Source organism: Cetorhinus maximus, chromosome 9 (genome assembly GCF_964194155.1).
Source record: "Cetorhinus maximus chromosome 9, sCetMax3.hap1.1, whole genome shotgun sequence".
Taxonomy (NCBI): Eukaryota; Metazoa; Chordata; class Chondrichthyes; order Lamniformes; family Cetorhinidae; genus Cetorhinus; species Cetorhinus maximus.
The window spans coordinates 59918587-60062765 of record NC_135887.1 but is presented as its reverse complement, the minus strand read 5'-3'; the positions used below and the strand labels follow the sequence as shown (position 1 = coordinate 60062765).

Genomic DNA, 144179 nt, shown 5'->3' with positions numbered 1-144179 from the left:
TGCAATTCTGGGAAAATTCAGCCCAGTGTGTTTATTTTTTCCCAAAGCTTACTGCTAAAACTTAGTGCTATGAGAGATTTTTATTATCAGGAAGGTTAAGTCCAAAGACATCGTGAAACAATGGGTGTTTACATTCAAAGGGGGAATAAGTATAAAGGAGTGAAGGCTGTGTGTAAGGGTAGGCAGTCTAACATTCAACAAGTGTGAAACGCCTTCAGTCTGTATGGACCAACCTGCTGCCTTCAGGGACTGAAGTTTACTTTGCCTGGGTCTTTTAAAAATGTGTCTTACTGCCTTAACAAAAGTGTAATTGGGAGTCAGATTAAGTAGGGGATTTAGAAGTTATCATAGTAGCAATTTGTAGATCTATATATGTATTTGAAATCATTTCTGCTATTAATAAATGTTTAATCTAGTTTTGTAAAAACCTATAAGACTTCTTGGTCTTGTTACTACTGAACTCAAGGCATGCATCTCAAAATTTATCCAAATTACGAAACAAGTTGCAATGACTTTATGACTCTAAGTTGTGGCAATTGTTTCAAGTTTCCCTTTGGGATTTGAACAACTCAGCATTTACCATCAGCTGCGCCATAACACCCTCCACCACTGACTCAGCTTCGGGAAGAGCAGTCAGAGAGGTGGACCTGCGGGAGATACAGGGAGCAGGGAGAGAATAAATACAGCCTGGGGAGTGCAGCCTACATCACTCAGCTTTGGGGAGAGCAGTCGGAGAGGCAGACCTGAGGGAGATACAGGGAGCGGGGAGAGCAGTCGGAGAGGCGGAGCGGGGGGAGGAGGCGGACCTGCGGGAGATACAGGGAGTGGAGAGAGCAGTCGGAGAGGCGGACCTGCGGGAAATACACGGAGCTGGGGGGGAGCAGTCGGAGAGGCGGACCTGCAGGAAATACATGGAGCGGGAAGAGCAGTCGGAGAGGCGGACCTGTCAGCCGCTCGGAACCGGCCTGCACAGAGTTCAAAAGGAGAGTGCGAAGAAACACATTGTGACATCACGGAAGAAGCAATTTGATTGGTTGAAGAAGAAGCTAGCTGTTTTGTGAATATCTGGTGAGTATCGAGTAAGTGTTTAAAGTTTATTCTATTCCTAAGGTTTAAAATAAAGTAGGAACTTTAGTTTTGGTAAGGTTTATTACGTAGGGCCAAGTAACGTAAAGTTAATAGAAGTAAACCAAAGTAAGATAAACGTAAAAGTAGCTGGCAGGACAGCTCGGTCGTGTGGAATGCATGACCTGTAATATGTGGGAAGTCATGGACAATCCCAATGTCCTAGACGACCACATGTGCAGGAAGTGTCAGCAGCTGCAGAACACAGAGCTTCGGGTTTCAGAGCTGGAGTCACTGTGGCGCAAATGTGAAGCTGAGAGTTATGTGGATTGCACATTCAAAGATGGTCACACTGCAGCTTAGGAGCCTGGGGGTAGAAAGGGAATGGATGACCACCAGGCAGTCCAAGAAAACTAGGCAGGTAGTGCAGGAGTCCCCTGAGGTCTCGCTCACAAATTGGTTTTCCATTTTGGAAGCTGGTGAGGGCTCTAGTTCCTCAGAGGAGTGCAGTCAGAGCCAGGTTTGTGGCACCACGAGCTGTACAGGAGGGGAGAAAGAAGAAAGGAAGAGCTATAGTGATAGGGAATTCATTAGTTAGGGGAACAGACAGGTGTTTCTGTGGCCGTAGACGTGACTCCAGGATGGTATGTTGCCTCCCTGGTGCCAGGGTCAAGGATGTCACAGAGCAGCTGCAGGACATTCTTCTGGGAAAGATGATCAGTCAGAGGTCATGGTCCATGTTGGTACTAATGACTTAGGTAGGAAAGGGGATGAGGTCCTGAAAGCAAACTTTAGGGAGCTAGGAAGGAGATTGAAAAGCAGGATTTCTAAAGCAGTAATCTCAGAATTACTCCCAGTCCCACGTGCAAGCAGGTATAGAAATAGGAGAATTGAGCGATTAAACACATGGCTGGAAAGTTGGTGTAGGAAGGAGGGCATTTCTGAGGCACTGGGGAAGGTGGGACCTGTACAGCAGGACTAGGACGAATATCTTTGCAGGGAGATTTGCTAATGCTGTTGGGGTGGCGGGGTGGCGGGGGGGGGAGGGGTTAAACCAGATTGGCAGGGGGCTAGGATTCTGAGGGCAAAGTCAGAGCAGGGAACGGGAGATGGAGAATTAGTGAGTGACTCCGAAAGACAGAAGCAGCACAGGTTAAAAAGTGTCCGGCACAGGAATTTGGCAGTGTTAAAAGGCATATATGTAAATGCAAGGACCGTAGTAAAAGCCGATGAGCTGAGGACACAGATAGACACATGGCAGCATGATATCATAGCAAAAATTTAAACTTGGCTTAAGGAGGAGCAAAAATGGCAGCTCAACAGAGTTTTCAGGCAGGATGGGGAGGGGGACAAAAAAGGTGGGGGTGTAGCATTACTGGTTAAAGAATTAATTACAGCTGTGAGGAGGGATGATATACTAAATGAAGCATCAAATGAGGTCATATGGGTTGAGCTCAGAAATAAAAAAGGGGCAGCCACACTGCTAGGAGTGTATTATAGACCCCCAAATAGTGGAAGGGAGTTAGAAGAGCAAATATGTAGGCAGATTTCTGAGTGCAAAAACAATAGGACAGTAATCGTTGGGTACTTCAACTGCCCAAATTTCCCAACTGGGCTACGGACAGTGTGAAGGGCATGGAGGGCACAACATTCTTGAACTGCATTCAGGAAAACTCCTTTAGCCAGCACAGAACAAGCACAATGAGAGGGGGCACAATTCTAGATTTAGTCTTAAGAAATGTACGTAACCCAATTGGGAAATTTGGGCAGCTGAAGTACCCAACGATTACTGTCCTTTTGTTTTTGCACTCAGAAATCTGCCTACATATTTGCTCTTCTAACTCCCTTCCACTATTTGGGGGTCTATAATACACTCCTAGCAGTGTGGCTGCCCCTTTTTTATTTCTGAGCTCAACCCATATGACCTCATTTGATGCTTCATTTAGTATATCATCCGTCCTCACAGCTGTAATTAATTCTTTAACCCATAATGCTACACTCCCACCTTTTTTGGATGAAGGAGCTGTGGGGGACCATTTTGGAGATAGTGACCATAATATAGTTAGATTTAGCATCATTGTGGAAAAGGACAAAGTTAGGACAGGAACAAAAGTTCTAAATTGGGGGAAGATAAATTTTCAAAGCTGAGAGGTGAGCTGGCGAGAGTGAATTGGATACAGCTATTAGAAGGGAAAACAGTGTCAACTCAGTGAGAGGCATTCAAAGGTGAGATTCTACGGGCACAGTGTAGACTTGTCCCCGCAAAGAAAAAGGATGGTACTGCCAAATCTAGAGCCCCCTGGTTATCCAGAAGCATACAGGGTAAGATAAAACAGAAAAAGAAAGTTCATGACAGTCACAAAAGACTTAATACTGTAGAAAGCCTAGAGGAGTATGGAAAGTACAGGGGCGAAGTAAAAAAGGAAATTAGGAAACCAAAGGGAGATACAAAAAAATAAAGGCAGGTAAAATCAAAGAAAACCCTAAGATGTTTTACCAGTACATTAAGATCAAGAGTATAACTAAGGAAAAGGTATGGCCTATCAGAGATGTTCATGGTAACTTGTGCGTTGATGCTGAAGATGTGGGCAGGGTTCTCAATGAGTACTTTGTCTCTGTCTTCACTAAACAGAGGGAAGATGCAGACATTCTAGTTAAAGAGGAGTGTGAAATATTAGATACAATAAGCATAATGAGGGAGGAAGCACTAGAGCAACTGACATCCTTGAAGATGGATAAATCACCAGGGTCAGATGGATTGTATACCAGGCTGTTAAAGGAAGCCAGGGAGGAAATAGCAGATGCTCTGAAGATCATTTTCCAATCCTCACTAGATAGAGGTGAGGTACCAGAGGATTGGAGGTCTGCAAATGTTGTACCATTATTTAAAAAGGGCCCGAGGGATAGGCCAGAAAATTATAGACTGGTCAGTATGACTTCGATGGGCAAATTATTGGAATCAATTCTGACAGACAGGATAAACTGTCACTGAGAAAGGTACAGATTGATCAGGGATAGTCAGCATGGTTTTTTTAGGGGAAGCTCGTGTCTTACTAATTTAATTACATTTTTTGAGTAAGTAACAAGGGGGATTGATGAGGGTAGTGCAGCGGATGTTGTCTACATGGATTTTAGTAAGGCACTTGACAAGGTCCCACATGGAAGACAGGTCAGAAAAGTGAGATCTCATGGAATACAGGGGAAAGTGGTAAGTTGGATCCAAAATTGTCTCAGTGACCGGAAACAAAGGGTAATGGCCGGTGGGTGTTTTTGTGAATGGAAAATGGTTTCCAGTGGTATTCCACAGGGCTCAGTGTTAGGCCTGTGCTGTTTATTGTATATAGTAATGATTTGGAGGCATGGTTGGGAAATTTGAAGATGACATAAAAATTGGCCATGTGGTTGATAGTGAAGAGGATAGCTGTCGATTCCAGAATATCAATGGTTTGGTTGAGAAGGCGGAGAAGTGGCAAATGGAATTCAATCTGGAAAAGTGTGAGGTAATACACTTGGGGAGGGCAGAGGAGGCTGAGGGGTGACCTAATTGAGGTGTGTAAAATTGAGGGGCCTAGATAGGGTAGACAGGAAAGCCTTGTTTCCCCTAGCTGAGGGGTCAATTACCAGGGGGCACAGATTTAAGGTGATTCGTAGAAGGGTTAGAGGGGACATGAGGGAAAACCTTTTCACCCAGAGGGAGGTGGGTGTCTGGAATTCGCTGCCTAAGTTGGTGGTTGAGGCTGAAATGCTCAACTCATCTAAAAAGTACCTGGATCTGCATCTGAAGCACTGTAACCTGCAAGGCTACAGACCGGGTGCTGAAAAGTGGAATTAATTTATTTTTCATCTTTTTCTGGCCAGCACAGACATGATGGGCTGAATGGCCTCTTTCTGTGCCGTACCTTTTCTATTGTTCTTCTATGGTTCTGATGCACAGTAGCAGCAGTGTGTACCATCTACAAGATGCATGGCAGCAACTCACCAAGGCTCCTTAGACAGCACCTTCCAAACCTGTGACTACTGCCATCTAGAAGGACAAGGGCAGCAGAAAGATGGGAACACCACCACCTGGAAGTTCCCCTCTAAGTCACACACCATCCTGACTTGGAAATATATTGGCCATTCCTTCACTGTCACTGGGTCAAAATCCTGGAACTCACACCCTAACAGCACTGTGGGTGTACCTACACCACGTGGACTGCAGCGGCTCAAGAGGGCAGCTCACCACCACCTTCTCAAGATCAACTAGGGATGGGCAATAAATGTTGGCCCAGCCAGCAAAGCCCACATCCCGTAAAATGAATTTTTAAAAATAGGATGTCACTGGCTAGGCCAGCATTTATTGTTCACTCCTAATTGCCCTTGTTCATGGGGCATTTAAGAATCAACTACATTGCTGTGGATTTGGAGTCACAGGTAGGCTGGACCAGGTAAGGATGGAAAATTTCCTTCCCTAGAGGATATTAGTGAACCAGATGGGTTTTACAATAATCACAAAGGATTTATGGTTATCATCAGCCTTTTAAATCCGGATCATTATTGATTTCAAACTTCACCATCTGCCGATGGGATTCGAACCCTGCTCTGCAGAGCATTACCCTGGGTCTCTGGAATATTCTGGAATGGGTAAATGGTTGGTGATACAGAGAGATGGTGGGTAGGTGTGGGTACAAGTGTGCTTAGAGGACACAAAGGAATGGTAACTGGAACTGAAGGATATGGTGGGATGGATAGATGAGGGTTAGAGGATTTGGAAGCAGGTTGGAGTAGGGGATTTGACAAAGGAGTACACTGTCCTGTTCTGAGGTGTACACAGTGAGGTTGATGAGGGCATATACTGCCCTGTTCTGAGCTGTATACAGTGAGGTTGATGAGGGTGTATACTGCCCTGTTCTGAGTTGTATATAGTGAGGTGAGTTGTATATAGTGAGGTTGATGAAGGTATATACTGCACTGTTCTGAAGTGTATACAGTGTGGGTGATGGAGGTGTATACTGCACATTGTTCTGAGGTGTACACAGAAAGGTTGATGAAGGTGCATACTGCCCTGTTCAGGTGTGTACACAGTGTGGTTAATAAAGGTGTATTCTTCGCAGTTCTGAGGTTTATACAGTGAGCTTGATGAAAGTGCATACTGCTGTGTTCTTGTGTGTATACAGTGAGATTGATGAAGGTGTATACTGCCCTGTTCTGAGGTGCATACAGTATGGTTGATGAAGGTGTATACTGCCCTGTTCTTGTGTGCATACAGTGTGATTAGTGAAGGTATATACTGCCCTGTTCTGGTGTGAACACTGTGATTGGCGAAGGTGTATAATACCCTAATCTGAGGTGTATACAGTGTGGGTGATGAAGGTGTATATTGCCCTGTTCGGAGTTGTATACAATGAGGATGATGGTGTATACTGCCCTGTTCTGAGGCGTACACAGTGAGGCTGATGAAGGTGTATACTGCTCTGTTATGATGTTTATACAGTGTGGCTGATGAAAGTGTGTAATGTCCTGTCCTGAGTTGTATACAGTGAGGTTGATGGAGATGTATACTGCCCTGTTCTGAGGCGTATACATGAGTTTGATGAAGGTGCGTACTTCCCTGTTCAGAGTTGCATACAGTGAGGTTGTTGAGGGTATATAGTGTTCTGTTCTGAGGTGTATACTGTGAGGTCGAAGGTATATTCTGGATTGCTCTGAGGTGTATATAGTGTGTTTAATCAAGGTGTACACTGCCCTGTTCTGGTGAATTGTCGTTTGCCGTCCCAAGGTATCCCTTCTGGATTAACGCACATGCTCCACCTAAAATTGCCAAATGCTGTAAAGTATAATGTTTCAGCTTGGGATTGAAGGCGACTGTGAGTCTGATATTGTAGTGAGGCAGATGTGTCTAGAGGAGGACGAATGACTTGTCTGATTTGGCTGTGATGAAGTACTTCATGTCATCAAATACAATACTCAGGAAAAGCAGCAATATGAATGGGTGCTGCTGGAGCACAGTTGCCAGCAGTTTACAGGTGCATCGGCAAAATGTGCCACCTGCAAGGAGTGTGGCACAGTCTGCCTTCAAAACTGTGATAAATATAACAAATTCAAGCAGCATATACTGAGGCGATATGCAGTATGAGCTAAGAAACGTTGATAAAATTTATGCACATGGCTGATTTTAGAAGATGACGCTTAGAAATCACCTATCTGAGAGTCAAAAGACACATTGTAATCCTCGCATTATAATCCTCACTGACACATCATAATCCTCACTTTATAATCTTCACTGACATATTGTAATCCCCACTTTATAATCCTCACTGATACGTTGTAATCCTCACTTTATAATCCTCACTGACGTATTGTAATCTTCACTTTATAATCCTCACTGACGTGTTGTAATCCTCACTGAAATATTGGAATGCACACTTTATAATCCTCCCTGACACATTGTAATCCTTACTTTATAATCCTCACTGACAGATTGTAATCCTCACTGACACATTGTAATGCATGCTTTATAATCCTCACTGACACGTAGTAATACTCACTTTATAATCCTCATTGACACATTGTCATGCTCACTTGATAATCATGACTGACATATTGTAATGCACAATTTCTCATCCTCACTGACACATTTTAATCTTCAGTATATAATTATTACTGACACATTGCAATCCTCACTTTATAATCCTCACTGACACATTGTAATCCTCACTGCCAAATTTGAATCCTCACTGACATACTGTAATCCTCACTTTATAATCGTCACTGACGCATTGTAATCCTCAGTTTACGACTATCATTTAGACATTGTAATCTTCACTTTATAATCCTCACTGACACATTTTAATCTTCACTATATAATTATTACTGACACATTGTAATCCTCACTGCCAAATTTGAATCCTCACTGACATACTTTAATCTTCACTTTATAATCCTTACTGACACATTGTAATCCTCACTGACACATAGTAATCCTCAATTTGTAGACCTCACTGACACATTGAAATCCTAACTTGATATTCCTCACGGACACACTGTAATCCCTACTTTATAATCCTCACTGACACATTGTAATCCTCACTTTATAATCTTCACTGACGCATTGTAATCCTCAGTTTACAACTATCACTTAGACATTGTAATCTTCACTTTATAATCCTCACTAACACATTTTAATCCTCACTTTATAATCTTCAGTGACACTTTGTAATCCTCAATTTGTAGTCCTCACTAACACGTTGTAATCCCCACTGACACATTGTAATCCCTACTTTATAATCCTCACAGACACATGGTAATCCTCACAGACACATTGTAATCCTCACTTTACAACGTTCAGTGACACATTATAATCTTCACTTGATAATCCTCACTGACACATTGTTATCCTCACTTTATACTCTTCACTGACACATTGTAATCCTCACTTTTTAATGCTCACCAAAATATTGTAATCCTTACTTTATAATCCTCAATGACACAAGGTAAACTTCACACTGTAATCCTCACTGACATATTGTAAACCTCTCTTTATAATCCTTACTGATACATTGTAATTCTCACTTTAGAATCCTCACTGACATATTGTAATGCACACTTTATAATCCAGACTGACAGATTGTAATCGTCACTTAATAATCCTCACTGACATATTGTAATCCTCACTTTATAATCCTCACTGACACATTGAAATCCCTACTTTATAATACTCACTGAGACAATGTAACGCTCACTTTATAATCCTCAATCACATTGTAATCCTCACTTTATAATCCGTACTGACACATTGTAATCCTCACTTTATAATCCTCACTGACACATTTTAATCTTCACTATATAATTATTACTGACACATTGTAATCCTCACTGACACGTTGTAATCCTCACTGCCAAATTTGAATCCTCACTGACATACTGTAATCCTCAATTTATTATCCTTACTGACACATTGTAATCCTGACACATTGTAATCCTCAATTTGTAGTCCTCACTGACACATTATAATCCTAATTTGATATTCCTCACTGACACATTGTAATCCTCACTTTATAATCTTCACTGACGCATTATAATCCTCAATTTACAACTATCACTTAGACATTGTAATCTTCACTCTATAATCCTCACTAACACATTTTAATCCTCACTTTATAATCTTCACTGACACATTGTAATCCTCAGTTTATAATCCTCAAAGACACATTGTAATCCTCACTGACACGTTGTAATCCTCTATTTGTCGTCCTCACTGACACATTGTAATCCTCACTTTATAATCCTCACAGACACATTGTAATCCTCATTTTACAACATTCAGTGACACATTTTAATCCTCACTTTTTAATGCCCACTGAAATATTGTAATCCTCACTTTATAATCCTCAATGACACAAGATAAACTTCACTCTCTAATCCTCACTGACACATTGTAATCTTCCCTTTATAATCCTGACTGACACAATTTTATCCTCACTTTATAATCCTCACTGACACATTGTAATACCCACTTTGTAATCCTCACTTTATAATGCGTACTAACACACTGTAATCTCTACTTTATAAACCTCACAGAAACACTGTAATCCTCACTTTATAATCCTCACTGATGCATTGTAATCCTCACTTTACAATCTTCACTGGCGCTTTGTAATCTTCACTTTATAATCCTAACTGACACATTGCAATCCTCACTTTATAGTCCTCACTCACACTTTGTATTCGTCACTGACATATTGTAATGCACACTTTGTAATCCTCACTGACACATTGTAATCCTCACTATATAATTCTTACTGACACATTGTAATCCTCACATCAAAATCCTCACTGACACATTGTGATCCTTACTTTATCATCGTCACTGACATATTGTAATCCTCCCTTCAAAATCCTCAATAACACATTGTAATCCTCACTGAAATATTGGAATGCACACTTTATAATCCTCACTGACTCTTTGTAATCCTCACTTTATGATCCTCACTGACACATTGTAATCCTCACTTTATAATCCACATTTACACATTGTAATCCTCACTTTATAATCCTCATTGAAATATTGTAATCCTCACTTCATAATCCTCAATGACACATTGAAATCCCTACTTTATAATCATCACTGACACATTGTGATCCTCACTGACATATTGTAAACCTCTCTTTATAATCCTTACTGACACATTGTAATTCTCACTTTAGAATCCCCGCTGACATATTGTAATGCACACTTTATAATCCAGACTGACACATTGAAATCCCTACTTTAGAATACTCACTGACACAGTGTAACGCTCACTTTATAATCCTCAATCACATTGTAATCCTCACTTTATAATCCGCATTGACACATTGTAATCCTCACTTTATAATTCTCACTGACGCATTGTAATACTCACTTTACAATCTTCACTGACGCATTGTAATCGCCACTTTATAATCCTGACGGACACATTGTAATCCTCGCTTTATAATCGTCACTGACACATTGTAATCCTCACTTTAGAATCCTCACGGACATATTGTAATGCACACTTTATAATCCAGACTGACACATTGAAATCCCTACTTTAGAATACTCACTGACACAGTGTAACGCTCACTTTATAATCCTCAATCACATTGTAATCCTCACTTTATAATCCGCATTGACACATTGTAATCCTCACTTTATAATTCTCACTGACGCATTGTAATACTCACTTTACAATCTTCACTGACGCATTGTAATCGCCACTTTATAATCCTGACGGACACATTGTAATCCTCGCTTTATAATCGTCACTGACACATTGTAATCCTCACTTCAGAATCCTCATGGACATATTGTTTTGCACACTTTATAATCCACACTGACAGATTGTAATCTTCACTTTCTTAATCCTCACTGACATATTGTAATCCTCACTTTATAATCCTCACTAACACACTGCAATCACTACTTTATAATACTCACTGACACATTGTAACGTTCACTTTATAATCCTCAGACACATTGTAATCCTCACTTTACAAACTTCACTGACGTATTGTAATCTTCACTTTATAATCCTCACTGACCCATTGTAATCCTCAGTTTATAATCCTCAAAGACACATTGTAATCCTCACTGACACGTTGTAATCCTCAATTTGTAGTCCTCACTGACACATTGTAATCCTAACTTCATAATCCTCAGTGACACATTGTTATCCTCACTTTATACTCTTCACTGACACATTGTAATCCTCACTTTTTAATGCTCACCAAAATTTTATAATCCTCAATGACACAAGGTAAACTTCACTCTATAATCATCACTGACACATTGTAATCCTCACTTTAGAATCCTCGCTGACATATTGTAATGCACACTTTATAATCCAGACTGACAGACTGTAATTGTCATTTAATAATCCTCACTGACATATTGTAATCCGCACTTTATAATCCTCACTGACACATTGAAATCCCTACTTTATAATACTCACTGACACATCGTAATCCTCACTTTATAATCCTCACTGAAATATTGTAATCCTCACTTCATAATCCTCAATGACACATTGAAATCCCTACTTTATAATACTCACTGACACAGTGTAACACTCACGTTGTAATCATCACTTTATAATCCGCATTGACACATTGTAATCCTCACTTTATAATCCTCACTGACGCATTGTAATTCTCACTTTATAATCCTCAATGACTCATGGTAATCCTCACTTTATAATTCTCACTGACGCATTGTAGTCGCCACTTTATAATCCTGACGGACACATTGTAATCCTCGCTTTATAGTCCTCACTGATGCATTGTAATTCTCACTTTATAATCCTCACTGACAATTTATAATCCTTACTGACACATTGTAATCCTCACTTTATAATCCTCACTGACATATTCTAATCCTCACTTTATAATCCTCACTGACACATTGTCATGCTCAGTTGATAATCATGACTGACATAGTGTAATGCACAATTTCTCATCCTTACTGACACATTTTAATCTTCACTATATAATTATTACTGACACATTGTAATCCTCACTTTATAATCCTCACTGACACGCTGTAATGCTCACTGAAATATTTGAATGCACACTTTATAACCCTCACTGACAAATTGTAATCCTCACTTTATAATCCTCACTGACACATTGTAATCCTCACTGACACATTGTAAGCCTCACTTTATAATCCTCACTGACACTTTGTAATCCTCACTGAAATATTGGAATGCACACTTTGTAATCCTCACTGATGCATTGTAATGCAAACTTTATAATCCTCACTGCCACATTGTTATCCTCATTGACATATTGTAATCCTCACTTTATAATTCGTACCGACACATTGTAATGCTCACTTTCTCTTCCTCACTGAGACATTGTAATCCTGACTTTATAGCACTCACTGACACATTGTAATCCTCACTTTATAATCCTCACTAACACTTTGTAATCCTCACTGAAATATTGGAATGCACACTTTATAATCCTCACTGATGCATTGTAATTCTCATTTTACAATCTTCACTGATGCATTGTAATCTTCACTTTATAATCCTGACTGATACCTTATAATCCACACTGACGGATTGTAATGCAAACTTTATAATCCTCACTGCCACATTGTAATCATCACTGACATATTGTAATCCTCACTTTAAAATCCTCACTGACAAATTGTAATCCTCACTTTATAATCCTCACCGACACATTGTAATCCTCACTTTATAATCCTCACTGATGCATTGTAATTCTCATATTACAATCTTCACTGATGCATTGCAATCTTCACTTTATAATCCTCACTACTCCTTATAATCCACACTGACTCATTGTAATGCAAACTTTATAATCCTCACTGCCACATTGTAATCGTCACTGACATATTGTAATCCTCACTTTAAAATCCTCACTGACAAATTGTAATCCTCACTTTATAATCCTCACTGACACATTGTTATCCTCACTTTATAATCCTCACTGACACATTCTAATCCTCACTTTATAATGCTCACTGATACATTGTAATCCTCACTGAAATATTTGAATGCACACTTTATAATCCTCACTGACAAATTGTATTCCTCACTTTATAATCCTCACTGACACATTGTAATCCTCACTTTATAATCCTCACTGACACATTGTAATCCTCACTTTATAATCCTCACTGACACATTGTTATCCTCACTTTATAATCCTCACTGACACATTCTAATCCTCACTTTATAATCCTCACTGACACATTCTAATCCTCACTTTATAATCCTCACTGACACATTGTAATCCTCACTGAAATATTTGAATGCACACTTTATAATCCTCACTGACAAATTGTAATCCTCACTGACCCATTGTAATTCTCACTTTACAATCTTCACTAATGCATTGTAATCTTCACTTTATAGTCCTCACTGACAGTTTATAATCCACACTGACACATTGTAATGCAAATTTTATAATCCTCACTGCCACATTATCCTCATTGACATATTGTAATCCTCACTTTATAATCCACACTGACACATTGTAATGCAAACTTTATAATCCTCACTGCCACATTGTTATCCTCATTGTCATATTGTAATCCTCACTTTATAATTCCTACTGTCACATTGTAATGCTCACTTTCTCTTCCTCACTGAGACATTGTAATCCTCACTTTATAGTACTGACTGACACTTTGTAATCCCCACTTTGTAATCCTCACTGACACATTGCAATCCTCATTTTATAATCCTCACTGCCACATTTGAATCCTCAGACGTATTGTAATCCTCACTTTATAATCCTCAATGACACATTGTAATCCTCACTTTATAATACTCTCTGCCACATTTGAATCCTCATTGACATATTGTAATCCTAACTTTATAATCCTCACTGCCACATTTGAATCCTCACTGACAAATTGTAATCCTCACGTTATAATCCTCATTGACAAATTGTAATCCTCACTATATAATCCTCACTGACACATTGTAATCCTCACATTGCAGACTTCACTGACACACTGATCCTCACGTTATAATCTTCACTGACACATTGTAATCCTCGCTTTATAATCCTTACTGACACATTGTAATCCTCACTGAAATATTGGAATGCACACTTTATAATCCTCACTGACACATTGTAATCCTCACTTCTCATCCTCACTGCCACATTTGAATCCTCACTGACAAATTGTAATCCTCACGTTATAATCCTCATTGACAAATTGTAATCATCACTATATAATCCTCACTGCCACATTTGAATCCTCAGTGACACATTGTTATCCTCACTTTATAATCCTTACTGACACTATTCTATCCTCACTTTATTATCCTCACTGACACTTTGTAATCCTCTCTTTATATTCCTCACTGACGCAATGTAATCCCCACTTTATAATCCTTACTGACACATTGTAATCCTCACTTTATAATCCTTACTAAGACACTGTAATCCCTACTTTATAAGTCTCACTGACACATTGTAATCCGCTCTTTATAATCCTCACTGACGCATTCTAATGCCCACTTTATAATCCATACTGACACATTGTAATCCTCACTTTATAATCCTTACTGACACATTGCAATCCTCACTTTATAATCCTCACTGCCACGTTTGAATCCTCACTGATATATTGTAATCCTCACTTTATAATCCTTACTGACACGTTGTAATCCACACTTTATAATCCTATAATCCTCACTGAGACATTGTAATCCTCACTTTATAATACTCTCTGACACTTTGGAATCCTCACTTTGGAATCCTCACTGATGCATTGTAATCCCCACTTTATAATCCTTACTGACACATTGTACTTGTCACCTTATAAACCTTACTGACAAATTGTAATCCTTACTTTATAATCCTCACTGACACATTGTAATTCAAACTTTTTAATCCTCACTGACACATTGTATTCCTCACTTTATCATCCTCACTGCCACATTTGAATCCTTACTGACACATTGTAATCCTCACTTTACAATCCTCACTGACACATTGTAATCCTCACTTTATAATCCTCACTGACACATTGTAATCCTTTACTTTATAATCCTCACTGACACACTGTAATCCTCACTGCCACATTTGAATCTTCACTGACATATTGTAATCCTCACTTCATAATCCTCACTGACACATTTTAATCCTCACTTTATAATCCTCACTGACACACTGCAATCCCTACTTTCTAATACTCACTGACACATTGTAACGTTCAATTTATAATCCTCAGACACATTGTGATCCTCACTTTACAATCTTCACTGACGTATTGTAATCTTCACTTTATAATCCTCACTGACACATTGTAATCCTCACTTTATAATCCTCACTGACACATTGTAATGCACACTTTATAATCCTCATTGACACATTGTAATCCTCACTTTATAATCCTCACTGACACATTGTAATCCTAATTTTGTAATCCTCACTGACAGATTGTATCCTCACTGACCCTTTGTAATCCACACTGACACATTCTAATCCTCACTGACACATTGTAATGCACACTTTATAATCCTCATTGACACATTGTAATCCTCACTTTATAATCCTCACTGACACATTGTAATCCTAATTTTGTAATCCTCACTGACAGATTGTATCCTCACTGACCCTTTGTAATCCACACTGACACATTCTAATCCTCACTGACACATTGTAATGCACACTTTATAATCCTCATTGACACATTGTAATCCTCATTTTATAATCCTCACTGACCCTTTGTAATCCTCACTGACCCTTTGTAATCCTCACTGACCCTTTGTAATCCTCACTGACCCTTTGTAATCCTCACTGACCCTTTGTAATCCTCACTGACCCTTTGTAATCCTCACTGACCCTTTGTAATCCTCACTGACCCTTTGTAATCCTCACTGACCCTTTGTAATCCTCACTGACCCTTTGTAATCCTCACTGACCCTTTGTAATCCTCACTGACCCTTTGTAATCCTCACTGACCCTTTGTAATCCTCACTGACCCTTTGTAATCCTCACTGACCCTTTGTAATCCTCACTGACCCTTTGTAATCCTCACTGACCCTTTGTAATCCTCACTGACCCTTTGTAATCCTCACTGACCCTTTGTAATCCTCACTGACCCTTTGTAATCCTCACTGACACTTTGTAATCCTCACTGACACTTTGTAATCCTCACTGACACTTTGTAATCCTCACTGACACATTCTAATCCTCACTGACACATTCTAATCCTCACTGACACATTCTAATCCTCACTGACACATTCTAATCCTCACTTTATAATCCTCACTGACACATTGTAATGCACACTTTATAATCCTCATTGACACATTGTCATGCTCAGTTGATAATCATGACTGACATATTGTAATGCACAATTTCTCATCCTCACTGACACATTTTAATCTTCAGTATATAATTATTACTGACACATTGTAATCCTCACTTTATTATCCTTACTGACGCATTGTAATCCTCAATTTACAACTATCACTTAGACATTGTAATCTTCACTTTATAATTATTACTGACACATTGTAATCCTCACTTTATAATCCTCACTGACACGTTGTAATCCTCACTGAAATATTTGAATGCACACTTTATAATCCTCACTGAAATATTGTAATCCTCACTTTATAATCCTTGCTGTCACATTGTAATCCTCACGTTATATTCCTCACTGACACATTGCAATCCTCACTTTATAATCCTCACTGACACATTGTAATCCTTACTTTATAATCCTCACTGACACATTTGAATCTTCACTGACATATTGTAATCCTCACTTCATAATCCTCACTGACAGTGTAATCCTCACTGATATATTGTAATCCTCACTTAATAATCCTCACTGACACATTTTAATCCTCACTTAATAATCCTCACTGACACACTGCAATCCCTACTTTCTAATACTCACTGACACATTGTAACGTTCAATTTATAATCCTCAGACACATTGTGATCCTCACTTTACAATCTTCACTGACGTATTGTAATCTTCACTTTATAATCCTCACTGACACATTGTAATCCTCACTTTATAATCCTGACAGATTGTAATGCACACTTTATAATCCTCATTGACACATTGTAATCCTCATTTTATAATCCTCACTGACACATTGTAATCCTAATTTTGTAATCCTCACTGACAGATTGTATCCTCACTGACCCTTTGTAATCCGCACTGACACATTCTAATCCTCACTGATACATTGTAATGCACACTTTATAATCCTCACTGACACATTGTAATCCTAATTTTGTAATCCTCACTGACCCTTTGTAATCCTCAGTGACGCATTCTAATCCTCACTTTATAGTCCTCATTGACACATTGTCATGCTCACTTGATAATCATGACTGACATATTGTAATGCACAATTTCTCATCCTCACTGACACATTTTAATCTTCAGTATATAATTATTACTGACATATTGTAATCTGCACTTTATAATCCTCACTGACACATTGTAATCCTCACTGCCAAATTTGAATCCTCACTGACATACTGTAATCCTCACTTTATTATCCTTACTGACGCATTGTAATCCTCAATTTACAACTATCACTTAGACATTGTAATCTTCACCTTATAATCCTCACTGACACATTTTAATCTTCACTTTATAATCCTCACTGACACATTGTAATCCTCACTTTATAATCCTCACTGACACATTGTAATCCTCACTTTATAATCCTCACTGACACATTGTAATCCTCACTTTATAATCCTCACTGACACATTGTAATCCTCACTTTATAATCCTGACTGACACATTGTAATCCTCACTTTATAATCCTGACACATTGTAATCCTCACTTTATAATCCTTACTGACACATTGTAATCCTCACTTTATAATCCTCACTGACACATTGTAATCCTCACTTTATAATCCGCACTGATACTGTGTCTCCCTGACTGTCACAGCGTCTCCCTCCAGCTACCCACTGGCACCGTCTCCCTCACTGGCACAGTCACTCTCCTCACCGGCACAGTGTTTCTCTCACTGGCACTATGTCAGATATTCGCTATCGTGTAACCACACTGACACAGTTCAAATCTGGGACTATTCTGGCCAATTATGATTGCCGGTGGGTCAATGAATGTTTTACTCGCCAGCTGCAATTTCGGCTTTTCACACCTTATTGTGCCAATCCCGCCTCATTTTCTATGGCGGGCGCGCTCTCATTCACCTGTCATGGCATCATCACGCCGGGCGCCATATTTGAAGTACAGCCGCATATACAGCTCTCAGGGCTTGCAGCCCAGGACTGCTGCACAGAAGACATGGCCCCGAAAGGCAAAAAGACTGCAGCCCCCAGGTTCAATGGTGTGTCCCGCGAGTGTCTTTTGGATCCTGTGGAGGCCCGCCGTGATGTCCTCTAGCAGGCTCTAGCTGTAGAATGGGCAGCAACATCACCAATCCAGCATGGAAGGCAGTGGCAATGGTGGGCAGAGCCAATGCCCTGCAAAAGAGGACAGGCACCCAGTGCCACAAGAGGATGAATGATCTTCTCTGTTCCACCAGGGTAAGTCACTCTTATCATCACTCTCATCTCTCACACACTCAAACCCATCACACATCCAAGGGATCTCACTCACGGCTCATTCGAGGGACATCACCATTCACTCTCTCACACACACACCATCATTGTTCTCATCGCATCCGTTGGACCACTCACCACCCACACATGCCAGGCATACTTATCATCTAGCCTGGCAGGCATTCTGCTTACACTTTCTCCATCTCTATTCATGCAGGACAAGCTGGCACACAATAACAAGGAGAGGTTGCAGATTGGTGGAGGAATACCTGAAATCAAGTTCCTTTCAGATTTTGAAAACACAGCCACCCAGCTGGCCGGCGAGGATCTGGACCGGTCATGTGCTGACAGTGAGGTCGGCTCTGCTCTACCAAGTGAGGATCCAGCAGTGCAACATCCATCAGACGACCATGCTGTGAGTGATGTGTCCTCTTTCACAGGCCACTGACATGCACTAATTATCTCCCTTTGCTTTCGCAGCACATCTGCCAAACAGCCGACAGAGTCCATGACCCAGGGCCTCCAATCAAGCCTTGAAGAAACCTCTGAAGAGGAATCTGGAGGCACCCTCCCTGAAGTCCTCCACCCACACCCTCCTCTAGTGCAGAGTCATACACCTCGGTGGGACCTAGCTTTAGAATAGCCTCAGGATCACAATCTGGTGAGCACATCGCACTTTCTGATCCACTGCAGGCAGCGGCAGGGACTTCCCAAGTGTCCGGCACTCAGAGGAATTGCTGGAGGCCAGAAATTTGCTGAGTCCAGGTCAGATGACGAGTCTCTGGACTCGGTCATGTCACAGTTGCTGGAGCTGCAAAGGCAAGCTCGGGAACATCAGCAAGGGGTGTCTGCTGCACTCCTCAGATTGCAAGGCATGATGGAGGAGTCTGTCCGTCTTCAGTCTGAGGTGATGGCACCGGCATTGCAACGCACCGAGGTCAACACTGGTAGGATGGCGGCCACAATGGAGACCTTGGTCCTGCACTGCTGCACGGGCTTAACTCCATCACTGATGCCATAGTTGGCCTCCAACAGTATCAACTTGAGACAGGTGTGGGGCAGCTCGATCTCACTCCAGCTTCCCTTTCTCCCTAAGGAGTCAGGTACTCAGGGGCCCTGAGGCACCCATAGGGAGGAGGATCAGCAGGTGCACACTGCAGGGCCATCCATCCGGATGATCCTGAGATTGTCCGGCCCATCTGAATCCCCTCTTCCTGTGACCCCAGCAGCTCCAGCTCCACAGTCCGAGGAGGGGGCCACTGCCACACAGCAGGACCCCAAATGCAGGTAGAGGTTCTCCAGGTCTCAGCCTTCCAAAGTACGCCTGTCAAGGTCATCACAGACAGGGCGTAACAGTCAGCAGGCTGCCTCCACCTCCACTTTCCTGGGAGCACCAAGACATAGTGCAGGATTAGGAAGGTTATGAAGACGTAACTCTTTCAGAGTCAAACAATTAAGCTAAATTAACAAAATGAGGGATAAAGTAAACACAGCCCCTAAGTTAGGTTAGCTGTAAAACCAAAGACAAAGTTTAAAAAAAACTTACAAACATCAAATCAAAATGTGATTAAGAGGATCAACAAACCACCCCAGTCCCCGTGGTGCCCACCGGGCATGAAAAGCCTCGACGATGCCGGCAGACACCGTGTGCTCGCTCTCCAGGGACACCCGGCCGCGAACGTTGCCGCGTAAGGGGACCAAACAGTCGGGTGGGATGACCCCCTCGATCGCCCGATGCCTGGACCTGTTCATGGCTAACTTGGCCAAGCCCAGGAGCAGGTTCACGAGGAGGTGGTCCTCCTTCCCAGCCCCCCCTCCGCACCAGGTGCCCGTAGATCAGGAGCATGGGGCTGACGTGCAAACAAAACAGTAATAAAAGGTTTTTTAAATAACTGAAAAGGGAGTGCAGCCTACAACAATTAATATAGAGATGGTTCACGGACTCCACAAGACCGCAAAAAAGGCAGGGTTAAGAAGATGTAACTCTTTTAGAGTCAAACAATTAAACTAAATTAACAAAATGAGATATATATTAAACGCAGCCCCTAAGCTAGGGTCACTGCAAACCCAAAGACAAAATCTAAAGGAAACTTACAACATCAAAGCAAAGTGTGATTATCAGGGCTGATAAAGCACCCCAGCCCCCACAGTGCCCACCGAGCCCAGAAGGCCTCGATGGTGCCGGCAGACACCACGTGCTCCCTGTCCAGGGACACCCGGCTGCAAACATAGCCGCGGAGGAGAGGCAGTCAGATGGGTCGGACGACCCCCTCGATCGCCCGCTGCCTGGACTTGTTAATGGCTGACTTGGCAAGGCCCAGGAGCAGGTTCACGAGAAGGTGGTCCTCCTTCCCAGGCACCCTCTGCACCGGGTGTCCATAGATCAGGAGCGTGGGGCTGAAGTGCAAACAAAACAGTAATAAAAGGTTTTTTAAATAACTGAAAAGGGAGTGCAGCCTACAACACCCGACATAAACATGGTCCACAGACTCCACAAGACCACAAAAAGGGCAGGGTTAAGAAGATGTAACTCTTATAGAGTTAAAACAATTAACTAAATTATCAATAACAAGGGAGAAATCAAGCACAGCCCCTAATTCAGGTCAGCTGTAAAACCAAGGATAAAGTTTAAAGGAAACTTACAAACATTAAACCAAAATGTGATTAAAGGGGTCAATAAAACACCCCAGTCCCCGCGGTGCCCACCGGGCACGGAAGGCCTCGATGGTGCCGGCAGACACCGCGTGCTCCCTTTCCAGGGACATCCGGCCGCGAACGTAGCCGCGGAAGAGGGACAAACAATCGGGCGGGACTCCCCCGTCGATCGCCCGCTGCCTGGACCTGTTGATAGCCAACTTGGCCAGGCCCAGGAGCAGGTTCACGAGGAGGTCCTCCTCCTTCCCGACCCCCTTCCGCACCGGGTGTCCGTAGATCAGGAGCGTGGGACTGAAGTGCAACCAAAACAGTAACAAAAGATTTTTTAAATAACTAAAAAGGGAGTGCAGCCTAAGACATCCTATATACGCGTGGTCCACGGACTCCACAAGACCGCAGAAAGGGCATGTGTCCCGGGAGTCCGTGAACCTAAACATCCTCCTATTGTAGGGGACTGCTGCATGCAACACCCTCCAACCCAGGTCCCCGATAGAAAGAGGGAGAACACCTCCGTAGAGGGCCTCCCATCGGGGGCCTCCGCCGCCGGACGGCAACAAGGCACGCCAGGGCGTGTCCGGGCGGCGGACCAGGGCGAGAAAATGGAAGGTGTGCAGCAGCAGTCCGTACAGAAAACCCCTCCGCGCCGTGCCAAATGGCACGGAGGGCATGTCCCCGAGGCGGCTCATATTATTGCGGGGCACCGGCACCCGAGGGAGGGTTCGGGGCTTGGGGCCAATGTGGAATTCCGTCCGAACAGGGGAACGTTCAGCCGGAAGATCACCGCGCACCTGAGCCACCTCCAGACCTAAAATGACTTCGGGTCCGAGCACGACCGTTTTTAGGTCTTGGATGGCATCGGCTGCGACCTGGACACTCACTGACGCGCGACGCGCCAACTCCTGCGGGAGCATCCAGCCCAGTCCTCCGCCACCCAGCACGTCCCCGACCCTGGTCACCCCGGCAGCCACAGCCCTCCTCTCCGCCAGCCACTGAAAGGGACGGAGGGGCGGATTCCTGAGCAGCGGCTCTCTGACGATAGCCGCTACTCCTGACGGGGGAGAGCTGCGTCGCGTGGCGACCACGTTCCAGACTTTGATCAGGTTCTGGTAAAAGACGGGCAACACCTGGAAGGAGCCGAGGCCCCTCTGATCTACAAACAGGAGCTGCACGTCGTAATTCAGGCCGTGCACCTGGCGGAAGAAATACGTCGCCAGGGCACACCATCTCGGAGGAGGCTCGACGTAAAGGTATCGCTGCAGGGTCTGAAGACGGAAAGTCGCCACCTGCGTGCGTAGGCACACCAGCGCCTGACCGCCCTCCCTAAGCGGGAGACTCAGAACCTCAGCGGCGACCCAGTGCAATCTTTTGTCCCAGAAGAAGTCGACTAGCATTCTCTGGATTTTCGCGACAAAGTCCGGGGGAGGGGTCAAAGTGACCAGCCGATACCACAACATGGCGGCGATCAGCTGGTTTATGACCAGAACTCGACCCCGGTAAGACAGCACTCGGAGCAGTCCTGTCCAGCGCCGCAGGCGAGCGGTGACTTTCGTCTCCAGTTCCTGCCAGTTGGCCGGCCAGGATTCCTCGGCAGGGCAGAGATGGACTCCCAGGTAGAGGATGCTGGTCCTGCTCCAGGTGAAAGGCCTGAGCTCCTCGGGTAGGGGATCCGTCTGCCACGGGCCGACCAGGAGTCCAGAACATTTCTCCCAGTTGATCCTGGCAGAAGAAGCCGCAGAGTAGACCTCCTGGCACTCGCGCATCCTCCGCAGGTCAGCCGGGTCATTAAACATTAGGAGCACGTCATCGGCGTATGCCGAATGGAAAGAAGATGTAGTTGCACAGCCTGGTCACAGGTGTTAATCACTTGTACGTAATGTTCACTATTGTCAATAAACTCCCAAAAATGTCACCCTGCCTTTGGCTCCTTGTTCTGATCAGCAGTGTTCTTGTCACTCAGATGTGAAACCTTTCTACACAAGATAAATGCAGGTGTCTCAGTCCAGGGCCTCTTCCCTGTGCTTTGTGCAGCCTTCAGGCCAAAGTGATGGTCCAGCCTCACGCTCCCTGGACACATCACTGACGTCTGCACCTCGACGGTGCTGGTCATTGCTGCCAGAATGTCGTGGGCAGGTGTCAGAATTCTCTCATACTCTCTGTGCGCTCTCAGCACCTTTAAGGTCGGGCTGCCACCATCTCTTCAGCATCTGTGACCAGTGACTGTGTGCACCAGCTCCTGAAGGGGTCAGGTGCTGAAGGTGGACAAATGATCAGATGCTTCTAACGTTTCATGGCTGCGTCTCTATGATATGAAGCTGATCATGGAGCGCAAGTGAGCTGCCCTCGGCCAGACAGGAGTCAGGCATTCTCAGAGGCTGTGTGAAGATCTATGGAGTGTCTTTACTGCATGTTATTATCATCCTCCTACAATCAAGTGACTATTAGGGCCTCCACTGTGTCTCCATGACAGGAGCATTATCACAGAGGGTATCTGAGGATCTATGGGGTCACCTCACTGCATGTCGTCATCATCCTCCACAAATCTAGCAGCTGTGAGGGCCTCCCGAGCGCGCCTGCCTCGTCTGGTTAGTACGAGGGCCTCAACCCTTCATCGACGCCTTCGAGGACCTCATCACCCTCATCCCTGTCAATGTCCTCCTCATCGGAGGAGACATGCAGCACCTCCATCTCCTCCTCAGCCAGCTCCTCTCCCCCTTGCAGCACCAGGTTGTAAGGGGCGCAGCAGACGATGACGATGCGTGACACCCTCTGGACTGTATTGTAGGGCTTCACCAGACCAGTCCAGGCACTGGAACCTCATCTGGTCTGCTCCACCAAGTTACGAGTTGTTGCATGTGCCTCATTATAGCATCGCTCTGCTGCAGTCTGAGGCTGCCACATGGGTGTCATCAGCCACAGCCTCTGTGTGTAGTCCTCGTCCCCAAGGAGCCAACCCTGCAGCCTCTGTGGACCCTGGAAGACTTCAGGAATCTGTGACCGACTGAGAATGTAGGAATCATGCACACTCCCTGGAAACCGTGCTCAGACCTGCAGGATGTGTTTGTGGTGGTCACACACCAGCTGCACATTCACCAAATGGAAGCACTTGCGGTTAACATAGTTGACTGTGTGTTGCGACGGAGATCTGAGAGCCACATGAGTGCACTCGATCACACCCTGCACCTGTGGGAAACTCAAGATCTGGGCAAATCCAATCGTTCTTGCATCCTGGCTGTCCCAGTCCCAGGTGAAATGCACAATGTTGTGTGCCATGGAGATGATGGCATCCGTGACCTCATGAATGCATTTGTGGGTGGCGGATTGTGAAATCTCAGAGGTCACCTGTGGAGCCCTGAAAGAAGCCACTGGCATAGAAATTTAGTGCCGCGGTCACTTTTACAGCCACTGGCAGTGGATGTCCTCCATGTCCCCATGGCACCAAATCCTGCAGCAGGCGGCAGATGTGAGCGACCTGTTCCCTAGACATGCGCAGTCTTCGACAACACTGGTTCTCGGTCATTTGCAGGAGTGAAAAGCGGTGTCTATAGACCCTGGGTCGAGCTAGGCACCGGCCAGTGATGGCTCGCTGTGGCTCTTCAGCAGCGTGTGCGGGAGCCCCAGCCGCCCCTTCTTCCTGAGGATGCTGCTCCTCCCTCTGTCCAGCCAGGTGCCTCCATCGCTCTCACCTCCATCATCTTCACTCGCTCTATAAACCATGAGGCATACAGCCAGTTCACCAGGCTCCATGATCCTGATGTACTCCTCCTGCAGGATGAAAGAGAGAGGCATGGGTTAGGATGGGTGTACTAAGAACCTCTCTTGGTTAAGTCTGAAGGCCTCTTAACGCATCCCGGAGAGTGCTGGCCACCACTTGGATGGCCAGAGTTTAGTGTGCTGCTTGGCTGCCCGAGACCCCACCCACCTCGGCCCCATTCCACCTGACCGATTGGCAGCAGCTTTGCCCACTGGACTGCATGCTATGCTCTCAGCTCAGGCGCAGGCATTCTCCTAACCCACATTGCAAGGCTGCACTGTTAGCTTGAACCATGGGGGATACTGGTCCAAACCTGGATGCTGACATTGCAAGGGGCTGAGTGTGCCTCCAGCAGTGACGGTTCCACGGCCAGTCTTAGCAAGGAGATTGTACAATGTGTCCAGTCGTCCCAAGGGGTGAAAAGCTCTGGAACACTTGGTGGCACTTTCATGCCTCTGCATTGCTTGAGTGGGCAGATAAATTAGGGGCCCAACTTCACGCATGTCAATGTGGCTGCGTCTGAACTGTCTCAGTTGTGGAGGAATTGTCACTTTATACAAGGTTTCCCTAATGCGTGCCTGCTTCCCTCCCTTCAACAAGGGCAGCCCTTGCCCCAGGACCACAATGTCAACCAGCTGGGAAAATGTGACCTGCCTGTGCCCTTGCCTGAACGTGTGGCACCTCAACCTTGAAGTCCAACAGGCGACCCGGCAAACAAGATAACTGTGCACTCACCTCAGAGCTCCTCTCAAAGTGCAGCCCGTCAGGTGCACGCCTTATTTATGCCGCTGTGAAACAGGTCAGTGTGCAATGAGCCGACACGCTCAGATAATCCAGCGCCGGGGGAATGATTCCGGTGGGCTGGCCTCAATGTTGCTGTATTACAATGAGGTTCCCAATGTCTGATGGTGGGCAATGTGGCCCACCATCAACGGGCTGAGCGGACGATTGCAAACTGGTTTCACAATGTCATGAGACTGATTTTTGGCCTTCCCATAATATTGTCCACTAATGCCCGCCATGACGCCCAACGGTCATGGAAAATTCTGCCACATTGTCAGCTCTCTGCGACAGAGAGTCCACTAATCCCTGAAAAAAGAAACACCTCCTGATAGCTAACCTAGATCTAAATAACTTCAAACAAGTGCCCCTTGTCCTCTTGAACTTATTGAATTGAAATGAACTGTTCGTCGTCTTATAAACATCAACCAGATCAATCACCCTTGAGCCTACACTTCTAAAGTGTAGAGCCTCAGCTCCTACAGCCTGTCTCGATAATAAGGTGCTTAAGTGCTGAGCATCAGGCTTGTGGCCCTCCTCTGCACCCATTCCTAAGCCTCATTACCAACCACCATGTCAGCATGCCAAAACTAGACAATTTATTTCAAATGATGCCTGACCACAACCTCGAAAAACGTGAAAATAGTATCCCTCCTCTGCAAATCAACTCTTTTATGAATGCATCCCAACAGTCTACAGCATCGAGGGATTGTTCATGGGCTTTTCTAGATACATGCAACCCAACTACCAGATTGTTTTCCCGCCTTCTTGAATGTTTTTCCCTGAAGGGGTTATGATTGTTGAGCATTGTCTGTTCCTTTTGCTTATCCAAGTCAATTTGCACGTTACAGTCGTGAGGCTAATCTCCCAACACATCACAATCCGCTGACAGCAGCTGAGTTGTCCTCAGTCCTCACTCTTGTGGAGATCTTAGCAAATCTGCAGAGTGCTGCCCGATTCTGCATGAATCAGTCTGGGAAATACACCAGTCACATCCTGGATCAAAGATTTGGAATAGGAATCACCACAGCAAAGGAGGGAGAAAACAGACTGACAGTTTTCTACAAAATATGGAATTGACCAGAGGGAATCGACAGGAACAAGTACCTGGTGCCCTCGGCAATGACAAAACATGATGCAGCCATTCACACAAACTACAAAGACAGTATATCAACAAACTTTGTTCTCAAGTACAATCCCACAATGAAACAAGCAGCCAAAGGAAACAGTCACATCCCCGTCACTTGAAATCTTCAAGATCCATCTTTAGACTATTTCTATTTAAAAGTTTTCATTATCAGGACTATCATCTCAGCAGGTCATGCCTGATTTAACTAACGCATAGAAATGTTGGCGGAATACAGATATTAGTCTGTGATATCAACACAGCTAGGGCAGCAGAAACAGAAGCTCGTATACCTAGATCATTGATAGAAATAGGAAACAGCAACAATCCCAACACTGGCCTGTGCAGAATGCCACTGGTCTTCAAACAGATCAAAACCTTACTTCTAACCGAACATCTAATAATGTTAAATCAGTCACCTGGTAGTACAGAACGTGAATATTGCTGAAAAGAGAGACATTCTGCTGAAGCTTTTCACCTTACACTCAGCAGGACAAATGCAAGAATGCTAACTTTCAAACAATCGGAACAATTTATACTACAGGAGGAAAGGATGCTGATTGGTTCGCAAGTTGACTCTGATTGGCTGAGGCATCAAATGCAAAAAGCAACAGGACACTTTCGGCTCCCCAAGCTTCCGGGTAACTGAAAAAAGGCACAAGATTTGAACATATTCCTCTTGTCTGTAAAGGATGGGTCCCTGTGCATGAATGTCGGTCGCACCTAGCAAGCATAAATGAGCCACGTTACGAGCTTGGCTGATTATCTTAAATGGGTTTTAGTGGAGCTATTAGCACACTCAGGATTGTGCAACAAGTGCTGTCTAATCACTGAACCAAAGCTAACAGAATTTTTATTTCACCTGTCTGTCTTGTTCCTGTGTATTGCTGGGCTCTGGCCTATTGAGCCCAGTTTTGGGGCAGGTCCATGAGAGAATGTTTCAGGCGGTTTTTCATAGAGCGCAATTGTTTTGCACTGAGTCAGGCTGCGCGGGGGCCGGGTCCAACTATTCAAATTCAGACACCAAATATTGAAATTTTAAAATTCTGTTCCTTGTTTTCAAATCCCTCCATGGCTTCACCCCTCGCTATTTCTGAAATCTCCTCCAGCCCCAGAAGCCACTGACCTCTCTGTGCTCCTCTAAGTCCGGCCTCGAGTCTCCCTGATTTTAATCGCTTCACCATTGGCAGCTGTGTTTCAGCTCAGGCCCTGAGCTCTAAATTCCCTCCTGACACCTCTCCATCTCTCTCTCAGCTTCTCCTTCAAATCGATCTCTCTGAACATCTGCTCAAATATCTCATGTGCCTAATTTTGCTTTATGATGTTCCGATGCGAAGTATGACGGATGGCGGGATTTTCCGGTCCTGATTCCCGCCCGAAGTCAACAGGCTTTTTGCCGGCCTGTTGAATTCTCTGTCCCACCTGTGATGGTTCCTGCGTTGAGCGGGACTGGAAAATCCCGCCCTGAGCCAAATCGAGGTCAGATGACTAAAAGCTCAAAGAGATTGGTTTTAAGGGGTGTCTTAAAGATGGAAAGTGCGGTGCAGAAGTGTGGAATGAATTCCAGAGCTTGGGGTCTTGGCACAGCCAACAATGGTGGAGCTTTTACAATTGAGAACGCATAAGAGGCTGGAATTAGAGAAGCTGAACACGGAATAATTAAAACGCTGCTTGGAATGAAGGAGGAGGAATAACAAAAGTCTTTAGTTTGAAACTTTAAGCTTTTTTGCATTTAAGATCTTGTCCCCAATAATATAAGTGTGGCTTTGGATCAATCTGACTTTGTTTTGTCTGTTCTTTTCATCCAACGTTTTCTTTAGTTTAAGACCTGTGTTTCCTGTTTTACCTTCTGTAATCATACCCGGTTACCACCTCCCAAATCTGTGCCCATCTTTCCCACAACTCCATGTTTGAACCTTTCCAGTCACACCACAGGACATAAATATTAAAAAAAAGGACATCCTCTCGTTGGAAAATCAGGAGGGGGAGGGGGGAGGGGGGGGGGTGGGGGGGGAGAGACAGAATAAATCAAGAGAAATTGTCCCCAATGGCTGAAGGCTCATACTGAAAAGCTGTGCTTCAGTGTGATTGGCAAAGGAATCAAAGGGGACACGAGGATTTATTTATTTTACACGAGTGGTTAGAGTTTGAAAAGCACCTCCTGATTTGGTGGAAACAGATCTCCAACAACAACCTTTAGAAGGGAATCGGGTGAATAGTTGAAGGAATAAAAATTACAGGATTTGGGGAAAGATTGAGAATAATTGGATTGCTCTTCAAAAGAGCCAGCACAAATTCATTGGGACCTCTTTCCATGCTGTACAATTCCTCTCCCCTCAACTCCCCTTTCCTCATACCCTCCCTTCCTCTTCTAAATTTCATCACCTCTCAATTTCTCAACTTTGATTTCCCCTCCTGACAAATTTCCTCCTCTATAACCAATCAACTCAAATCCACTCTCCTCATTTCCCTTCTACTCAATTCCTGTCCCAACAATTTCTGCTCCTTTTCTGAAATATCAAGCCAGGCCAGACTCTTTTCAGATGGCTGCGTTGTCTACAGAGCTATTACTGAAGCAGATGAGATTAGCCTTCAGGAAGATATAAGTAATCTTGACAATATGGGGAATGAAATTCAACATAAAGACATGTAATGTCATATGAATCAGCAATACTCGGTGTCCAAATACTCAATGCATGATTTCTCCCGCATTGAAGTTACTAAAGACTGCTGTTACTTAGGTATCCACACCCAAAATAAAGTGGAATGTACAAAGTCAACTCGTAGCCTGCAAGGCATCCAAAATGCTCGGGTTCATCAAATGGAACTTCTATCACTCTTCAATTACAGTAAAGGAAATACTGTACCAGATGTTGGTCAGACCACACAGAATATGGTGTAGCTGCTTAAGCCCCATATACTAGTAAACAGATTACCTGCCTTGGGAACGCTGGGCAGATCGTTTTGTTACAATTGCTCATGAGATTCTAGTGTCGCCCAGTTGGTCATATCGCTGGCTGGCACAGTCTCCAGAACTGAAGAAAAGCCCAAAATTAACATGTGAACAAGGAGTAGGAGGAGGCCACTCAGCCCCTTGAGCTTGCTCCTCCTTTCAACAAGATCATGGCTGACCTGAATGTAACCTCAACCCCACATTCCTGCCTACCCCCGATAACCTTTCACCCTCTTGTTAATCAAGAATCTACCGAGTTCTGCCTTAAAAATATTCAAAGACTCTCCTTCCACCACCTTTTCAGGAAGAGTTCCAAAGACACTCTACCCTCTGAGAGAAAAAACATTCTCCTCAGCCCTTTATTAAAAGGGCAACCCCTTATTTTGTGGTTGTAACAAGCCTCTGGAACATTTTGAAAGAACAATTATATATTTCTAAGCCCAAAAAGGACTGAGCTGCATGAATTCCCAACCAACAACTCCAACTGTTTACACCCAACATGTTTCCTTTCCTAAGATAAAAGCAAAATACTGCAGAGGTTGGAAATCCGAAACAAAAACAAAAATAGCTGGAAAAGCTCAGCAGGTCTGACAGCATCTGTGGAGAGAGAGACAGAGTTAATGTTTCGAGTCCATATTACTCTGATGATATAAACAGAATTACCTGGAAAAACTCAGCAAGTCCAGGTAATTCTGTTTTTATTTTGTTTTGGATTTCCAGCATCCGCAGTAGCTTTTAGCTTTTTGTTTTTACTCTGATGATCCCTCTCTCACTATCCCTGCCCTCATGTCTCGTCTCGTAATTCCGCTTCTCTTCATCCCCTTATTCCTCTATCCACTCCGGACACGTCCATCAGTCAGCATTATGACCTAACGCCATGTTGGGTGTCCAGACGGGAGCGGTGCGCCGCCATGTTGGGTGAACAGGTGGGAGCTGTGCGCCGCCATGTTGGGCGTCCAGACAGGAGCGGTGCGCCGCCATGTTGGGTGTCCAGGCATGGACTTCCGGCCGCAGCTTCCGTCTGAATTGCCGGCTGCTTGTTGGGAGCGGAAGTTCGGCCATTTTGAGCGCGTCTTCTTGTCGGAGCCGAGAGAGAAAGAGCGGAGTGAAGGGAACGTGAGAAACCGGGAGAGAGGACGTGAAATCCGGGGTGTAAGAGAGAGAGGGTGAGGAACACGGGGGAGGGGAATGTGAGGAACACGGAGGAGGGGAGGGGAATGGGGGGAATGGGGGTTGGGGGGAATGGGGGTTGGGGGGAATGGGGGTTGGGGGGAATGGGGGTTGGGGGGGTTGGGGGGAATGGGGGTTGGGGGGGTTGGGGGGAATGGGGGTTGGGGGGAATGGGGGTTGGGGGGGAATGGGGGATATGGGGGGGAATGGGGGATATGGGGGGGAATGGGAGGATATGGGGGGAATGGGAGGAATTGGGGGGGGAGGGGAATTGGAGGAATAGAGGGGGAGGGGAATGGGAGAGGAATGGGGGGGGAGAGGAATGGGGGGGAGAGGAATGGGAGGGGAATGGGGAATGGAGGGGAATGGAGGGGAATGGGGGGGAGGGGAATGGGAGGAATGGGGGGGAGGGGAATGGGAGGGGGAGGGGAATGGGAGAAATGGGTGTGGGGAGGGAGAATGGGAGGAATGGGGGGGAGGGGAGGGGAATGGGAGGAATGGGGGGGAGGGGAGGGGAATGGGGGGGAGGGGAGGGGAATGGGGGGGAGGGGAGGGGAATGGGAGGAATGGGGGGGAGGGGAATGGGGGGGAGGGGAATGGGAGGAATGGGGGGAGGGGAATGGGGGGGAGGGGAGGGGAATGGGAGGAATGGGGGGGAGGGGAGGGGAATGGGAGGAATGGGGGGGAGGGGAATGGGAGGAATGGGGGGAGGGGAATGGGAGGAATGGGGGGGAGGGGAGGGGAATGGGAGGAATGAGGGGGAGGGGAGGGGAATGGGAGGAATTGGGGGGAGGGGAGGGGAATGGGAGGAATTGGGGGGAGGGGAGGGGAATGGGAGGAATTGGGGGGAGGGGAGGGGAATGGGAGGAATTGGGGGGAGGGGAGGGGAATGGGAGGAATTGGGGGGGGGAATGGGAGGAATTGGGGGGAGGGGAGGGGAATGGGAGGAATTGGGGGGAGGGGAGGGGAATGGGAGGAATTGGGGGGGGGAATGGGAGGAATTGGGGGGAGGGGGAGGGGAACGGGAGGAATTGGGGGCGGGGGCGGAGAGGGGAACGGGAGGAATTGGGGGGGGCGGGGAGGGGAACTGAGGATTTGGGGGGGGGGCGGGGAGGGGAACGGGAGGATTTGGGGGGGGCAGGGAACGGGAGGAATTCGGGGGGAAGGGAACGGGAGGAATTGGGGGGGAGGGGAACGGGAGGAATTGAGGGGGAGGGGAATTTGGGGTGGGGGGGGAAGAGGAATGGGGGGAATGGGGGGAATTGGGGGGGGATGAGAGGAATTGGGGGGGAGGGGAATGGGAGGAATTGGGGGGAGGGGAGGGGAATGGGAGGAATTGGGGGGAGGGGAGGGGAATGGGAGGAATGGAGGGGAGGGGAGGGGAATGGGAGGAATTGGGGGGGAGGGGAATGGGAGGAATTGGGGGGGAGGGGAATGCGGGGGAGGGGAATTTGGGGTGGGGAGGAGAATGGGGGGGAGGGGAATGGGGGTAATCGGGGGGGGGGGGAGGGAATGAGAGGAATCGGTGGGGGGGGGGAATGGGAGGAATTGGGGGGAGGGGAATGGGAGAAATTGGGGGGAGGGGAATGGGAGGAATTGGGGAGGGCGGAGGGGAATGGGAGGAATTTGGGGGGGGGGGCGGAGGGGGATGGGAGGAATTGGGGGGGGCAGAGGGGGATGGGAGGAATTGGGGGGAGGTGGAGGGTTATGGGAGGAATTGGGCTTGGGGGTTGGGGGCAATAGGGGGGAGGGGAATAGAGGGGATTGAGGGGGTGGGGGAATAGAGGGGATTGAGGGGGTGGGGGAATAGAGGGGATTGAGGGGGTGGGGGAATAGAGGGGATTGAGGGGGTGGGGGAATAGGGGGAGGGGAATGGGGGGAATATGAGGGTGAGGGGAATTGGGGTGGTGCGGGAATATGGGGGGTTGAGGTAAATCGTGGTTGAGGGAGGGGCGAGGGGGTGGGGGAATCGTGCTTTGGGAGGGGCGAGGGGGAATGGGGACGAGGGGGGTGTTGGGGGGAACAACGAGGGTGGAGGGGAGGGGGGAACGGGGAGGGAGGGGTTGAGGAGCTGAGGGGGGAGAGCAGAGGAGCTGGTTCGGTGCTGTGGGAGTGGCCCGCCGTCGGGAGCTCAGCATGCTGTAGGCAGTGCTCCTTTTGAAAACTGAGGTGAATGTAGAAGACCCCATTTCAGTATTTGTTGAGGAGCTGTGGTGTTAACCTGTGTTCTGGAGAATATCACCTAGGTCACTGGAACAAATTAGCTGGGTATTGTCTCATTGCTGCTTGTGGGTCTGACTGTGTCAGTTGCTTTCTTTTTGTTGCCGTGTTTCTACTTTCCAGCAGTGACAACACTTCATGAAGCATACTTCATTGGCTGCCATTGCCTATGGTCATCTGTGCCGCAGTAGAAGTGGAAGGTTATTCTTATTGCTTGTTTTGTTTGCAGTGCCTGGACAGGGTTGTTCAAATGTCGTCTCCAGTCACACCCTTTTGTCAGTTTGTGTTATTTCACAATTGGCCAGCTTTGTTTGGTTTGGTTCGGTTCAGGTGGCGCCTAGTGTTGGGTGTTGGCGGCGTAGTTGATTAGTAACCAAAGATCCAGGGTATTGCTCTGGGAACATGGGTTCGAACCCCAGCACAGCAGATGGTAACATTTGAATTCAATTTTTAAAAAATGATATTAAGTGTCCAATGATGACAATGAAGCTACTGTCAAATGTCGTGAACACCCATCTGAAGTCTGGTGTATAACATTATCAGAGGAATGTGTACCTGTTGTTCATTTTATCTCTATCCTTTGGGACTGTGATGCTCTGTGTTTGCTTGTTTGTGCTGTGTGTGAAACGATGGATGGATCCGTAGAAAGAGTTTGCAGTGCTGATGTCTGATTCCACTCCCAATTCTAATTGTCTCTAACTGGAGGCACTGTCTTTGAATTGCTTCAAATGAGCCCTTACAGTTCACGTTTTGGAGCTTGACTTCAGTGTCTGAATTTAGTGGACCTGCTGGTGCTCAGTGACTCGACCTCATATCGCCAAGCCAGCCTTTAAAAGGTCAGGAAAGGAGCATGATTGCTTTCCTGCTCTTGTATCTTCATTGTAAAGATGATGGAGTCCTTGGGGGCTGCAGTGGAGCTGGCTCATCGATGACCACCTTCCTCCTCTGATCAAATGCCAGTCCTTGAAATTCCATTGTTGAAAAAATTAGCTCTTCAGATACCAGTTGAATGAAATAGTGACCATTTAGTTTGAAACCTCCTTCCTTTCTGACATGCTGTCTCCATTACCTGGACTCAGGACATGCTTCAGGATACTGACTGCCCCCGATCCAATCATACCTGACTCCTGTTCTGTGGTAATCCACTGACTCAGTCTGGCATGGGGATTGGATCTGCTCTTGGAGGCTTGGGGAAAACCACTGAAGATATTGTTTCCTTTTCAGACGATGCTGCCAAAGTGTGGATTAAAAAGGTTAGAGCTTGTAATTATCTAGAGCCTTTCATCACCAAATGGTTTCTGGATGGTGAAGAACATTGAATTTTCTGACCGATGCACGAGAGCCAATTTGTGCACTGAGAGTCCACGTTAAACAGTCCGATAAATGACCAGAAAATCTCTTTAGTTATTGGCTGAAGGATTAATATAGACGGCGCGGTGCCGCCTCGGTGCCGATCCCCCGACGGCGCAGCACCGCCTCGGTGCTGATCCCCCAACGGCGTGGCGCCACCTCAGTGCAGATCCCCCGACGGCGCGGCGCAGTGCCGTCTTGGTGCCGATCCCCCGACGGCGCAGTGCCGTCTTGGTGCCAATCCCCCGGTGGCACGGCGCCGCTTCAGTGCCGATCCCCCGACGACGTGGCGCCGCCTCGGTGCCGATCCCCTGGAGGCGTGGCGCCACCTCAGTGTCGATCCCCCGATGGCGTAGCGCTGCCTTGGTGCCGATCCCCCGGAGGCGCGGCGCCGCCTTGGTGCCGATCCCCCGACAACGCGACGCCGCCTCGGTGCCGATCCCCCCCACGGCGCGGCGCCGCCTTGGGTTCCTCAGTACTGCATTCCATTCCAAAGTCACTTGCTTGCGACTTGAACCTGCAACCTCCTGACTCTGTGCAATGGTGCTACCATGGCTGAGCTATAAACAGAAACCATGCAAAGTAGTAACATTGCTGCACGAGGTGTCATTTGATTTTACAATCAGACTGTGAGGAACAGCAGCTTTCCTGGTTTAAGCACACAGTGTGTGCAGTGCAGCCAGCCTTGTTATAGCTGTCAGTGTAAACTGGGTGTCTGTGTGGAACCACTTGAAGCTACTTGGCAAATTTTGACCTTGGCTGAATGAGATTTTTTGTTTTCTACAAAGGTATAGAGGGCAGCGAGTGAGCAAAAGGCAGCAGCAGTGTGAGTTACTCGAGGAGGGCTTCAAGGTAAGTGTTCTTAAAATATGTTTCCATGGCTGGTGGGAAGGCTGGTGTTGGGTTATTTGTTGACTGCTGTCCAGTGTGGATTTGTATAAAGAGGATTTGGACCTTGATTTCAATTTAAATGAAGCAAACATTCTATACTGGGGATACTTTTCAAACTTTTCAGCTGTAGCCTTGTATTCCAGGTGATGGCAGCACAGGATTGGCATGTAGTGAGGAGTGGCAACTTAACCAATGTCCATGCTGCTTTGACCTCAAAGTGCAGCTTCCTGCAACACAACCCCATCTTGTGTTGTTTGTTTCAAATTCATGGGTTTATGAGGGTCTTCCTGTGTCACTATAGGTAGTTGTTAATTATATAAATGAAGGAAATACAAGTGGGGGACATTTTTTTGATGATTACTTGTGCAGATATAAAGAAATACTTTGTGACATTGGGTTTCATTGTTAGGAGTTATGCATTTGTAATGTTTCACATTGCCAATAAATCTACAACTGAGTACGGGTTGACTTCTGGTCGTCTCCTTCACCAGCTGGCTGCCAGGAGTATAACATGGTAGCAATGAATGGTTATCCAAAGGTGAAAGTTGGAAAGTAAGACATTTTGTTTCAAGACTGAAGATTACAATCTGAGTAGCATTTGTGAAGAATGGCAGAATTAGTTAGTTGTCAGGGTATGGCTACTGACCGATGTTCTCAGAGTCTGAACCTTATGAGTAGTAGAAGAATGAAGTGGATTGGTGGACACGAGTTAGGTCCCTACCAAAGAGGACATAAGGTATGGTCTTGGCTTTGTAGCTTCCTCACAAAAGTGAAGTATTTTGTGAGCTGGAAGCCCGTCAGTTGGATACTGAGGAAGGTTTGACTCTTCTCAGATTTCACGGATGAAATTTACTAGAAAGATGATCCTACGTTCAATAGCATGGTCAGACTTGGGTAGATTTTGCTAACATATTGACATGGATAGAGGATTGGCTAGCTAACAGGAAACAGAAAGTAGGCACGCATGGATCATTTTCTGGTTGGCAGGATGTGACGAGTGGTGTGCCACAGGGATCAGTGCTGGGGCCTCAACTCTTTACAATTTATATAACTGACTTGGATGAAGGGACTGAAGGTACGGTAGCTACATTTTCTGATGGCACAAACACAGATAGGAAAGTAAATTGTGAAGAGGACGTAAGGAGACTACAAAGTAACATAGGTTAAGTGAGTGGGCAAAGATCTGGCAAATGTAGTACAATGTGTACAAATGTGAAATTCTCCATTTTGGCAGGAGAACAAAAGAAGCATATTGTCTAAATGGTGAGAGATTGCAGAGCTCTGGGGTGTCCAAGTGCATGATTGCAAAAGGTTAGTATGCAGGTACAGCAGGTAATTAGGAAAGTTAATAGAATGCTATCATTTATGGTGAGGGGAATTGAATACAAAAGCTGGGAGGTAATGCTTCAGTTGTACAGGGCACTGGTGAGACCACATCTGGAATGTTGTGTGCAGTATTGGTCTCCTTATTTAAGGAAGGACATAAATGTGTACCCAGTTTTACAGCTGACCTTGCACTCTCCACACATGCACCCCCTCACCGATAGACCCACACTGTACCCAGGGTTAGAGCTGACAGTGCACGTGCCGCACACAACTCCTCACTGACGGTCCTACACTGGGGACAGTGATACAGCTGACAGTGCACTCTCCACACACACAGCCCCTCACTGATAGACACGCACTATACCCACTGTTACAGCTGACAGTGATTTCTCAAGGAGGGAAGTAGGAACCCATGCCTGCTCCTTCGAGGCAGTAAGGGACACAGATTCAGATGAAGCAAGGAGTTAGTGTGCAACCAGACTGAGCTTTCTGTTTGCTGTTTGATCCAACAGATTCAGCTTTGGTCGGTGGCCTGCTTGTGCCTTCTGTTCATGTGTGACACAGCCCCCCCTGCCCCATTTTTAGTAGGCCTGTACTTGGAGATGGAAAGATGCCTGTGATTGGGGCTGCTGCATGAGTAGCATCTGCCACCTGGGCCTCAGTGGAGTTGAAAGGGTTACAATTGGGAGGAAGGCGCAGCCTGTTGATAGAGTTACTGAGAATTTCTTCATGTGTTTGTTGCACAGTCGTATATATGTATCATACGTATACTTCCTTCTGCTCATGATATCCATTAGTCTACCATGTGTTAACCATATTCTGAGCCAGAAGGAGGTGCTGTTGGATAAATTAGAGCTTGCTAGAAAATACTGTCCATTTATTCCACGTGTTCCAAGTTTGTGTACTTGGAGCCAAGTCCTGATGTTGGAACCCTTGGGTATGCTGTCCTCTTGCACTCATTGTATTGGGCGAAGAGAATGCTGCTGACATAGAAAAGACGTTAGCAGCAAGGTGGTTGATGAGCAATGGTCCCACTCATGGCGTGACCAGACTGCTGCCATGATGTTGCACAGAGTCAGAAGCAAACTGAGAGTCCTCACTTGGACATGGAGATCTTGGGCTCTGCTACTTGTGAGTGATGTTGTCTGGACTGACGTCTGCGGAGGTCCATGATGAGAATTGTGTTCTATTGCCACCCTATGTTAGTGTGGAAACCTGGATTGATATAGTGGTACTCATTGTGGTGATGCAATGAACCAAGACCTCGGCCTGACAATGTTACGCTGTTGACATAACTACCTAGACAGGCAGCCAGTGTCGGCTCCAGATGATCTAGGAAGAATTGCAGTTATTACACTAAGGGTGGAGTGGTTGTGACTGGGGGTTATTACAGTAAGGGGGTGTGGCTGTGATTGTGGGTTATTACAGTGAGGGGGAATGGCTGTGACTGGGGGTTATTAGTGAGGGTGGAGTGGCTGTGACTGAGGGTTATTACAATGAGGGTGGAGTGGCTGTGACTGGGGGTTGTTACAATGAGGGTGGAGTGGCTGTGACTGGGGGTTATTACAGTGAGGGTGGAGTGGCCCTGACTGGGGGTTATTACAGTGAGGGTGGAGTGGCCCTGACTAGGGGTTATTACAGTGAGGGTGGAGTGGCCCTGACTGGGGGTTATTACAGTGAGGGTGGAGTGACCCTGACTGGGGGTTATTACAGTGAGGGTGGAGTGGCCCTGACTGGGGGTTATTACAGTGAGGGTGGAGTGGCCCTGACTGGGGGTTATTACAGTGAGGGTGGAGTGGCCCTGACTGGGGGTTATTACAGTGAGGGTGGAGTGGCTGTGACTGGGGGTTATTACAGTGAGGGTGGAGTGGCTGTGATTGCGGGTTATTACAGTGAGGGTGGAGTGGCTGTGACTGGGTTATTACAGTGAGGGTGGAGTGGCTGTGATTGTGGGTTGTAACAGTGAGGGGGATTGGCTGGTTATTACAGGGGCGGGGATTGGCTGTGACTGGGTTACTATAGCGAGGGGTGTGGCTGTGACTGGGTGATTCTAGTGGAGAGGAGTGGCTGTGACTGGTTTATTACAGTGAGGTGGAGTGACTGTGTGATTATAGTGAGGGGGAGTGGCTGAGATTGTGGGTTATTACAGTGAAGGGGAGTGGCTCTCACTGGGGGTTATTACAGTGAGGGAGCATAGCTGTGACTGGGTTATTACAGTGAGGGCACATGGCTGTGGCTGGGCTATTACAATGAAGGGGTGTGCCTGTGACTGTGCCATTTCAGTGTGGGTTATTACAGTGATGGGGAGTGACAGCATTATTACAGTGAGGGGGAGTGGCTGTGACTGTTGGTTATTACAGCGGGGGGACGGACTGTGACTGGGTGATTACAGTGAGGGGGAGTGGCTGTGACTGATTTATTACAGGGAGGGGTAGTGGTTGTGACTGGGCATCATTACAGTGAGGGGGAGTGGCTATGACTGGTTTATTACAGTGAGGTGGAGTGGCTGTGACTGTGGGTTATTACAGTGAGGGGGAATGGCTGTGACATAGTTATTACAGTGGTGGGGAATGGCTCGAACTGTGAGTTATTACAGTGAGGAGGAGTGGCTGTGACTGGGGGTTATTACCGTGAGAGGGAGTGGCTGTGACTGGGGGCTATTACCGTGAGAGGGAGTGGCTGTGACTGGGGGCTATTACCGTTAGAGGGAGTGGCTGTGACTGGGGGCTATTACAGTGAGGGGGAGTGGCTATGACTGGGGGTTATTACAGTGAGGGCGCATGGCTGTGACTGGGCTATTACAATGAAGGGGAGTGCCTGTGACCTTGTGCTATTTCAGTGTTGGTTATTACAGTGAGGGGGAGTGGCTGTGACTGCCTTATTACAGTGAGGGGGAGTTCCTGTGATTTGGGCTATTGCAGTGTTGATTATTAGTGAGGGGGAGTGACTGTGACTGCATTATTACAGTGAGGGCGCATGGCTGTGACTGGGCCATTACAGTGAAGGAGTGTGCCTGTAACTGTGGACCATTACAGTGAGGGGGAGTGACTGTGATTGTGGATAATTAAAGTGAGTGGGAGTGGATGTGACTGTGGGTTACAGTGAGGGGGTGTGGATCTGACTGGGTTATTACCGTGAGGGGGAGTGGCTGTGACTGGGCTATTTTTACAATGAAGTGGGGATGCCTGTGACTTTGGGCAGTTGCAGTGAGGGGGAGTAGCTGTGACTTGGTGATTACCGTGAGAGGGAGTGGCTGTGATTGTGGGTTATTACAGTGAAGGGGAGTGACTGAGCGTAATTACAGTGAGGCAAAATGGCTGTGATAGCGGGTTACTACAGTGAGGGGAGTGTCTGTGACTAGGTTATTACAGTGAGGGGGAGTGGCTGTGGATGTGTTAGTTCATTGGGGAGTGTGACTGCGTTGTTACAGTGAGGGGGAAACGGCTGGTTTTTACAGGGGCGGGGTGTGGCTGTGACTGGGTTATTACATTGAGGGGGCACGGCTGTGACTGGGCTATTACAGTGAAGGGGAGTGCCTGTAACTGTGGGTTATTGCAGTGAGGGGGATTGGATGTGACTGGGTTATTACTGAGAGAGGGAGTGGATGTGACTGTGGGTTATTATTATGAGAGAGAGTGGATGTGACTGTGGGTGATTACAGTGAGGGCGAGTGGCTGTGACTGGGTTATAAAAGTAAGGATATAGTGTTGGAATTGTATAAAACACTGGTGAGGCCACAACTGGAGTATTGTGTGCAGTTCTGGTCACCACATTACAGGAAGGATGTAATAGCTCTGGAGAGAGTGCAGAGGAGGTTTACAAGAATGTTGCCAGGGTTAGAAAAGTGTAGCTACGAGGAGAGATTGGATAGGTTGGGGTTATTTTCCTTAGAACAAAGAAGGTGACTTGATTGAGGTGTACAAAATTATGAGGGGAATAGATAGAGTGGACAGGATAAAATTGTTTCCCTTAGTGGAGAATTCTAGAACCAGGAGACATAGATTCAAGATAAGTGGCAGAAGGTGTAGGGGGGGGACATGAGGAAGAACATTTTTAGGCAGAGGGTAGTGGGTGTCTGGAATTTGCTGCCCAAGTTGGTGGTAGAGGCAGAAACTCTAAACTCTTAAAAAGTACCTGGATCTGCACCTTAAGTGCAATAAGCTGCAGGGCTATGGGCCGGGTGCAGGAAGGTGGGATTAGAAAGGGCACCTGGGTGTCCTCGGGCTGGCATGAACAAGATGGGCCGAATGGCCTCCTGTGCTGTAACTTTTCTATTACAGTGAGGGGCAGCGACTGAGGGTTATTACAATGAGTGGGAGTGATGGGATGACTACAGTTAGGGGGAGTGGCTGTGACTGTGGGTTATTACAGTGAGGCAGAGTGCCTGTGACTGGGGGTTATTGCAGTGAGGGTGGAGTGACTGTGACTGGGTGATTACAGTGAGGGGGAGTGGCTGTGAATGGATTATTTCATTGGGGAGTGGCTATGACTACGTTGTTACAGTGAGGGGGGAAAAGCTGGTTATTTCAGGGGTGGGGGTTGGCTGTGACTGGGTGATTACAGTGAGGGGGAGGGACTGTGACTGGGCTATTAAAGTGAGGGAGGGGCTATGACTGTTATTAGTGAGGGGCCGTGGCTGTGCCTGGTTATTACAGTGGTGGGGAGTGGCTGTGACTGTGGGTTATTACAGTGAAGGAGAGTGGCTGCGACTGGGTTATTACAGTGAGAGTGCATGGCTGTGACTGGGTTATTGACAGCGAGAGGGCATGGCCTTGACTGGGTTTTTACAGTGAGTGGGAGTGGCTGTGCGTGGGTTATTACAGTGAGGCATGTGGGAGTGCCTGTGACTGGCTTATTACAGTGAGGGTGAGTGGCTGTAAGTGTGGGTTATTCCAGTGAGAGGGAGTGTCTGACAGGGTTGTTACAGTAAAGAGTGGCTGTGACCTGGGTTATTACGGTGAGGTGGAGTAGTTGTGAGTGTCTCTCGTTATAGTGAGGGTGAGTGGCTGTGACTTTGGGTTATTACCGTCATGGGTAGTATTTGGGACTGTGGTTTATTACAGCCAGGGTTAGTGGCTGTGACTGGGTTATTACAGTGAGAGGGTGTGTGACTGGGTTACTACAGTGAAGAGGAGTAGCTGTGACTGGGTGATAACAGTGAGGGGGCCTGACTGACTGTGGGTTATTACAGTGAGGGGGCCTGGCTGTGATTGGGTTATTACAGTGCGGGGGCCTGGCTGTGACTGGGTTATTACAGCATGGCTGTGACTGTGGGTTATTGCAATGCGGTAGTGTATCGTGTGATGGGGATGGTGAACAGTGTCAGAGAGTGTATCGGTTTATAGTGTAAAGTGTGACGAGGATGGTGAACAGTGCGTCAGAGTGTGTCTGGGTTTTCGTGTAAATTGCGATAGGGACCTGTTATCAGATTCCTTTTTGATCATATTGAGTTAACTTCCTCCAGTCTTTGATGTTTAGCATTCCGGTCCCAACAATTCACTTCGTTAGAAGAATTCTCCTCAGCTCCCCGCTGATTCCTTTGTCAATTATTGGAATTCTTTGTCTGGCTGTTATTGATCCTCCTCACCATTGTAATGATGTTTCCTTAATTACTCTATCCAAACCCCAAATTTAGATACATCTATTAAATTTGCAATCAACCTTTTCTGTTCTAAGGAGAACAACACCTGCATCATCTCCCTTATCTTCATGCTGCTGAGGTCCCTCGTACTCTGTGCTAATGAAAAAAATCTCCTGTGCATCTTTTCTCAGACCTTGCCTTCCTAAAGTGTGGTGCCCTAAATTGGACACACTATTCTCACTGTGATTTAAACTGTGTTTTTGAAGTGTTTTGTATAAATTCCTTGCTTTTTTACCCTGTGCCTCTAAAGCCAAGGATCCCTGATATAGTTTTTGTGAGCATCCTTCTTCAACGTCCTGTCAACTTCAAAGATACCTGTGCCCTCTATTAAATTACCAGCTATTTCATTTTGTCTCTGCTGGCTCTTTTGACCAAATTTGCATTAAATTGCACCTGCCATGTGTCTGCTATTTCATTGTCAAAGTCAATTACGTCACAGAAAAGGGCCATTCAGCCCATTGAGGCCATGCTGCTCTCCTTGGAGCAATCCAGTCAGCCCCTTTCCCACACCCCCTATCCCCATAGTTCTGCAAGTTTATTTCTTTCAAGTGCGCTTCCAATCTCATTTTGAAATCATTGATTGTTTCCACTTCCACCATCCTCGTGTTCTTCTGAAATTTACTCTCCTCTTCACTCTTTACAATTACTAGTTTCCTGTCATCTGCAAGCTTTTAAATTATGTCCAATGTACTCAAGTCAAGTTAATTTATCTATACAGTAAAACCCCTATCATCCGGCATGTGCTGGGAGTGGGTGGTGCTGGTTTATCAAAGTTGCCGGTAAATGGAGGGTTCCATTTACTGATGGAATACAGCGTAAGATTTGTAGCATGAACTCATCTGCAAGTACTCAGGAAGTAAAGAACAGTTTTTTTATTTTTACTTTTATCTTTTTTACTTTCGATTTTTAACAGTACATTAAACATAAAGTCATGTATAAAATGATACAGTATACAGGCACGGGTTCTCGATAACTTTGTTTCCGGTTGGTAAAGGGGCAATTCATATTCGGGGAATATCAGAAATTCTACTAAGTGGAGGATTCTGGTTGGTAGAGTGTCAGATAACATAAAGCTTACTGACTCCTTTCAGTAACCATTATATACTTCACTCCAAAACAACTAGTCAGCAGTACTCTCTGGTGTCTGTTTCCAGCCAGTTTCATGTCCATGCTGCCCCCTTGACCCAATGGGATTCAGTTTTCTGAAGAGGTCTGTTATGTGGTTCTTCTTTAAATACTGTTTGAAAGTCCATCTTCACAACATCAACCACATGACCTCCTTCAACCATTTTCAGTGCTTCAGTAAAAAACTTAATCAGGTTTGTCCTGCACAACTGATTTCTAACAAATCCGTATTGACTTTCATTTTATTACCTCTGCTGCTGAAGGTGGATGGAGGTCATGTTTTCCCCCATTTGTCAGTAAACAAAAAAGTCTGAAAAACTAATGGAGAGATGTTAGTGAAAGTTGGTATACAGATTGGGTGTGGTCCAAGGAAGAAAAAATTAGTTGTTGGTGAAGATACAGATCTGCATCCTGCTATTATTTTATAGGACCTATTAAGGTTGAGAGATGGTGTAAATAGTCTTTTTTTTTAAAGAGCTGTGAGTTCCTTGATTTTGGATGTTGTTTTAAGATGTTGTGGATTGCCTCATCCGCTGTGAATGAATTTGCCACAACTGTCAAAATGTGAGCAGAGTTTTCAGAGCATGTTGTTGGATGTGGATTGGCCTGAAGCCTCGGCAGTGCGATGGAAGCTCTTTAATAAAAAAATGTATTTTTCAACATTCTAGCTACAGAGTGTCAACCAGGCAGGGACAAGTCTCAAGAAAGAGCTGTGTAATTGTAATAGCATGAAGTTAACACAGTGTGGCATAGCCATTGCTCTGTTGTTAACTTGCTAACCCATGATTTTCCAAATGACAGTTTTGTTGTAGATTACTGCTTCCAAGTAAGGCTGCCTGGTTTGTGGTTCCTGGGTTAACCCATTTTAAAACAGAGGTTTAATTAGCAACTTGCCAGTCCCCTGGCAGCACCTGCATATCTATGAGGATTGAAGGCTTGTGGCCAGAGCCTCCACGATTGTCATCCTTACTTTCCATCCAATCCAGATTGAGTGACTTTCCCCATTGAGTGCTACCAACCTTTTATGTACCTCTTTTTTATTCTTTCCAATTATTCCCCGCCCCGCTTTTCCCATGACATTGGCAGCAGCATCTGCTTTAGCGAAGACCAATGCAAAACATTAATTTTATAGTTCAGCCATGCTCCCTCTCTTCACACGAAAATAACCTTAAGCCCCTGAACAGCTGCTTCACTCCTTTGGCGAACCTTTTATTATCAGTGTTTTAAAAAATATTTTTTGGTTCCGTTTTTATGTTCCGCACTAATCTACTCTCATACACTCTTATTCCTTATTTTAAAATCTCTATTTTTTTCTGTATTCAGCTTGGTTCTCATCTCTTCTATGAACCTTACATAAGCCTCAATTTTTTGTGTCACTATAATCACAATATCCTTTGTTATCTGGGAAGCTCTAGCTTTGGATGCTCTTCCTTTCCTCCTCGTGAGAATGTGTCTACTCTGCATCCAAGCCATCTCCTCTTTGAAGGCCTCCCATTATTCAGTTGTTGTTTTGCTGACCAATTTTTGATTCCAGTCCACCTGGGCCAGACCCCTTTTCAAATCACTAAGTACCTTCGCCCTTATTCCTTGTCTTTTTCCATAATTGTTCCAAATACAGTGCTCGCTGTTTCCCAAATGCTCACCCCAGTGAAAGAAGCTCCGCTTGCTCCTCTTTCTGCCCAGAATTAGATCCTCCATTAAGCTAAAAGCAAAATACTGCGGATGCTGGAAATCTGAAAGAAAAACAAAAATAGCTGGAAAAACTCAGCAGGTCTGACAGCATCTGCGGAGAGGAATACAGTTAACTCTTCTGATGAAGAGTCATACGGACTCGAAACGTTAACTGTATTCCTCTCCGCAGATGCTGTCAGACCTGCTGAGTTTTTCCAGCTATTTTTGTTTTTGTTTTAGATCCTTCCTCTGGTCAAGAAAATGCATCTGTCCATGTTTTGGATTCTCCACTTCCCTCCCACCCGTCCTGCTGTTAGTTTTATTTCCCCAGTCGATGTTAGGATTATTGAAGATCCCACGTTATCAATATTTTTTTGGTTTTGCATCTTTCTGAAGTTTGTGTGCAGATTTTCTCTCCCATATCCTTTCCACTGGCCTACACTCTTAAATCAATATTAGGCTAATTCCATGGTGCATTAAATATGGCCTTCAACAAGACTCAAGCATCCAGCTGGAGCTGCCTCATCAACAGAGCAGGTCTGTAAAATTGGTGTTTGAATCTCCCCCCACCCCGCCTGTCCTGCCCCCCCCACCCAACATTGACTCAATCCCCTACACTCCGTACTGTATTTGAGCTGCTCTTCAACTGAGGTTTGAGCTGGTACATTCCACCAGCTGAGTTGGGGGCAAAGATTCATCTTGATCAAGAGTTGAGAAGCGACTTGTGAGAGGCATTAATTACTGTGGCCATGAGGGAGGTGTCGAGGAGAAATTGGCCTGATGCTACCAGAGCTTACTTTTGATGCATTTTGCAGGAAGACGGAGACTATTCAGCCTCTCAAGCATACTCGGCCATTCAGTTAGGTCATGGCTGATTTATAGAATGCATCTTTGGTTCTGTAACACTTAACGCTCTTGCCTACCAACTGTGTTCATCTCCGTTTTAATTTAAATTATTTCTCTCAATCTTCTTGATCAACTCCTTTAATCATTGTTAACACCTCAGTCAAATCATCCCCCTTGGGCTTTTTAAACCTCACCCATGCAGCCTCTCCTCATCATTTATCACTTCCAAAAAAAGAACTTGCATTTATATAGCACCTTTCACGACGTCTGGATGCCCCAAGGCACTTTACAATGAAGTACTTTTAAAGTGGAAACACTGGAAAGCAGGAAATGCATCAGCCCAAATGCACAGCAATATTGCACAACCAGAAACCTTAGGATGACCAAACAATTTTTTTGTATGAACATACAAACTAGGAGCAGGAGTAGGCCACTCGGCCCTTCAAGCCTGCTCTGCCACTCATTAAGATCATGGCTGATCTGATTCTAACCTCCCGTCTACCTCCGATAACCTTTCACCTCTTGTTATTCAAGAATCTATCTAGCTATGCTTTAAAAATATTCAAAGACCCTATTTGCACTGCCTTTTGGGGAAGAGAGTTCAAATGACTCGTGACGCTCTGAGAAAAGATTTCTCCTCATCTCTGTTTTAAATGAGCAACCCCTGATTTTTAAACAGTGACCCCTAGTTCTAGATTCTCCCACAAGAGGAAACGTCTTCTCCATATCCACCCCGTCAAGACCCCTGAGGATCTTATATGTTTTGATCAAGGGGCCTCTTACTCTTCTAAACTCCAGCAGATGTAAGCCTAGCCTGTCCAACCTTTCCTCAAAGGGCAACCTGCCCATTCCTGGTATTAGCCTAGCAGACCTTCTCTTAACTGCTTTTAACGCATTTACATCCTTCCTTAAATAAGGAGAGCAACACTATACACAGTAATCCAGATGTGGCCTCACCAGTGCCCTGTACAATTGAAGCATAACATCCCTACTTCTGTGTTCAATTCCCCTAGCAATAAACAATAGCACTCTGTTAACTTTCCTAATTACTTTCTGTACCTGCATTCTTGCCTTTTGTGATTCATGCACTAGGACACCCAGGTCCCTCTGAATCTCAGAGCTCAACAATCTCTAACCATTTAGATAATATGCTTCTTTTTATATTCTTCCTGCCAAAATGGACAATTTCACATTTGCCCACATTATGCTCCATCTTTGTCCACTCACTTAACCTATCTATGTCACTTTGTAGCCTCCTTACGTCTTCTTCAGAACTTATTTTCTTACCTTTGTTGTCGGCAAATTTAGGAATCATACATTTAGTCCCTTCATCCAAGTCATTTACGTAAATTGTAAAAATTTGAGGCCTCAGCACTGATCCCTGTGGCACTCCTTGTCACTCCTGCCAACCATTTATGCCAACTCCCTGCTTCTGTTAGCTAGCCAATCTTCTATCCATGCCAATATGTTACCCCCTACAGCTTGAGCTTTTATTTTCTGTAATAACCTTTGATGTGGCACTTTATCAAATGCCTTCTGGAAATCTAACAACAGTACATCCACCACTTCCCCTGTATCCACAGCACATGTGACTCCTTCAAAGAATTCCAGTAAATTGGTTAAACATTATTTCCCTTTCACAAAACCATGTTAATTCTGCCTGATTGCCTTTGATTTTTCTAAGTGCCCTGCTATAACATCTTTAATAATTTTTCCCCATGACAGATGTTAAGCTAATTGGCCTATAGTTTCCTGCTTTCTGTCTCCCTTTTTGAATAAAGGAGTTAGATTTGCTATTTTCTAATCTAATGGAACTTTCCCCGAATCTAGGGAATTTTGGAAAATTAAAGCAACATATCAACTATTTCACTAGCCACACTTTTAAGACCCTTGGGTGAAGTCAGTCAGGACCTGGAGACTTGTCAGATGGCAGCGCCAACAATTTGCTGAGTACCACTTGCCTGGTGATTGTAATTTTCTCAAGTTCCTCCCTCTCTCCCATTTCCTGATTTGCAGCTCTCTCTAGGATGTTACTCGTATCATCTACAGTGAAAAGCGATGCAAAATACCTGTTAAATTCACTTGCCATCTCCTTACTTTCCATTATTAATTCCCCAGATTCACTTTCTATAGGACCAAGGGTCACTTTGTTAACTCTTTTCATATTTCAACATCTATAGAAATTCTTACTATCTGTCTTTATATTTCCAGCTAGCTTGGTGAGAGGTTGCAGAGCTCAGAGATTCAGGGATCTGGGTGTCTTCGTGCAGGAATCACAAAAGGCTAGAATTCCCCTGCTCGGAATAACTGTTGTCTAGGCCACTGGAGAATTCCTCTGCTCGGGATAAATGTTGTCCAGGACACGGGAGAATTCCTCTGCTCGGGATAAGTGTTGTTTCGGACACGGGAGAATTCCTCTGCTTGGGTTAAGTGTTGTCTAGGACACAGGAGAGTTCCTCTGCTCGGGTTAAGTGTTGTTTTGGACAAGGGAGAATTCCCCTTCTTGGGATAAGTGTTGTCTAGGACACGGGAGAATTCCCCTGTTTGGGATAAGCATTGTTTAGGGCACAGGAGAATTCCTCTGCTCTGGATAAATGTTGTCCAGGACACAGGAGAATTCCTCTGCTCGGATTAAGTGTTGTTTCGGACACGGGAGAATTCCTCTGCTCAGGTTAAGTGTTGTCTAGGACACAGGAGAGTTCCTCTGCTCAAGATAAGTGTTATTTCGGACACGGGAGAATTCCCCTGCTCGGGATAAGTGCTGTCTAGGACAAGGGAGAATTCCCCTGTTTGGGATAAGTGTTGTCCAGGGCACGGGAGAATTCCTCTGCTTGGGATAAGTATTGTTTCGGAGTTGGGAGAATTCCTCTGCTCAGAATAAATGTTGTTTCAGACACGGGAGAACTCGCCTGCTCAGGGTAACTGTTGTCTAGGACACGGGAGAATTCTTCTGCTCAGGATAAGTGTTGTTTCAGACTCGGGAGAATTCCTCTGCTCGGGATAAGTGTTGTTTCGGACATGGGAGAATTCCCCTGCTCGGGATAAGTGTTGTTTCGGACACGGGAGAATTCCCTTGCTCGGGATAAGTGTTGTCTTGGACATGGGAGAATTGCTCTGCTCAAGATAAGTGTTGGCCAGGACACGGGACAATTCCTCTGCTCGGGATAAGTGTTGTCTCGGACACGGGAGATTTCCCCTGCTGCTCTTTGAAGTGGTGCACCTTTGACAGTGTAACACACACTCAGTTCTGCACTGGGGTCTAGATTTTTGTATGCAAGGATTTGACCACAAGCATCTGTCCCAGAGGTGAGAATACTGTCAGCTGAGCTAGGATTCATTACCTTCGTGGCAAACCTGTGCTGTACCTGATCCAAGGTGAGTATATCCTTCCTGGGTTGTGGTGCCCAGATATGAGCACTACTCCAAATGAGGCCTAACTGAAAATTTATATAACTAACTGTCCTGAATCCCATTTCTTCTGTCAGAATATTGTAATTGGGACACTTCCTTCCCCCTTCCTTTGTGAGCACCATTTTGTTTGCTGCAAGCATCTGCCTGTGTAACAACATGAGCCTGTTATCTATGTACTTGGTTTCCTTCACAAGTGACCCCTAACCACTGCGCCCCCAACCCAGTTTAATGCAAAACAACTCTGCACAGTGCTGATGTCAGACTGACTGACATTAACAGTGGATTAAAGTGACCAGCAGGCTTTTATTCCCAAACATCAAGCGACCGTATCGTGATCAATCTGACAGTGGATCTGCCTGACGCTGCACTTCGTACTGCTATGGTTGTACATTTTACAAAGACCCTGATGGTTCAGCACTTTCTATTGTGTGTCAGGGTAGGACTGTATCTGCCAGTTTGCCTCCCATTTAATTCAGTTGCCGTTCCAACCTAATGCAGTGTGTGTCCGTTCAGTCCAAACTGTTCTTTGCGTGTCTCCCAGGTTTGACAAGCCCCAACTTCTCACCCACCCCTCCCCCAGTTCTCCATCTCCTGTTGAACAGTGCAGCTGCTGCTTGGAGCTGAGGTCTCAAGTACACAGAGGTTTGAGTGTGAGCTGTTTGTGTCTTAGCCTGCTGCACCTGTCTCCATCAGTCTGCAGAGAATTTTTTTTATAAAAAAGGAAACATTTACAAAAAGAACTTATTGTTCCCATTTTGAAAACTTGAGGGGCGTTAAAAGAGGTGAAATCTGTTGCTGCCCTCACCCTCAGCCTTGCCCTTGAGAATGTCTTCCTTCAAACTGGACTTCCTGCCGGAGATGATGGTGGATCACTGCACGCTGAGCTCTAATCCTGTGTGAGTAGGAAGCACACCCAGTATGTAGTGACTGCCTCGTGCTGTCCAGGGTTACAGTGAGCTTGTCCCAAGCATATGCTTGAGCAGCTTTTGGCCCAACTTTCTCCCGTGCTCTGTGCCTTGCATGTTCACTGGCTTTCTGTTTGGCTCCCTCTCGCTCGCTCTCCGTCTGACACTTATGCTTGCTCGCTGTCTTGACTGACCCGTGCGCCGTCCCCCTGCCCGGCTATCTGCGCGCACGCGTGCCGTCCCCCTGCCCAGCCCCCTGCGCGCCGTCCCCCTGCGTGCGTGCCATCCCCCTGCCTGGCCCCCTGCCCGCTCGCGCGTGCGTGCATGCCGTCCCCCTGCCCGCTCGCGCGTGCGTGCGTGCCGTCCCCCTGCCCGCTCGCGCGTGCGTGCGTGCCGTCCCCCTGCCCGCTCGCGCGTGCGTGCGTGCCGTCCCCCTGCCCGCTCGCGCGTGCGTGCGTGCCGTCCCCCTGCCCGCTCGCGCGTGCGTGCGTGCCGTCCCCCTGCCCGCTCGCGCGTGCGTGCGTGCCGTCCCCCTGCCCGCTCGCGCGTGCGTGCGTGCCGTCCCCCTGCCCGCTCGCGCGTGCGTGCGTGCCGTCCCCCTGCCCGCTCGCGCGTGCGTGCGTGCCGTCCCCCTGCCCGCTCGCGCGTGCGTGCGTGCCGTCCCCCTGCCCGCTCGCGCGTGCGTGCGTGCCGTCCCCCTGCCCGCTCGCGCGTGCGTGCGTGCCGTCCCCCTGCCCGGGCGCGCGTGCCGCCCCCCCCTGCCCGGGCGTGCCGTGCCGTCCTGGGAGTGTTTCATGGGGGCAGTGTGGAGGGAGCTTTACTCTGTATCTAATCCTGTGCTATACCTGTCCTGGGGGTGTTTGATGGGCACCATGTAGAGGGAGCTTTACTCTGTATCTAACCCCATGCTCTCCCTGTCCTGAGAATGGGTGTGAATAATAAATTATGTTGCTCAACCCTAATGTGGACTTGTTTATGAAAGGATATCGAAGGGTCATTGTTGAGTGTGGGTCGTGCATATGCTTTTTGTATTGTTCTGTCTGACATTTCCAGTATTAATCTTTATCCTATAAAAATCTCGATCTTGAAGGCTCCAAATATTTTGCCAGCATTCAGATTTTTGGGCTGTGAACTCTGGATTTGCATGATATCTTTTGGAATGTGCTTCTTGATTTCATTCCAGAACTGGCCAGCTCTAACTTGAAGTTTGTGCCCCCTCCCTCCGGAAAGGAGTTTCTCTCCATGTGCCTGATTGAATCTCTTTATCGTTTAAAATGTTCATTGGAAAATGACAGCAGTGGTTGATATTTGAGGTTTCATCTCACTCAGTGGATTGAATGATGTTTGCACTGACTTACCTAATGCCAGGCCTCCCATTTACACTACCAGTCTAATACACCACTTTTCAACTGCTCCAACATTTCTCACTTGTGGATCTCAAGAGTTCCAAGGTTGAAAAGTAAGGCATAACTTGCATTTACATGGAGCCTTTCTTCTCAATAATACATAATTATTTGAGAAATTAAGATTTCAAAAGGGTGGGATTGTACCAGGGAACAATTATCCCCCAAGATAAATTTAGCTTATCAGTCAGGGTCGCAATGTGACTCACTCACTCGAAGCTTATTGTTCGCATGCAGGGTGCAGTCCTCTGGAAGCAAAAGGAATTGGTGCAGGCAATTGCGCCTTTTTCAGTCAAACAAAAGATTGTGGGACAGCTGTTCCCTGCAGGGTGCATTCTCCATGGCGATACCGTGACCAATCAGGATCCACTTGCCAACCAGTCAGTACCCTGTTTCTCATGTAGTGGAAATTGTACCCTTTGAGGCTCGGTATTCTTGTGTCTGTCCTGATGAGTACAGGATGAAAAACTTCAACAGCATGTCTCTTTTTTCAGCAGTGAAAGGCTGGGATTTGGGACTTGACACAGGCATGATGGGCCGAACGACCATAAACTCGGTTTTAAGCAGCCTCCTAAAGGAGAGAAGAGAGATGCAGAGGGAATTCCAGAGTTTAGGGCCTTGGTAACTGAAGACACAGCTGCCTATGGTGGAACAATTAAAATCTGGGTATTCAAGAGACTATAATTAGAGAAGCACACACCTGTTGGAGAGCTGTGCAGACACGGATGGGGAGAGGCGGGGCTGGGGCAAGGCCGGGCAGAGATGTAAGAACAAAGATGAGAATTTTAAAGTCAAGACATTGCTTAGCCAGGAGCCAGTGGAGATCAGCTCGCATAGTGGTGACAGGGGAAAGGGACTTGGTGCAAGTTAAGACACGGGCAGCAGAGTTTTGCATGACCTCAAGTTTATGGAGGGTAGAATGTGGGAGAGCAGCTGGGAGTGCGTTAGATTCGTAAAGTCCAGAGGTAACAAAAGCAAGGATGAGGGTTTCAGCCACAGGTGAGGTGAGATGGACAGGAGGCAGGCTATGTGACGGAGTTGGAGGAATGTAGCCTCAGTGATGGCGTAGCTATGTGATTAGCACGTCCAAATGAATTACTTTTGAAGCACAGTCATTGTTTTCTATGCAAATATGACACCTGATTTGTATGCAGTGAGGTCCCAATGGCAATAGTTGGGCTGTGCTAATAGGCTAATTGTTGGGATTGTTTCATTTTCATTGCTGTCGTAAGAGCATAAGATAAAACAATAGGAGTAGAGTAGGTCCATACTTGAACTTGCTCAGCCATTCAATAGACAATGGCTGATCAGATTGTAGCCTCAGCTCCACTTTGCTTTTTGTTTCCCATAGCCTTGACTTTCCTAAGTTCAAGAATATATTCAATGACTCAGCCTTTTCAACTCTGTGGGGTAGGGAATTCTAAAGCTTCATAAGCCTCCTCATCTCTCTCTTAAATGGGAGTCCCCCTTATTCTGAAACTGTGTCCTTAATTCTAGATTTCCCGATGAGGGGAAACGTCCTCTCAAGCCCCCTCTGAATCTTGTATGTTTCAATAAGATCACCTCTCGTTCTTGTAAAGACCAATGGATACAGACCCAATCTGCTCACCCTTTCCTCATAAGACAGCCCCTTCATCCCAGGAATCAGCCTAGCGAACCTTCTCTGAACTGTTTCCAGTGCAAGTATATCCCTCCTTATGTGAGGAACCAAAACTGTACACAATGCTCTAGATGCGGCCTCACCAATGTTCTGTACAGTTGTAGCAAAACTTGCCTAATTTTATACTCTATTCTCCTTGCATTTGTCTTCCTAGTTACTTGCTGTACCTGCATGATAACTTTGTGTGTTTCTTCTGAGTCCTTCTGTACCACAGCATTGTGCAGTCCCTATTTAAATAATGTCTTGCTTCTCTATTCTTCCCACCAAAGTAGATAGTAACGTTTTCCCACATTATGCTCCTTCTGTTAATTTTTTGCCCACTCACTTAACTGTCTATATCCCTTGCAAGACTGTGCCTTCCTCACAACTTGTTTTCCTACCTATCTTCGTACGTTCAACAAATTTGGCTATGATAAAATAAATCCCTTCATCTAAGTCATTGATATAGGTTATAAATAGTTGAGACCCCAGCACTGATTCTGTGACACTCCACTTGTTATAGTTTGCCTATCTGAAAATGACCCATTTGTCCTGATTCTGTTTCCTGTTCGTTAGCCAATCCTCTATCCATCCTAATGTATCACCCCCAACACCATGAACTCTTATCTTGTGCATTAATCTTTTTATGTGGTACCTTATCAAATGCCTTTTGGAAATCCAAATACACTACGTCTATTAGTTCCTCTTTATCCATCCTGCTTGTTACATCCTCATAGAACTCTGGTAAATTTGTCAAACACAATTACCATTTCACAAAACCATGTTGGCTCTGGCTGAATTGTATTATAATTTTCGAAATGTCCTTCTACCACTTTAGTAATGGATTCTAGCATTTTCCCAATGACAGATGTTAGGCTAACTGGTTTACAGTCATCTGGGACCTTTCCAGAATCAAGAGAATTTTGGAAGATTACAACCAATGCATCCACTGTCTCTGCAGCCGCTTAACATGAACCTGCTCTGCCATTTAGTACAATTGAGGCTGATTTTCTGCCTCATTTCAACCTTCCACCTGCTCCCTCTGTCCCTTGATTCCACGATAGATCATAAATCTATCCATCTCGGTCTTGAATATACTCAACAATGGAGTATCCATAGCCTTCTGGGGTAGACAGTTCCAAAGATTCACAACCCTTTGAGTGAAGAAATTCCTCCTGATCTCAGTCCTGAATGATTGATCCTTATCCTGAGACTGTGCCCCTGCACTCTAGATTCCCCAGCCAGGGGAACCAATCTCATGAATCTTTGAGTACTGCCTCCAAGGTAAGTATAACCACCTTTAGATATGGAAACCAAAACTTCACACACTACTCCAGACATGGTCTCACCAAAGTTCTATACAATTGTAGCAAGACTTGCTTGGTATACCTGCATGCTAACTTTGTGTTCCTTGTGTGATTTCACCCAAGTCTCTCTGAATATTAACATTTACAAGTTTCTTGTAGTATCAAATAGAAGGAAAAAGTGTACAGTACTGCAAAGATTGGTGGTAGGTCAGATGATTGGAGAGGTTTTAGAAATCAGCAAAGAGGGGCTAAAGATAGAATGAGAAAGAAATGAGAGTATGAGAGAAAGCTAGCTAGAAATTTAAAAACAGATAGGAAGAGTTTCTACAAATATGTAAAAAGGAAAGATTAAGTAAAGTGAGTGTGGGTCCTCTAACGAGTGAGACTGGGGAATTAATGGGAAACACTGAAATGGTGGAAGCGTTGAACAGTTGTTTTGTGTCTGTCTTCACTGTAGAAGACACAAAGAACATCACAGGAACACTTGAAAAACAAGAGGTAAAAGGGAATGAAGAATGGAAAACAATGGCAATCACTAGGGATAAGTTATTAGGAAATCTATTAGAACTAAAGGTTGACAAGTCCCCTGGAGCTGATGGACCTCATCCTGCGCTCTTAAAAGAAGTGGCTGCAGAGATAGTAGATGAATTGGTTGTGATCTTCCAAAATTCCCTAGATTCTGCAAAGGACTCAGTGGATTGGAAAATTGCTAATGTAGCACATCTATTCAAGAAAGGAGGGGGACAGAAAGCAGAAAACTATAGGTCAGTTAGTCTACTATCTGTCATAGGGAAAAAGCTAGAATCCGTTATTAAAGAGGTAATAACAGGACATTTAAAAAAATCATAAAACAAGTAGGCAGAGTCAGCATTGTTCTATGAAAAGGAAATCGTGTTTGACTAATTTATTCAAGTTCTTTGAGTAAGTAACAAACGAGTTGAATAAAGTGGAAACTGTAGATGTGGTGTACTTGGATTTCCAAAAGGGATTTGACAAGGTGCCACATCAAAGATTACTGCACAAAATAAGAGCTCATTGCGTAGGGGATAACATGTTATCATGGATCGATGATTGGTAGCTAACAGGAAGCAGAGAGTAGGGGTAAATAGGTCTTTTTCAGGTTCGCAGGCTGTAACCAGTGGAGTGCCACAGGGCTCAGTGCTGGGGCCTCAACTATTTACAATCTATACCAATGACTTGGGTGAAGGGACTATTGGTATGGTTGCTAAATTAGCTGATGCTACAAAGATAGGTAAGAAAGTAAATTGTCAAGAGGACATTAAGAGTCTACTGATGGATTTAGATAGGTTAAGTGAGTGGATAAAAATTTGGGAAAATGTGAATTTGTCCAGTTTTATAGGAAGAATAGAAAAGCAGTATATTATGTGAATGGAGACAGACTACAGAATTCTATGGTACAGGGTGGTCTGGGTGTCATAAGACCAAAAGAGACTATAAGACGTAGAAGCAGAAGTAGGCCATTTGGCCCATCAAGTCTTCGCCATTTAATGTGAACATGGCTGATATGATAATCCTCAATTCCACTTTCCAGCCTTTTCCCCATAACCCTTGATTCCCTTACTGATTAAAAATCTGTCTGTCTCAGTCTTGAATATACAACGGCCCAGCCTCTACAGTCCTCTACGGTAAAGAATTCCACAGATTCACTACCCTCTGAGAGAAGAGATTCCTCCTCATCTCTGACTTAAATGGGCGACCCCTTACACTGAGATTATGCCCTCTGGCACAACACTTTTCCACAAGGGGGAACAACCTCTCAGCATCTACTCTGTCAAGCCCACTAAGAATCTTATGTTTCAATAAGGTCGCCTCTCATTTTCCTAACCGTCAATGAGTACAGGCCCAACCGACTCACCTCATTAGAAAATCCCTCTGTTCCCGCGATCAACCTTGTGAACCTTTTCTGGATTGCCTCCAATGTCAGTATATCTTTCCTTAGGTAAGGGGACCAATGCTGTTCACAGTATTCTAGGTGAGGTCTAACTAGTGCCTTGTATAGTTTTAGCAAGACGACTTCTATTTTTATACTCCCATTTGAAATAAAGGCCAACATTCCATTTGCCTTCCCTATTGCCTGCTGAACTTGTATGTTAGCTTTTTGGGATTCATGCACGAGGACCCCCAAATCTCTCTGTGCTGCAGTCTTTCTCCATTTAAATAATATTCAGCTCTTCTATTCTTCCTGCCAAAATGCATAACCTCACATTTTCCCACATTATATTCCATCTTCCAAGTTTTTGCACACTCACTTAACCTGCCTATATCCCTCTGGACTATTAGTGTCATCCTCACCACTTGCCTTCGCACCTATTTTTGTGTCATCTGCAAACTTGGCGATAGTACATTCACTCCCCTCATCCAAGTCATTAATATATATTGTAAATGATTGTGGCCCCAGCACTGATCCCTGTGGCATTCTACTAGTTACAGGTTGCCATCCTGAAAATGCCCCCACTTATCCCAACCTTCTGTCTTCTATTATGGCCACTTATCTTAAGGTACTGCACATGAGGATACTTATCGAACGCCTTTTGGAAATCCAAATATATTACATCCACTGGTTCCCCTTTGTCCATCCTGCTTGTTACCTCCTCAAAGAATTCTAATAAATTTGTCAGGCATGATTTCCTTTCATGAAGCCATGCTGACTCTGCTTGATTATGTTATCAATTTCTAAATGCTCTGCTATTAATCCTTTATAGTAGACTAACATTTTCCCAATGACGGATGTTAAGCTAACTGGCCTATGGTGACCTGTTTTTTTTTTTATCTCCCTCCCTTTTTGTTACATTGGCAGATTTCCAATATTCTGGGGCTTTTCTAGAATCTAAGGATTCTTGGAAGATTACTACCAGTGCATCCACTATCTCTGTAGCTACTTCCTTTTATATCCTAGGATGCAACCCATCAGGTCCAAGGGATTCGCTGGCCTTTAGCCACATTAGTTTCCCTAGTACTTTTTCTCTAGTGATGGTTATTGTGCTTATTTCCCCCCCCCAACCCCCTTTGCCTCTTGATTGTTGTTGGAATGCTATTAGTGTCTTCTATCGTGAAGACTGAAGTATTTATTCAATTCCTCTGCCATTTCCTGGTTCCCCATTATTATTTTCCCAGCCTCATTTTCTAAGGGGCCTATCTTCACTTTGGCCTCTCTCTTCCTTTTTATATATTTAAAGAAGCTCTTACTGTCCGTTTCTATATTACATGCTACTTTATCCTCAAAGTTTATTTCTCTATCTTTATTGCTTTTGGTTGTCTTTTGTTGGTTTTTAAAACTTTCCAATTCTCTGGCTTACCACTAATCTTAGCCACATTGTTTTTTCTTTCAACTTGATGCTATCCTTAACTTCTTTGGTTAACCATGGCTGGCTTATCCCCTTCCTACAATCCTCCTTCCTCACTGGGATATATCTTTGTTCTGAGCCTTGAACTATTTTCTTAAATGTCTGCCATTGTTCACCAACTGTCTTTTCTGCTAAACTCGTTTCTCAGTCCACTCCAGCCAACTCTGCCCTCATTCCTTTGCATTTACCCTTATTTAAGTTCAATACAGTCATTTCCAACCCAAGTTTCTCACACTCAAACTGAATGCTAACTTCTACCATGTTATGGTCACTGTTTCCCAGGGGATCTTTTACTCTGAGATCATTTATTAAACCTGCCTCATTACACAGTACCAGGTCCACATTAGCCTGATCCCTGGTTGGATCCACAAGATATTGCACTCGGAAACTGTCCCGAATACACTTGTTATGACACAGCAGTTGGTAAAGGCTGAGTTATTTAAAATCCCAGAGGGAAACTTTATAAACAACTCTCATAACCTATATTTTCAATTAGTATGTTTGAGATGTAGCTCTGAATTCAGGAATAAAAACCACAAAGCCTCAAGAGGTTTTTTATGTAAATTAAACATTTATTAATTTTAATTTAATAACAAATTTTAGCATAGACACATGTCTACAAATTACAACCATAATAACTTTTAAACAAATCCCCAAATTAATCACTCCCAGGTAATCTTCCCCAAGGCAACAATAGCACATAGACTTAAACAGTCATCAGACAAAGCACATTTTATCTTACGAGTTCAAGATGAGGTTCCTTTCAATTTGGTTCCTTTCCACCAATGCAGGCTTAAAGGCGCCTTAGATCTTCCATGCCTCTGACTTCCACACACAAATCTCTTTTCTGTATATATCTAGCCTACCCTTTGAATGCAAATTTTCATTGTATCACCAGGCCCTTTGAACTCTACCTCTACTAACAATAAAACCCCTTTTATAGTGCCAATTTTATTAGTAACGTAAACATATTGCTTGGTGTCTCCTAGCTAGGTGCAAGATTTCACCCCCAGTCTTTGAATGGCTTATTCAACAAAATGCACCCTCTACCTCAACAAAAACAGAATTACCTGGAAAAACTCAGCAGGTCTGGCAGCATCGGCGGAGAAGAAAAGAGTTGACGTTTCGAATCCTCATGACCCTTCAGCAGAACTGAGTGAAGTTAGGAGAGGGGTGAAATATAAGCTGGTTTAAGGTGGGGGGGGTGGAGTTGGTGGTTGTAGGGACAAGCAAGCAGTGATAGGAGCAGTTAATCAAAAGATGTCACAGACAAAAGGAACAAAGAGGTGTTGAATTGGTGATATTATCTAAGAGAATGTGCTAATTAAGAATGGATGGCAGGACTCAAGGTACAGCTCTAGTGGGGGTGGGGTGGAAAGACTGACAGGGTATTACAGTTATAGATTTAAAAATAATGGAAATAGGTGGGAAAAGAAAAATCTATATAAATTATTAGAAAAAACAAAAGGGTGGGGGAGGAACCGGAAATGGGGGTGGGGATGGGGGAGTTTTTTATCTAAAGTTGTTGAATTCAATATTCAGCCTGGAAGGCTGTAAAGTGCCTAGTTGAAAGATGAGGTGCTGTTCCTCCAGTTTGCGTTGGGCTTCATTGGAACAATGCAGCAAGCCAAGGACAGACATGTGGGCAAGAGAGCAGGGTGGAGTGTTAAAATGGCAAGCGACAGGGAGGTTTGGGTCTTTCTTGCGGACAGACCGCAGGTGTTCTGCAAAGCGGTCGCCCAGTTTGCGTTTGGTCTCTCCAATGTAGAGGAGACCGCATTGGGAGCAACGAATGCAGCAGACTAAGTTAGGGGAAATGCAAGTGAAATGCTGCTTCACTTGAAAGGAGTGTTTGGGCCCTTGGACGGTGAGGAGAGAGGAAGTGAAGGGGCAGGTGTTGCATCTTCTGCGTGGGCGTGGAGAGGTGCCATAGGTGGGGGTTGAGGAGTAGGGGGTGATGGAGGAGTGGACCAGGGTGTCCCGGAAGGAACGATCCCTACGGAATGCCGCCAGAGGGGTGAAGGGAAGATGTGTTTGGTGGTGGAATCATGCTGGAGTTGGCGGAAATGGCGGAGGATGATCCTTTGAATGCGGAGGCTGGTGGGGTGATAAGTGAGGACAAGGGGGACCCTATCATGTTTCTGGGAGGGAGGAGAAGGCGTGAGGGCGGACAACTTTAGATCTTAAACTCCCTCCCCCATCCCCACCCCCATTTCCGTTTCTTCCCCCTCCCTTTTGTTTTTTCCAATAATTTATATAGATTTTTCTTTTCCCACCTATTTCCATTATTTTTAAATCTATAACTGTAATACCCTGTCAGTCTTTCCACCCCACCCCCACTAGAGCTGTACCTTGAGTGTCCTGCCATCCATTCTTAATTAGCACATTCTCTTAGATAATATCACCACCTTCAACACCTCTTTGTTCCTTTTGTCTGTGACATCTTTTGATTATCTGCTCCTATCACTGCTTGCTTGTCCCTACAACCACTCCCCCCACAACTTCTCTTCCCCCACCACCACCACCTTAAACCAGCTTATATTTCACCCCTCTCCTAACTTCACTCAGTTCTGCTGAAGGGTCATGAGGACTCGAAACGTCAACTCTTTTCTTCTCCGCCGATGCTACCAGACCTGCTGAGTTTTTCCAGGTAATTCTGTTTTTGTTTTGGATTTCCAGCATCCGCAGTAGTTTTTTGTTGCACCCTCTACCTTACTGTTTACATCTCAAAACTACTATTTATCAAAGCACCCAGACCATCTGGCTTTTATCCAATTAAGGCACACACACTCACACCCACTGACACTGACCATACTACCAGTCCAATTTAAAGTAATTTCCAATAACATTATATACATTAATATCTTCATGACAACGTTATGAGCTCTTGCTCATTGCTACCTCTGCCAATTTAATTTTTCCAATCTACATGAAGATTAAAATCACCCATGATTAATGTACTGCCTTTTTTACATGCACTGATTATCTCCTTATTTATTCTCTCTCCTAAAGCGTAGCTACTGTTAGGGAGCCTGTAGACTATTCCCACCAGTGTCGTCTTCCCCTTATTATTTCTTGCCTCTACCCAAATGGATTCTACATCTTCCGATCCAAGATCATTTTTTACTAACCTACTTACTCCATCTTGTACTAACAAAGCCACCCACCAACCATTCGTTCCTGCCTGTCCTTTTGAAAAGTCACGTACCCCTGAATATTTAGTTCCCATGAATCACAAAAAGTTCTTATGCAAGTACTGCAAGTCATTAGGAAGGCAAATGGAATATTGGTGTTTATTGCAAGTGGAATTGAGAATAGAAATAGCGATGTGTTGCTACAATTGTCCAGGGCCTTGGTGAGACCACATCTGGAGCGCTATGTATGGTTTTTATCTCCTTACATAAAGGAAATAGTTACACTAGACGCAGTTCAGAGAAGGTTCATTTGACTGATTCCTGGGATGAAGGGGATATCTTATGAAGAAAGTTTGGGCTTATACCCTTTGGAGTTTAGAAGAATGATAGGTGATCTTATTGAAACATGATTCCGCGGAGACTTGACAGGGTGGATGCTGAAAGGATGTTTCCCCTTGTGGGAAAGTCTAGATCTAGGTGACACGGTTTAGAAATTAGGGATCTCCCATTTAGCATTGAGGCATGGAATTTCCTTTTGCTCAGTGTTGTTAACCTGTAGAATTCTCATCCTCAGAGCAGTGGAGGCTGGGTCATTGAATATATTCAAGGCTGATTTAGATTTTTGATCGACAAGGGAGCCAAGGATTATGAGGGGCAGGCAAGAAAGTGGAGTTGAGGCCACAATCAGATCAGTTTGCTCCTCCTAATTTTGTTTTCATGCTTATTCATGACTGGATGTGGCAGGACTGTGGAGCTTTGATCTGATTCGTTGGTTGTGGGGCCACATGCTGCTTCTGGTGTTGACTATGTGAGTAGTCCTGTGTTGTAGCTTCACCAGGTTGACACCTCATTTTTAGATATGCCTGGTGCTGCTCCTGGCATGCCTTCATGCCCCCTTCGTTGAACCAGGGTTGGTGGTAATGGTAGAATGGGGGATATGCCGGGCCATGAGGTTACAGATTGCGGCTGAGTACAATTCTGCTGCGGTGGATGGCCCACAGTACCTCATGGATGCCCAGTTTTGAACTGCTTGATTTTCCATTAGCTTTACCCTGATATGGATCTGAGCCTTTTCAAAACAGAAGGAGTGCAGTGTTGGAACGGTTTTCTGATCAGTGCCATTTATTTTGAAAGCACTTGAAGCCAACAGTAAGATGTAGCAAATGGGGATCCACCTCTTGGATTGAATTGTGAATCTGCTATGCTGCTTCCTTTAGCTTTAGGCTTCAAAATGGACTGCTCAATGTTGGAGACTGATTTGGAGCATTATACGCATATTATTGTACAACAGCACACAGCAGATGAATGGGCCACCTGTTGATCATCATCCACTTAAAAATCTCCTCACAGCCATGTGAATTGGAGTCCACAGCATAAGAACATAACACCAGAATATAGTAATAAGAAATAGGAATATGACGTTTAGCCCCTTGAGCCTACTTTGCCATTCAGTAAGATCATGGTTGATCTGTTTGTGGCCTTAACTCCTCTTTCCTGTCTGCTCCCTTTGATTCTATTGTCTATCAAAAATCTGTCTAACTCTGCTTTGAATAAATTCAATGACCCAGCCTCCACTGCCTTCTGGGGAACAGAATTCCAAACACTAAGGACCCTCTGAGAGAAAACATTTCTCCTCATCTCCGTCTTAAATGGTAAACCTCTTATTCTTAAACTGTGCCTCTAGTTCTAGTCTCTCCCACAAGTGGAAACACCCTCCCTATATCTACCCTGTCAAATCCCTTAGGAATTTTATATTTTAATAAGATCACCTCTCATTCTTCTAATTTCCAACGGCTGTATCACAGAATCACAGTGCAGAAGAGGCCCTTCGGCCTATCGAGTCTGCACTGACACGTGAGAAACACCTGACCTACCTACCTAATCCCATTTACCAGCACTTGGCCCAGAGCCTTGAATGTTATGACATGCCAAGTGCTCATCCAGATACTTTTTAAAGGATGTGAGGCAACCCGCCTCCACCACCCTCCCAGGCAGTGCATTCCAGACCGTCACCACCCTCTGGGTAAAAAATTTTTTCCTCACATCCCCCCCTAAACCACCTGCCCCTCACCTTGAACTTATGCCCCCTCGTGACTGACCCTTCAACTAAGGGGAACAGCTGCTCCCTCTCCACCCTGTCCATGCCCCTCATAATCTTGTACACCTCGATCAGGTCACCCCTCAGTCTTCTCTGCTCCCAGCCCAAGTCTATCCAACCTCTCTTCATAACTTAAATGTTTCATCCCAGGCAACATCCTGGTGAATCTCCTCTGCATCCCCTCCAGTGCAATCACATCCTTCCTATAATGTGGCGACCAGAACTGCGCGCACTACTCCAGCTGTGGCCTCACCAAGGTTCTAATCAACTCCAACATGAGCTCCCAACTTTTGTAATCTATTCCTCGATTGATAAAGGCAAGTATCCCAAGTGCCTTTTTCACCACCCCACTAACATGCCCCTCTGCCTTCAGAGAGTAGGCCCAACCTGCTCAACCTTCCTTCAAAAGATCCCAGGAATCAGTCGAATGAACTTTTGTCAGAACTGTTTCTAACACAATTATATCTTTTTTCTAATAAGGAGACCAAAACTGTACACAGCTTTCGAGATGTGGTCTCACCAAGGCCCTGTGTAGCTGCAGTAAAACCCATTCCTCTTGCAATAAATGCCAACATTTCATTTGCCTTCCTAGTCATTTGCTGTACCTGAATTCTAACTTATTGTGATTCATGTACCAGGGCATCCAGATTGCTCTGTACCTCAGAGTTCTGCAGTCTCTCTCCATTTAAATAGAATACTGCTTTTCCAATCTTCCTGCCAAAGTGGACGAGTTCACATTTTCCCACATTATACTCCATCTGCTAAATTTTTGCCCACAAGGGTGTCACTGAAGGGAGCTGCAGAGACCCTAAGGGCAGGAGAGTGAACAGCCAATAGTTATGATCCATGTTTGGAACCAATAACATATCAGAAAGTGGGATCTGGTCCTGTAGTCAGAATTTAGGAAGTAGGTAGGAAAAGAGCAAGCGGCATCTCAAAAGTAGTAATCTCCGGATTACTCCCAGTAGCACATACAAGTGAGTATCGAAATAGGAAGAAGCAGATAAATCTGTGGCTGGAAAGATCGTGCACGAGAGACGGCTTTAGATTCTTGAGACATTGGGGTCGGTTTTAGGGTAGATGAGAGCTGTACTGGCCAGATGGGTTGCACCGAAATAGAGTGGGACTGAGTGCCTCGTATGATTTGCTGCTACTCTTGGGGAGGGTTTAAATTAACTTGACAGGTGTGGGAACCTGGAGGTAATATCAGACAGGAATACCAAGGTGAAAAGAATAAGGGAGAGGCAGATAGCGCCAGAGATGTTAGATAGGGTGTTAAATAGGGTACTCGTAAGAGGGAAAGTAATAAAGTCTAATTCCGAGTTATTGTGAACGGTGAGAATGTGCAGTGTGTGGTAAATAAGACTGGCGAGTTACAGGTGCAGATTGCCACATGGGAATATGATTTTGTGGCTATAACAGAGACCTGGCTCAAAGAAGGGTAGGACTGGGTATTAAATACTCCTGGACACAAGGTGTTCAGAAAAGTTAGTAAAGGAAGGAAAGGGGGAGGGGGTGATGGTATTGATTAAGGAGAACACTGTAGTGGAGAGAGAGGGTGTTCCAGAGGGGCCAAGGGCAGAATCTATTTGGCTAGAGCTAAGGAACTAAAAAGGTGCAATTACATGGCTCGGTGTGGCCTGTAGGCATTCAAATAGCAGAGAAGGATGTAGAGGAACAATATTGCAAGGTAATTACGGAGAGGTGCAAGAATTAGAGAATAGCTTCAATGGGGGACTTTAATTATCCGACTAGACTGGGATAGTAGTAGTGTGAAGGGCAAGAGTTCCCAGAGTATGTTCATTTTCCACAGTATGTTTCCAGTCCAATGAGAAAGGTGGCACAGCTAGACCTAGTTCCTGGAAATGAGGTTGGCCAAGTGGACCAATTGCCAGGGGGGGAACATTTAGGGAACAGTGATCATTGAACTGTGACATTTAGGCTGACTATGGAAAAGGGCACAGAACAATCCAGAGTAAGAATAATGAACTGAAGGAAAGCCAACATCAATATGGGGTAAGAATGGATCTGATTCAGATAAATTGGACTCAAAGATTAGCGGGCAAAACTGTAACAGGAGTGCAGATTGCAAGTAGAGTGAGCTGATGAGAGTTTGGTCAGTAGGATTTTTAAGAATCAATGTCTTTCTGAAAATCTGGTCTGCAGTTACCATTTAACTGGTATTTACTTAAAGTAAGTTAATAAACTAAGTTTCTTCCAGGCTTAAGCAGGGACAAACAAGCTGTATTGGAGAGTAGCTGATTAGTTAATTGGCCAATATAGTTGTTGCAGTCTCAGCTCCAAAGAGGCCTGGGCGCAGCTTTGCAAATGGAGTGCAGATTGCAAGCAGAGTGAGCTGATACAAGTTTGGCAAGTGGAGTTCAGTAAAGAGGCGAGGAGTTGCTTTTTTTTCTACTTTTTTCTTACTAATAATAAATATAGTGAACTATAGTACACATAGGAATTATTCTAAGTTAAGAAAGAAAGTGGCTAAATAACATAAATAACAATGGGAGGACAGGTATTGTGTTGCAGCTGTGGAATGTGGCAGCTCCTTGATGCCAACGCGAAACAGGACACAAACATCTGCAGAAAGGAATTCCAGATCGGGATTATTGATCTGGTAGCTAAACTTCAGACACTGCGCAACATCAGGGAGGGGGAGAAATAGCTGTACCAGAAGATGGTCACACCTCTTAGAATATGGCTGTTTGTTTTGGTCAGCCTTGAGGGACAGGGGGGATGTGACTGAGTGAGGCAGGTAAAGGGACTGAGCAGACAGTAGTGGAGGAGCCTCAGACTTTGCAATTGGCAAACAGGTTTGAGGTGCTCACAACTTGTGTGGACAAAAGTGAGGTCTGCAGGGTGGATGAGCAGACTGACCATTGCACCATGGTACAGGAAGCTGTACAAGCGGGGGGAGCAAAAAGGAATTTGATGGCAGTAGGGGAGAGTATAGTCAGGGGGATTGACACTATACTGTGTAGTCGAGAGCGAGAGTCTGCCTGTTGCCAGGATTTGGGACATCTGCTCGGGGCCAGAGAGGAACTTGCAGTGGGTGGGGGAGGATCCAGTTGTCATAGTCCATGTACGTGCCAACGACATAGGTTGAACTAGGAAAGAGGTTCTGCATAGAGAGTATGAGGACCTAGGCACTAAATTAAAAAGCAGAACAGTCTCTGGATTATTACCTGAACCACGTGCAAATTGGCATATGGTAAATAAAATTAGAGGATTGAATATGTGACTTAAAGACTGGTGCGAGAGAAGTGGGTTCCAGTTTGTGGGGCACTGGCACCAGTATTGGGGAAGGTGAGGCCTGTACTGTTGGGACGGTCTACACCTTAACTGTGCTGTGACTGGCGTTCTTGTGGGCCACGTAACTAGGGAAGTAGGGAGGGTTTTAAACTAAATAGTGGGGGCAAGGGATCAAATTTGGGAAGATGTGGTAAATCGAAGAATAGCGACAAGGCAAGAGAGAAAAGTATTATGGAAAATGATAAGCAGACCATGACAGAAAGGGTCTATGAGTACAAATCTGAACAAATTAGCAGATAAGGTAAGAGGTTACAAAAATACTAAAAGGACAAAACTAACGGCATGTAGCATTTGAAATAAAACAGACGAACTGATAGCGCAAAAATAAATAAGTACAATCCGATAGCCATTACAGAAGAATGGCTACAGGATGATATAGATTGGGACCTGAATATTGAAGAGTTCATGACATTAAGGAAGGACAGGAAGCTAGGAAAAGATGGAGGGGTGACTCTGTTAATTAATGATTGTATTAGCACAATAGAGAGGGGGAACCTAAGTTCAGGAAATGAGGACGTAGAAGTGATTTGGGTAGAGATGAGAAATGGTAAAGGCAAAAAGTCACTTGTGTCAGTGGTGTACAGGCCCCCTAACTGTAACCACACAGTAGTGCTAGGTATATAGAAAAATAATAGGAGCTTGTCAGAAAGTACAGCAATAATCGCAGAGGATTTTAATCTATATATAGACTGGAAAAATCAGATGAGTGAAGGTAGCCTTGATGAGAAATTCATAGAATGTTTTCGGGATAGTTTCTTAGAACAGCACATTCTGAAGCCAATCAGAGGGCAGGCTATACTAGACCTGGTCTTGTGCAATGATACAGGATTAATTAATGACAAAAAAACTACTGCGGATGCTGGAAATCCAGAACAAAAACAGAATTACCTGGAAAAACTCAGCAGGTCTGGTACCATCGGCGGAAAAGAAAAGAGTTGACGTTTCGAGTCCTCATGACCCTTCAACAGAACTGAGTAATATTAGGAGAGGGGTGAAATATAAGCTGGTTAAGGTTGGGGGGTGGGGTGGGGGGAGAGAAGTTGGGGGGGTGGGGTGGTTGTAGGGACAAGCAAGCAGTGATAGGAGCAGATAATCAAAAGATGTCACAGACAAGGAACAAAGAGGTGTTGAAGGTGGTGATATTATCTAAGAGAATGTGCTAATTAAGAATGGATGGCAGGACACTCAAGGTTCAGCTCTAGTGGAGGTGGGGTGGAAAGACTGACAGGGCATTACAGGTATAGATTTAAAAATAATGGAAATAGGTTAATTAATGACCTAGTAGTGAAGGCGCCACTAGGTAGCAGCGATCATAATTTGATTGAATTTTACATGGAGCTTGAGGGAGAGGGGAATGGATCAAGGGCTAGTATTTTAAAGTTCATTTATGAGGGCATGAAAGCAGAGCTAGCTAAAGTGAACTGGCAAATTAGATTAAGGGATAGATCAATAAAAATACAGTCGCAGACATTTAAGGGGATATTTTAGAATTCCAAAGAGAGAGAAAAATTCCAAAGGGAGGACCATCCGTGGTTAACTCAAGTTAAAGACAGTACCAAACTTAAAGAAAAAACATATAATTGTGCAAGGATGGGTGGCAGGTCAGAAGATTTGACAGAATATAAAAAACAGCAAAGAATGACAAAAAGATTGAGGGGGGAAAATTAGGGTACAAGAGAAAGCTAGCTGGAAATATAAAGACAGTACGCGTTTCTATAGATCTTTAAAAAAAAGAGTTAACAAAGTAAGAGTTGGGAATTAATAATGGAAAATCAGGAGATGACAGATGAATTGAACGGGTATTTTGCATCAGTCTTCACTATAGAGGATGAGTGTAACATCCCAGAAATAGCTGTAAACCAGGAAATGGAAGGGAGGGAGAAACTCAAGAAATTTACAATCAACAGAGAAGTGGTATTGAACCAAATGTTGAAGCTGTGGGTTGACAAGCCTTCGGGTCCTGATGTACTTCATCCTAGGATCTTAAAAGAAGTGGCTAGTGAGATAGTTGATGCACTGGTTTTAATTTTTCAAAATTCCTTAGATTCAGAGAAGGTTCCATTAGATTGGAAAATAGCAAATGTAACTCCTTTATTCAAAAAAGGGAGGGAGACAGAAAGCAGGAATCTATAGGCCAGTTAGCTTAACATCTGTCAAAGGGAAAATGTTAGAAGCTATTATTAAAGATGTTATAGCAGGGCACTTCAAAAAAATTCAAGGCAATCAGGCAGAGTCAACATGGTTTTGTAAAAGAGAAATCATGTTTAACCAATTTCTTGGAGTTCTTTGAAGGAGTCTCATGCTGTGGGTCAAGTGGAACTGGTGGATGTGCTATACTTAGATTTCCAGGAGGCATTTGTTAAGGTGCCGCATCAAAAGTTATTGTGAAAAATAAAAGCTCATGGTGTAGGGCAGGCCTGTCTAACCTTTTCACTTGGGCGGCCACATTTCCATTTTTTTCTCACGAAAGGGGCCAATGAACCAATTTCAGAAAGATGTGTCAGCACAGCATTAAATGAGAATCTGAAAATAAAGTTGAGGTATGAAGAAAAGGAACATCTTAATGAGCAAAATCAAAGCAATGTCAAAGCAACAAGTTGATAATTAGAAAGGAGTATTTCATAAAAATCACTGTTAGCGTGCAAGAGGTGACAGAGTCTGTCTGGCTCACTCCCAATCCTCCTTCCCTCACCCTCAGCCACTGTGAGTGGGTGTGATTGTGTGTTGGTGAGGGTGAGTGGGATTCCTGAGACTTTGAGTGAGCAAACCACATGCGCACACTGCACACTCTCACTCGGGCTCCCACTCAGACTTGCTTTCGCGCGCTCGTGCCCGCCCCCCCCCCCCAAGCTCACCCACACCCCGGCAGCAAGTCTGTCCGCCAATCTCTCCCTACCCCCTCCAGGCCCGGCAGCCAGTTTCTCCCTCCCCACTCAACATGGCAGGCGTCTCTCTTTTCCTCCGCACTGGCCGAGCATGGCACAGCCCGGCAACGAGTCTCTCTTCTCATCCCCCCCCACCACGGAAGGCGAGCCAATATTTCTTTCTCTGGAGCCCAATCGCTGTTGCCAGTATTGCTGTTCTTCCAATCACAGACTGTTTTTCTCCCACATTTCCTGTTTTAAAAAATGTTTTCTGTCATGGGATGTGGACATCACTGGCAAGGCCAGCATTTATTGCCCGTCCCTAATTTCCCTGAAACTGATTGGCTGGCTATTTCAGAGGTCATTTAAGAGTTAGCCACATTGTTGTGGGTCTGGAGTCATGTTGGGCAGACCAGGTAAGGGAGGCAGATTTTCTTCAGTAAAGAACATTAGTGAACCAGATGGGTTAATACAACATGATAGTTTCATAGTCACCATTACTGAGACTAACTTTCAATTCCAGATTCCTTAATTGAATTTATTTTCCACCAGCTGCTGTGGTGAGATTTTAACCCATGTTCCCAGAGCATTTGCCTGGGCCTCTGGCAATCTAATCTAGTGTCATTACCAATGTGCCACTGTCTCCCCACTCATGAGTCTATCAGCAGCAACTGCAGGAGAGGAACAACCTGTGATTGGAGGAGCAGATACTTTCAGAATCTTCCACTGCACTTAACGACATTTTGAAAACTATCTCCGGGGACAACACTGGGGGCTTCACAGGCCACACCCGGTCCGTGGACAAGCCTGGTATTGGGGCTAACATATTGGCATGGATAGAAGCTTGGCTAGCTAACAGGAAACAGGCATAAATGGTTCATTTTCTGGTTGGCAGGATGTGACAAGTGGTGTGCCATAGGGATCAGTGCTGGGGCCTCAACATTTTACAATATATAAATGACTTGGATGAAGGGACTGAAGGAATAGTTGCTAAATTTACTGACGACACAAAGATAGGTAGGAAATTAAGTGTGATGGGGACAAAAGGTGGCTACAAAGGGATATAGGTAGTTTAAGTGAATGAACAATCTGGCAAATGGAGTATAATGTGGGCAAATGTGAAATTGTCCATTTTGGCAGGAAGAATAAAAAATAACTATGTTATCTAAATGATGAGAGATGTCTGAGTGCATGAATCACAAAAAATTAATATGCAGGCACAGCAAGTAATTTGGAAAGTTAATAGAATGTTATCATTTATTGGGAGGGAATTTGAATACAAAAGTAGGGAGGTTATGCTTCAGTTGTACAGGGCACTAGTGGGACCACATCTGGAGTATTGTGTACAGCACTGGTCTCATTTAAGGAAGGATGTAAATGCGTTGGAAGCAGCTCAGAAAGTTTACCAGACTAATACCAGGAATGGGTGAGTTGTCATATGAGGAAAGGTTGGACAGGTTAGGCTCGTATCCTCTGGGGTTTAGAAGAGTAAGAGGTGACTTGATTGAAACACAAAAGATCCTGTGGGGTCTTGACAGGGTGAATGTGGAGAGGATGTTTCCTCTTGTGGGAGAATCTGGAACTAGGGGGTCACTGTTTAAAAATAAGGGGTCGCTTATTTAAGACAGAGATGAGAAATTTTTCCTGAGGGTTGAGAGTCTTTGGAACTCTCGTCCTCAAAAGGCAGTGGAAGCAGAGCCTTTGAATATTAAGACAGAGCTAGATAGATTCTTAATAAGCAAGGGGGTAAAAGGTTATCAGGGGTAGGCATGAATGTGGGCTTGAGGTTCCGTTCAGATCAGCCATGATCTTATTGAATGGCAGAGCAGGCTCAAGGGGCCGAGTGGCCTACTCCTGCTCCTTGTTCATTTGTTCGTATGTAGCAAAACAGTTCTGATGTAAGGTCACTTAACCTGAAGCGTTAACTCTGTTTCTCTCCACAGATGCTGCTTAACCTGCTGAGTATTTCCGGTATTTTTTGTTGCTTTAGATTTCCAGCATTCACAGTATTTTGCTTTTCTGTTGATGAGGGTAATGCTGCTGTGGTGTAAATGGGCTTCCAAAAGGCATTTGATAAAGTACCACACAACAGGCTTGTGAGCAAAGTTAAAGCTCGTGGAATGAAGGGACAGTAGTAACATGGATATGGAATTGGCTGAGTGACAGGAAACAGAGTTGTGGTTAATGGATAATTTTTGGACTGGAGGAAGGTTTATAGTGGAATTCCCCAGGGGTCAGCATTTGGATCACTAGTCGTCCTGATGCATATTAATGACCCAGACCTTGGTGTACAGGGCACAATTTCAAAATTTGTGGATGATATGAAACTTGGCGGTATTGTGAAACATGGGGAACAGGATAGTGTAGAACTTGAAAGGGACATAAACAGGCTGGTAGAATGGGCAGACACATTGCAGATGAACTTTAATGCAGAGAAGTGTGAAGTGATTCATTTTGGTAGGAAAAACAGAGAATATAAAACAATGGGAACAATTCTAAATTGGGTGCAGGAGCAGAGGGACCTGGGTGTATATGTGCATAAGCCATTGAGGGTGGCAGGACTGGTTGACAGCACAGTTAATAAAACATACAGTATCCTGGGCTTTATTAATAGGGGCAACAAAAATCAAAGAAGTTAGAATAAACCTACAAAAAACACTGGTTCATCCTCAACTGGAGTATTGCGTCCAGTTTTGGGCACAACACAGGAAGGATGTGAAGACATGGGCGTGGCAAAGATTCATGAGATTTAAGGTAATTGGAAAAATTGCTTGATGTAAAATATTTTCATGCAGCAACTGTTTAGGTTGCGCTGCCTGAGGATGTGCTGGAGGCAGGACCAGTTGAAGCTTTCAAAAGGGATTTGAATGGAAAAGCTAGCAGGACTCTGGAATTTCCCACCTCTGAGTTTAGGCCGAGTGGCCTGTCATTACTTGGCCTATCCCACCCTCCCCTTTTAAACAAAGGTACAAATGTTAGCAGTTCTCTGGCACTTCACCTGTAGCCAAGGATACACATCATCGGTAGCTATTCAGTTATCCACTTTCAAAGATGTTAAACACTTCAATATTTCCCCTCTCACCATACCATTTTATTTACACCATTTCATATTTCATCCTCCTTCCTAACTGCAATATCTATATTGTCTCCCCCTTTTGTGAAGATATATGCAAAGTATTCATTCAGAACCATGCCCACATCGCCTTTACACACAAAGTTAACCTTTTCAGTCTTTCATTGCATTACTCTGTCCTTAGTTAATCTCTTGCTATTTCGGGATTTAGAAAACCTATTTGGGTTTCCTTTGATTAACCTTGCCAATGTTTCTTCTCTTTGCTTTCCTAATTTCCTTTTTAATTTCACCTCTGCTCTCGCTATCTGACATAAACAACCCTTTTTTGCCATATCCTACTCTTTGACTTTCAGGGAAGTTGAGCTTTGGAACCTCCTCCCTTTTCTTTCTGGGAACACATTCCGACCCTTGCCTGTGAGTGCTGGGGCCATGATGCTATTGTGCTGAATTTTTCGGTACGTGCGACTTTGGAAAAACTCATTCATCATTGGTCACTGAAGCACAGGACTGGTAATAGTCTAGGTAAGGGACAAGGCTGATTCCCAGTCTGAGCTCAGTAACACAAATTGCCTAAAAAGTAGTTCTCTTTGGACAAGATAAGAAGGCACATGAGAGGAACTTTAACAAATGTGTAATGTCCTGAAATGACAGTTATAAATTGGTGCAAGATGGGTTCAAGAGTTACAACAGGAAGCATTTCATTAGCGATCATTACTTGGATCGAGGAGTCCCTTACTTTCAGAGAAGATTTGTGCTGAAAGGATACACAGGTCTGTAGTGTTGTAGCACCATCTCTGCATCCACTGCCCCCTCTGACCCACTCGTGCACTGGTCCCCCTTGACTTCTGAAACTTTGAGACTGCCCCTCTCTCTAATGCTTCCGCCACTCCTGTGTCAGTCCATGGTTTATAACCTTGTTGCCATTTCTCCTTTGCATAGATCAAAGAAGATGAACGGGTCCCTGGATCACCCCGACCAGCCCGACATCGACTGTATCAAGATGTTTGTAGGTCAGATTCCACGGTCCTGGTCGGAAAAGGAACTGAAGGAGCTCTTTGAGCAGTATGGTGCCGTGTATGAAATAAATGTACTTCGAGACAGAAGTCAGAACCCTCCTCAGAGTAAAGGTGAGCTTGCCAAAATCTGATGTGCCTCAACTTCAGTCAGTGTCTGCCAACACCAATTTTGTGGTAGGCTCTTTGAGAATTACGAGATGCAACTCAACCCTTGAATTGTGTGTTTTGTGCAACTTCAGTGGTTGTGTTCATATTGGGCTCCCTCAGTCTGGGTATCTGGGAGCCCAGAGCCCTTAGCTTGTGTTTGGTCTCAGGACGCTCTGAACCTGTGTCATTCTGGGTGCCCCCTTGCTCTGGGTGTCGAGACCTAGGGCCTTTTTAGAAATGCAGTCACTGGTCTCCCAATCTCACCAGCCACTTGCACTCAACATAAGAACATAAGGCCATTCAGTCCCTTGAGCCTGCTCTACTGTTCAGTCACATCATGGCTGATCTGATTGTGACCTTAACTCCACTTTCCTGACTCCCTTGCCAATCAAAAATCTGTCTAACTCAACCATGAATATATTCAATAATCCAGCCTCCACCTCACTGGAATAGAGATTTCCAAACACCATTGACCCTCTGAGAGAAGAAATTCTTCCTCATCTCCATCTTAAATGGGAAACCCATTGTTCTGAAACTGTGCCCCCTAGCTCTAGACTTGCCAATGAGAGGAAACACCCTCTCAGTATCTACCACTCTCAGTATCTACCACTCTCAGTATCTTTCACTCTCAGTATCTTTCACTCTCAGTATCTATCACTCTCAGAACCTATCACTCTCAGAACCTATCACTCTCAGAACCTATCACTCTCAGAACCTATCACTCTCAGAACCTATCACTCTCAGAACCTATCACTCTCAGAACCTATCACTCTCAGAACCTATCACTCTCAGAACCTATCACTCTCAGAACCTATCACTCTCAGAACCTATCACTCTCAGAACCTATCACTCTCAGAACCTATCACTCTCAGTACCTATCACTCTCAGTACCTATCACTCTCAGTACCTATCACTCTCAGTACCTATCACTCTCAGTACCTATCACTCTCAGTACCTATCACTCTCAGTATCTATCCTGTCAAGCCCCCTCTGAATCTTATACGTTTCAAGAAGACCAACTGTAATTCTTCTGAACTCTAATGGGTACAGGCCCAACCTGCTCAAGCTTTCTTCATAAGGAATCAGCTTAGTGAACCTTCTCTGAACTGCTTTCAGTGGATTGCTTCCAATCTACTTCTTAAGTTGACCAAAACTGTACACAATACTCTAGACAAGGCCTCACCAATGCCCTGTACAATTGTAGCAAGACTTCCCTACTTTTGTACTCCATCTCCCTTTGCAATAAAGGCCAGTATTCCATTTGCCTTCCTAACTACTTGCTGTGCCTGCATGCTGACATTTTGTGATTTGTGTACAAAGATACCCAGATCCCTCTGTACTGCAGAATTCTACAGTTTCTCTCCATTTAACTAATAATCTGCTTTTCTATTCTTCCTGCCTAAGTGGACAACCTCTCATTTCCCCACATTGTATTCACTTAACTGATCTCTCATCCCTTTGCAGACTATTTGTACCCCGCTCTCAACTTGTTTTCCTACCCACCTTCCTACCGTCAGCAAATTTGGCTACAATACATTTGGTCTCTTCATCCGAATCACTGATATGTATGATGTAAATACTTAAGGCCCCAGCACTGATCCCCATGGCACTCCACTCGTTGCAGTTTGCCAACCTGAAAATGACCCATTGATCCTGACTCTGCTTCCTATTAGCTAGCGATCCTCTGTCATGCTAATGCACCACCCTCAACACCATGAATTCTTATCTTGTGCAATAACCTTTGATGTGGCATCTTATTGAATGCCTTTTGGAAATTCAGATACACTACATCTACCGGTTCCCCTTTATCCACCCTGCTTGTTACATCCTCAAAGAGCTCTGATAAATTTGTCAGATTAGTGAGGAGGACTGGGGCAGCAGTGAGCTTTGAGTGCTGACCGCAGATTGCTAAAATTGCTTTGCATCCTGGATCTATTCCAAGGAATGGTCCTGGGGTGAGGGTGGTAGGGTTGCTGCAGCACCACATTGCGGAATCAGTGATGTAGCAGCTGAGTAGCTGCACCCTTTTGCTGGGTTTCGGGCAGGGGTGTTGGGGGGATGTTAACGCCCAGACCAAGAGACAGGTTGGACAGACTCATGTCAATGTGGGCAGGACTAAATGTGAATGGAGCACTGCTACTATGCCATAGGTTGGACTGTTCTTCAGTCTTAGCAGCACCTGAAGGGGAAGAAGGAATAATTGTCATAAACGTTTTAATCACAGAAAATGGCTCATCTTCAAGGACTAAGAACACTCTGGAAGAATTTGGGTTTTAAAGGACCCTGTCCCTTAAAGGGTTAATGCAAGGACTCTGGTTGCTGTTGTTCCTGGAAAAGACAGCATTTTACAGGAAAAGGTAATTAAGCAGTTTTAAAGAAGCTGGAAACCTCTTGACCCAAGTGGACTTTTAATAAAAGGGTCACATGGTGGTTTATGGCTTTGAAAAAAACCGTGCCTGGAAAGCTGTGTTAAAAAGCTGGTGTGCTGGTTTTACTTTGGGGGAGAAAACTAGAAGGATCAGCTGCTTGGGTAAAGAAGACAACAGCTCCTGAAGCTCCAGACCCAGTCCAAAGCAAAAAGTGAATGGAAGTTGCTCCGAAGTCACTCTATGTTCTCAAATTGACTGACTGCAAGTTTTCCACAAAGTCTACCTGGAAAGTAGTGCAAGAGTCATCGATTGTTTCACAGACCAGCGCTGAGAGACCGACTGTATAACCCAGACACCATTTCAAGGTCCTTTCCCCTTGAACCATTGATTTTTAACCTTTTGGGCAGAATTCCTTTGATTTATTTTTTGGTGTGTTTGTGTGTGAGAGTTGGGGGATTTAGAGTAATTATTATACTTCATATTTCATGCTGTATGTTTATAAGCTTTTCCTTCTACTTGACGAGTCTGGTTTTATAATAAACTAATAGTTTTGTTTATTGAAGAAACCTGGGCATTGAGTGTTCATTCTCAGATTCATAAGGAAAGCAAATATTTGGCCATATAGTTTGCTGGAAAATCATTTAAATGTATGTTATGACCCGTGGAGTAGTGGGACTAGAGACAGACAGTGCACTCCTCCCATCTCGGTCATAACATAGTCAGGAATTGGTCAGTGCCAGAGTAGCTGGGAAGGGCCACAAGGTGCTAGGATTTGACAGGCGAGGCAACATTTCTGCTGTTCACTCTTTTCCTTTCGTTCTAGGTTGTTGCTTTGTAACATTTTATACTCGTAAAGCGGCGCTGGAAGCACAAAACGCTCTTCACAATATGAAGATTCTACCTGGGGTGAGTAAGTCCATGGCAACCTTAACACTTGAACAGGTCAGGGATTGGAGCCGATTTGGTGTCTGTAAGGGTGCTACCTTTTCGACCAAGCTGACCCCATTCCATGTGTGCAGTTAAACTGAAATTTATAATGCCTGACGAGATCAATAAACCAGAAGAACCAAATTTGCTGAATGACCCCGAGAAGAAAACCAGCGGACAACATTTCACTTGTTACAACTTCTACTTTAACGATCAAACCAAAATCAGTGTAAATTAAACATGAATTTACAGGCAAATTGTGGTTCTTACAAGTATAAATTACACATTAAATAGCAGATAGAGCAAAGATCAATCTGACAGATTTACTAGGCAGCCCACTCAGCACATGTGGCATCAATTTCAGTTATAGGGTCCTTCAAAGCTCTGAACTTTCTCCAGTAGAATTCCAGCTCCTTTTTCTTGAAGATTTAGCCTGATCCCCAGCTGACTGCAGAACCCAACCAACCCAAGTTCCCTGGCCACAGTCTTTACCAAAATGGCATACGCCTGCAGAAACTCCTCAGTGCTGCTTACCAGGATCTTGATGGTGTAGATCCACCAATGTTATCTTTGTAACAGAAACAGCTGTAGCAATTGTGTATTTGCCTATTCCCAGCTTCTGGATCCAGCCTCCATCTTCAGCGTACCTGTACTGCCCCACTCGAATCAGAGCTCAAATGGTTCTGTCTTTTTCTGCTTTCAAACAATATCAGTTTCACTAGAAACCTGAAGTTTCTGTTTTCCTTTCAGCTAGCTGAAGTTTCCATATCCGTTCCAGTTAGGGTCCATCACAAAAATGACACATTTTAAAAGCACAGATACCATCATGACAGCCTGTCAGTCAGCTGCTCTACATTGGATTTTGCTGACAGTTGTACAGGACCTTGTAGTGGCATGAGGCCAGAAACCACCGGGAGATTTAAAAGACGACAAGGGTGAAGAAAAGCCTGTGCATCTTTAGAAACAAGATGCATGGAGGAGTGAAAGATAGAGCTGGAGTTAGGAATAATAAGGAATTATGTCAGATCATAGAAAATATAAAGGGGGTTGAAGTTAGGCTTGGAGTGCATGTATGTAAATAAGGTTGATGAGCTGCAGACACCAATAGCCACATGGGAAAATGATTGCAATATCTGAGACCTGACTCAAAAAAGGGGGCAATTGGATGCTCAACATTCATGGGTAGAAGATATTCAGGGATATAAAAGGGAACGAAAAATTAAGGAAGGGGTAACTGATTGAGGAAAATATATGATCCAAGAAAGAGAGAATGACCTGGCAGAATGAGAGGCAGAATCAATCTGCAAACACAAAAAGAAAGTACTGTGGATCTGCAAATCTGAGAAGAAACAATATGTTGGAAACACTCAGCAGGTCAGGCAACATCTGTGGAGAGAGAAACAGTGTTAATGTTTCAGGTCTATGACCTTTCATCAGAACCAGGCATTGTCTGAAATGTTAACATAGAATCTGTTTGAATGGAGTTTTTAATGTTCATTTAAGGTATACGGGCTTGGCTGGCAAGGCCAGCGTTTATTGTCCATCCCTAATTGTCCTTGAGAAGGTGGCGGTGAACTGCCTCCTTGAACTGCTGCAGCCTGCGTCTTTTAGGTACACCCATGTGCTGTTAGGGAGTCCCGTGGCATTGATAATGAAAGAAGGTAATATATTTCCAAGTTGGGTGAACTTGCATGTCATGGCATTCCCATGTGTCTGCTAAGAGCAGGTGAAAGTTCTAGGTGAAAGCGGTCATGCCTTTGCAAGGTTTGTCAAAGGAACCTTTGTGATTGCTGCAGTACATTTCGTAGATGGTTCACACTGCTGCCACTGTGGAGTGAGTGAATGTTTAAGGTGGTAAATGGGATGTCATTCAAGCTGCTTTTCCCTGAATGGTGTTGAGTTTAAATAACAGTTAAACAATAGAGGGCCTATTCATCTACTTGGTGCATATTATAGGCTACCAAATACTGAGAAGGAAATCGCAGAGCAGATCTGCAGAACAATTACTGAAGTACATGAGCTATAGAGAAGTGATAATGGGAAACTTTGGCTACTCCAATATTGAATGGGGCAGTGAGGGTCATTAGTCTATGGAACCCTGTTCCCCAGAGAACAGAGGAGGCGGGGTCATTGAATATTTTTAAGGCTGAGTTAGACAGCTCCTTGACTGACAAGGGAGTCAAAGGGCATGGGCAAGACAGGAAAGTAGATGCCACAATCATGAAGGCCAAGATCTTTTCAAATGGCAGATCAGGTTTGAGGGGCCAAATGGCCTACTGCTGCTAATTCATATGCCTCGTGAGGAGGAGATATTGCTAGATCTAATCCTGGGGGTCAAGTGAAGAATATCCCATGGGGGAGCTTCTCGGGAATAGTGATCATAGTATCATAAAATTTAGATTAGTTATGGAGAAGGGTGAGGAATAATCTCGAGTAAAAATATTTACCTGGAGGAGGGGTAATTTCATCAAATTTCTAGCGCAGATAAATTGGAGCCAAAAACTAGCAGGCAGAACTGACCCTGGTTCAATGAGGAGTGTAAGTTGCATGCCAGTAGCAACATCAGGCATACCTAAAAATAATCTGGTGAAGCCACAACATACACCTCGCATGCATGCTAAATAGTGGAAGCAGCATGCTATAAACAGAACTAAGTGACCACTGAGTCATTGGATCAGATCAAAGCTCTGCATTCCTAACGCATCCAGTTGTGAATGGTGGTGGACAATTAAACAACTGATTGGAGGCGGAGGCTCCACAAATATCCTCATTTTCACTGATGGGGGAAGCACAGCACGGCAGTGCAGAAGACAAAGCTGTAACATTTACATCCATCTTCAGTCAGATGTACTGAGTGGATCCATCTTTGCCTCGTCCTGAGGTCCCCCTCATAGATGCCAGCCTTCAGCCAATTCGATTCATTCCACATGACATGAGGAAATGGCTAAAGACACTGGGTACGGCAAAGACCCTGACAACATCTCGGCAATACTACTGAAGACTTGTGCTCCAGAACTAGCAGTGCTCCTAGCCAAGCTGTTCTAGTACAGCTACAACACTGGCATCTACCTGACAATGTGGAAAATTGCCCAGGTATGTCCTGTGCACAAAAGGCAGGAAAAATCCAACCCGGCCAATTACTACCCCATCAGTCTACTCTCGATCATCAGCAAAATGTCATTGACACTGCTGTTAAGTGGCACTTACTGAGGAATAACCTGCTCAGTTTGGGTTCTGCCAGGGCCACTCGACTCCAGGCCTCATTACAGCTTTGGTCCATACATGGTCAAAAGAGCTGAGTTCGAGGTGAAAGTGACTGCCCTTGACATCAAGGCAGCGTTTGACCAAGTGTGGCATCAAGGAACCCTAGCAAAACTCGAGTTGATGGGAATTGGGGGAAAGCTCTCCGCTGTCATACCTAGCACAAAGGAAGATGGTTGTGATTGTTGGAGGTCAGTCATCTCAGCTCTAGGACATCACTGCAGGAGTTCTTCAGGGTAGTGTCCTCGACCCAACCATCTTCAGCAGCTTCATCAATGACCTTCCCTCCATCGTAAGGTCAGAAGTGGGGATGTTTGCTGATTGCATAGTAGGATTCGATACTAAAGCAGCCTGTGTCCTCATGGAGACCTGGGCAATATTCAGGTTTGGGCAAATAATTGGCAAGTAGTATTGTGTCACCCAAGTGCCAGGCAATGACCATCTCCAATAATACAGAATCTAATCATCATCCCTTGATGTTCAGTGACATGACCAGTCCTGAATTCCCCCACCATCAACATCATGGGGGTTACCGTTGATCAGAAACTTAATTGGTTCAGCCATACAAATGCTGTGGCTAAAAGAGCAGGTCAAAGCTGGGAATTTTGTGTGAGTAACTCACTCCCTGACACACCCACCCCCGCCTCCAGCCATCTACAAGACACAAATCAGCAGTATGATGGAACCTTTTCCACTTGCCTGGATGGGTGCAGCTCCAACAACAGTCAAAAATCTTGACACCATCTAAGACAAAGCATCCTACTTGATTGGCACCCCATTCACCACCTTAACCATTAACTCCCTCCACCACTGACACATAGTGGCAGCAATGTATACCATATACAAGATGCATTGGAACAACTTGCCGAAGCTGTTTTGACTGCACCTTCCAAACCTGGGACCTCTACCACCTAGAAGGACAAGGGCACCAGACGCATGGAAACACCATCACCTGCAAGTTCCCCTCCAAGTCACACACCATCCTGGGTCAAAATCCTGGAACTCCCTCCCTAACAGCACTGTTGTGTTCCTACACCACATGCACTACAGTGGTTCAGGAAGGCGGCTCAGCACCAGCTGCCTAAGGGTCATTAGGTTTGGACTATAAATACTGGCTCAGGCAGCGAGGCTCGCATCCCAAGAACAAATTGGAAAAAATGGCCGTGGTAAACTGTCCCTCCTCATCTTTTCCTACTCCTTAGAACCATAGAACACTACAGCACAGAAAACAGGCCATTCGGCCCTTCTAGTATGTGCCAAAATATTATTCCGCTAGTCCCATTGACCTGCACCTAGTCCATAACCCTCCAGACCTCTCCCATCCATGTATCTATCCAATTTATTCTTAAAACTTAAGAGTGAGCCCGCATTTACCACGTCACATGGTAGCTCGTTCCACACTCTCACCACTCTCTGAGTGAAGAAGTTCCCCCTAATGTTCCCCCTAAACCTTTCCCCTTTCACCCTAAAGCCATGTCCTCTTGTGTTTATCTCTCCTAATCTAAGTGGAAAGAGCCTACTTGCATTTACTCTGTCTATACCCCTCATAATTTTGTAAACTTCTATCAAATCTCCCCCCATTCTTCTACGCTCCAAGGAATAAAGTCCTAACCTGTTTAATCTTTCCCTGTAACTCAACTCCTTAAGACCCGGCAACATCCTAGTAAATCTTCTCTGCACTCTCTCAATCTTACTGATATCCTTCCTGTAGTTAGGCGACCAGAACTGCACACAATACTCCAAAGTTGGCCTCAACCAATGTCTTATACAACTTCACCATAACATTCCAACTCCTATACTCAATACTTTGATTTATGAAGGCTAGTATGCCAAAAGCTTTCTTTACAACCTTGTCTACCTGTGACGCCACTTTCAGGGAATTATGTATCTGAACCCCCAGATCCCTTTGTTCCTCCGCACTCCTCAGTGCCCTACCATTTACTGTGTATGTCCTACCTTGGTTTGACCTTCCAAAATGTAACACCTCTCACTTTTCTGCATTAAATTCCATCTGCCATTTTCTGGCCCATTTTTCCAGTTGGTCCAGATCCCTATGCAAGCTTTGAAAGCCTTCCTCGCTGTCCACAACGCCTCCAATCTTAGTGTCATCAGCAAACTTGCTGATCCAATTCACCACATTATCATCCAAATCATTGATATAGACAACAAACAACAATGGTCCCAGCACAGATCCCTGAGGCACACCACTAGTCACAGACCTCCAGTCTGAGAAGCAATCATCCACTACCACTCTCTGTCTTCTCCCACACAGCCAATTTCGAATCCAGTTTACAACCTCTCCATGGATACCAAGTGTCTGAACCTTCTGAACTAACCTCCCATGTGGGACCTTGTCAAAGGCCTTACTAAAGTCCATGTAGACAACATCCACAGCCTTTCCTTCATCTACTTCCTTGGTAACCTCCTCGAAAAACTCTACAAGGTTCGTTAAACACGACCTACCACGCACAAAGCCATGCTGACTATCCTTAATCAGCCCTTGGCTGTCCAAATAATTCTATATCCGATCTCTCAGAACACCTTCCAATAATTTACCTACTACTGACGTCAGGCTCACTGGCCTGTAATTACCTGGTATACTTTTGGAGCCTTTTTTAAACAACGGAACAACATGAGCTACCCTCCAATCCTCCGGCACCTCACCCGTGGCTAAGGACATTTTAAATGTTTCTGCCAGGGCCCCTGCAATTTCTACACTAGTCTCCCTCAAGGTCCGAGGGAATATCATGTCAGGCCCGGGGGATTTATCTACCTTTATTCGCTGTAAGGCAGCAAGCACCTCCTCCTCTTTAATCTCTATATGTTCCATGACACTACTGCTTGTTTCCCTTCCTTCCTAATACACTATGCCAGTTTCCTGAGTAAATACTGATGCAAAAAAACTATTTAAGATCTCCCCCATCTCGTGAGGCTCCACACGTAGACGACCACTCTGATCTTCAAGGGGACCAATTGTGTCCCTTACTATCCTTTTACTCTTAATATACTTGTAGAAACCCTTCGGGTTTACCTTCACATTATCTGCCAAAGCAACCTCATGTCTTTTTGCCTTCCTGATTTCCTTTTTTAGTATTTTCTTACATTTTCTATACTCTACAAGTACCTCGTTTGCTCCTTGTTGCCCATACCTGCTATACACCTCTCTCCTCCTTAACTAGATCGCCAATATCCCTTGAAAACCAACGTTCCCTATGCCTGTTAACTTTGCCTTTAATCCTGACAGGAACATGCAAACTCTGCACTCTCAAAATTTCACCTTTGAATGCCTTCCACTTACTGAACACATCCTTGCCAGAAAACAACTTATCCCAATCCACTCTTCCTAGATCCTTTCTCATTTCCACAAAATTGGCCTTTCTCCAATTTAGAATCTCAACTCGAGGACCAGACCTATCTTTATTCCATAATTAGCTTAAAACTAATGACGTTGTGGTCACTGGACCCAAAATGTTCGCCTACACATACTTCTGTCACCTGACCTGTCTGGTTCCCTAATAGGAGATCAAGTATTGCATCCTCTCTCATTGGTACCTCTATATATTGATTTAGAAAACTTTCCTGAACACATTTGACAAACTCCAAGCCATCCAGCCCTTTTACAGTATGGGAGTCCCAGTCAATACATGGAAAGTTAAAATCTCCTACTATCACAACTTTCTGTTTCTTACATCGGTCTGCTATCTCTCTACAGATTTGCTCCTCCAATTCTCTCTGACTATTGGGCGGAATATAATACACTAATGTGTGGTCACACCTTTCCCATTCCTCAGCTCCACCCATATGGCCTCTGTAAACGAGCCCTCCGGGCTGTCCTGCTTATGCACAGCTGTGATATTTTCCCTGACTAGTAATGTCACTCCTCCCCCTTTCATCCCTCCCCCTCTATCACGTCTGAAACAACAGAACCCCGGAACATTGAGCTGCCAGCCCTGCCCCTCCTGCAACCAAGTCTCACTAATAGCAATAATGTTGTAATCCTACGTGCCAATCCACGCCCTAAGCTCATCTGTCTTTCCGACAATACTCCTTGCATTGAAATAGATGCACCTGAGAACATTTCTATCATGTACAGACCCTTGATTATCCTGCATGGCTACCTCTAGTGATCTCTCCTTGGTGCCTTTCTATTTCTCATCTACCTGCTGCCCCTTAGGAGTAACGTCAGAAAGCACAACATCAGGCACTACATGTACGCTGAAGCCATTCAGTTCTCACAGCCACCAGTTTGGACCTCCCTGCTTGCCTAATATCCAATGTTAGATGAGTTGACATTCCCCACAAAATACTGGGAAGACAGAAGCCATTGTCTTTGGCTTTGTGTAATTTCAAAAGGCATTTGATACAGTGCCGCACAACAGACTTGTGAGCAAAGTTAGAACTTATGGAATAAAAGCGACAGTAGCAATTTAGATACAAAATTGGCTGAGTGACAGGAAACAGTAGTGGTGAACAGTTGTTTTTCTGGAGGAAGGTATATAGTGGGGCCCTCCGAACACTGACTGTTAAAATCCCTGCTGCTCTTAATACATATTAATGACCTAAACTTGAATGAACAGAGCATAATATTAAAATTTGCAAATGACAGAAAACTTGAATGAATTGTGAACTATGAGGAGTATGGTGTTAATTCAAAAGGAGGGTAGACAAGTGGCAAATGAAATTTAGGGCAGAATAGTGTGGAGTGATTCATTTTGGAGGAAGAAAGCAGAGAGATCTTTAAAGAGTACAATTCTAAAGGGGGTGCGGGGAGCAGATTGAAGGTGGCAGGACAGGTTGAGAGTGTGGTTAATAAGGCATATGGCATCCTGGGCTTTATCAATAGTAGCATAGAGTAGAGAGATGCAGTGGTTTCTGTCGAGGTTCATCCCGAGCAGTTCTGTGACACAGGACTCTGTGCTCTATGGGCTGTTCCCAGGGACACACACTGAGACAAACATCAACTGCAGCTGGAGGATCATCAACTCGGTGAAAGATGCTCTTTGGTCTGCCCGAAACTTGTTGGTCTTCCAGCTCAAAGAGTTGTCCCGACTGAGTGTTGCAGACTGGCACATTCCAAGGTCCAGGACTACGTGCTGAGGGATGCAGTAAAGCTTGGGGCAGCTGCCGCAAAGGCGCAATGGGGAAAGGTCGCTGTCTAAGACCTTTCTGCCATAGGACACCGAGGGGCTGGGAATTGTTTGGAGCCCCTCGGGCTGTACAGCTCACAATGAATGTATGCATTGAATATTAGTTGTATAATTGTGTTGAAGCACTTCAGGGTGCAACATAATGTATGTTGATAACTCCAATACCATTGTCTGATTGTTTGCAATGAACATATTGAAATGATTGTAATATTCATTGATTGTATTAATGCACCTCGTGATCCATGTGTAAAAGTTGAATCTGATTGTACTTTTGTGATGGCGATTTTGAAATATTTTGTAATGTTCTTCCAGATATTTTATGAATAAAGTATATTTTTCAACAAAAAATAGTAGCATAGAGTACAAAAGCAAGGTAGTTATGTTAAACTTGCATAAAATACTGTTTCAGCCTCAACTAGAGTATTGTGTCCAATTCTGGGCTTCACAATTTAACAATGATGTGTAGCTGTTAGAGTGCTGAAAAGATTCACAACAATGGTCCAGGGGTGTGGAACTTCAGTTGTGTAGATTGGACACTTCTTCTTGGAGAAGAGAAGGTTAAGAGGAGATTTGAGAGAGGTATTCAAAATCATGAGGGATCTGGATGGAATATATAGGGAGAAACTGTTCCCATTAGTGGAAGGATTGAGAACCAGAGGGCACAGATTTGAGGTGAACGGCAATAGAAGCCAAAGTAACATATGAGATAAAATGTTTTTACACAATGTGGTTAGGGTCTGGACTGCATGACTTGAGAGTGTTGTGGAGGCAGACTTGTTCAAGGCTTTCAAAAGGGAATTGGAGAATTATCCGAATAGAAAATATTTGCAGGGAAAGGGCGAGGGAATGGGACTAGCAGAATGACTCTTGCTGAAAGTTGGGGCAGAGTGATCACCTGTTTTGTAACCATTTCACGATTATATTCTATGATTCAATGTTTCACATTTCTTCCTTTTAAAGAATGCTAACCGTGATCATATTATGATCACTATTGGATAAATGTTCACATATCAGTCAGCTGTTAATTAAATCTGGCTCATTACTCATTAAATCTAATTTGGCTTGTTTTCTTGTTGGTTGTAGGACATATGAGCCTGCTAAATAAAATAAGGGAGGAAACAGCAAAGAGTCCAACTATCATTTTCAAAACTTTGCAGGTGTTTGCTGGTGGACTTGCTAATATGGTACTGTTGTTTTAAAAGGAGGATGGGTTAACCTGTCTAAATATAGGCAAGTTATTTGGAGGGGAAATTATTGGGAAAATTTCTGATAGAAAGGTGTGAATTAATCAAGGACAGTCAGCATGGATTTGATAACAGAAGTTTGTGCCTGACTAACTTGATTGAATTGTGTTTTGAGGAAGTAACAAGAAGGGTTGATGAGTATGGTGTGTTTCATGTAGGATTTTAGCAAGGCTTCTGACACGATCCCACGTGGCAGACTGGTTATAAAATTAAACGCTCATAGGATCCAAGGGCAAGTGGCAAGTTGGATTGAAAATTGGCTCAGAAGCAGGAAGCCAAGGGTTGGTGGGTGTTTCTGAGACTGGGAGGCTGTTTCTACTGGGATTCCGTAGGGCTTAGTGATAGATCTGGTTTTTGCAGTTATATATCAATGATTTGATATGTCTGTATGAGGGAGAGAGACCTTCTGCCCATGAGGTGAACAAGGGATAACTGGAGTACCCCTGCCTCCTAGTCACATGTTTGCTTTGTAACCTAACTTCCATTTCATTTATCTCTCAATTCTTTTAACACTCTGTTGCTATTTTGTCCTGTGGGTGCCTTACACTGACACTTATGGACTGCTAACCTTGCTGGTGATACTATTTAGTGTGATGGAGCTTGCTTTAATGATGCCTGTAGTGTTACTGCAGGCTAAATTCTGTGTTTTTTGCTGGGCCTCCCAGAGTGTGGTCAGCTCCTGATTGCTGTGTTCTTGGGTGCACACAGACAGGTAAGATAATTTGAAGGAAAGATAGACTTGCATTTATATAGCATTTATATAGTGCTTTTCACAGCCACCAGACATCTCAAATTGTTTTACAGCCTATTAAGTACTTTTTCAAGTGCACTCACTGTTGTAATATAGGAAAGGCAACAGCCAAATTGTGCACAGCAAGCTCCCACAAACAGCAATGTGATAATGACCAAATAATCTGTTTTTGTTATGCTGATTGAGGGACAAACATTGGCCAGGGCACCAGGGATAATTTCCTTGCTCTTCTTCAAAATAGCGCCAGGGGATCTTTTACATCCGTCTGAGCAGGCAGATGGGCCTTCGGCTTAACGTCTCATCCAAGAAATGGCAGCTCAACAGTACAGCATTCCCCAAGTATTGCATTGGAGCATCAGCTTTGATTTTTGAACTCAAGCCACAGACATACTGTGTTGCTACTGGGCAGGAATGGACCATCTGAAGCAGCTTCCTGCCAACCCGGTGTAGCGATTGATCCATTCCCTCTTCTCTTTCTCCAGATGCACCATCCTATACAGATGAAACCAGCTGATAGTGAGAAGAACAATGGTGAGTCAGTCCATGCTCATCAGTAAACAGGGCATTATCATCTCGTCTCAGGAAAGACTGCATGCACCTGGTGCGCGAGACAGGGGAGACCACACACTTCAGCCATTTGAGCCCTCATGTCTGTTCAGCCATTCAATGAGATTGTCTGATCTGTGACCTAACTACATATACCTGCCTTTGCCCCATGTCTGTGAACACTTGGATAGCAAAGGTCTGCAGAAGAGAATTCAAGACTGCTGTCACCCCTTTGTGTGCAGCAGCATTTCCTAATTTCACTCCTGAAATGTCTGGTTCTAATTTTTAGACTACATCCCCTAGCCTTAGACCAGTGAAAGTTGTTTCTCTCCATTGACCCTCTCTGTTCACATTAATATCTTGCAACCCTTGATCAAATACCGCCCCCCCCCACCTTATGTCTCATTTCCAAGGAATACGACCCTAACTTGAGGCTTTGGGGGGGTTAGTTGGTATATATACGTGCCTCCTTATATAACTGTCTGTCGCTAAAATTATCCCATTGTTTGCTCGCAGCTGTGGAAGACAGAAAGCTGTTTGTGGGTATGATTTCCAAAAAATGCAATGAGAACGATGTCCGTGTCATGTTTTCACCGTTTGGACAGATAGAAGAATGTCGAATATTACGAGGTCCAGACGGACTGAGTCGAGGTGAGTGGAACCAATATTACAGGGCTTCAGGAAGAAAGAGTTCAGGGATGTAGGGAGCAGGTGGGTCGGTGGCCGTGGTCGATGGCTGCTGCTGGAATTTTGGAGCGGGCGGAGTCCTGAGGAAACTTAGTCACACAGATTGCCATGAGGTAAAGACAGAATAATCTGTTTGACAAATATTGATCAGGACAATGCTCTTACTCTTTGTGTCTCACTATCTCGCTCATGGTAGACCTCACCCTCTCCTTGCTTGCTCTTATGTTCTCTATCCCCCTCTATGTAAGATGGATTGTGAGAGAGAATCAAAATACAAAAAAGAGAAGGAAATAATTAGAGTGGAAGGTGCAAAAGCCTGGGCAGAGACTAGGCGGGGCTATTGTGTGTATGTGTGTCTGTGAGGGGGGGGTGTGTCTGTGAGGGGAGGTGCGTGTGTGTCTGTGAGGGGGGGGGTGCGTGTGTGTCTGTGAGGGGGGGGGTGCGTGTGTGTCTGTGAGGGGGGGGGTGCGTGTGTGTCTGTGAGGGGGGGGGTGCGTGTGTGTCTGTGAGGGGGGGGGTGCGTGTGTGTCTGTGAGGGGGGGGTGCGTGTGTGTCTGTGAGGGGGGGGTGCGTGTGTGTCTGTGAGGGGGGGGGTGCGTATGTGTCTGTGAGGGTGGGGGTGCGTGTGTGTGTCTGGGGGGGGTGCGTGTGTGTGTCTGTGAGGGGGGGTGTGTGTGTCTGTGAGGGGGGGTGCGTGTGTGTCTGTGTGGGCGGGGGGGGGGGCTCTGTGAGGGGGGGTTGCGTGTGCGTCTGTGAGGGGGGGTTGCGTGTGCGTCTGTGAGGGGGGCTGCGTGTGCGTCTGTGAGGGGGGTGCGTGTGCGTCTGTGAGGGGGCGTGCGTGTGCGTCTGTGAGTGGGGGGGGGGGGGCGTGTGTCTGTGAGGGAGGGGGCGCACGCCTGCCTGCCCATGAGGACGGGGGGCGCGAGCCTGCCTGCCCGCGAGGAGGGGGCGCGCCCGCTCTGGAATTGGGGAACGAAAGCCATGGTTATGCTTATGATTAGATAAGAAATGGCCACTGGAGGTTTAAAGAAAGGAAGGAAAATTCATCTATCATTGACTTTGTATTGAGGCTTCTATTGGATTGAGCTTTCCCTCCTGTGTTAGCCTACTCGAGGTGGTTGTTGTATTCTGTGCCCTCCTGTGTTAGCCTACTTGAGGTGGGTGTTGTACACCATCTGCTGCTCCTGCTGTGAGAGTAGTGATGGATTATGCCTGATGGTCCTGATTGAATTTGTTGGAGGTGACTAAAGTAGACTAAATGGTTTTTTGTGTGGATGTCTTTTGTGTGGACTTGCAAAAGGCATTTGAAGTTCCTCATACCTCTTTGCTGAGGTTGAGGTGCATGGAATTGAAACCAAATTATTGACCTGGCTTGGAAATTGGCTGAACAACAGGAGACAGAGTATGGATAATAGGCAGGTGCCTGCCTCGTGTGTCTGCTTTTGGATCCCCTTTCCTGATCGTGGAGTTGAGGGCTATGAGGAGCTGGCACGAAAGAGGAGTTCAGGCCTGGGGCAGATCAGCCATGATCTTATTGAATGGCAGGGCAGGCTTGAGGGGCTGAATGGCCTACTCCTGCTCCTATTTCTTATGTTCTAATATTCTTATGGCCTATTGTCTCCTCCACAGGTTGTGCATTTATAACGTTTGCAACGCGATCAATGGCACAGAATGCAATCAAGACCATGCACCAGTCACAGACAATGGAGGTGAGCCATGTCCCAGATTCCGAATCAGACAGCTCACGAGGCCATTCACCCCAGCATGCCTGTGCCAGCAATTTAAATGTGCTAGCCCCATTCCACAGTCTGTTCCTCATGGCATTGCCGTGTTTTCCCCTCCAAGTACTTCTCTGATCCCTTTTTGAAAGTTACTACTGAAACTGTTTCCCCCGGCCTTGCAAGCAGTGCATTCCACGTCACACCAACCCACTGCTTTAACAAAAATCACCTCCCCCTCCTTATTTAATCTATCGAAAACAATTTTCAACACCTCTGATCAAATCTTTCAATCTTCTCTAAGAATAATTCCAGTTTCTCCACATGACTGAAGTCCTGTATCCAGTAAATTTCTTCCACACCCTTTCCGAGGTTTTGTTTGGAACTGAGCACAGAACTTGAGCAAATGTTTCACCAGAGTTGTCCAAGGTGCAATATAACTTCCTTGCTTTTGTATTATTTGTACCTTAATGAAACCAAAGACCCCATAAACTTTATTCACAGCATTCTCAACTTGTCTTACCCCGAGGAAAGGTTTGTGTGCATTTATCCCCAGGTCTCTTTAATCCTGCATCCTCATTAAAATTAGAACAGCTCATAATTACCATCACAATCCAGAAATACTCACTTGGGGCTTTACTTGTACCTGCCCATGAAACCAGTTGGCCTCCTGAAGTTAGTAAACTCAACTTCACTAAGTTTTGAGCTGCGATGTGACCAAACACATCTGTCAATGGATATGGGCTCCAATGCCACCCCACCAGCTGGCAGCTGCTTTGGCCCCCAGCCTCTCCTGCAGTGGGACCTGCTGCGCGCACTCTTTTAGTCTTGCCCCAACCATCTCCCCCCTCCATGCACGCTGCCTCTGACCCTCCCCCCCCGCCCGCTACGCACTCTCTGACCTCCTTCCCCGCTACGGTGCCTCTGACACCCCCTCCCAGCCCCTCTCTGATGACCCCCTCGCCCTGATCGACCCTGTGCTACAATATACTCTAAACTCTTTCTCCTGAATAGGGCTGTTCTTCCCCGATCGTTGTGAAGTTTGCCGACACACAGAAGGATAAGGAGCAGAAACGAATTGCTCAGCAGCTCCAACAGCAAATGCAGCAGCTGAACGCAGCCACCATGTGGGGCAACCTGGCTGGGCTGAACACACTTGGACCCCAATATCTAGCAGTGAGTATTGGGGTGGGAACGGGGAGGTTCCATGGGTGCTCGCCTGCTCCCGCCAGCTCTCGCTCGCCTGCCCTCACCTGCCCGCCACCACCTACACCCATGCTCTTCTGCTTACCCCCATTGTCACACCCCCTGTGAGACTGCTTCCCCTTGCCACCCTCGCCCTGGCTGGTGATCGGGATGTACCATGTTTCTTTGATACTTGCAGGCTCCTGCCCCTCACCCACCATCATGTCACTTAGGATTCTTATGATTGGTGGCTCTGTTACTGGTCTGGATTAACGATGTGAGGATAGCCAACCACAGTAGCTGGGGAGTTTCAATTCACTTATGAGCTGGAAGAAAAGGCCATTCTCGTTAATGGTGTCCAAAATTACCAGATTGTTGTAAAACCCGTCTTGTTCACAAGGGCCCATCAGGGAAGGAAAGCTGCCACCCTTACCTGGTCTGTCCTACATGTGTGCCCAGACCTACAGCAATGTGGTTGACTCCTAACTGCCCTCTGAAATGGCCTGGGAAATCACTCAGTTGAGGGGATGGGCAACAGATGCTGGTCTTGCCAGCGATGCCCATATCGCTTGAATGGATTTAAACAACTCCTGCTTTTGTGCTCTCTTTCTCCATTCCCTCGCTCTTTTTCTCCTTACTCTTTTCTCCTTTTTCTCTCTCTCTCACTTTTTTCGATGTTTTTCCATTTGCTTGCTCACTATACCTTTCTCCCAGACTTCCTCACTTACTCTTTGTCTGCCTTTGTACAGATGTGTATACACAAATGTTCTGGGTTTTACTTGTTTCTTTGTCTAGTATAAGGTTAAGATTTAAATAATGGACAGGAGCTTGACTAACAAAGATGGTGCGATTTGAGAATTGTGCCAGAGTAACTGGTTTCCGTGCAGTGTTTCCATACTGACTGTTGCCAAAATTGTGCATTTTGTAAATTGTAAACTGCCAAGGAAATCAGTCTTCAAACCTCAACTGTGTCAATGAAGTGTCTGAGGTGATTGAATTAACCTCTGTCTGTCACTGTCCTCTTCCTGTCTGCTCTCTCTCGCTTCAGTGCGTGTCTCTTGCTCTCATGCTTGCTCTTGTGCTCACGCTCATTCTAGCGCTGGCTCTCACTCTCGCTCTTTCGCGCTGGCTCTCGCTCTCGCTCTCTCGCGCTGGCTCTCGCTCTCGCTCTCTCGCGCTGGCTCTCGCTCTCGCTCTCTCGCGCTGGCTCTCGCTCTCGCGCTGGCTCTCACTCTCGCGCTGGCTCTCGCGCTGGCTCTCGCTCTCGCGCTGGCTCTCGCTCTCGCGCTGGCTCTCGCTCTCGCGCTGGCTCTCGCTCTCGCGCTGGCTCTCGCTCTCACTCTCTCGCGCTGGCTCTCGCTCTCACTCTCTCGCGCTGGCTCTCGCGCTGGCTCTCGCTCTCTCGCGCTGGCTCTCGCTCTCTCGCGCTGGCTCTCGCTCTCTCGCGCTGGCTCTCGCTCTCTCGCGCTGGCTCTCGCTCTCTCGCGCTGGCTCTCGCTCTCTCGCGCTGTCTCTCGCTGTCTCTCTCGCTGTCTCTCTCGCTGTCTCGCGCTGGCTCTCGCGCTAGCTCTCGCGCTATCTCCCTCAGTCTTGCTCGCTCTCTCTCTCATTCCCTGATATTCCGGGCACTGCTGACACACTCTGTTTTTGTTTCGGTGTAATGTCTAGCTTTATTTGCAGCTCCTACAGCAGACAGCATCCTCTGGAAACCTCAATGCGCTGAGCAACTTGCACCCCATGGCTGGTGAGTACCTGTACCCTGTCCATTTTCATCCACTACTGCAAGCAGCCACAACAAAACCAGACATTCCGATTAAAACACGGACCAACCTGACATGCCAGTCAAGTGCAGGCTAACCTGACAGTCGTATCAAGTGCAGGCCAGACCAACCTGACAGGCCGGCCAATTGCAGGCCGGGCCAGGGCAGCCTTACAGGCCAACCAAGCACAGGCCAGGCCAGGCTGACAGCCCTACCAGGCTGACCAGGCATGCACAAGAAGCATATCTCTGGATAGTTATCTGAGACTGCTATTTAGCTTCTGCGACCACTTTGTGTCACACTGGCTGTGGCTTCTCCGTTGCTGGTGAAGGTGACGTGGTTTACATGGGGGAACCTGGCGATAGAAAGACTGAGGTATTTCCCCCAGATTTCGGCATTCATTTCACATGGCCCCAGCAGACTCCTACATTAGCCAAATACAAATGGTCTTCATGTTGCAAGAATACAACATCTCCTTTTCTTTCAGGTCTCAATGCCATGCAGTTACAGAACCTTGCTGCTCTGGCTGCAGCTGCAAGCGCAGCTCAGAACACAGCACCAGGCACCAACGCATTGACCACAGGCAGCAGTCCCCTGAGTGCACTGACCTGTTCAGGTAAGGTCACCCAGTGATCAGGGCCGCAGTTCTTGAGTGCATTAACCAGTTGATGAAAAGGCACTCTTTGTGCCATCAGCTAATGGGTACAGTTTTTCTTTGCCTGTTCCATATATTTTTGGCACGGTACCTTTCCCATAATATAAAAACTTGCAGGAAAGAAGGGAATGGGTGACCACCAGACAGTCCAAGAGAAACAAGCAGGTAGTTCAGGAATCCCCTGGGGTCCCGCTCGCAAATCGGTATTCCATTTTGGAGGCTGGTTCCTCCAGGGAGTTCAGACAGAGCCAAGCTTCTGACACCACAGGTGTCTGTACAGGAGGGGAGGAAGACCAATAGTTATAGGGGATTCTATAGTCAGGGGAACAGATAGGTGCTACTGTGACCGTGAACGTGACTCCAGGATGGTGTGTTGCCTCCCTGGTGCCAGGGTCCGGGATGTCACTGAACGGCTGCAGGGCATCCTGAAGGGGGAGGGTAATAAGGCAGAGGTCATGGTACATGTTGGCACCAATGACATAGGTAGAAAGAGGGACGAGGTCTTGCATCAAGAATTCAGGGAGTTAGGCAGTAGACTGAAAAGCAAGACCTCTCGGGTTGTAATCTCTGGATTACTCCCAGTGCCATGTGCTAGCGAACACAGAAATAGGAGAATAGCGCAGCTGAATACGTGGCTTAAGAGTTGGTGCAGGAGGGAGGGTTTTAGATTCCTGGATCACTGGGACCGTTTCTGGGGAAGGTGGGACCTGTACAAGCGGGACGGTCTACATCTGAACCAGAGCGGGACTAACATCCTTGCTAGCGGTGTTGGGAGGAGTTTAAACTAATTTGGCTGGGGGAGGGGGCACAATGTTAGCAGAATAGGGACACATCATAATACAGTAGAACAATCAAGTCAGAGGGAGTACAGCTGCAAGTTTCAAGGGAGGAAGGCAAGGCTGAATGGCCTCTACTTTAATACCAGGAGTATTATAGGTAAAACTGATGAGTTAAGGGTGAGGATTGACATGCGGAATTGTGATACAGTAGCCATCACAGAGACGCGGTTGAGGGAGGAGCAGGATTGGCAGCTCAACATTCCGGGATATAGAATCTTCAGGCGAAACAGGAGGGGGTAAAAGAGATGGGGGCATTGTATTATTAGTTAAGGAGTCAGTTACAGCAATAAGGAGACATGATATCTTGGAAGGGGCATCAAATGAAGCTTTGTGAGTAGAGTTTAGGAATAAAAAAAGGGGCAGCCACATTATTAGGTGTTTATTATAGACCCCCAGATAGCGGAAAATTGAGGAGCAAATATGTGCACAATTTGCGGAGGTGTGCAAAAACAATAACAATAAGGTAATTATATTTTTATTATATTATTATAATTATATTATAATTATAAGGGAATAGAGGGATACGGACCCCGGAAGTGCAAAATGTTTTAGTTGACGGGCAATATGATCGGCGCAGGCTTGGGGGGCCGAAGGGCCTGTTCCTGTGCTGTACTTTTCTTTGTTCTTTGTTCTATATTAGATGATTTCAACTTTCCCAACATTAATTGGGATAGACATGGTGTTAAGGGCTTGGATGGAGTGGGTTTCTTGAAATGTGTACTGGAGAACTTTTTAGGTCAATATGTTGACGGTCCAACAAGGTACGGCGCAGTGCTGGACCTAATTCTGGGGGATGAAGCCGGACAGGTGGCTGAGGTGGTGGTGGGGAAGCATTTTAGTGATAGTGACCACAACGTGGTACAATTTAAGCTTGTTATGGACAAAGAAATAGACAAGTTGCAAAAAAATGTTTTGGATTGGGGGAGAGCGGAATTTAGTAAAATAAGGCAGGATCTGGCCAAGGTAGACTGGGAACAGCTACTTGTGGGGAAATCTACAGAAGAGCAGTGGGCGGTGTTCAAAAGGAAATGGGGAGGGTACAGGCTCAACATGTTCCCTCTAGGGTGATAGGAAGGAGTAACAAACCCAGAGAACCATGGTTGACCAGAGATATTCAGGATACGATGAGAAGGAAAAGATAGAGGCTTTTAGCAGGTGCAAGGGGAGCAAATCAGCAGAGGCATTAGTGGAGTACAGAAAGTGCAGGGTGGAGCTTAAGAAAGTAATTAGGAGAGCAAAGAGGGGATATGAGAGAATTCTGGCTGGTAAAAGTAGGGAAAATCCCAGGATATTCTATTAGTATATCAATGGGAAGAGGATAACCAGGGAAAGAGTAGGGCCCATTAGGGACCAAGGGGGCAATCTGTGGGTGGCGCCAGAGGACATCGCTAGAGTGTTGAATGAATACTTCACATCCATCTTCACCCAAGAGAATGAGGATGAAGGTATGGAACTCGGGGAGAGAGACTGCAAAGTTCTTGAGCAAATTAATATAAGGAGTGACAAGGTATTGGAAGTGTTGGCAGGCTTAAAAGTGGACAGATCTCCAGGTCCGGATGATTGTGCCCTAGACTGCTGAGGGAGGCAAGGAAGGAGATCGCAGGGGCTCTGACCCAAATTTTTAATTCCTCTCTGGCCACGGGGGAGGTGCCAGAGGATTGGAGAACAGCTAATGTGGTTCCGCTATTTAAGAAGGGTTGTAGAGATAAGCCAAGGAACTTTGCTGGGCACTGAACGTTCAGCATCAGAGAGGGGAAGGTCAGAGGGTATGGTGAATACACGGCCGGGGCTGGGATTGGAAGACGGGATGGGGACGGGCAGAGGTGGAGGGTCCTGGATGGGCGTTAGTGTCGATGAGTTGTTGGAGCCTTGCGTTCCTTTGCATCTGAAAGAAAGAGACAAAGTTTCTTGTTGAGGCGTCGGATGAGACGAAGAATAAAATGAAACTGGGGGCAAGGACAGCTTAGAAATAGGGTGCCTCGGTGCTGCTGGAGGGAGTGGTCGAGTGTGTTCATATGGCGGCGCATGGCACTGAGTGTGGATTTCAGGATGCGACGAGAACAGCAGTCAGAGGAATGTCCCAGAGATACCTGTAATCCTGGGTGGGTTCGAAACAGGAGGGGGTCTCACATCAGTGGTAGGGAAACTATTAGAGAAAATTCTGAAGGAGAGAATCTATCACCACTTGGAGAGGCAAGGTTTGATCAGGGATAGTCAGCATGGCTTTGTCAGAGGGAGGTCATGCCTAACAAATTTGATTGAATTTTTTGAAGTGACCAGGCCTGTAGATGAGAGTAGTGCAGTTGATATAGTTTATATGGATTTCAGCAAAGCCTTTGACAAGGTCCCACATGGGGGACTTATAAAGAAGGCAAATGCACATGTGATACAGGGTAATTTGATAAGGTGGATTCAAAATTGGCTTAGTTGTAGGAGACAGAGGGTGATGACAGAAGGATGCTTTAGTGACTGGAAGCCAGTGTCCAGTGGCGTACCACAGGGATCTGTGCTGGGTCCCCTATTATTCGTCATTTATATAAACAACATAGATGACGTGGGGGGTAGGATTAGTAAGTTTGTGGATGACACAGATTGGCCGTGTGGTTAACAGTGAGGTTGAGTGTCTTGGGCTACAGGAAGATATAGACGGGATGGTCAAATGGGCAGATAAGTGGCAGGTGGAATTTAACCCTGAAACGTGTGAGGTGATACGCTTTGGAAGGAGTAATTTGACAAGGAAGTATTCAATGAACGGCATGACACTAGGAAGTTCTGAGGAACAAAGGGCCCTTGGCATGTGTGTCCATAGATCTCTGAAGGCAGAGTGGCATGTTAGTGGGGTGGCGAAAAAGGCATTTGGGACACTTGCCTTTATAAATCGAGGCATAGATTACAAAAGTAGGGAGGCCATGTTGGTGAGGACACAGCTGGAGTACTGTGTGCAGCCTTCCGTCATCACCCTCTTTCTCCTACAACTAACCTTGGTGAGGACACAGCTGGAGTACTGTGTGCAGCACTGGAGAGGGTGCAGAGGCGATTCACCAGTATGTTGCCTGGGATGAAACATTTAAGTTATGAAGAGAGGTTGGATAGACTTGGATTGTTTTCGTTGGAGCAGAGAAGACTGAGGGGCGACCTGATCGAGGTGTACAAGATAAGGAGGGGCATGGACAGGGTGGATGGGGAGCAGCTGTTCCCCTTAGTTGAAGGGTCAGTCACGAGGGGACAGAAGTTGAAGGTGAGGGGCAGGAGATTTAGCGGGCATGTGAGGAAAAACTTTTTTACCCAGAGGATGGTGATTGTCTGGAATGCGCTGCCTGGGAGGGTGATGGAGGCGGGTTGCCTTACATCCTTTAAAAAGTACCTGGATGAGTACTTGGCATGTCATAACATTCATGGCTATGGGCCAAGTGCTGGTAAATGGGATTAGGTGGGTAGGTCAGGTGTTTCTCACGTGTCAGTGCTGACTCGATGGGCCGAAGGGCCTCTTCTGCACTGTGAGATTCTGCATGTTGCCAATATTGTCAGTACCTTCTGAGAAAAATAAACACTCCTTAGCCTTGTTTATCTGGCTAGTTGAAACTGACTAATGTCTCTTTGAAATCCAAACAATCCCATCACTTATCTAAAAATGCAAATTCCTTTCACACCTTACATGCTAAGCCAGCATCCATGTTTAACCATTAGCATTTCAAACACATTTCAACACCTAGCTTCTTTTGATAATTCCAAACTTGCAGTCTACCTGACTCCAAATGCAATTAAATCACACAGACAGACTCATCTACACTCACATCCACAAACCTACTTTACTGCAAACCAGGAATATATTATGAAAAGTATTATACTTTTGTAACACCTCCATCCTTATGGACAAATGAACCATCATAATTTCAAAAAAGCTTTATTTTCTCAACCCATCTTACATTACTTACTGTACTTATCTATGTACCCAAACTATAACATTACAAGTTGGATGCATTAACATAAGATATATACAAATCCTTGGTATTAACAGAGGTCATTTCAGTCAGTGTCCTGGTGTAAATGCCCAGTTTCCTTTGAGCTTTAAACTCTCGACAATGCGTTTGCAATTAGATTTTCTTGTCCAGCCATATGTACAATCTGTAAATTAAATGGTTGCAGTAATAAACTCCATCTGAACAGCCTTGTACTTCGGTCTTGAAATCTGTCCAGAAATTTTTAGGATTGTGCTCTGAATAAACAATTGTTTCTGACGAATTGCTTGCAACATAAACCTCGAAATGCTGCAATGCTAACACCAGACCCAGAGTCTCCTTTTCAACTGTGAATATCTTCTCTGTTATACATTCAGCTTTGGTGAAAATTACCCTATCGGCTTCTCAACCCCAGTTTCAGCTTCTTGTAGCAGTATGGCCCCAATGCCTATATCACTTGCGTCAAAGGCCAACTTAAATTTCTTAGCATAATTGGGTCCTGCCAAAACTGGTGTAGCACTCAATACAGTTTTCAAACTGTCAAATGCCGTCTGATACTCCTGTGTTCATTGAAACTTGTTCTTTAATAGTTCAGTCAATGGAGCAACTGCACTGCTAAAATTTGGCACAAATTTTTGGTAAAACCCGCTCATGCCCAGCAATGTCAAAACTTCTCACATCTCTCGCAGGCACCTTACCATTTCCAATGGTATTGCCTAGATATGTAACTTACATTTTTTCAAACTCACTCTTAGCCAAGTTCATCACCAAATTAGCTTCTTGCAGTCAATTAAACAGTTATTGTAAATACTCCTCCCAAGTTTGACTGAAAACTATCAAGTCGTCAGTATAAACAGCACAATTGCTCAACCCTGTAATTACTTTGTCAGTCTTTGAAATGCTGCTGGTTCGTTTTTCATACCAAATATCATGACTTTAAACTGCTATAGTCCATCTGGCATCACAAAAGCTGATATCTCTTTTGCTCTCTCCGACAATGGTACTTGCCAATGTCCTCTCAATAAGTCAACCTTTGTGATAAACTTTGATTGCCCCACTTTGTCAATGCAATCTTCCAACCATGGTATAGTATATGAATCCGCCTTTGTCACTGCATTCACCTTTCGATAATTCACATGCTGTCTATTTGTCCCATCCAGTTTCGGTGCCATCGCAATAGGCAAATTCCAGTTACTGCAACTAGACTCACTTATGTCATTTTGAAGCATGAATTCAATTTCTTCCTGTACTTATGATAACTTTGCTGGACTTAATCTATAAGGATGTTGCCTTATTGAAAATGAATCACTCACATTTATATCATGTGTAGCTAAATTTATCCTCCCCAGCTTATTCCCACAAATAGCTTTGTGTGACTACAATAGCTTCTTACTTTGATATTTGTCTTGAAGGTAACTCTGTTTAATTTAAATTTTTAAGTACCCCCTCATCCATTTTGATTCGAGGAAAATCAGTTTCAGAATCCTTCATTTCTACTTATTTCCCCTTATCTACCACCACTAATATCTCCTTTTGGTCCTCTTCCAAAATACTTTTTAAGCATAGTTACATGACACATGTCTGCTCCTTTCTTCTATCGGGAGTATTTATTCAATAATTTACTTCACTCAGTTTCTTTTCAAACCTTGCCTTTAATGATTCACTCAATACTGGTTACAAAACTAACACTTTTGCCCCAGCAACTTTGCTTTCATCCCTTGCTCTGATATCTTTAAGTGTTCCCGAGCTAACTCACATGCTCTGTTCAATCTTTCTCTGAACTTTTTTACATAATCCAGGAGAGTAGTTTCTGAATTTTGACTCACCAATTTCTCATGAATCAATTTCAGTGGCCCCCTTACCTCGTGACCATAGACTATAACGAAAGGACTAAATCCGGTCAATGCATTCGGATGATCCCTAATAGCAAATAACAAGAATGGAATTCCCCATCCCAATCCTGTGGACTGTAAGCCCTCATCATGGTTTTTAAAGTTTGATGTCATCTTTCCAAAGCCCCTTGTGATTCAGGATGTTAAGCTGTTAACTTAAACTGTTTTATCCCCAAACTGTTCACTACTCCCTTAAGCAGCTGCGGCATAAAATTTGAACCCTGATCTGATTGCATTTCTTTTGCCAAACCATATCTTGTAAAAAAGATTTAGTCAACTCTTCCACAGTTCTCTTTGCTGTAATATTTCACTAACGTATCACTTCCAGAAACCTTATAGACACATCCATTATTGTCAGCAAGTCCTGTTTTCCACTTTTAGTCTCAGGGAGGGGCACTACACAATCATTCAGGATCCTAGTAAAAGGTTCCTCAAATGCTTGAATTAGAATTAAAGGTGCCAGTTTAATTACTGCTTGAGGTTTCCCTGTCGCCTGACGTGTGACATGTTCTACAGAATTTGACTACATCTTCATGCAACCCAGGCCAATGGAAATGTTTTTGTATTTTCAACTGAGTCTTCCTAATCCCCAAATGTCCCCCTTTTGGAATTCCATGAGCTATTCTCAGTATCTCATTTCTGTATCCAGATGATGTAACTATCTGATGCACTTCGGTCCATTTTTCACCTGCTGAAACGTGAGATGGCCTCCTTCCTCATTAATACAACACCCTTAAGGGAATGACGTTCTGGAATACACTCTGCTTCTGTTTCTGAGCAAACTGTCTGATATAACTGCCTTATTCATGGATCTTTTAGTTGTAACTCTACCAACGGAACTAAACACTTCAGCTTCATTCTCTTCCATTCTCTCTCCCTGAACAATTTTATCAAAGATAGTATCAGCTAATTGAACTTCAACTCCTTTTCCCTGCCTTTTAACTTCCTCTTCATCCTGTTTCAAGCTGAGCTTGTGACCTCGTTACTACACAACCTGGAAACAATCCAGGGTGTCCTTTCTGCAACACCTCTGCTGAATGTACCTCCACAGGCTGCTTAACTACCATAGGTATCACCCACATCTGTGACCCATTTATATCATCACCTAAAATAAATTGAACACCTGCAATGGGCAATTTTTCCATTACTCCAACAATCACCTCATCTGTTTTCCACTTTTTAGATTTACCTTCCACAATGGAATAGGTTTAGTATCTCTATGGCCCCACTCATCTCCTTTTCCTGCAACACTCTCTCTGAACAACAAATGTCACTAATCCCACAACATTAAGGATTGACTAGCCCTTGTGTGTCTCAAAATGTTAATATCTTTACCTGCTCCACCCTGCACACATGGAAAGACTTCCCTTTCACATACAAATCATTAAACATTTCTGCAACCTGCTCTTCAGAACTTCCTTGGGTAAATTGTGAACATATTCCCATTTCTTTACCTATCACTGATTCTTCCTGCTTTACCTGTACACAAACCACTGGTTTTGCTGTGCCTGAACCTCAGAACCCACAATACTTTTACTTCCAGAACTTTTTTGCATCCCTGTAATTTTCCCTGTAATCTCCAACACATTGACTTTGTGTGCCCAACGTTATTGCAATGAAAACACCTCAATTTTTGAGTGTCATTTCTATCCTCAGCGCCTTCTTTTTTAGCCTGAGAAAAGACTTGCTGAGAATTTCCAACTATTCCTTCTCTTCCCTGATGACTTACATTCCTTTCACCTTCCCACTATCTATCCTTCTCTGATTTAGAGGTGATGGAAAAGAGGTTCACCTCTATGAACTAACTCATAATCATCAGCTATCTCTGCTGCTTGTTTTACTGTTTTAACCCTCTGTTACTCCACATAAGATCTCACTACCTGAGGAATTGAATCTTTAAATTCCTTCAAAAGAATTACTTCTTTAAGAGCTGCATATGTTCTCTCTAACTTGTAATGCCTGTATCTACCAGTCAAAATTACTTCATTTTACTCTCTCAAACTCAATATAAGTTTGACCAGGCTATCTCCTTATATTCCCAAATTTCTGCTCCTATGCCTCAGGAATCAACTCATATGCACTCAAAATAGTTGCTTTTACTGCATCGTAATCCACCGATACTACTTCTGACAGTGAAGCATAAACCCCATGAGCTCTACCCACTAACCTAGACTGTAAAACCAATGTTCAGATTTCTTGTGGCCATTTCATCTGCTTAGCTATCTTCTCAAACAAGATAAAGAACGTCTCTACACCCCTTTCTTCAAACTTCAGAAGAGCTTGTACAAATTTAAACATCTCCCCACTGGGCTTTAGACTGGAGGTGGTTATTTCCACGTCAGAACCTTCCTCAGCATCTGAGACCTCTTTTTGAACTTGCAACATTTTAAGCTTTTTAATTAAACTTAATTCTCTCTCTCTCCCCTTCTTTCCTCCACTGCTAATTTCTTCCTCTGGAAGTCAAGTTTTCGCATTTTCAATTCTTTGAAATACTCTCTCTTTTTCCTTTTCATTTTCTGTTGCCTGTAATTCAAGTTTTTCATTTCCATTGTTTGTTCAGGTTCAAGCTTCTTCATTTGTAACTGAAGTCTCACTACCTCCAGCTGTGACTCACTAGCATCAAGTGTCGCTTCTAACTTCAAATGCTGTGCTATCACTTCAACTTTGCTTTCTTTGCCCCTACAGGTAACCTCAACTGCAACTTATCTGCCAAATCTGTTAACCTACCCATAGACACTTTTTGTAACCCCATCAGAGTTATATTGTCTACTTCCAAAAAGGTTTTAGCCATGGATAAAGCCACTTTTGCAATCTCACCACTTTAAAACACCTCACATCAGCTACTTAATTCAATGTGCTTCTCATACTCATAGTCTTAAGACTCACCAACTCCAAACCAATTAAGGAATTTCAAATATCCAAAAAGAGCCTCCAATTTTGTTATGACATGGCAGATCAAATGTGCCAGGAGGACCAAATCCACAAGGGAAACTTGGCCACGCTATCACAACGGTTTTGCAATTTGTATTTATTACGAGAAGATGTGTGCACTGAATTCAGAAGTAATGCGCCCACTAAAACTGAGATTTTAAAAATCAAATTAAAATATTTAATAACAAAATAAAAGATTTCAAGCACATACATAAGATTACAGTTACTTAATACTATAACAAATCCTAAGGTTCCTAATTAACCTGACTGCCAGTTAGACGCCCCCTTGAAGGCAACAGTCCAATATAGATTTTAGATTTAAAAACAAAACCAAGTTATCACAGTACACACTTGACAGTGGAATTCCAACTGGTTTTCCCCAACTTCAGTTACTGGACACAGCTGATTTATGCACAGATGGCTGGAGGCTTCTTGAAGGCTGTTTCACACTCCTGTTAGATATGACATGGACCTCACCTCACATAGCCTTTCATTCTCCTTTTTATGTATTTCTCTCTCTTTAATATGTAAATTCTATTGTCCCATGTGTCTTTGGAATTGTATCTTTCCCATAATATAAAAACTTTCAATATTGTCAGTAACCTTTAGGAAAAATACCTTAGCCTGACTGGTATCAAACTGACAAACATCCCTGTGAAATCCAAACAATCCCTTCAATCTAAAAATTCAACTTCCCTTCACACCGAATATGCTAAGCCAGCATCCATGTTTACTCATTAGCATTTCAAACACATTTCTACACCGAGCTTCTTTTGAAAATTACAAGCTTGCGGTCTCCCTGACTCCAAATGCAATTAAATCACACAGACAGAGCCATCTACACTCACACCCATAAAACTACTTTACAAAAAGCCAGAAAAATGTTATGAAAATTATTATACTTTCGTAACAATACACAGACGAACAAAAGAGACACAGGTCGCCTCTGCATAGCTGGGCGGATGGAAAAAAAAAACTTCCTTAGAAAGGAAAACAAAAATAAAGTTTACAGAGGTTCAAGGCTGTTCTCTGATGAAGGCTGGGCCCAGCAAATGTCGGGAAGTTCACCAACGATGCTTCAGCATAGAGAAGAGTATAGCTGGACCAATTCTTCCTGTCTCGGCTAGAAAGTTTCAAATTTAGAAGGCAAACTACGCTCAAATGAGAATTATCTGGCGACAGGCCAAGAACCACACACGGTTTCACAAAGCAGAGGTGGAGAGAGAGCTAGTCAGCCTTCTGTTCTCAGCTTTTCCCCAGCAAGACTGAAATCAACTCACAGGTTCAAACTTAAGGTTTGCCTCTGCGATGTGATTGCCTTTTTGCCTTCCAGCTTTTCGTTAATTTAAGTGCTTTGCATTTCAAAGCAAACAAACAACTCCTCGCATACCATATAACTGGGGTGATTTCTTGGAAGAGGCCTGCTTGTTGACAGTTCCAAGATCAGCTTATGAGCCTTTTTAAAAAAAAACTCCGGGCAACCTCCAATGTCCTTCCATATTTTAAGTAGTAAAATCCAGTTTAAAAAGAGATGATTCCAACAGCATGTGCAGCTCGCTCCCAATTCGAGCACATACGGAAATTCCCAGGTCATATCAGGACATGGAGTTCCTGATTTCTGCTCAGAAATTAGGTAAGTTCCTACTCTTTGACACCTTAACCCTTGGGAGAAAGAAAGCAAGAAGGTTTCATCCTTATGAAGGTTTCTTTACAATGGCTTTGAAAATACAAGAAATTCTGATCATCATAACCTCTAACAAATAGCTTCTTACATATTATATAGGTAAATTTTTAATCTTGTCCACAATTACACCGTATTATATGAAGGCGAAACCCAAACAAAAGCAAATAGGATTAGAAGGATTCAAACATCATAGAATTATTGTAATTTTTTTCTCCTCCACCCTTTCTTTAATAAACATTGGGCAGATTATCAACAATTTTTTTTCCCACCATAATCATAGTCAACCAAAGGTAGTAAAGGTACATTAAAGTTTTCTGTAGAACCAGCTTGTATTTTTATTTTGTACCATGGGTTCTCAACCTTTCTGGTACTCTGGCAGTCTTACCTCTTCACATAGGAATGATACAAGTGACTTTTGCTTTGGTTTCTCAACTTTAATATAGAAGAACATGAGGCTTTTCTTACTCTTCTCTGTTGATGGAAACAAGCCTTCAATGGGTCCTTTAAGTTTGCTTCAGAAAGTGTGTATTTCTGATTGACAACCAGCTTCTAAATTATCTCCACTCACTTCCTCCATAACAGACTTTGTTGTTTCATTATTTTGCACCGAGGGAGTTTTTTTCCCTTCTCTCAAGCCATTTTCTAGTTTATCCAAGAGATGTGCCACAACCTTCTGCACAAGTTCATGTTTTTCTCATTGACGCTTGAAAAATGGAGCCCTCATCTCCACTTTGTTTACTCTCTCATTTTCCAAGGTTACTAATCTTTTCATTCAGCTTAGCAACTGCTCCTGAGTTCAGTTGCCTTTGTTTCAGAGTCATCTGTGAAACCCTAAGACAAACTTGACAACTCCACATGAGCAGTCAGTTCATTTCGGAATCATTCTTACATGACGGCTGACTACTCCTTAGACTCATTCCATTTACTCGTTAGAATAGGGAAGTGTTGTTGCAACTGTACAAGGCATTGGTGAGACTGCATCTGGAGTACTGTGCAGAGTTTTGGTCCCCTTACTTGAGGAAGGATGTAGTTGCATTGGAGGTGGTTCAGAGGAGGGTCACTAGATTGATTCCAGAGATGCGGGGCTCGTCTTATGAGGAGAGATTGAGCAGTTTAGGCCTATACTTGCTAGAGTTTAGAAGGATGAGAGGAGATCTAATTGAGGTATATAAGATGCTGAAGGGAATGGACAAAGTAGACGTGGAGAGGATGTTTCCTCTTGTGGGGCATTCTAGAACAAGAGGCCATAGTTTTAGGCTAAGGGGTGGTAGATTTAAATCAGAGATGAGGAGGAATTACTTTTCTCAAAGGGTCATGAATCTGTGGAATTCACTACCTCAGAGTGCAGTGGATGCCGGGACGCTGAATAAATTTGAGGAGATAGACAGATTTTTAATTAGTAACAGGATTGAAAGGTTATGGGGATAGGGCGGGAAATTGGAGTTGAGGCTGAAATGAGATCAGCCATGATCGTATTGAATGGCAGGGCAGGCTCGAGGGGCTGAATTGCCTACTCCTGCTCCTAATTCTTATGCTCAATCTGTTTCTTAAAATTTTCCTTAGCTGCTTTTAGAGTCTGAATCTGCTCTTCCATACCACACATCTCATTCTTTTTGTTCTCCAGATTGCATCGGAGTTCAAGAATTTCATTTTTTTTACAACAAAGTTCCAACTGTTCATCAGTCTTGGTTTTTAATTCTGCATTCAAGCAACTATTCTGATTCAACAGCAGTTCCTTTTCCTGCTCAAGGCATTTCCCAAAGCACTTAGAGACATCTGATACTTGAAGCCCATCAAGTTTTAATTCATCTGTCTTTGAACTTTCATCTACAAGTTTATCATTTAAACTTTTCAAGTCCTCATTCAAGTGTTCTACTTTCTGTGACTGACACTCAAGTGTTCTCACCAGTTCTTGTTTTTGATTAGCAAGCTCATCTTTTGTGTCTGAAAGTTGGTTCTGTACGCGGATCAGTTTTTCATTAGCAGAGCCTAATTCCTCATGTGACCTTTGACGTTTTTACCTTTCTGATACTAACTTTTCTAGATTCTGGGCTAGTTGCTTTTCCACTTCGTCCTGTCTAGTCTTACGAGGTTGTGCTCTAGCTACCACATAATTGAGGAACAGTCCAAAATGTTCTTCCTGCAAAATCTCTGTTTCTGCCATCTCAGCTGGCTCTCTTGAAACTCAAAGATACTAAGAAGTTCAAACTTGCCAAATCATTACCCAGCATAAAATCCACCCCCCATTGGTAAACTAAGAATAATTGCCACGGTAACAATTCTGTTTACTAAGCCACCTTCAGCACCTTCCTTTTTATTCTGAGAAAAAACTTCCTGCGAATTTCCACTGCTCCTCTTCCCTGACTACCCACCTTCCTTTCACCTTCCCAATTTCTATCCTTTCCTGATTTAAAAGGGTGACGAAATAAAGGTTTAGCTCTATGAACTAACTCATAATCATCAGCTATCTCTGCTGCTTACCTTACCGTTTCAACCCTCTGTTACTGCACGAGTTATTGTAACTGAAGGAATTAAATCTTTAAATTCTTCCAAAAGAATTACCCCTCGTAAGAGCTGCATATGTTGTCTCTATCTTTAATGCCCGTATCCACCGGTCAAAATTGCTATGTCTTACTCTTTCAAACTCAATATGAGTTTTCCCAGGCTGTTTTTTCATATTCTTAAATTTCTGCCTGTATGTCTCAAGAAGCAGCTCATATGCACTCAAATTAGCCTTTTTTTTACCACACCATCGTTCACTGACATTTCTTCTGATAGCAAAGCATAAATCTCATGTGCTCTACCTACCAACCTGGATTGTCCAGTTTTCCTGTGGCCATTTCATTTGTTTAGCTACCTTCTCAAATGAAATAAAGAATGCTTCCACATCTCTCTCCTCAAACTTTGGAAGAGCTTGTACAAATTTAAGTATCTCCCCACTGGATTTTAGGTTAAAGGATTTTTCCTCATCAGAGCTCTCCTCAGAATCTGAGATCTCTTTTTTAACTTCCAGCTTTTTAAGCTGGTATGCCCTTTCACTTTCCTTCTCTCTTTCCTTTGACTCTCTTTCTTTATCCTCCTCTCTTGCCTTGAATTCCAGTTCCATCTTCCTTTCTTTCTCCTGCCTTTCCTCCCTCCCTTTAAAATGCCCTTTCCTTTTCTTTTTCTGTCCTTTCCCTGCCCTTTCATTTTCTGCTGCTTCTAGCTCAAGTTTTTTCATTTCCTTTGCTTGTTCAAGTTCAAGCTTCTTCATTTCTAACTGAAGTCTCACTACCTCCAGCTGTGATTCACTAGTGTCAGATATCACTTCCAACTTTAAATGCTGTGCTATACTTTCAATTATATCCACTTTCTTAGCCCCTGCAGGTAACCTTAATTGTAATTTATCCGCCAATTCCATTATCTTAACTTTAGCTGCCTTTTGTAAATCCGCCAAAGTTACAACTTCAAATCCTAGATAAGTCTTAGCAACTGCCAATGCCATATTGCAGCCTCACTACTTCAAAAAAAAACCTCACACCAAGTCATGAATTTGAAGTGCATCTCGTACTCGTACCCTTAAGATTCATCAACTGCAACCCAATCAAGGAATTTTAAATAAATCCTGCAAAGAGTCCCCAACTATGTTATGGCACAGCGGATGGTAAATGCTGAGCTGCTCAAATCCCAGAGGGAAACTTGAAACAACTGCAACTTGTTTTGCAATTTGTATAAATTTCGAGATGTGTGCCTCGAATTCAGTAGTAATAAGACCACCAAGTCTTATAGGTTTTTACAAAACTAGATTAAACACGTATTAATAGGAGAAATAATTTTAAGCACATACATATGTCTACAAATTATTGTAATCACTTCTAAATCCCCTACTTAATCTGGCTCCCAGTTACACTTTCATTAAAGCAACAGTAATTTGCACAGATTTTAAAAGACCCAGGCAAAGAAACAGCATCTTGAGGTGTAGAAGCTGACAATTTTTCACACTTGTTAGATCCTAAAATGCCTACCCTTACATACAACCTTCGCTCCTTTATACATATTTTCCCCTTTGAATGCAAATTCCCATTGTTTCCCTATGCCTTTGGACTTTACCTTTCTGATAAAACTCTCTCATAGTACTAAGTTTTACCAGTAATCTTTGGGAAAAATAAACACACTGTTTCTGAACTTCACCTAGCTAGGTGACACATTTCACTTCCTCTCTTGAAAACAATCTAGTCTGGTTTATTTAAAAATGCAGATGTTCCCTTGACCCCTATGTTTACTTAGTTAACATTTCAAACCTAGCTCATCTTCTAATACATCAAAGCCTTCAGACCATCAGCCTTTAATCCAATTAAGTCTCTCTCTCTCAGTCTCACACACACATACACACACATATAGACACAGTAACCACTATGTTACAGTGAATTCCAATAACATTATGAGAATCATATCTTTCGACAGGACCAGTAACTTCTTGTTTAATGTAGACAAAATTTGACATCCCAGGTACTTAGTAAGAGAATAAAGCCACAAGATTCCACGGGTTATAAATAAACAAAATAAACTTTACTATACTAAGCCAGAAAAGTAAAACAATTTACAATATGTACCTTACACTCTAATGTTCGGAATTAACATGACGTACATGTGAATTAGTAAGCAAACTATAGTTGAACACACCACACTGTACGATACATGGCAGATGTGACCAAGACAGATCCCAATGATTTCTCAGTAACCCACCCAGACTTCAGTATCCACTGTGAGTTACACCATCTCATTAAAAATCTGTCTCCCTTATGAGGGATTGCAAGTTTTCATTCTTCCCTTTTGAATATCTGGCTTCAGAATTCCCTCCAAAAGTCACATTGGCTCGGTCTGCCTCAGCGACTGCTCACCTGGGTTTCAATCTCATCTCCCGAGATTACGTTCCCCATGACTCCTGAGTCCGCACTCCAGCACCAAGTCACAGGCATCACTTGAGGTCTTCAGGCACGCCGAGCAGAACATCACTGCTCTATAAGGACTACCTTTGCCCAGGCGCCTGCAACATACAGTCACCAACCTTCCCCATGCCCTCTCCCGAGCCCTCGTTACTTGAAGCCTGCCAGCCGCAGCACTTTTACTGCTTGGAGCCTCTCTATGCTCCTCTCCCTGTTGGCCTGTCCTGGTGGCTCTTTCTCCTCTCCCTGGGCTCCTTTTACCTCTCTGGGATTTCTCCCTGTCCTGGGACTCCTCTCGTTATGGTGCCCACTCCTGGGTCCAACGATTGGGTTGTGACGCTGTTCTTTTTTCCACCCACACAGGCACCCCGAGCTCTTGTCCCCGGTCCGAAGATCTCACAAGGCCAAACTGCGCATGTGCAGCCTGCTCCTGATTAGCGCATGCCGGGGCATGTCGGGAATTGTAGTCCCCGACCTTTGCTCAGAAATCAAATAAGCTTCATTGAGGAGCACCTTGTGAGATGTCCATGCTTCACTAATGAAGCCATGACTGAAATCTACCAATTGCTGTAAACACAACTCCAACTTTGGAGCAGGACATGGATCCCTTTACCTATGGCTGTCAAAGTAACTGGGGCTCTGAAGTTTTGTTTATGTGGTTCCTTCCAGGTTGCTGCTGAAGTTAATAAGCAACTTCTAACAATTTGCAGTACACTGCTGCATAAAGAGGGTTCAAGTAAGGTTGTCCATATAGAGAGAGACAACTTCATGTCATTCTCGCTTTCCAGAGTCAAGTAGGTAGATCTTTCACTGCAGCTGTCAGCCCTTTGCTGGGACATGATTGTGCTACTATGGAAGCTGACACATTAGCCAAAAGATGCCACATCATGGTTGTGTTGATGGAGGTGACCACCTGTTCCCTGTTGGCAAGGAAGGGCTCCAAGCTCTGCACAACCTTGATCTGTTCCTTAAAATTTTCCTTCGCTGCTCTTAGAGAGCCTGAACTTGCCCTTCCATACTGCACATCTCATCCTGTGCCAAGTTGAGCTCCTTGCATGCTCCTTGACGTTAAGTAATGGTTTTCCAATTGGGTTCCCAGTGCACCAAGCGTTTTGGTCTGTACACCCATCTTCTGCAGTCTTGCACATTGAACTTGTCGGAAGCAGAGCTAGTGTCTGCACTCGACCTCTGGTGAACTGGCACCTGTGTTAACCTTTTTCTCTCCCTGGTTCCTGCACACTTGTCCCTAGTATCTCACCATGTGCAGATCCCTTTTCTAATTGATCCTCTAAAGCAAACATTGTCAGCTGTGACTGAGAGATTGAGTGATAGTGTGCCCAGCCCCCTGAGTGTATTAACCAGTTCAGATCAGGAGCACCAATGCATTGACCAGAGCCAGAGGTCACTTGAAGTCATTAACCTGTTCAGGTAAAGTCACCAGTGCAGTGACTAGGACCCAGTTCCACTGAGTGCATGAAAAAGGTTTGGTAATGGCACCAAAGCACTGCCCACAGCCCTCAGTGCATTAATATGGCACCAGGTATCAAGACGTTGATAACAGCCAGTAATCTCCTGAGTGCATTTGGCAGTTGGGGCATGTGCACCAACAAGTTGCCCACAGCTCCAGTCCCCTCTGTGCATTAACCTGTTCAGGTAATATGAAAATTGTGCATAAAAATATCACATTGTTGTAACATTAACAAACTTTACCTGCATGCACACCTTGTCTGCAAATGCTTAATTCTTGTATTTCTCACACTTTGACTAGCTTCTCCCATTATAAATAGCCTATGTAAGTATGACATGGTGTACTTAGACCCTCCAACAGTGCATTTGGTTTCTATTCCCAGTTTCTTAACCTGTAAACTCCTCACTGTTAGATCCAAGTATTCTAGCAATTATGTACTGAATTGCCTCTGTTTCCTGATGCAATTCGCCCTCCTCTCTGCATACAGTAAATTTGTTGTTGGCCATTGGTGTGTGCAGTCATAGACATCGACAGGCTATTTTACACCCATTTGAATTGTGTATTCAGACAGTTTAAAGTCGGTCAGTCTGTTATTTGGTTGTCACGTTCTTCCTATGCAGGTTCTACAAGCAGCAGCAATACAAATTCCTCCTCAGTGAATCCGATGGCATCCCTAGGGGCACTGCAGACGCTGGCAGGGGCATCAGGAGGCCTCAACGTCAGCTCTTTAGCAGGTGAAGGGAACTCTGTTCTGATAATAAAATAAAAGCAAAATACTGCGGATGCTGGAAATCTGAAACAAAAACAAAAATAGCTCGAAAAACTCAGGTCTGACAGCATCTGTGGAGAGGAAGACAGAGTAAACGTTTCGAGTCCGTATGACTTGAAACGTTCTGATGAAGAGTCATACGGACTGGAAACGTTAACTGTGTCTTCCTCTGTTCTTATAATGTTCAGACACTGTCAGTTAGCAATCGTAGCAGAACCAGGTGCATTTATGTTTAGTGGTTTATCAGAACATCATGACATTTCAAAATGGAGGCCTTTGTGCAGCAGAATAGCCACATTGAGTATGTTTCAGTGAACGTAAATGAAGAGCGAGTAGGGAAAATATTTATGGTGATTATATTACATCTCTATTGGGTTCTTGTCTGAATACTTCAGGCTCCATTCTGGAGGTGGAGGGGGTTATTGGGGGTTAGTTGGGCTGGAGGAGGTTGGGCTCCAGTCTACCGATTGGGGGGAGGGATTGGGCTGCTATCTGGTTAGGGAGTGGAGGTGCTCAGGCTCCAGTCGGGCGAGGGGGCGCTGGGGCTCCAGTCGGGCGAGGGGGCGCTGGGGCTCCAGTCGGGCAAGGGGGCGCTGGGGCTCCAGTCGGGCGAGGGGGCGCTGGGGCTCCAGTCGGGCGAGGGGGCGCTGGGGCTCCAGTCGGGCGAGGGGGCGCTGGGGCTCCAGTCGGGCGAGGGGGCGCTGGGGCTCCAGTCGGGCGAGGGGGCGCTGGGGCTCCAGTCGGGCGAGGGGGCGCTGGGGCTCCAGTCGGGCGAGGGGGCGCTGGGGCTCCAGTCGGGCGAGGGGGCGCTGGGGCTCCAGTCCAGGTGAGAGAGGTGTGGGAGTGGGGTTTGGGCTCCTGTCTAGTTTGGGGATTGTTTGGGAGGTTGGGCAGGGGCGAACTCTGGCTCAGTCTCCAGACTTGGGGGGATGGGGTGCTGGGCTCCAAACCTATGTGTGGTTGGGGATGGGTGGCAGGGGTTAACATGATTTTAGGCCTTCATGTAGGGGTGAGTCTGGGTCAGATACGGTCAGTTCCTCTTCACTACTAACTTGTGTAGCAGATTCTGAAAGTTGATATGAGCAGTGACCTTGATCAAAATTGTTCCCAGGTATGGCAGCTTTGAACGGAGGCCTTGGAACGGGGGGTCTGTCAAATGGTACAGGCAGTGCAATGGATGCTCTGACACAGGCATACTCAGGGATCCAGCAGTATGCAGCTGCAGCTCTCCCTTCCCTCTACAACCAGAGTCTTCTTAGTCAGCAGAGCCTGAGTGCAGCAGGGAGTCAGAAGGAAGGTAAGCATGAGCAGCATCAGCCTCTGGGCGCCATCCCGCCAGGCTCCGGGCGCCATCCTACCAGGCAAACCTTTGTGCCTGAAATCCAGGATGGTCCTCAGGAGTCTGTGCGCAGTGGAGGGGAGGGGGTGGGGGGGACTGAAGAGCTGAGGTCTGACATTGCAGAACCTGTTCTCCATGGACCGTCGCCTTATTTGTTGAGTTGCTCCATGATGAATCCTCTGCATTCATATCTTGATAGTACAAGGTAGTTCATCATTGTGTAAACAGCACTTTCCATGCCCCTGGCGCACGCGCGTGCTCTCTCTCCTCGCCCCGGCGCACACGCGGGCCCCCGCCCCTCCTTTTTCTGTGTGTCTCACTCTCTCTCTCTCTCTCTCTCTCTCCCTCCCCATTAGGACCAGAGGGAGGCAATCTGTTTATATACCATCTGCCCCAGGAATTTGGAGATCAGGATCTGCTCCAGATGTTTATGCCTTTCGGAAATGTCGTTTCTGCCAAGGTTTTCATTGACAAACAGACGAACTTGAGCAAATGTTTTGGTGGGTATGTTGCTGAAATGGGTGTCAGCCTGTTGTGATGTCAAGTCTCCGTACTGATTATACAGGCAGGTGGTTGCGAGCTTGCTGTTGGAGTGAGGGCATTGAGCTCCTGAGCATCCGTACCCTCGCCCTTTAAGGCACAGTGTGTGTGTCTGGTTATACTTGACCTGCAGTGCCCCTCTCCTCTCTTTCTTGATTCTCTGCTTGTTTTCATCGCGGTTGGTGTGTCCACGAAAGCCCACTTGCCCACAAATCTATGTCCGGCAACAGAATTTTCTAGATTGCTAAAGGCAGTACTGGAGAGAGTCTCCATGAGAATGAGCTGACGGTCTTTCATTTTGGCATTATCTTTGAGCTGGAATAGAGCCTGGTCTTCTCTCCAGGTATTTAAACAGTCCCAAACAACTCTGTCAGCCTGAACTCAACTTCACAGACTCTTCATGAGCTTTTTAAAAGTCTCACATTTTAGAGGTGCTTTTCAAGAAGCCTTGACGAGCTGTTGCTGTGCATTTTGTCAAGGTGCGCATTGCAACTGTACTGTGCTGGCTTGTGCCTTGTAGATGGTGGACAGACTTTGGGAAGTCAGGAGGTGAGTTACTCGCTGCAGGATTCCCAGCTTCTGACCTGCTCTTTAGCCACAGCATTTATATGGCTAGCTCAGTTTCTGGTCAATGGTAACCTCCCCCCAGGATGTTGATAGTGGGGGATTCAGTGATGGTAATACCATTGAATGTCGAGGGTTAGTGTCTGCCTTGGTGGTGTTCATTTTCCGGGCACCAGTGTGGCATGAATATTACTTGCCATTTATCAGCCCAAGCCAGAATGTTGTTCAGGTCTTGCTGCCACAGCTATGGGCTACTTCATTATCTGAAGAGTTGCGAATGGAACTACGCAATCAGTAAACATAAGAAAAATGAGCTAAAATAGACCATTCAGCCCTTAGAGCCTGTTTTGTCATACAACTGTGCAGCAGTGGATGCAAGGAGTGAATGGTCAAGGTAGTGGTTGGGGTGCTAATCAAGTGGGCTGAGATAGTGGATGCATTGGTTTGATCTTCTAGAATTTCCTAGATCCTAGAGCGTTCTCCAGGATTGGAAGGTAACAAATGTAACCCTGTTATTAAGAAAGGACAGAGGGAGAAATCAGGGAACAGGACTTATTGGTCTGACATGAGAATTGGGGAAAATGCTCGAATTATCATCAGGGATGTGAGAACAGCCTCTTAGAAATCCATGATATCTTTCAGCAGAATCAACATTATCAAACACTTTGATAAACCTGAGAGTTTTTCCAAATTGTAACCAGGTGATGTTTTGTATTTTTTCAAAACGCATTCAATGGGTGCTGCGTAAAAGGTTATTACACAAAATTAGGGCTAATGGGAGGTGAGATGGATTGAGGATTGGTTAATGCACAGAAAACAGACTAGGAATGAACAGGACATTTTCAGGTTGACAGGCTGTAACTAGGGCACTGCAAGGATCAGTATTTGGGCCTCACCTAATTATCGATATCAGTGGCTTATATAAATGTATATAAGTGTCATGTATCCAAGTTTATTGATGATACAAAGGTCAGAATGAGTGACACCATGCTGCAATGAGTGACCCCATGACTCCATAGCGGTGGTGGTGGCATAGTGGTCACTGGACTAGTATTCCTGAGACCCATGGGACCCGGGTTCAAACCCCACCAGGGATTTGAATTCAATAAAATCTGGAATTAAAAGTCTAATGATGACCATTGTGTAGTCAAAACCCATCTGCTTCACCAATATCCTTTAGGGAAGCAAATCTGCTGTCCTTGCCTGGTTTGTTCTGGCCTACGTGTGACTCCAGACCCACAACAATGTGGTTAACTCTTAAATGCCCTGTGAAATGTATCAAATTGTTACAAAGCCTGTAAAGAATGAGACCGGATGGACCATTCAGCATTGATTTAGGCACTGGAAACAACAAGGGCAAAATCAGCCCTGTCAATCCTGCAAAGTCCTCCTTACTAACATCTGGGGCTTGTGCTAAAATTGGGTGAGCTGTCTCAGACTGATCAAGCAGTAGCCAGACAAATGTCAGGCCACTTCTGTGTATTAAATTGCACCTGCTAATTCACACCTGAGACTACACCTGTTTTGGTCTCCTACCAAAGAAGGTATAAACTTGCCTAGAGTGCAATGAAAGTTCACTAGACTTAACCTTAAAGATAATGTCCCAAACACCACCATTACCATCCCTGGTTATGTCCTGTCCCACCGCCAGGTCACACCCAGCAGAGGTGGTGGCACAGTGGTATACAGTTGGGAGGGAGTTGCCCTGGGGGTCCTCAACATCGACTCCAGCTCCCACCCAAATGCCGCACTGTCGGATGGTCAGTACTGAGGGAGCGCCTCACTGTCAGAGGGTCAGTACTGAGGGAGAGCCGCACTGTTGGAGGGTCAGTACGAGAAACATAGAAAATAGGAGCAGGAGTAGGCCATTCGGCCCTTCGAGCCTGCTCTGTCATTCATTATGATCGTGGCTGATCATCGAACTTAATAGCCTGCTCCTGCTTTCACCCCATATCCTTTGATCCATTTTGCCCCAAGAGCTATATCTAATTCCTTCTTGAAAGCATACAATGTTTTGGCCTCAACTACCTTCTGTGGTAGCGAATCCCACAGGCTCACCACTCTCTGGGTGAAGAAATTTCTCCTCATCTCAGTCCTAAATGGTCTACCCCGTATCCTCAGACTGTGACACCTTGTTCTGAACTCCCCTACCATTGGGAACGTCCTTCCTGCATCTACCCTGTCTAGTCCTGTTAGAATTTGAGAGGTTTCTATGAGATCCCCCCTCATTCTTCTGAACTCCAGCGAATATAATCCTAACCGACTCAATCTCTCCTCGTATGTCAGTCCCGCCATCCCAGGAATCAGTCTGGTAAACCTTCACTGCACTCCCTCCATAGCAAGAACATCTTTTTCTCAGATAAGGAGACCAAAACTGCACACAATATTCCAGGTGTGGTCTCATCAAGGCTCAGTATAATTGCAGCAAGACATCTCTGCTCCTGTACTCGAATCCTCTCGCTATGGAGGCCAACAAACCATTTGCCTTCTTTACTGCCTGCTGCACCTGCATGCGACTGGTGTACGAGGACACCCGCGTCTCATTGCCCTCTCTCAATTTATAGCCATTCGGATAATCTGCCTTCCTGTTTTTGCTACCAAAGTGGATAACCTCACATTTATTCACATTATACTGCATCTGCCATGCATTAGTGCACTCACTCAGCTTGTCCAAATCTCACTGAAACATTTCTGCATCTTCCTCACAGCTCACCCTCCCACCCAGCTTTGTATCATCTGCAAATTTGGAGATATTACATTTAGTTCCCTCATCTAAATCATTAATATATATTGTGAATAGCTGGGGTCCCAGCACCGATCCCTGTGGTAACCCACTAGTCACTGCCTGTCATTCGGAAAAAGACCCATTTATTCCTACTCTTTGTTTCCTGTCTGCCAACCATTTTTCTATCCATCTCAATACACTACTCCCAATCCCACGCACTTTAATTTTACACGCTAATCTCTTCTGTGGGACTTTGTCAAAAGCCTTCTGAAATTCCAAATAAACCACATCCACTGGTTCCTCCTCATCAACTCTACTAGTTACTAGTTCCTCGAAAAATTCCAGTAGATTTGTCAAGCATGATTTCCCTTTCGTAAATCCATGCTGACTCTGTCCGATTCTGCCACTGCTTTCTAAGTACTCAGCTATTAAATCTTTCATAATGAACTCTAGAATTTTCCCCACTACTGAAGTCAGGCTGACTGGTCTATAATTCCCTGTTTTCTCTCTACCTCCCTTCTTAAATAGTGGGGTTACATTAGCTACCCTCCAATCTGTAGGAACTGTTCCAAAGTCTATAGAATCTTGGAAGATGACCACCAATACATCCACTATTTCTAGGGCCGCTTCCTTAATTACTCTGGGATGTAGATTATCAGGCCCTGGGGATTTATCAGCCTTCAATCCCATCAGTTTTCCCAACACCATTTCCCTACTAATACTGATTTCTTTCAGTTCCTTCCTCTCACTAAACCCTGTGTTCCCCAACATTTCTGGTATGTTATTTGTGTCCTCCTTTGTGAAGACAGAACCAAAGTATGTATTTATTTGGTCAGCCATTTCTTTGTTCCCCATTATAAATTCCCCTGTTTCTGACTGTAAGGGACCTACATTTGTCTTCACCAATCTTTTTCTCTCCACATACCTATAGAAACTTTTACAATCAGTTTTTATGTTCCCTGCAAGCTTACTCTCATACTCTGTTTTCCCCTTCTTAATCAATCCCTTGGTCCTCCTTTGCTGAATTCTAAACTGCTCCCAATCATCAGGTCTGTTGTTTTTTCTGGCCAGTTTGTATGTCTCTTTCTTGCATCTAATACTATCTCTAATTTCCCTTGTAAGCTATGGTTTGGCCACCTTTCCTGTTTTACTTTTGCGCCAGACAGGAATAAACAATTAGATAAAAGCAAAAAACTGCGGATGCTGGAAATCGAAAACAAAAATACCTGGAAAAACTCAGCAGGTCTGGCAACATTTGTGGAAAAGAGCACAGTTAACGTGCAGTTCACCCATGCGCTCTTTGAATGCTTGCCATTGCCTATCCACCGTCATCCCTTTAAGTAACATTTCCCAATTCATCATAGCCAACTCGCGCCTCATACCATCGTAGCTTCCTTTGTTAAGATTCAGGACCCTAGTCTCAGAATCAACAACGTCACTCTCTATCTTGATGAAGAATTCCATCATACTATGGTCGCTCATCCTCAAGGGGCCTCGCACAACTAGATTACCAATTATTCCTTTCTCATTACACGATACCCAGTCGAGGATGGCCTGTTCTCTAATTGCTTCTTCAACATATTGGTCCAGAAAACCATCCTGTATACACTCCAGGAATTCCTCCTCTATGGTATTGTTACTAATTTGATTTGCCCAATCTATATGCAGATTAAAATCACCCATAATTACAGATGTTCCTTTGTCGCATGCATCTCTAATTTCCTGTTTAATGCCATTCCCAACATCACCACTACAGTTTGGAGGTCTATATACAATCCCCACTAATGTTTTTTGCCCCTTAGTGTTTCTCAGTTCTACCCATATAGATTCCACATCATCGGGGCTAATATCTTTCCACACTATTGTGTTAATTTCCTCTTTAACCAGCAATGCAACTCCACCGCCTTTTCCTTTTTGCCTGTCCTTCCTAAATACTGAATACCCCTGGATGCTCAGTCGCCAACCCTGGCCACCCTGCAGCCATGTCTCCGTAATCCCAACTATATCATACCTGTTTACATGTATTTGTGCAGATAATTCATTCACTTTATTGTGAATGCTCCTCGTGTTAAGGCACAAAGCCTTAAGGCTTATCTTTTTAACATTACTTGTCTCATTCCCACTATTTTTCACTGAGGCCCTGTTTGATTCTTGCCCTTGATTTCTCTGTCTATCACTTTTCTTATTCCCCTTTCTGTCTTTTGTTCTTGCCCTTGATTTCCCTTCCTCTGACTCCTTGCATAGGTTCCCATCCCCCTGCCATTTTAGTTTAAACCCTCCCCAACCACTCTAGCAAATATTCCCCCAAGAACATCAGTCCCGGTCCTTCCCAGGTGTAACCCATCCAGTTTGTACTGGTCCCACCTCCCCCAGAACCGGTCCCAATGTCCCAGGAATCTGAAACCCTCTCCCTCATACCATCTCTTCAGCCACGTATTCATCCGATATCCCGCTACTTCTACTTTGACTAGCATGTGGCACTGCTAGTAATCCTGAGATCACTATCTTTGAGGTCCTACTTTTCAACTTACTTCCTAACTCCCTATATCCTGCTTTTAGGACCTCATCCCTTTTTTTTTTAACCTATGTCGCTTGTACCAATGTGTATCACGACCACTGGCTGTTCATCCTCCCCCTTCAGAATGTCCTCTAGCCGCTCTGAGACATCCTTGACCCTAGCACCAGGGAGGCAACATGCCATCCTGGAGTCTCGTTTGCAGCCACAGAAACGCCCATCTATTCCCATTACATTTGAATCCCCTATAACTATTGCATTCCCACGCTTTTTACTCCTCCCCTGTGCAGCAGGGCCAACCGTGATGCAACGAATTTAGCTGTTGCTGCTTTCCCCTGAGAGGCCATTCCCCTCAACAATATCCAAAGTAGTATATCTGTTTTGCAGGAGAATAACCACAGGCAATTTCTGCACTGCCTGCCTAGTCTTCTTGCTCTGCCTGGTGGTCACCCATTCCCTTCCTGCCTGTGGACACTTAGCCTGCGGTGTGACCACCTCTCTATACGTGCGATCCATGATACTCTCCACCTTGCAGATGCTCCACAGTGCCCCCAGCTGCCGCTCCAGCTCTGAAACCCGGGCTTCCAGGAGCTGCAGCTGGAGACGCTTCCCACACTGGCCCCGGGCACTGGAAGTGTTCCCGGCTTCCCATGTAGAGCAGGAGGAGCATGCTATGGCTTTGAGCTCTCCTGCCATGACTTACCCCTTTAAATTAAATTAAACCTTTTTGCAGATAATTAATATCAAATAGTATCAATTACTCTAGGGCCATTCTTCCCTGCTCCTCGTTGTTACAGAATATAGCCTTTACAAACGATGAACCATAAAATAAGACCTTAAAAACTATAAGCGATAAAAGTAGTAAATACTTACCCGACCATACTCACAGTACTCAAAGGATCACCTCGTTCCCTCCTCACCGAACTCCTTCAGTCACCTCTGTTCTCCCAGCTCCTTTTCAACTCCCGACTCCTCTCGCGCTCCTTTTCCAGAGGGAGAGCCGCCTTGCTGGAGAGTCAGTACTGAGGGAGTGCCGCACTGTCGGAGGGTCAGTACTGAGGGAGCGCCGCACTGTCGGAGGGTCAGTACTGAGGGAGCGCTGCACTGTCAGAGGGTCAGTACTGAGGGAGCACTGCACCGTAAGAGGGTCAGTAATGAGGGAATGCCATACTGTCAGAGGGTCAGTTTTGAGGGAGCGCAGCACTGTCAGAGGGTCAGTGCTGAGAGAGCGCCGCACTGTCGGAGGATTAGTACTGAGGGAGGGCTGCACCGCCAGAGGATCTGTCCTGCCGGATGGTCAGTGTGCCAAGTCATCACCTCTGCAGCTCCTGTACACACAGGCAAGGCGTAGTTTACCCTATCACGATCTCACCTAACCAATTACTTCCTCTCTACTGCCCTGTTCACAAAATCACATTGCAGAAGAGGCCCTTCGGCCCATCGAGTCTGCACCGACATGAGAAAAACCTGACCTACCTGCCTAATCCCATTAATCCCTTGAATGTTATTACGTGCCAAGTGCTCATCCAGGTACTTTTTAAAGGATGTGAGGCAACCCACCTCCACCACCCTCCCAGGCAGTGCATTCCAGACCGTCACCACCCTCTGGGTTAAAAGGTTTTTCCTCAGATCCCCCCTAAACCTCCTCCCCCTCACGTTGAACTTATGCCCCCTTGTGACTGACCCTTCAACTAAGGGGAACAGCTGCTCCCTATCCACCCTGTCCATGCCCCTCATAATCTTGTAGACCTCGATCAGGTCGCCCCTCAGTCTTCTCTGCTCTAACGAAAACAACCCAAGTCTATCCAACCTCTCTTCACAACTTAAATGTTTCATCCCAGGCAACATCCTGGTGAATCTCCTCTGCACCCACTCCAGTGCAATCACATCCTTCCTATAATGTGGCGACCAGAACTGCACACACTACCCCAGCTGTGGCCTCACCAAGGCTCTATACAACTCCAACATGAGCTCCCTACTTTTGTAATCTATGCCTCGATTGATAAAGGCAAGTGTCCCATATGCCTTTTTCACCACCCCACTAACATGCCCCTCTGCCTTCAGAAATCTATGGACACACACGCGAAGGTCCCTTTGTTCCTCAGAACTTCCTAGTATCATGCCGTTCATCGAATACTTCCTTGTCAAATTACTCCTTCCAAAGTGTATCACCTCACACTTTTCAGGGTTAAATTCCATCTGCCACTTATCTGCCCATTTGACCAGCCCGTCTATATCTTCCTGTAGCCCAAGACACTCAACCTCACTGTTAACCACCCGGCCAATCTTTGTGTCATCCTCTCCCTCCCCCCACATAGTAATCTATGTTGTTTATATAAATGACAAATAATAGGGGACTGAGCACAGATCCCTGTGGTACGCCACTGGACACTGGCTTCCAGTCACTAAAGCATCCTTCTGTCATCACCCTCTGTCTCCTACAACTGAGCCAATTTTGAATCCACCTTATCAAATTATCCTGTATCCCATGTGCATTTGCCTTCTTTATAAGTCTCCCATGTGGGACCTTGTCAAAGGCTTTGCTGAAACTACATCAACTGCACTACCTTCGTCTACACACCTGGTTACCTCCTCAAAAAATTCAGTCAAATCTGTTAGGCATGACCTCCCTCTGACAAAGCCATGCTGACTATCCCTGATCAAACCTTGCCTCTCCAAGTGGAGATAGATTCTCTCCTTCAGAACTTTCTCCAATAGTTTCCCTACCACTGACATGAGACACACTGATCTGTAGTTCCTTGGCTTATCTCTACACCCCTTAAAATAGCGGAACCACATTAACTGTTCTCCAGTCCTCTGGTACCTCCCCCGTGGCCAGAGAGGAATTAAAAATTTGGGTCAGAGCCCCTGCGATCTCCTCCCTTGCCTCCCTCAGCAGTCTGGGACACAAATCATCTGGACCTGGAGATTTGTCCACTTTTAAGCCTGCCAACACCTCCAATACCTTGTCACTCTCTGCATCAATTTGCTTAAGAACCTCGTAGTCTCCCCGAGTTCGATACCTTCATCCTCATTCTCTTGGGTGAAGATGGATGTGAAGTATTCATTCAACACTCTAGCGATGTCCTCTGGCTCCACCCATAGATTGCCCCCTTGGTCCCTTATGGCCCTACTCTTTCCCTGGTTATCCTCTTCCCATTGATATACCTATAGAATATCTTGGGATTTTCCCTACTTTTACCAGCCAGAGCTTTCTCATATCCCCTCTTTGCTCTCATAATTGCTTTCTTCAGCTCCACCCTCCACTTTCTGTACTCCACTAATGCCTCTGCTGATTTGCTTCCCTTGCACCTGCTAAAAGCCTCTCTTTTTCTTCTCATCATAACCTGAATATCTCTGGTCATCCATGGTTCTCTGGGCTTGTTACTCCTTCCTATCACTCTAGAGGGAACACGTTGAGCCTGTACCCTCCACATTTCCTTTTTGAACACCCCCCACTGTTCCACAAGTAGCTGTTCTCAGTCTACCCTGGCCAGACCCTGCCTTATTTTACTACAATCTACTCTCCCCCAATCCAAAACATTTTTTTGTAGTTTGACGATTTCTTTGCCCATAACAAACTTAAACTGTACCATGTTGTGGTCGTTATCGCTAAAATGCTTCCCCACCACCACCTCAGCCACCTGTGCGGCTTCATTCCCCAGAATTAGGTCCAGCACTGCGCCGTCCCTTGTTGGACCCTCTACATATTGACCTAAAAAGTTCTCCTGTACTGTGTTAAGTTCTCCTGTGTTAAACTTGATTTTATCGTGGACTGCATTCACACATTTGTTCTCTTTCCATGCTGCATGTAATCTCTATTGTAATGCCCTGTTATAGACTTCTCTCACCCATTAGCCGCCTTTCACAGGCCATGGACTCTAGCCAGACTGTCAACTATTCCTACATTTTCATTGAACTGTTTAAATGGAGTAAAGACATGAGGTGGTGAAGTATTCTGTGGGTCAGACAGCATCTGTGGAGAGAGAACCAGAGTGAATGTTTCAAGCAGTGACCTTTTATCACAAAAGGAGGAGGGGGAAGGTGTTTCCTCAGCTACCCAGATGATAAGTTCTCTCCTGCATGTCTGAATTTGCTCCCCTTTAACATCGGCACACTCCTGGGTAGAATGTGCTGTTTGAATGGCAAGCTGCTTATTTGACTCTCCTGTTGACTCTGCTGCTCTGTTTTTGGTTCCAGGATTTGTAAGCTATGACAATCCAGTCTCGTCGCAGGCTGCCATACAAGCAATGAATGGCTTTCAGATTGGCATGAAGCGCTTGAAAGTCCAACTCAAGCGATCGAAGAATGACAGCAAGCCGTACTGAGCTTTTGTCAGAATAAACTTGAGTTTAAACATGTTCACTGGTAAGTTGGGCGCAGCTGTGGAACCAATGGCGAGAGAGGGTGGTCATCAAAAGCCTTGAGTAACCCCAACGTGACTGGGGCCATTCTCTGCACTCTGTCTTTCAGTGTGTGTGAGTGTGTGCGTGCGTTTCACTTCTGTTTTCTGACAAGATGAACAGTATGATTTTCTGTTGTGACCTTTTAAGTTTTATATACACACATGTACTGATGCTCAGTACAAGGATAGTCAAAAGGTATTTTTCTTCACTGAAATTTTAGCTGCCATATCATTTAGAATTTGGAGTTTGCTGTGTACTGACGGCCAATTGTGTTACTGGAGAGAATGACCACCCTTCAATGGTATCTGCCAAAGTGATGAGTGTGCAGCCACCCTATTGAGGACTGAAGGATGGTCTATCTGAGTTGTCTCTTGTCATATCTTCCAATATCCTAAAAAAGCTGCACCAATGAACTGAGATAATGAAAGAATGGAGTAGCCATAAGGAACTGGTCATTGACAGTTTTAGTTACAGAGCGTAGTGCCAATGCCATCTCCTCCTGCTCCGTCTTCCTTTCCCTCTCTTTCACTTCCCCTTTTTCTCTGCTTTGCCTTCCTCCATTTCTTTCTCCTCCTCATCTTCCCACTTCACCCTTCCCTCCCCCTTCTCCCTCTCCCTCCCCTCCCTGAATCCTCCCCTCATGCCCACCCGTCCCCCTCCCACTTCACCCTCCCCTCATCGCCCCTCCCCATTCTCGCATCCTCCTTCCCTCTCTCATCCTCCTCTGCTCTCACCCCCTTCCCATTTTCATCCCCTCTCTCCTCATCCCCCCCTTCCCCTCTCTTCTCCCCCACACCTTCTCCTCTTCACCTCCGCCGCCCTCCTGCCCCACCCCCCACCCTCCTGCCCCTTCCCCTCCATTATGTAAGACACGCCATCACTCCTCAAAGGGTTCAGCACTGCCACCATGCTCGCACTTCCTCTCTCTAACTCCAAAGAAAACTGGTGCTGTGCATATACCATGTCTGCCTTGCAGATCTAGTTTCAGATTTTTGCAGGGTCACACCAAGCTCCTCCTAGAATTTTCTTCTCTCCAGTTGAATTTTTTTGGGAACTGATGGGGTTTTTAAAAATAAACACAACAAAATGTTTTTTGTTTTCACACATTCAACTGAAAAAACCTCCAGGGGATTAATGTGAATTTGTTTTAAAAATGCACATCAAGAGATTGGGATGAATGTATAATTACAGTTCTACCTTTTCTATTTTTATAGAGGATTTTTACTGCTCCCAAATGTTGGAGATTATTTATTATTGGAGATATTTTACCGGGGAATCAGTGTTTTGTAGACAATTGGTTTACATGGCTGTTGTATGCAATGTTTGAGGTGGAACTACTGATGCAGGGTCCCTCTGATGCTCTTTCATCCAAATACTTGAAACTTATTGTTTTTTTAAATAGCTGTTTGGAGAGAAGCGGAAAATTTAATTTGAAAAGAAATGGCAAAACTCAATCAAACCATGGTGTGTGTTTCATGACAGTGTGAGAGTATGAGCTTCCACTGAAAAGTTTGGCTTTTTCCTTAATGGTGTCTTAACATATGACTGAGGTCGTGAGTGTGGATCTCAGGCTCGGGATTGTCCATGTTATTCGGCCTGTAGAGTCATTGTGGGCTGCTGGGGGTATGACGTGTACAGGATGATGGAGCCATGACTCAAAAACAAGCAGTCAACATCTTCGCTCAGGCCTTGGGGAGCAGCAGAGATAGATTCTTCTCCACCTCCCACCCCACCCTGCCAGACTGAATTCTCAGTGTGCATGAGGAGCTCCCCACTCCCTCTTTCCCCCCCACCCCCAAAGTTCAATGCATTGAATCGCTGCCATTGGCTCCCTTAGTGATTGAAGGGCTTACCTCACAAAGTGCTTAGGTACAATTCCCAGTTCACACCAGGGAACTTGGGTTGTGCATGAGGAAAGGGACTCATCATTGTGCAGGGCTCCAATATCCATTGATATAAATCCTCTTCCTCCCACTCCAAAGATCTGAGCATACGATCCAGGCAGACAAGTGCTGCACTGTCAGAGGATCAGTGCTGAGGGAGCGCTGCACTGTCAGAGGGTCAGTACTGAGGGAGTGCTGCACTGTCAGAAGATCAGTACTGAGTTAGTGCTGCACTGTTGGAGGATCAGTACTGAGTTAGTGCTGCACTGTTGGAGGATCAGTACCAAGGGAATGCTGCACTTGGAGGATCAGTACTAAGGGAGTGCTGCACTGTCGGAGGGTCAGTACTGAGTTAGTGCTGCACTGTCGGAAGATCAGTACTAAGGGAGTGCTGCACTGTCGGAGGGTCAGTACTGAGCTAGTGCTGCACTGTCATAGGGTTGGTGCTGAGGGAGTGCCGCACTGTCATAGGGTCGGTACTGGGGGAATGCTGCATTGTCACAGGGTTGGTACTGAGGGAATGCTACACTGTCAGAGGAACAGTACTAAGGGAGTGCTACACTGTCAGAGGATCAGTACTGAGGGAGTGCTGCACTGCCGGAGGGTCAGTATATTCAATGGTGTTAGCATCGCTGAATTCCCCACTATCAACATCCTGGGGGTTACCATTGAACAGAAACTGAATTATACTAGCCATATAAGTACTGTGGCTACAAGAGCAGGTCAGAGGCTAGGAATCCTGCAACGAGTAACTCACCTCCTGACTCCCCAAAGTCTGTCCACCATCTATAAGGCACAAGTCAGGAGTGTGATGGAATACCCTCTGCTTGACTGGAAGAGTGCAGCTCCAACAACACCCAAGAAACCTGACACCATCCAGGACAAAGCAGCCGCTTGATTGGCACCCCATCCACAAACATTTACTCCCTCCACCACCGACGAACAGTAGCAGCAGTGTGTACCATCTACAGGCTGCACTGCAGGAATTCACCATGACTCCTTAAGCAGCACCATCCAAACCCATGACCACTATCATCTAGAAGGACAGGGGCAGCAGATAGATGGGAACACCAGGACCTGCAAGTTCCTCTCCAAGCCACTCACCATCCTGACTTGGAAATATATTGCCCTTCCTTCACTGTCGCTGGGTCAAAATCCTGGAACTCCCTCCCCAACAGCACTGTGGGTGTACCTATACCACGTGGACTGCAGCGGTTCAAGTAGGCAGCTCACCACTTTCTGAAGGGCAGTTAGGGATGGGAAATAAATGGTGGCCTAGCCAGCAACACCCACATCCCATAAAATGAATTTTAAAAATGTACTGAGTGCTGCACTGTCAGAGGGTCAGTACTGAGGGAATGCTGCACTCGCGGGGTCAGCACTGAGGGAGTGCTGCACTGTAGCAGGGTCAGCACTGAGGGAGTGCTGCACAGTCAGGGTCAGTACTGAGGGAGCATTGCACTGTTGGAGGGTCGGTACTGAGGGAGTGCTGCACTGTTGCGGGGTCAGTACTGAGGGAGCGCTGCACAGTCGTCAGTACCAAGGGAGTGTTGCACTGTTGGAGGGTCGGTACTGAGGGAGCACTGTGCTGTCGGAGAGTCGGTACTGAGGGAGTGCTGAACTGTCAGAAGGTCGGCACTGACGGCGTACTGCACTGTCAGAAGGTTGGTGCTGAGGGAGTGCTGCACTGTTGGAGCATCAGTACTAAGGGACTACTGCACTGTTGGAGGTGCCATCTTTCAAATGAGATATTAAACTGATGCACTGTCTGCCCTCTCGGGTAGATGTAAAAGTTTCATGGCTCTATTGACAGTAGAGCAGGGGGAGTTCTCTTCAGGTTCCTGGTGTTTGTGGGACCTTATGCGCAAATTGACAGCTGGATTCGCTACATTACAGTAACTCACTTCAGATAGTCCTGAGGGTCTTTGGGATGTTCTGAGTTGGTGAAAGGCACTGTAGAGAGGCCAGTGTTTCATTCTTTCAAATAAGCAGCCCTGGTCTGCAGCTGATTCTTTGAGTCCAGAATCTTTACAGCTAAAGTGGTTAATGACCAATGCTTTATGGAGTAGTGGCTTGGCTTTACTTCTGGGCAATTGTTAATCTAGCATTGTGGCTTGATGGTTTGTAGTTAGGAACAATTTTTATTTTAGCACAGTTCTACCTGTATAAATCTTTTCATTTGATTTTTCTCATCCTGAGTATCTGTGCCAGTCTTTACCCCTCCTTGTGTCTGTCTGTTTAATTACCAACATTCTCCCCATTTAGAAGGAATATTTTCTTAACTCTTAATTGGCAATGTGGTAGATGCAAACTGCAAATGAAAGGAGACCGGGTGAGGGCTCCTGTCCCTTCCTCATCTTCCAATCCCTGACCCCTTTGGCTGGTTTAGGGTTGTCTAATTGGTGTTCTAATTGTATGTGTGTGTGAATTCCATCTGTTTAGCATGTGCTGTTTCCCTGTCCCCATTGTTCAAATTATGCATTGACTCCCATGCACTGTATCATTGTGTTTGTTTTTAATTTTAATTTTATTTTATTTCTTCCTTTTTTATGGCTTTGTGTAACTTGGTCCTTCTCCCTTTCTGGTTTTGTTTTTTTTCTAGATCTCTTCGTGCCCGTTTGTTCATCGTCTGCCTAGCATGTTGCTGTGACGTCCAAGTTCATCGTCCCCTCGTTGTCTCTCAGCTTCTCTGATGCTTGACCTCTACTGACCTTTGACCTTGTTTTGATCTTATTAAATTTGATAAATTTCAGAATCCTTTTGTTCAACTCTTTCCCCATCACTACGCCCGTGCCCCACCCAAATCCCCACTCAATGCTGCTGAGGCAGGCTGCTTTAAACAGGCTTACAAAAGATTGTTACATTTAAATCTTCTTTAAGAGTCTATTTTTCTAGAATTTCTTAACTAAATTGCAGCATTTTGACACTTCTTTCTACTCCTTTTTGCGAAGCGCCCTTTCTAGCACGAGCAGAGGGCTTTATATCTCAAGCTGCCAATCGATAAAAAAGCAGAAAATGATTTGTGTGTGATCCTGTTTCTGTTTTCAGTTTGTTTAGAAGTATGGAGTGCTTGTCACATTTTGCTCTAAGGGAAATGAAGCTGAGATACATCCTCTCCATTAGTTGGCAGGGTTAAGGTTTCCTTCTCCAGTTCAACATCCCCTTTCACAATCCTTACCGTCCCCTTCTCTGCACTTCCCTCTCTCCCTAGGCCACTCCACCAACTCCTCCCTCCCTCAATGTCCCTGCCCGTTCGCAGGCTCTCTTCCCCCGCTTGCCCACACTTTCCCCCGCTCTCGTGCCCCCTCCCCTCTCTCGCGCCCCCTCCCTGCACTCGCCCGCCCACCCTCTCCCCTGCGCGCTCGCCCGCCCGCCCTCTCCCGCGCGCTTGCCCGCCCGCCCTCCCTCTCCCGCGCGCTCGTCCGCCCGCCCTCCCTCCCTCTCCCGCGCGCTCACCTGCCCGCCCGCCCGCCCTCCCTCTCCTGCGCGCTCGCCCGCCCGCCCTCCCGCGCGCTCGCCCGTCCTCCCTCCCGCGCGCTCGCCCGCCCGCCCTCCCTCTCCCGTGCGCTCGCCCGCCCGCCCTCCCTCTCCCGCGCGCTCGCTCGCCCGCCCTCCCTCCCTCTCCCGTGTGTTCGCTTGCCCGCATGCCCTCTCCCCTGCCCGCCCTCTCCCGCTCGCCCTCTCTCTCTCCCTCCCCAACTCGCGTTCTCACTACTTCAGCCATTGCCCTCCCACTTCCCCCACCGCCCTCACCTCTCTTTCTGCCTTCCTCTCTGCCCCCCTTTCTCGCTCTCCACGTGCCCCACCTTCCCCAATCTCCCCCACCCTCCCTCCCTCTACCTCCTTCCCCCTCGCCCCCCATACCTCTCTGCCCCTTCTCGTCCCCTCCCTTTTCCCACTCTCACCTCACTCCCTTCCCCCTCTCTCCCCGCTGCGCTCCCTCCTCTTTTCCCTGCCGCACTCTCCCCTCTCTCCCCATACCCCTCTGCCCCCTCCCCCTTTTCCCACCCTCATCTCACTCTCTTGCCCCACTCTTTCCACGCCGCTCTCCCCCCTCTCTCGCCGCCGCGCTCCCCCCTCTCTCGCCTCCACGCTCCCCCTTCCTTCGCCCCACCCTCCCCCTTCCTTCGCCCCACCCTCCCCCCTCTGCGCCCCACCCTCCCCCCTCTGCGCCCCCTGCCCCCCTTCCCCCCCCTCTCCCAGCCACATTCCCCACCCCCTCTCCCTGCCGCACTCCCCACCCCCTCTCCCTGCCGCACTCCCCCACCCCCTCTCCCCGCCGCACTCCCCCCTCTCCCCACCGCACTCCCCCTCTTCCTGCCGCACTCCCCCCTCTTCCTGCCGCACTCCCCCCTCTTCCTGCCGCACTCCCCCCTCTTCCTGCCGCACTCCCCCCTCTTCCTGCCGCACTCCCCCCTCTTCCTGCCGCACTCCCCCCTCTTCCTGCCGCACTCCCCCCTCTTCCTGCCGCACTCCCCCCTCTTCCTGCCGCACTCCCCCCTCTTCCTGCCGCACTCCCCCCTCTTCCTGCCGCACTCCCCCCTCTTCCTGCCGCACTCCCCCTCTTCCTGCTGCTCTTCCCCCCTTCCTGCTGCTCTCCCCCCCCTCTCCACGCCGCATTCCCCACCACTCCAACTCCCCACCAAACTCCCCCACTCTCCACTTCCACCTCCTACATCTCTCCCCACTCCACCTCCCACCAACTCTTGCCCTCCACCCCTCACCGCTCCCCCTCCCCCAGTTCCTCTGCCCCTCCTCCCTCTCTGATACTGGTGTGATATCAGTAAAGATATACTTGAATAGCTTCTTTCTTAGTGTCGGCCATTTCCCATATTGTTTATTTTTGGCACTTTGGTTTTCTGTCGTTAGCAGTAAGTGTTTGAAGACACAAAATAAAAATGGACAGTCTGTAGTTTAATGTTGTCGAGTTTGGTGTGAATATACCTTGCATGTTTTGTATCTACGCTGAAATCCTCAGCAAAATGTGATGTGACTTGTTAACTCGATTTAGTGCCAAGTGTTATTTGCATGTTACAGCCTTTTCCACTTTGTACAGCTTTTCTGTCTTTCTGACTTCAAATTTACTGTTTGATAAAGTGCAAAAAAAAATGAGTTGGAGGTTTAAATAAAGTATATTTTTGAACTGTGGTGTGGCAAATATCATACACAGATCAGGTGTGTCCTGTACAACATTTCCCCTCCATCTGCTTTAACCCAGCATTCACAGACTGTGATGTTAAAGCTGCTCTCAGCAACTCCACACTCCTGTAGGTGGGGTCTGTGCAGTGAGCTTCTCTGTTTTTGTTTACATATATCTATAAATGTTTGATTTTCCTGGGGGTTAGACCTCAGCTGACTTGGTGTTTGGTGGAATCTATGTGGGATAGGTCGTTATTTGAAGGTGGATGGGAAGGAGACATCAGGAGAACTGAGAGTCGGTTATTGTATGAAATGAATCACAGCTGGGCTTCCGGAGAGGTGCAGTGCTGGTCCCTTCCATTGTGCTTTGGAGGCGTTGAGGGTTTGGGGTGCTTTCTGATGACTTATCAGGCACCAAGGGTGCATGTTCCATTCCCCCTCTCAGGAATTCCCCCTCCCCCAATAAATTAAGACAAGTATGCCTGATCAGTGCAACCTCAAACGATTGATCATCAAATTCTGAACCCACCACCATACAACCAATAGCCTCAACCCCGGAACCCGCAAAACACCCCCACCTCAACACACAGCCTCAACCCCCAACTCCACCCCCCAACCTCAACACAGCCTCAACCCCCAGCTCCACTCCCCACCTCAACACAGCCTCAACCCCCAGCTCCATCCTCCCACCTCAACACAGCCTCAACCCCCAACTCCACCCCCCCCCACCTCAACACACAGCCTCAACCCCCACCTCAACACACAGCCCCAACCCCCAACTCCACCCCCCCACCTCAACACAGCCTCAACCTCCAACTCCACCCCCCACCTCAACACAGCCTCAACCCCCAACTCCACCCCCTACCTCAACACAGCCTCAACCCCCAACTCCATCCCCCACCTCAACACAGCTTCAACCCCCAACTCCACCCCCCACCTCAACACAGCTTCAACCCCCAACTCCACACCCCTACCTCAACACAGCCTCAACCCCCAACTCCACCCCCCCACCTCAACACACAACCTCAACCCCCACCTCAACACAGCCTCAACCCGCAACTCCACCCCCACCTCAACACAGCCTCAACCCGCAACTCCACCCCTCCTCAACACAGCCTCAACCCCCAACTCCACCCCCCACCTCAGCACAGCCTCAACCCCCAACTCCACCCCTCCTCAACACAGCCTCAACCCTCAACTCCACCCCCCACCTCAACACAGCCTCAACACCAACTCCACCGCCCACCTCAACACAGCCTCAACCCCCAACTCCACCCCCCACCTCAACACGGCCTCAACACACAGCCTCAATCCCCAACTCCACCCCCCCCACCTCAACACACAGCCTCAACCCCTAGCTCCCCCCCACCTCAACACACAGCCTCAACCCCCAACTCCACCCCCCACCTCAACACAGCCTCAACCCCCAACTCCACCCCCCACCTCAACACGGCCTCAACACACAGCCTCAATCCCCAACTCCACCCCCCCACCTCAACACACAGCCTCAACCCCTAGCTCCCCCCCACCTCAACACACAGCCTCAACCCCCAACTCCACCCCCCACCTCAACACACAGCCTCAACCCCCAACTCCACACCCCACCTCAACACAGCCTCAACCCCCAACTCCACAGCCTCAACCCCCAACTCCACCCCCTCCTCAACACAGACTCAACCCCCAACTCCACCCCCCACCTCAACACAGCCTCAACCCCCAGCTCCCCCCCACCTCAACACACAGCCTCAACCCCCAACTCCACCCCCCACCTCAACACAGAGCCTCAATCCCCAACTCCACCCCCCAACTGAACCCTCAAAACACCTCCACCTCAACCGCAATCCCCTCAACCTCCAACCATCCCCCTCAAAATCTAACCACCCCACCTTGACCTCAACCCCTATCCCTCAATCCTCATTCCCTACAATTCTACACAACCTCTTTTAGCCCATTTCTAGTGTTTTCACGATAATTTAATTTCCCTGTGCTGCAAAATACTGTCATAACTTGTACCTTTCTCTCTACTCCACTCTTCCCAGCAGACATGGTGTATTGCAGCCCTGCCTCTTAAAGATCCTCCTGTCCACAGTCCTGTCTCTTAAATGAACCACCCTCCCCCAGCACCCTCAGCCCTAACTCTTAAAGAACCACTTTCCCCATTATCCTATGTCTTAAAGAGCCCCCCAGCCCTTACACATACCCCACCCATAGCCCTGCTTGATAGAAGCACCCTCCAGTCCTTTCACAACCTTATCTGTTAAAGACGTCAAAATACAAAAGGACTCAGGGCTGTGTTGAGTGTTGGAGGTGACTATTGATGCACACAGATGTGACCTCCTAACACAGTGCATGCTCCAGAATCCCTTAATCTGGCAAATTAATAACTCTGAAATTCAACAACTTCTGTTAATCACAGTTTTCAAATAAAAAATAGATCTCCCAACTCCTAATTTTTCATGTTGCAAGCTGTTTCTCCATAGGATGCAGTGATTGGTTCACCTGTTATTTCTCCCTGAGCCTTGGCAGTATGATTGCTTGGTCCGAGCTGCAGTATTTGGCCCTGTGATTTATTCCTGAGCCACACCAAACTGGCCCCCTGGCGGCCTGACTATCACATGTCAGAGTCTCAGCCTATCAGGCACGCTGGGCGCCTGGACACTCAGTTCTGTGCTTGGAATCGGAAGACAGTATTAACACACAAATCTTCAATTCTATCAACCTGTTAACTTGTATAGCGACAGGCAGTTTCATGTCAGCTCAAGCAAATGTAGGTAATAATGCTCCAGGTGTGCCTGCAAAGGACACTCACTATGGCTCCCGTCAAACACTCAGAATTAACCCCCCCAGCACAACAAACTAGACAGCCTGCACTCCACCTGGGGAAACTTGATTCCTGTGATTGACTGGTGTTGGGGCTGCTGCGTGGTCTGAGAGGTATGGCAGCAGGTTTGTTGCCTTACCCCTCAGACTTTCTTTGGCTATGTTCCTTTCCAGCATCACTGCCAATCCTCCAACTTCACCATGGGCACTCAGTGGCCCTAACTGTACCACCTGCACCAGAATCCTGTGGAAAATACTTAACAGATGTTTAATTACCATCTTGTCTTTTGATAATGTAAGGATTACAAACAAACACAGAGTACTTGAGTGACTGACTGATTTTTCCAAACCCTTGCTGCTTTGTGAGTTAACAAACAATTCAGAATCCTGTGGGCTTTTTATTGGTACAAACTGATTGTATTTAACTCTATAGGTTTTGTAAGACTTTGCCTTTTATATGAGGAATATAAAACAATTAACAAATGTGAACGTTACTGATTTCTAGAAGTTTGCCACAATGACCAAACCTCTGTACTAAAGTAAAATGCGATTTTGCTCTCTTATTACAAAGGAAAAGCTTTTTTTTTTGCAAAGTGTCATTACCTAGTGTGATTTTCTTTTGTGATGTAACCTTGAGACAAATTATGGAAATAATAAAAAAAAAATCAAAAAACCACTTGTAAGTTGTTTTGGAGCCAACAGTTTGTGTAGAGGAATGGCAAAATGTTGCTAGTTTGAATAAAGCTGGTATTTGTTTCAGATTTTTCCTACTATTTTTGTCTTGAAAGGGTACTAAACTGTTCTAACTGCACGCACAGATTTGCAGTCATTTTGTATGAGAGTGTGGTACCTTCCTTGTTTAGTATTTACTATTAAACAGTTTGAGAAGATTCTGTCATCTGCCTCTTTTTTTATACATGTGTGTACGCATGGGAAGTGCATACGAGTCTGCGTACTTTATATGGGAATGCCTGTCTGTGATTTTCATATTCTCGGAATGTGGATCTCGCTAGCAAGTGCAGCATTTCTCACTCATCTCTAGTGTTGTTGTGAACACGATAGTCGAGCAGCTGCACCCTGCGTGATCAAAGTTCTCCCATGGTAGAGAATTCCAGGATTTTGACCCAGTGAAATGAAGGAATGGTGATTTATTTCTAAGTCATGATGTGCAAGGTGGCGGTGTTCCCATGTATCTGCTGCCCTTGTCCTTCTAGCTGGTAGCGTTCGTGGATTTGGAAGGTGCTGCCTAAGGAGCCTTGAATTGTTCCTGTAGTGCACCTTGTAGATGGTACACACTGCTGCCACTGTGCAGGGAGGGAGTGAATGTTTAAGCTGGTGGATAGGGGCTGCTTTGTTCTGGATGTGTTATGCTCCTGTTGAGACCAGTAAACCAAAATCTCAACGGAAAGAAACAACGAACAAGATCTCACTTATTATGACTTTAACAATCAAACAAAAATCAACATAAATTAAAGATGAGCTAAAGGCAAATTGTATTCAATAGAAACTATAAATTACACTTTAAATATTTGATACAACAAATCTAGATTGCCTGGATTTACTGGTAGTTCCCTCAACACATGGCACCAAATGCAGCCCAAAGTCCTTCACAACTCTCACTTCCTCTGGAGTTCAACTCATTTCCCTTATGCAAGATCTGATCAACAGGCCAGCTCCGACAGCAGCTTTCTTTACTCCATCCAACCTCCACGGACAGGATTATCACCAGAAAGGGCACAATTCTACAGAACCTCCTTTAGCTTGGATCATGATAGTGCTGAGGCCGTAGATTCCCCAGAGTCACCTTCATCTGACCACTCAAAATGGCCCTGGTACTTGGTAGGGCCTGCTCAGATGGAAACTGAAGCAGTGGCAGTAACTTAATTTCACTATAACTGCTGCTAACCAGTTTTCAGTTTTGTTTTCCATTTTCATTCTTAGCTGTCTCAGTCACAACATCGCCTCAATCTGTCTGTACTGTACTGACCCCTAATGAAATCTGATCTCAGCTTTGTGTGTCCTCCAATCAGCTTCTGTTTCCCTAGCTACCTAAGGTCACAGGCTGGTTTCCCAAAAATCTGATGTCACAACCAGGAATCCAGGGTTACAGCCTTCCTTTCCCAGAATCTTGGAATTAGGGTTAGTAAAACCAAGGCTTTGAAACCAAAGCGCAGACAGTAGATAGTAGACTGTCCCCTCTCCCTCAGCCCCCAAACCACACCCCTCCCCCGGCTCTTGCAAACAGCGGATTTAATCACAATGAGTTTAATTTAATCACATCCACAACTGGAGCAAAAGATTGCAAATTTTAAGCGCAATTTGCATTCGGCGCATCTTGTGTTTCTGCAATCTTGCGCTCATTTTAAAATCACCCTGGACACAGGATGTGCCCACAAAACTGACCACTTTGTAAGTTTGAATTAATCACCATTGGGAGTTTCCACTAATTACATTCCTTTGCAGGGAGGCTTACAACGAACTGGTTCATTTGGGCACAAGGACACAATGAGATATGTTTTAAACTCTTTTGAAGTAGCTTTTGCTTTTAAGTTTCTAAAAAGCTGACTAATGTAATCCAATATAACTGGAAGTGAATTTTAGCCATTAATTTTGACGGTGTCAGGCTTCTTTCAGTTGCACCCATCTAGGCTGAGTAGAAAGTATTTCTTCACAAGTCTGCACTTTGTAGTGGTGCAGAGTCAAAGTGAACCACATACTGCAGAATTCCCAGCCTCTGACCTACTCTTGTAGCCACAGTACTTATGGCTGGCCCAGTTCAGCTTCTGTTCAATATTGGTCTCAAGTGCCAGGCAGTACCTATCTCCAACAAGAGAGTGTCTTGACCATCTTCCAATGACATTACCATTTCTGAATAGAACAAGAACACAGGAAATAGAAGGAGTACATACAGCCCATCAAACCTGCTCCACCATTCAATACGATCATGGCTGAATGGTGGAGAATTGCATTGGATGTGGTACTGCAAAGGTTCACTAAATTGGTCCCTGGGTTGAGGGGGTTGCCCTATGATGAAAGGCTGAGTAAATTGGGCTTATATTCTCTGGAGTTTCGAAGAATGAGAGGCGATCTCTTTGAAACCTACAATATTCTGAATGGGCTTGATAGGGTGGATGCTGAGAGATTGTTTCTGCTTGTCAGGGAAAAATACAAGAGGCACAGTCTCAGGATAAGGGGCTGATCATTTTGGATTGAGATGAGAAATTAATTCGCTCAAAGGAATGTGCATCTTTGGAATTTTCTACCCCAGAGAGTTGTGGATTACATATAAGTTTGGGATAGACAGATTTTTGGTGTCTCAAGGAATTAAGGAATATGGGGAGCGGGCAGGAAAATGGAGTTGAAGCCCATGATCGTATTGCATGGTGGAGCAGGCTTGATGGGCTGTATATACTCCTATTTCCTGTGTTTTTGTTCTATTCAGAAATGGTAATATTGATGTTATTGGGAGGTGGTCAAGACACTCTCTTGTTGGAGATAGGTATTGCCTAGCACTTAGGTGGCACGATTGTTACTTGCCACCTTACCCAAGTCTGGACGTTGTCCAGATCTTGCTGCATGTTGGTACAGACTGTCTCTTAACTGAGTATTGCAAATGGAACTGAGCCACTGTGCAATCATCAACAAATATCCCTGCTTTTTACCTTGTGATAGGGAGGTAGTCATCGATGAAGCAACTAAAAATAATTGAGTGTAGGACACTACCCTGAGGAATTATTGCAGTGATGCCCTGGGACTGAGATGATTGATGTCCAACAATTAGTGACTCCAGCCAGTGGAGAGTTTTCCTCCAATTTTCTTGACTTCAATTTTGCTAGGGCTCCTTGGTGCCGTACTGGGTCAAATGCTGATTTAATGCCAAGGGCTTTTACTGTCAACTCACCTTTGGCATTCAGCTCTCTTGTCTATATTTGGACCAAGGTTTTGATGTGGTTTGGAGCCAAGTGGTCTTGGTAAAACCCAAACAACACATGAGGTTTCATTTCTCTGATTGCTTCAGATGAAATACTAATTTTTACAAGACTGGCTGGGAAATTCAGAGGGATCTGGGTGTCCTTGTGCATGAATCACAACAAGTTGGTCTGCAGCTACAGCAGGTAATTAGGAAAGCTAATAGAATGTTATCATTTATTGTGAGGGGAATTGATTACAAAAGTAGGGAGGTTATGCTTCAGTTGTACAGGGCATTGGCAAGACCATAGAACACTACAGCACAGAAAACAGGCCATTCGGCCTTTCTAGTCTGTGGCGAAATATTATTCCGCTAATCAGGAATATTGTGTACAGTACTGGTCTTATTTAAAGAAAGATGTAAATGCATTAGAAGCAGTTCAGGGAAGGTTTACTAGACTAATACCTGGAATGGGTGGGTTGTCTTATCAAGAAAGGCTGGACAGGTTAGGCTTGTATCCACTGGAGTTTAGAAGAGTAAAAGGCGACTTAATTAAAACCTTTAAGATCCTGAGGGGTCTTGGCAAGGTGGCTGTGGAGAGAATTCTCCTTGTGGGAGAATCTCGAACTAGGAGTCACTGTTTAAAAATAAGGGGTCGCCCATTTAAGATAGAGATGAGGAGAATGTTTTTCTCTCAGAGGATTATGAGTCTTTGGAACTCTTCCTGAAGAGGTGGTGGAAGCAGAGTCTTTGAATATTTTTAAGGCAGAGAAAGAAAGATTCTTGATTAACAAGGGGGTGAAAGGTTATCGGGGGTAGGCAGGAATGTGGGGTTGAGGTTACTTTCAGATCAGCCTTGATCTTATTGAAAGGAGGAGCAGGCTCGAGGGGCAGACTCCTGCTCCAAGCTCATATGAAATATTTTTCAAAGATTGACTAGGATATTGCATATGTAACTACAGCAGCTGTTAACTAAAGCCTACCTGAATATATACAAAACGCCACATGATGCTTGTATTTAAATCGAATGGACACCTTCCCTAGACGATAGGGTGGATCCAGTCTGTGAGCAAACCTATCTTTGTATGACAACAAAAGCTTATGTTTGAAAATTTTGTAGAGGGATTTGAGAGCAATATTTACGATTTGAAAAGAGGAAATACTTGTGGATTTTCTAATAATGCAGTTTGGAGTCTTTGCCCTTTCACATTGATCCCAATGTCAACAACAACATCTTATATCTACACAGCATCTTTAATGTCATGAAATGTCTCGAGGTGCTTCATTAGGTCCGTTGACCAAAACTTTTTTTAAGGAGCATCTTAAAGGAAGAAAGTGGTGTAGAGAACATATTGTTTTAGGGAGGGAATTCCAGAGCTTGAGGCCGAGACAACTGAAGGCACGGCTCACCAGTGGTGGAGCAATTATAATTGGGGATGCACTAGAGGCCAGAATTAGGGGAGTGCAAATATCTGAGGGCTGTGGGAGATTACAGAGATAGAGAAGAGGCAAGACCATGACCATGGATTTTAAAAGAAGGATGAGAATTTTAAAGTCAAGACTGGGAGCCAATGTAGGTCAGTGAGCAAAAAGATGATGGGGGAACTGACTTGTGGGTGACCAGCCAGGAATGCATTGGAATAGTGAAGTCAAGAAGTTACAAAGGCATGGATGGGGATATCAGCAGCAGATGAGCTGAGACAGGCAAAGACGAGTAATTTTATGAAGGTGGAAATAGGCGGTCTTAATAATGGCAGGAATACAAAGTTGGATCAAATGTGACACCAAGATTGTGAACAGACTGTTTTAATCTCCGACTTACCAGGGAGAGGAATGGAGTTGTAAACCAGAGAATGGAGTTTGAAGCGACTCCAACTCCTGGTGTTTGCCGGGTTAACTTCACACCAATCGGGTTAGAAATGAGATTGAGGGTTTTTGAAGTGTAAACACAAGACAGAGATAACTCTTCTGTTCGAGATGTCGGACCACACAGAAAGGGGAATTTGTGTGGCTCAGTTGGTAGCACCCTTGCCTCTGAATCATAATGTTGTGTTCAAGTACCACTCCAGAGTTTGAGCACCAAAATCAAGGCTGATGCTCCAGTGCAGTGCAGTAATGAGGGAGTGCTACACTGTCAGTGGTGCCATCTTTCAGATGTAATGTTAAACTGAGGCCTCATCTGTGTGCTGGGCTGGATATAAAAGTACTATTTCCAAGAAGAGTTATCTATGGCTGATGTTTAACCCTTTATCAGCATCACAAAAACAGATTATCTGGTCATTATTACATTGCTGTTTGTGAGAGCTTGCTGTGCCCAATTGGCTGCTGTGTTTCTACATTAAAGCAGTGACTACACTTCAAAAAGTTTTTCATTGGCTGTAAAATGCTTTGAGATGTCCTGTGGTTGTGAAAAGCGCTATATAAATGCAAGTCTTTTTTTACATATATCAAGGAAGTTAACCCGCTGCAGTGGGTGTGTTCAGTCTAAAGGTTTACCTTTGTTTTTGAAGGGCAATTCATTGGGAGTTTGGATGGATGGGCTCTAGCTTTTAGCCAAAACTAACCTGTAAATATCCTAAAGTAGGGGAACAAGGACTTGATTGTGTTGGTGTTACCAGTGATTTGACTCAGTTACCCATGTTACAATGTTTTTCTGCTTTTGAAACTTCTTGAAAATTCTTGCTGTGGCATTTCAGAAATCTAACTTGCCACTGTACTCTGATACCTAAACATCTTACTTAATACTGCAATCCTGAAAGAAAATCGGGGGATTTGTTCTGAGCTTGAAAAGCTCTCCTCTGTTGACAAGTGGTTGACTGGGTGCAGTGTGTCTCCTAATCCTCTGCTGAATCAGGTAAATGAGCAGTGTGCGTTATAATGGATGTTTACTGCAATCAGAAACACAACAATGACCCAGGGCTGTCTAAATGTGTTTCCTGGCATTAAAACCAGGACTTTATCTGTTGGAGATAGGATTGAAAGAACCTTGCAAATAGTCAAACTAATTGATAACTTTTTAAACTATGCTTTTCAATAGGCTGTTTTAGGTCACTGCTTTTTAAGCAGAACTTTTTATAAGCTACATTTTCTTAATTTGCTATGTAAGCTTAATTTGTAGTAAACATAACTCATTCGCTCAGATGGTTTTAAACTCGGCGACACACCTAAATGAAAAGCTGTTGTCTGTTGAGAGCTGTTAACCCTGCTGCTTTTGGAATCTCCTCCCATGAGCTTCAGCTGTCAATCAAAAGCACTGCCCTTGAATCTCAATCACCTTGGATGGTATGACTTAATTCATTGATGTGTCTCATGTATTGTGCATTGCCTGCCTCAGGGGATCCCCATCCCAGATGAAAAGGGGTCTTCTGGGCTGTATGTCACTCAGTAATCTAGCTAACTTCATAAATTCAATGAATGATATCAAAGGCTTGAGAAAATACCTGTCAGTGATTAGGTGTTCATGGAGCCTCATCCTGCTAGACTAAATGCACAATTCTGTAAGCAGCCAGCTGAAACCCACTCATGAGTAGAATGGGATGAAACCATCTGTGCTCCAGCACTATCTGTGCTCGGATCAGCCAATCAGATTTACAATTAATAATCACTCAGGTTTGCCCAGAAGCAACAAGAACTGTGGAAATTGAAAGGATTGATATCACAGATTGACATAGCATCTTTCACAAATGGTATGTTGGCCTTCATCGGGAGGGGATTTGAGTACAGGAGTAAAGATGTCTTGCTGCAATTGTATAGAGCTTTGGTGAGACCGCACCTGGAGTATTATGTTTGGTCTCCTTATCTAAGCAATGATATATTTGCCATAGAGGGAGTGCAACATAAGTTCATTAGACTGATTCCTGGGATGGCAGGACTGTCCTATGAGGAGAGATTGAGGAAATTGGGCCTTTATTCTTCAGAGTTTTGAAGAATGAGAGGTGACCTCATTGAAATTTACAAAATACAGGATGTTTCCCTGGGCTGACAAGCCTAGGGCCAAGGGACAGTCTCAGAATAAGGGGAAGGCCATTTAAGACTGCACGAGGAGGAATTTCTTCAGTCAAAGGGTGGTTAATCTTTGGAATTCTCTACCCCAGAGGGCTGTGGAGACTCAGTCATTGACAATGTTCAGGACAGAGATCGATAGATTTCTGAAAACTAATGATATCAAGGGATATGGGGATAGTGGAGAAAATGACGCTGAGGTCGATAATCAGGCATGATCTCATTGAATGGCAGGGCAGGCTTGATGGGCTGACTGGCCTATTCCTCCTATGTTTCTGAATAGCCCAGGTCCTGGTGGTGTGAGCAGGCGGCTTGGGCTGGTGTGGGACCAGCCATGAGTTACCTGCCAACACACTCAGGGAGAGTCTGGTCTTCCCCTGCACTTGCAGATCTGTCTGAATGTAAGCCTGCATTTAACCATTCTTTGGATTGTCCTGTTGTTTACCAAGTGTGATTCAATTGTCTGTTCACTGAAGACACTCACTGTGAGGAGATGTACTGTGGACCAGTTGGAGCAGACAACAACTTGTGTTTATATGGGCCTTTCACATGATAAGACATTACAAGATGCTTCACAGAGGCATTATAAAACAAAAAATGACACTGAGTCACATGGGATATTAGGGCAGATGACTAAAAGCTTGGTGAAAGAGGTAGGTTTAAGCAGTGTCTTAAAGGAGGAAAGGTAGAGAATTTTAAAATTAAGGCACTGTTTAACCGCAAACTGGTGTCAATCAGCGAGCACGGTGGTGATAGGTAAACAGCATTGGGTGTGCGTTAGGACATGGAGCAGCAGAGGTTTGGATGACCTCAAGTTTATGCAGGGGGTAGAATGTACAAAGGCCGGTCAGGAGCACATTGGAATAATCAAGTGTAGAGATAACAAAGGTATGGATCAGGATTTTGTTCGCATATGAGCTGAGGCCAGGCAGAGATGCACAATGTTAGGAAGGGGGAGATTGGTGTTTCTTATTGGTGGTGCTGATATGTGGTTGAAGGCTCACCTCGGGGTAACATGTGACATCAAAGTTGCGAACAGTCTGGCTCAGTCTCAGACAGTTGCCAGGGAGAGGGCTGGAATCAATTGCTAGGGAATGGAGTTTGTATCGGGGACCAAAGATAATGGCTTCAATCTTCCCAATATTTCGGTGGAAGAAATTTCTGCTCATTCAGTCCTGGATGTGGGATAAGCAGTCTGATAATTCAGTACCAGTGCAGGAGTCAAGGGAGGTAATGAGCTAGAGCTGAGTGTCTTCAGCATACATGTTAAAGCTGATGTGTTCTCAGGTGATGTTGCTGTCCAGCAACATGTAGATAAGAAATAGGAAGGGACCAAGGATAGATCCTTGCGCACCAGAGAAACTACTGGAAAAGTAAGAGAAGTCATTTTTGGCTATTCTCCAACGATGATTAGATCAATAAGAATGGAAGCAGGTGAGAGCAGTCCCACCCAGCTGGACAACAGAGGAGAGGTGTTGGAGGATGATGGTGTGATCAACCATGTCAAAGGCTGCAGACAGGTTGAGAATGATGAGGATGGAAAGTTTACCTCTATCACAGTCACAGAGGATGACAATTTGTGATTTTGATCAGAGCTGGTACAGTGCTGTGGCAGGAGTGGAAACCTGATTGGAGGGATTCAAGCATGGAGTCCCGGGAAAGTTGGGTGTGAATCCGAGAGACATTTGTTGTGAAGCCTATCACTTTGGTTGAAGGAGATTTACGTATCGGAAAAGAGGAATACTAAAGGCAACACCTCAAAAGAACTTAATTTGCTGTAAAGCACTTTAGGACAGCCTGAGGATGTGAAAGGCACTATAGTCCTTTCTTTAG

General features: G+C 45.2%; 1 protein-coding gene across 6 annotated transcripts; it reads left to right on the top strand.

The window, feature by feature from the left end:
* Positions 1-30855: 30855 nt before the first annotated feature.
* celf1 (cugbp, Elav-like family member 1) lies at positions 30856-129740 on the top strand. 6 transcript variants are annotated; one of them, XM_078548773.1, is made up of 16 exons: positions 30857-31032; positions 35395-35458; positions 72165-72304; positions 73563-73750; positions 76979-77061; positions 87968-88016; positions 88548-88682; positions 90348-90427; positions 91451-91612; positions 93290-93365; positions 93869-93997; positions 112355-112468; positions 113615-113800; positions 114199-114342; positions 124387-124554; positions 129078-129740. In XM_078548773.1, exons 4-15 carry the CDS (start codon positions 73573-73575, stop codon positions 124512-124514), a joined length of 1464 nt encoding a protein of 487 aa, XP_078404899.1. In that variant the 5' UTR covers positions 30857-31032; positions 35395-35458; positions 72165-72304; positions 73563-73572; the 3' UTR covers positions 124515-124554; positions 129078-129740. The 6 variants fall into 6 exon arrangements, with proteins under 6 accessions (XP_078404902.1, XP_078404899.1, XP_078404903.1 ...); XM_078548777.1 differs by lacking the exon at positions 72165-72304 and adding an exon at positions 76011-76143 and having other exon boundaries at positions 30858-31032; XM_078548775.1 differs by having other exon boundaries at positions 30858-31032; positions 93302-93365.
* Positions 129741-144179: the final 14439 nt, after the last annotated feature.

Bases quoted from the DNA above. Each gene is read 5' to 3' on its own strand.
- celf1 (XM_078548773.1), top strand. From the start codon at position 73,573: ATGAACGGGTCCCTGGATCACCCCGACCAGCCCGACATCGACTGTATC. The intron at 90,428-91,450 runs GTGAGCCATGTC...TCTCCTGAATAG, and splicing joins ACCAGTCACAGACAATGGAG to GGCTGTTCTTCCCCGATCGT. The intron at 93,998-112,354 runs GTAAGGTCACCC...CTTCCTATGCAG, and splicing joins GAGTGCACTGACCTGTTCAG to GTTCTACAAGCAGCAGCAAT.